A 141,700-nucleotide genomic window follows, 5' to 3' on the forward strand; every position below is an offset into this window, starting at 1 on the left:
TGAGCACAATGTGAATTGCAGATAATGCCAATCTGCCTTCTGCAGCATTTGTTTCACTCCCACACTCTCCTGTTATGAGCATAAGCCCTGTTTGCTTAATGGTGGGAATACAGACATAACAGAAATGTGTTTCTTGGTATTCAGAATTTTTAGTCAAAATATTTGCTGCTAGGTCACACACACAAGCTGCCCTCTCAAAATGTGTGGATAGATGTCCAGGAACTTTCCTGAACACAGTTCTTGCGGCTGGAAGGTTGGAAAAAGCCTTTCTGATACTTCTGCTAATGTGTTTTAGTTTTGACAGTGTTGCATTTAGAGTTTGGGCTATGTAACACTGTTTCCCCATGAGATCTGTGTCTGTAACCTAACTGTGGGTGTCATTTACACTCCAGGTTTGCCTGCTGGAGTCCCTGACAGCTCCGAGAACTTGCAGGGGGATCCCACTGGGCCCTTCAGCGGTGACAGCGGCCGGGGCTCTCGCAGAACCAGAGGGAAAGAACAGTGTAAGTAAAGCAAATATCCGGATTTTTTGTACAATGTTCGGGAGAGGAATTGCCTTCATGTGTGAATGAGCACCTGCAAACCAACCAGGCTGGTGCTACACACTGCATTACAGTCAAACAGCACAAAGTTCAAGCTGGATTTCCCTCCACTTATCACACCAGCCATGTTTACCATTGAGGACTATCGCTAAACCCGCTGTAAGTGGAGCAATCCCAAAACTTAAAGATCTTTGGGTGGAAAACAGAAACCAAACCATTCCGTGTAGATGTGGCACTTCGGAACATGGTTCAGCAGCGGCCCTCGCCCGCGGGCCGCCATGGCCGCGCCCGGCGGGGGCCGCTCCGTCCCTCCTCTCGCTGCTCCCGGAGCCGCCTCTCGCTGCTGGCTCCGGCAAGGCGCGGACCATAGAGTGGCGCGGGGTAGGCGGGCGCTCCGCCGCGTTGGCTGCTGGGATGCGGGAGGGCTGTGGGGCGGAGCGGCGGATCGCGGCCTGGCGGCGGGAGCGGCCCCGGCCTCAGGTGAGCGGCGGGAAGGGGCCCCGGCCCCGGCGGCGGCGCCTCCGCCCCCACAGCGCTGCAGGGGCTCCTCCGTGCAGGGCACAGCCCCGACCCTGCCTCCCACCGCCGTCTGCGGGGAGGGTTGTGCAGCCGGTGTGTGGGGACGGGAGAAGTGTAGCCGGGGCAGGAGCCCCGGGACGCCGCGGTGGGGCCGTTCCGCGCACCCCTTGATTTGTTTTTAAAGCAAGGAGGGATTAATGTGAGATGCGGACAGGGCCGCGGGGCTGGGGTAGCCGGAGATGCGAGGAGAGGATGGAGCAGGAAGTGCTGTCTCCACTCAGGCATTCCTCGGATGCTTTCAAACTTGCAGCGCCCACCGTGGGATCGCGGCTGCCGGGAGCCGGGGCTGCGGCGGGGGATGCACAGAGCGACCCGTGCCTGCTTTGGCAACAGACCCAACCCCTGCTGGACTTCTGTTTGTCTTTAATTACTGTTCATGTGCAGGTCAGAGACTTCATGGTATCGTGAGACTTAAGCATGACTTGGAAATGATTTAAATACAAATTTACCAGTTTGCTGTGCGTTGGCAGTATGTACACAATTATACTTCAGCTCTGTGGGTGTGAGGCAGAGCTGCCTGTTTCCTGATGAGTGATCGTGGCTAATATGTTTATCTTTTTAATTTAAAAAGGCCCCGTTTTTCACAGTTATAGGTCCGTTTAACAGTGCTTTTTGACACAGTAACTCGGCAAAAATACTGTCAAATGCTGCTTGCATAGAAACAACATCATCCCTAAAACTGATCCGGTATCACTGGCTCCTTTGTGCATTTCAAGTGGCTGTTTTCATTGATAAAACAGTATGAAAGGAAGTTGTTGAGAGTCATGTGTTAGCGTTGAAATGGAGCTTTAAATAAAATATTTAAGATTAGAGCTTTAGGTTCGTGTGTTGCTGTTTCTTAACTTTTTAAGAATAATGCTCATACAGGTGGTTGAACTCTTCTTTAGTCCTTGCTCCTTTTGCTGTGCATATGTGTGCTGTTGAGTCACAGGCATGTTCCAAATTTTGATGCATTCCCAGTAGTAATCCCTGTACAGTTTCCTTGGTTTAAATACAATACCAGAAGGAAGTCTGCAGAACTTATGAGCTCTGAACATCAGTTCCAAGCCATAGCGTGGTCTGTCTGGAAAAGTCACAGCTGGGTTGTTGCATTTTCTGTAAATTCCATGTTTGGTGGAAGTGATGCAGTCATTTTCCTGAATAAGAGTAAAGCAGAATTGTTAGTGTGTAAAAGAGCACTCCTTGAATTGATAATACCTGTTTCTAATGAGGAAAAATGAAATCACCTGGGATTGTTCATCTGGAGGAGGTTTCCCACAGTGGAGGTGAGGACATGCCAGGAACAAACATGGCACACAGAACAGGCTGTGCTGGATACATTTGTTAGAACTTGGTGATTCACAGAATCAGGCCATTTTTTCTGTTATTATTGATGTGACTCAGAGTTGACATATCTTCCTTGGGTTTTGTAGCTCTTTTAGTGAGAAACCAGAAATACTGCTGTTTTACTGACATATCTTGGTGTCCCTGTCTACTTTAAATCTGAAAAGTGACTTCAGAATGCTGATGTTATTGAGACCATTTCCAGCACTGGGAAACCTGTTTAAGTCTTTACTCCTGTCTGTGGCTATTAAATACTGCCAAAAAAGTATCTGAGTTATACAGCCTCTGGCAGAAGAAAGAAGCTTCATTTGAGAAATCAGGAGGGCTGTTCTGCTTGTCCAGATGGCTGTAAGGTCACTCAGATGTGATTATTTGAAAATGTTGTCTGATATCCTTATATGGCCACGCTCTTTGTACATGTCTGTAGTGCTTTCTTTGTGCTGGTTCCTATTGAGAAGCTCCCAGTCTGCCTGTTCCTCACAGTTTACTTCTTGCATCCTGACAGGAACAAAGGAAATGACCCATTTTCCTTCCCTTCTCTTTCTCTCTCCCCGGAATGCTGCTCTTAGCAGGGGACACTGGGGTGGCACGTTCCAGCTGCAGCTGAACTCGGTGGCACTTTGCTCCTTTGCATTGCCAGCATCAAATTGTTCAGGATAGGAATTTGTTGGAATCCAAAATGAAACTTTGTAGTGTTATTCACTGTTCAAAACCAGATTTGGACATTCCTATGCGGTAGCACAGTGTCCCTTTTTTACTGCTAGGCCTGCTAAGTAGAGCCCAGCATTATTTACAGATAAAGTTTCACTGCTTTTTGTAAGTTGTTGCAAATGTATCTTATCTATTCCTTTCTCCTTGAACTGTTTTGTATGTGCTGTTTTGCTTATCTTATACTGATTGAAAGAGTACTTTGAAAATCTAAAGAAAGTGGAGCAGATACAGTTCTTGCTCTGGTTTGCCTCAGTTGTGGAGGTTTTTTATGCATTTTGTTCTGGACAATTGATAGGAAATTAGATGCTACAATTTTCAGGTGTGTGAACTCCCCAGAGTGTTGTCAGAGACTCAGCTTCACCTTGTTTTGCTGTTTGACTCAGCTGTGTGCAGACAGAGCTGTGGCTTTCTGTGCTCACTGATGCACAGCAGGGACTGGTGCAGTGCCAAGCCCTCACTGGTGAGCAGTGCTGGGAGTGCTGTGCTTGTTTGGTGCTGAAAGAGGATTTAACGTCTGGCATTTTGTTAATTTTGATTTGTACTGTATGGTAGAGCTTTGGGAAGGCAGCACACGGTCACCAGGGAAGTTTGGTGGAATGATTTTCGAGGAAACCTCATGAGGGCAGTATTAGGAATTGCAAAATGTCAAGGCTGAGCAATTGAGCTCCTAAATGAACTGTGGCACCTTAGGTGTTGTGGAACAGCAGGTCTTTCTGTGAGGTTTTTTGTTGTTGTTGAGGTAACTTGGCTAGCACATTTCTGTTCTAACAAAAGACATTGGGAAGTTACTAACTGGACGTGTGAGCTGCAGCCATGATGTGGTCAGAGCAGCTGGGCTGCTGCTTTGCCTGCAGCAATTTTCGGTCAGAGTAAGACACAAGGTGATGTGGTTTGCCTTGTAGGAAACAGGTTTTGTGAGCTATACTTGTGGAACAGATGATTTTATGAAAAAATGTTCTTTATGAGATAACAGACTAACTTTGAGGCTGAATGTGTCATAATCAGTTGATGGCAATTTTGACTCTTCTGCTTTTTAATCAAGTAACTTGAGTAATGCTGCAATGGATGTGACAACACTGTCAGCTTAAAGTAGAAGTAGGGAATTTGCCATACATATTGAAACCTGAATCATTCCCCTGTCTCTCCTTTATCTATGGGCAGGGGGCCTGGGTGATTCTCCTCTGGCATTACTGTGAGAAATGGGTCAGGTATATCTGCATTGGCACTCAGTAACTATGAGCTTTTCTAAACTCTTGAACTATGCTACTAATTTTATTGACAAGGTGACAACAGAGGTTTCCAAACTTAGAAACAAGATGTCAACAGAATTACTTCTGTCAGTGGGACTGTGAGTGTCTTTAAGGATCTGTGACAGTGGTTGGCTGGAGGCTGGAATGAGCCTTTGCATACTGGTCGAAGGAAAAGAAGTTCTGGTTTTCAAAGCCATTCTTAAGGGATGCTTTCCAGAATGTTTTGAGAAATACACAATTAGAAGCTGACAGATGATTAGAATGAGGACCTCCCTATTTTCCAGGCAATGGGTGCATTGGGCTTTCATTAGTAAGCAAATGATCTGAGTATGGGGGAAAAGTAGTTGGAGCAGGAAAAAAACCCAACTTTCCTTGCTTATAGGGTAGCTGGTACCTGCACAGCTGCCAGGATTTTAAATGCCTGCTGCAGGGCAAATGAAATACCATGGGAGCTGAAGATCTGTTTTCTTTAGAACTCCAAGCAGCAATTATGCTAACTTCGACTTTTCCTTCAGTCCAGAGCTTGGACTGTGCCAGGATTTGACTGTCAAACTGCCAGTGTCAGAAACTGGACTGTATCCTGCTAAAATGACTCCTGCTACCCAACAGGAAGGTCTGAACACACAGGTGCCTGCATAGGTCACTTCCCTACTTTTCCAGGCCAAGAGCTGCATTGTCAACAAACCAAGCTGTGAAGTGCTCCTGCCGCTTCTGAGTTTCCTGTCCCTGCTCTGGGGCTGCTCTAAATGAAAGGGCTTTGCTCTTGCCCTGATAACTAATCTATAGCACAGCTAACATCCTTGAGTAAAGAGATAAAGGCTTGCCAAAGTCCAGCTGTTCTGGGTGTCTGAAACTAAAGAACAAATCTCTTTTGATAGTCCTTCACCCTGGCATGAATTTTTGTGTCCAGCATGGGTTAGCCAAGTGTACTGTCCTGTTCAGCAACAGCACTTTGAAGTCACTGAAAATAATGTTATGTTCTGACCCTTACCTGGGAATCCTGTAGGTGTCCGTTCTCATGAGAATTTTTGGATGTGGTAATAATTCTCAAATGTAATGTTTGGACAGCATTTGCATTACATTCACCTATCTGTGAACCATCCTTCTACAAAAACAGGATGGGTGAAAGTTTGTTACGATACTAAATTTTAATATTTTGCATTTTAAAGGAATTTTTCTGTTCTGAAATTTTAAAGTATTTAAATTAAGTACTCCTGTGATTTATTTAGAAGGAAGACATTTTGATTATGGCTTGTTTGTTCTAGTAATCCTTGAATATGTGACATTTCATTCTACTAGAATAAAATGTGATTATTACATGCAGTTGATCAGTTCAAAATTAAAAGTAATGTAATCTTCAAGTCAGCTAACATGTGCTATGGCTTTTTTTCTTCCAGTAGCTGAAACTTGAAGTGAAGAAACATGTCTCAGTCCGGTGAAAAAGTAAAGGTAAAGAGATGGCTGCATAGCTAATATTTTGTCTAGAATCTGTTTAACTTCTAAAAACATTTGTAGTTTCACTGAAGTGCTAAAATTGTGAATAAATTATACCTTATTGCTTCAGATGTGTTTCTTAAAAGGAACTGCTTAGTTGAAACAGAGATTGTATGTGATCCTAGTGATGGACTTTCTGGTGTTCACCAGACATTCAGTCTCTGCTTACAAAGCTAAAATGGCACCTTCACCTAAGGAAATTTCATGTGACAAACCTTCATTCCTAATGTTTTTGCCCACCTGGATGGGCTTTAAAAGGATTGTTAGCAAATAAGTAATTACCTTATAAGTGATTTCCCTTGTATCCCCCCACACCACTGGGAGTGTATGGCGTTGTAAAAAACCCGTTCTCATCATAAGCTCATCTGTGAAGAAGACACCTGGTTCCAGATAGCCCACAGGTCCCTAAATCAGGTGGCTGCACTTCTTATTTAGGCTCCTGTGAGGTTTTCAGTCAATGGGTAACAGATGTTGCAGCAGGCTGCCCTGTTTATAGCCCAAATCTCTCTGAGAAGTTTTTCAGGCATGTTTCTTTTTCCTGCTTTTGTGAAGTCAAAGATTGTGTAGATAGGTGAACAACTTAAGCAGCAAAAGATACATCTCTGTGTGATTGTATCTCAGTAATCCCCCATTAGTACAATGTTCTTGCTTTTAACCTGTAAGCATATGCATTATTTTTATAGACGATAGTAGCAGCAGACACCAAATTTGAACAGAATTTTTTATTTTGAGCTGTATTTATTTCTTAAGATTAATAATAGTGTGTTCTTGCAAGCTTGCAGATTTTTATTTTGTCCAAGGGGAGACTTGTCTCTGTAGCTCAAGGTACTTATCTGATTTCTATTTATATCAGCTTGCTTGGTAAATGAGCCTTTTTAAGGTCTGCTTTGCTATTGCAGCAAAAATGGTTTAATTCTCTATTCTTCCTTGTGCTTTATATACCCCTGCACTTTATTGTGTTGAATCAAGTAAACTCTTTTTCAGCTTTTTAGGGGGAAGGGGATCTCATTTATATTCAACCTTTGTTTTCTTGTCAGTTTTCCGACTCGGCAGGCTATGTGGGATTTGCTAATCTGCCCAACCAGGTTCACAGGAAATCTGTGAAGAAGGGCTTTGAATTCACACTCATGGTGGTTGGTAAGTGAGCTCTTTAAGTATTTTTGACTGTTATACAACAACATTTCTTTCACATAGATGTGTACATCTTCCTACTTAGCAATTGTCTGTTAGCAGTAGAAAAAGCTTTGAACCTCTATACACTTTCTAATTACATCTGTTACTGTTTTGTCATGTTTAGTAGGAGGGAGTATTTATAGTGATTGAAGATGATGACTTGGAGCTAGCAGGACATTTTGGCATTCCTGATTCATTGTCAGATGACAGGGGTGGTTGTTTAATCTTTCTCTTGTTTCCCCACCGTAGGCATGAATGCACCCAGTGAGTGTCCTGCTGTTGAAATGGTGATGCTGCTGTTGTGCTTTCTGCTGTTCTGTACTGACTCACTCTGGTGTCAGAGATAAACCTCTAATTTGCCTTTCTGTCAATGAGCACCTCTGAGTCTCTTTGATGGAGAGTCCTGTAGGCACAAAGCTCTTCCTAGTGATGTTGAATTATGTTTACATTAAATCAGTTTAATGGTTTGCATGTGCAAAAGGAGTCCACAGTGACTCTCTTGTAGCAGTCTGAAAAATGAAAATGTGCTCTGGAGTACCATTTGGGATTACTTGATGACAGTATTCAGCAGTATTTGTGACATAAACAGGTAGTTTGTGATAATTGTAGAGTTCTTGTGTCATGTAGTTTGTGACAAGAAACACAAATAATTTTTTCATCTCAAATAATATGGCCAGTTGGTCTAAATGCTGACTCCTTTGATTCCTTGAGTTAGGAAACAAGCAATTTTTTGTAACTCAGATTTAGTAGTTAAATTTACATGTTTAACTTCGTTACTTAGATGTAGGACAAAGTTTGTATCATTTGAAGCTACAGAATTATGAAACTTCTCAGGTGAATTTTGAATAATTTGCTTGATGATTTTCAGTTTCATGGAACTTGTATGGGCTTAAGTGTAAGGGAGCAGAACTTGACTATTAGTTTGGAATTGCTTTACTCATTTGTCTTCCCAGCAGTGTTCCAGGTTCAATTTGTAGCTTAGGAAAACCTTCAAGCTCTCAGAAATTTTCAGCAGGAGAGTTACAGCTCCTGATTTTGTAAGTTTAAATGAAAAAAGCTGTAATTTCTCTCAAGTAACTGAGCTATCTCTAGATCTATAGTCCAAGTGCTGTATGACCTTTCAGCTTTTATTGTGACATCTGTTACAGTAAACTTACAATTTTCATGTTACATTTATGAAAACACTGGAGGCTTGTTTTTCCAGTGTTTTCAAAGTGCTTAGCTGAACCTTTGATGTTTTTATATCAAAAGCTAGGGTGGATCCTGATGAACAAATTATTTTTCCTCCATGATGTGGGCTTGGAGAAAGACAAGGTGCTTTAAAAATCTTGGAGTTAAAAGTATATATGCTTAATAACCTGAATTATTTTGTTTGTAGGTGAGTCTGGCTTAGGAAAATCCACTTTAATTAACAGTCTGTTCCTGACTGATCTTTATCCAGAACGTTATATTCCTGGAGCTGCAGGTAAATGTGGTTTTGCAGTTCCTCCAGCACACTCCACCCTATAAAATTTCTTGTTCTTTCAGTTAATATTGCTTCATTCTTCACCCATTACACCACTTTGTCATGCTGTATTTAAATTTTCTAAATTATGTTTTGTTGGGCTGTCATTTTATTATTTAGATTTCCTTTGAAAGACAGCTTTTGTTTCTTTATTAGCTGGTATTAAAAAAAACACCTCCCAAACCTTTTAGGTATCAATATATCTAAATGTGGTTTTACTGTAATCCCCTCTAATTTCTTCTCACTGCTTTTTGTCTGTAGTGCCTTAAATCCTGGTTAGAGGTGTAAATAACCTTTTAATAAAGAATCTATTGAGCTTCTGAGTATTATTATTTTATTTTTGCACATTGTCATAAGTAAACCCATGTTTTAATTCATCATTTCTTGTTTACTTACAAAAACGTGGTGTTAAATTCTGCTTACTACTTTGTGTATTTTGATAAAATATTTTATGTCATGCAGGTTACACACCTTGAGCTTGCAGTTCCTCCTGTGGGGGTCTCTGCAGGAATTGATAGGCAAATAACAATCCAAATGTTCCTTTATTTTAGAGAAAATAGAGAGGACAGTTCAAATCGAAGCTTCCACAGTAGAGATAGAGGAGCGAGGGGTGAAGCTGCGTTTAACTGTAGTTGACACACCAGGATATGGAGATGCCATTAACAGCCAGGACTGGTATGTGTGCAAATACTGCTTTGTCAATAAAGTGTGTGTCTTACACAAACACTATTCTAGTGTGTCTGGTACTTTCTACAATTTCCAATTTCAATTTTCTAACCACTTCTGATGTTTTTAACAGTTTTGTAGAGTGTGTCTATGATTCTGCCTCAAAATTAACAGCCTCTCCTTCAAAAAGTTTCTCTGAGCACTGCAGTCAGCTTTTTGTCTCTATGGCCATTCTAATAGAACAAAATTCTGGTGGGGGGACACTTTTTGTCTTTTACTGTCTGTGTCTCTGGCCCATCCAGTGTCCATGTTTTTAAGACATTTTTTTTCTTTCCCTGTGCTCTATATGTACTACCAGCAGCTTGGGTAGAACTGGTGGTTTTTTATGATGAAGTTACCACTTGGCTCTCTCTGGCCTAAATATCAACGACAACCTTTAATGGATGAAATAATTGTCAGTAGATACACTGGAAAATATACATAATTGCTTTAACATAATGATTATGAAGAAAGAAATCTGTAAAGCAGCTACAGAGGAACGGGGCATTTTGTAACAAACTGAATTCATAAATGTAATTTCCAAATAATCACATTCAGGCAATTCTCTTTAACTGTGGAAAGCTGATGAATTTTTTCAAATAAAGATGAGATAGCCTTACTGGGGTGCTTCTAGTTTTAGTGGATTAAAACTTTGAATTTTCACATGGTTGTCTTTTAAGAAGTGCCAACAATATTTATTTTATTTAGTTGTTAATTTTGTTGACACTTTATTTGTGGTGGTGGTAATCCCAAGGCAAACAAGGGTCACTGTGCAGAGAAATGGAACACAAAGTTAATACAGGTTGATTTGAGTCCTTCACTTAAAAACCAGGAAATAAATAAATAGCAGATAAAATAAACATATATAATGCTAATAGAATGTTTTGCAATCTTGCAGTGACAGAGTGATGTATCTTCAGTATTCTTATTATCAGGTGTTTTTTCTCTTCTTTCTATGGCGTAGATGTAGGAGCACAGCAAAAGTGAAGGCAGTGAAGTTCTGTAATACACTAAATGAAAGTCTGAAAGTGAAGCTCTAGTGAGATTTTTATTTTCCTTCCACTTTTCCTATTCTAATAAGTTGAAAAAAATGGAACTTTTGGTATAACAAAAAAGGCATCTTTCTGGGCTGCATCATGGTTTTGCTTATTTTGTGCACTGTTGACTAGAGCTTCCTTCCGCTGGAGCTGAGAGCTCTGCAGCCTGTGCATTGTGTTGGAGAGAGCTCTTCCTGTTGATTGTGTTCTAATGCCCTTTGTTTATTCTGCTCAGATGTTTCTTAGAGACCTACGTGTTCAGATTTTCCCCTTTCTTTTCGGAGGTTTTCTGAACAGAATCATTCTGTGGTGATTCAGAGCTGAGTAGAACAAGTTACACGTAATTTTATGTGACAAATCTGAAACATCAAATACACTACAGGAACAAATAGTACTTACATCTTACAAAATAAAAAGATGCAGTTAATGGTATCTCTTTAGTCCACTTATGTCACATGAAAAGCCTTTCAGCCATGGCAAGTGTCATTTTGACAAAGTCTCTTAATCTTTACAGGATGTCTTGGGGACGTGGATGGGCAGACTCTTTGTTTTGAGCTGTAGTGAAGACTAACCCAGAGCAACCACCTTCCTTCCTTGCTAGTTCAGAGGAAGGAGCAAGTTCATGTTCTTGAACTTATGTTTGTGTTCAGGAGCATTTACCGCAATCATGGTTCACCAGTAGATAGTGCTGATCATGATCCAAGATTTATAAAGCCCTTTTTTTGGGAGGGCTGCAATTTGTGCAGACTACTTGTTTTTCAAGGTGACAAATTTTACTGAGGCTGTTTTTGAACACAGGTAAATCAAAGTGGCATGGTGTCTCTAGGAGGTAGCAATTGCTGAGAGAGTTTCAAATATCTTTCTCCTGAGTAGGTTCCCTAATGGCTTTTAGTCTCTGTGCATTGATGAAAGAGCTAAATTTTAGAGTTTGACTTTCAGGGGTGGGACCTGAAATAAATTTTAATGTATTTTGTGTCAAAGAAGTACTGATTAGGATTCTGTGCTAGTAGGAGTGTGTCCAGGAGATCTATTGGGCTGGGTTGGAAAAACAACAGTGTTGGATTGGGAAATGATTTGTTATAGATTTAGTACAACACACTTTCTGAAGTAGAGTAATTCTTGTTTTCTGCATGCTATTGTACTTAAAACAGTATGAGAGGTATGGTGGAGGTGAACCACAGTTAACCATTGGTGATTTTTTAAAGATTCTGTGTGAAGCTTTAGTGCTGGCTGGAGTTCTGTATTCTAGAATCAGACCCACACCTAGGATTGCTCATAGCATCAGTTTAGGGGTGTGTTTGGAGAACAGCAAAATTCTTTGTGGTGGGAGGTTTGACGTGTTCAAAGTCTTTCCATGCATAAGTACGTTGGGATCATGAGAGAAGCGTGTCCTTAAAATAACATCTTCCATCAGAACAGAGGGGATCTAATCAAGAGAGGAAAAAAATTGCTTGATGCTTAGATTTACTTTGATATCTGGCCTCAAAAAGTGGTTGACAAAAACAGACTATAAGTGAACTTGTTAGATATTGCTGATCACACTCTATTTCATCTTGCTTGCAGTGTCACAGGTCATTCTTTGATAGCTGCTCTCAGCTCTTTGGCTGCTGCTAATTTTTTTTTTCTTTCTTCTTTTGCTTTTTTTTTTAACTAAGGCTATATTTTATAGGTTTTGGCAGCTTGATAATATTGTTCATTTTCCCCCAGTGGGTTTAAATGCAGCGTTTGTGTTGTTTGCTGTTAGAATACAGGATGTGCTATCTCCTATGTAATGACCGCAGTGTGGTGTAAGCCAGGTGTTTCCCGGAAGTCAGGAGGTACAGGACACTGACACCGTATTTACTGGGAAAATTAGAGCTGTTAGACCTAGGAAACTGCACGTCAACTAATGACACTGCCAGAGAAATGTGTGATAGTTCTTTCCCATTGTTAGTGTTTGGTTTCTGTCCTAGTATTTGTATGTCTTCAGTCTCGTTACCTTTTACCAGCTAAGAGAGGTATTGAAGATTAACAGGAACAAAAACCATATTATGTGTTTTAGCACATTTAGGTATTAAGATGCTGTTTCCTAATGAGTAGCACTAAGGTCAAAACCCAATTAATTCAGTGTTTTGCTTTGTTGTCTTCTTAATATTACTTGGAATAGCCAAATCTTGCAATGATGTAAATGTGTGTGTATAAATTCTACTGTGGATTTATTCCTTCTCAATCCAAAACCTTACTTAGCTTTGGAGAATCAAATTCCCTCTAGGATCTCTTGCATCATTCTTTTTACTTTCTTTTATTATCTCCTTTGCAGCCATGCAGCCCTGGGTAAAACATTGCTGCCTAATTCAGTGTTTGCCAGCATTCTGTGTTCATTTTCCAAATTATTAATTTTTTTTATCTGTTCTGTTTCCTCCTTAAATATATCTCATCAAGTTTGTGTTTTCTCAGCGACAGAAATATGGGTGTTCCTATTTCTCAAGCTTTCTGCTTAGTTTTTTCTTAAGTAGTTTAAGACATGTTCATGATACACAATCATCTGCCTCACCTTATCTATGTCAGCTGTTCCCTTCCCCTGCAGTACCTAATATAAAGTGTCCTTTTATATAAATGGTGTTTGCAGGTGTCTGCATGCTCTGGAATAGCTTAAAATTATCTTTTTAGTTATGTGTTGCTTTCTTTTCTCTCTAGTCACTGCTCTCTGGGTCTGATTAATCTGTGGTCAGAAATGTGCACATTTACGTCTTTGTAGGGAATATTTTAAATTGCCTTGAACTTAGTAGATTTTTCCTTTGCCAACAGAAAAGAATTCTGTAAGGTAACAAAAATAGCTTAATAAATCATGTGATGCTTGAGTTCATGACTTGCAAACGTATTTGTACTTAATTCTAACAGAATACCAGAATTTTCAGAGGTAACTATAGAAACCTGGCTCTAGGGTCAGGGTTGTAAATCAAGAGGATATCCGGGATATGTCATTCATCAACCAGTTTAAAAACAAATCTTCAGCCCCTACCCCCAGAAAAGCAAGCAGAAAAATCCTCAATCTTCTGTTCCTATGTTGTCTCAGTACCAAGTGCTTTTTTCTGAGCTTGCACTTGAACTTTTTATCCAGTGAACAGAGTAACACTTGAAATTGGCTCTAGGCATAAATTGATTCTTGGTGGTTGTTATGAAAACACTCTTTTGCATTATCAAAATATTTTTCCTCAGTACTGGATAAAATGCTAGGAAGTTGAATTTTCTGTAACAGTAGTGTTTTGATTCTTTCCTTATTATTTAAAGCTGATGTAAGATGCTTGACTTTCTCCCCCCTCCCATACCACAGCTTCAAAACAATTATCCACTACATTGACAACCAGTTTGAGCGGTACCTCCACGATGAGAGTGGTCTGAACAGGCGCCACATCATCGACAACAGAGTCCACTGCTGCTTCTATTTCATCTCTCCTTTTGGGCATGGGTAAGAAAAACCTTGAGCTTTTGTACTTTAGAGTGTTGTGCCTTCATAAAAGTTCATAAGTCTGTTCATTACTTGAACTGGTAACTTAGCTGTAATGTTAATTGAGTTCCCAACCTATCAGTTAGCCAGTGCAATTAAAACAGTCCATGGAGATTAGGGCTTTCCTTTACTTTGTCCCCTTTTACATTCAATATTGTTTCAAGGCAGTCAGTACTGCATTGTTTATCACCCAGAAACATAAATGTTTTTAATATCCACTTCATTGTATAGAGACAGTTTTAATTACAACTTAAACTTTGCACAATCAAGTTGATAAGCAAAGGCATTAAGTTTAAGGGCTTAATTTATTCTGAAAATACTGTTTATGTGGACACTTGAAATAAATAATTTTTAATACATTTGGTCTGTTATAAAACAAACAACACAAGACTCCATGCCTATTTTAAATCTTTTTTTTTCCCCTACTTGTTGGCAGACTGAAGCCATTAGATGCGGAGTTCATGAAGGCTCTTCATGGAAAGGTCAACATTGTCCCTGTGATTGCCAAGGCTGACACCCTGACGCTGAAGGAGAGGGAGAGGCTGAAGAGAAGAGTAGGTCTAACACTTGATTATGAGAACAGAGCAACCCATACAATATTAAAGACAAATATAAAGTAATTTCTAATTGAAGAGGGGTAAATTGTATTGGCCAAGGACCTAATCTTGAGGAAGTGTGAGGTGGGAAGGCTTCACTGAAGGCTGATGTGCTTTGCCAGTTACATTTGCTAAGAATGTGGCTGTTCTTGGCTTCATGCATCTTAACAAAGCAGTGCACCCAGTAACAACACAATTTGTAGCAAGGGTTCAGACAGTCCTGAAAGGAGAAGTGGAAATGTCTGAGAGCAGTGGCCAGAGTGCCCCTTAGTGCTTGAGAAAGTTAAAAGTGAGGACAGTGTGACTGTATGAACCTTGTCTGCAATGCAGGCAAAGATCCACTGGAGAGATAAGGAGATATTTGTACAGAAATGAGCAGCGTTATGGTGAACCACGTGGAAGGAGGAAGGAAATTTTAAAAAGTCTGTTCATTGAGACAAGAAGAACCTTTGGATCTTGCTGGGAGAAATTCTGTCCCAACTCTTGAACTTTAGTTTTGTTCCTCCACAAATACTATAAGGTAATGACAGGTGCACTGCTTTCAAATTGAAGGAACTCATAGGGAAATGATAAAGCAAAAATGTGGCTGATTGTGCAGGTTGTATTGCTTTTCCTTTTCTGTTACTGTACTGACTTTGTGTAAGATTTTTATCTCACACTGTTTGTGGAGCTGCCACTTTTTGTAAAACCCCCATAATTCACCCTTCAGCAGTGTACTTCAGGCTCAGTGTTCACAGTTGCTTACTTTTTGGTTCAGCATTTGGCAACAGAATGATGTTGAAAGATTTGAAGGAGGTATTTAAGTGGAACATTAATTATTTAAAAATATAATTCACTGGGAATTTAACTAACTTTTGACTAACTGATCTTTAAAAAAGTCTGGACTTGGACATATGGACACCACATTTATGCACTGCTAAGTACAACAAGAAGAAGGATATCTGTAGTCCAAGGGAGTGGTTAGGGACCAGGTAAACAAGTTTCATTATTTTTATACTGCTGGCAAAGGTCACTCTGCAAACTGAGTTTATATTAAGTCAAATGTATAATGTGCTTCCAAAGCTTTGAAAATCAAAGCTACTGTATATTGTTCTAACTCAAAGCATCTTGGCCAACAGAGTCTCTAATCAAGAGTAGGAATCAAAGTCCTGCTTTGCTGACGCAGCTTGAAGTCTTACTTTTTTTAGATGTTTCTGCCATTTGGCCATCAATCTGAAGTAAAATGTTTTTGTTTTGCCGCTATGGATTAAGCAGCAAGATTAGCTTGTGGTGCTTGCAAAGGAAACCCAGCTTGGAGTAATTCCTGTTTGGGCTTTCTGGAATTCAAAGTTATTTTTTCAAACTCTTGAGTGGGAAGAAATGCACGGCAGTTTCACAAGCTGTGCCATGCAAGGGTGCTAAGGAAACATGCTCAAAAGAATGACTTCATGAGAGGGGAACTAATATTTTGACTTTTTTTAATTTCCCATGGGAAGGCTAATCTTTAGGAACACAGAATCCTCTGAGGCCAATAAAATTCAGTTTTGAAGAAGCAAAATGCTGTTTCATTGTTAGGAGCATAAAATGCAGTTTGTTTTTATTGCAATTCTTTTTCCTTTCAGGAAAGCACTAGGTTTAACAGCTGTAATATATTATTCTAGCACCCCTTGCTGTTGGCTTTCCCGTTATTGTTCCACTTGAGTTTTATCTCAAAGATCTCAGCCAGGTTAAATGTGCTTTCTTGTTTTATGCAACTACTTAAAGGCATCGAGCTGCAGTGCTGCCCCACCCATCCCAGCTGTGCATCTTTTATTGTCACTTGGTGACAGTTCAGGTCTCTTTCATTTTGCAAAACAGTAACAAAATCCATTGATTTAAACGTCATTGTGTGAATGTCTTATTTACTTATTGGCAACACTTACTCCCAAATTTCTTTTCTCTCTATAAAATGTTGCTCTCTGTGTTGGTGGGGGCTCGTGGTACTCGGTGTGCACGCGTGTGTGAGTGCGGGGGATGTTTATATACCTGGCAGGAAAACAATGTCAGGGAACAGCTGTGGATGGGCTTTCCTCTGCTAATGGTCTGGAGAATTGTTTTCTTTTAAACACCTGTTAAATGACCAAGTTCTGGTTGGACAATTTTCATTTATACTGTAGCTGTTGGTTGCCATCATGACAGAGGATGGAGGAACCCAGCAATACTCAGAGAAGGCTCATTTAGATCTCTCTATTTGAAGTCTGCTTGTTTTCATGCTGCCAAGTTAATTTCCAGTTGTATACACAGTAATGGCATCACAAGTCCTTACATAGGCTCTTCTAAATATTTTTACCATTATTTTAAAACTCTCCCTGAATTTGCCCACACTTTGTCTGTGCTGAGAGTTCATTGAGCAGGGCAGCTGCTGGGTTCAGGTGCTGTTTGTGGGGTTACAGTCGCTGCTCTGGGAAGTTTGCACAGTTCCCCTATTCTGCTGAAACATCCAGGATCCCTTCGAAGAGGGTCATTGTGGAATCTCAGCATTCTTGATGCTTTTCTTATACCACCACACTCCTTTACTGAAAGTTACTCTTGTCAGTGCATTTGCTGCAGTGACAAGAGCTGACTTAAGTATATTCTGTAGTGTGGCAGCAGAAACATTCTCTTTGGTTTTGAAAAAGGAATTGACTTGTGCCACCCTTTCAAACTGCCAAAGGCCTGGAGTTAATGCTGTCTGCTCACCCCTGCAGTGATTTCATTAGTAAAAGAATGTGCCTAGGAATACAGATACTGTATTTTTTATGTTACCCTCAGACATTAATGAAAACTATTTAAGGACAGGATCTTTTTCTTAGTGGATTTTTAATGACTTTCTCAGTTTAAGTGGATAATAAGCTATTATCTTTTTTGATTCAAGAGGCACTAGGCACTGTCTTCTACAGTTTTTGAATGTATGAAATGCAGAAAAATATACTTTGACAGGGGGTGAATGGTTTTGATTCTGTCACTAATGACTTCCTTCTTGTTACTTCTGCTCTTTTTTCATATTAACCTCACTTTGCTTCTGTATTTGCCTTGTAAATCTTACGGCGTTTTTAAATTATTTACTTGCTGTGTTTTCAAAAAATGCTTTTATCTTTTGTGCTTTTTAAAAATCTTCAAGCTTGTGCTATTTTGCAATTTGGACACTGAGTCAGGTGAATATTTGTGACAGATTAGTTAATCAATTTCATATATTTTAAACTGAATACTTCTTCAATGATTTAAGAGTATTATTCTTTCTTTTTTGCAAACTTTCAGGTTCTGGATGAGATTTCTGAACACGGCATTAGGATTTATCAGCTCCCTGATGCAGATTCTGATGAAGATGAGGAGTTTAAAGAACAAACTAGAGTTTTAAAGGCAAGTTTCACTCCTAGTTTATCATTTTGCTGCTGTAGTTCTTCAATCTACAACATGCCTAAAGGTACTTTATTCCTTTCACAATGTGTTGAAAGTTTCAGTTTTCTTTGTGTGTAGACTTTGAATTATAATCCCTTTTATTCCAGTCTCTGCTTCATCAGAATTCCAAGTGTAGTGTGTCATGACTTTCTCTTCTTTCCTCTTTTAAGTGTAAACCACTGTTCACCTTGAACTAGTATTTGCAGTCTGTTTTCTGACTCAAATGTTTTAACATGTGAGCGAGGAGAGAGATTGTGGGTGTTATAGTTGCTGTACTAATTAACAACTTGCCTTGTGTTAAAGCAGATAATCAAGGTTTTACTGAAGTAATTTCCTCTTTGTGCTTGCAAAGGTGTTTGAAGAATGTGTCTGAAATTCTCTTTCTAGCTACTTCACTCTGCATCTGAAGTATGTTTCTGTTGGCTGTTCTCCATGCATGATGTTATGTCAGATGACACATTATGCCCAAACTGTACTTGAACAACAGTTGAGTGTTCCTAAAGTGAGGCGTCATTTCCTTCTGGGCCTCTGTTAAAACAAATTGGTCCTAACACAGCTACAGGTGCTCATAAGGAGAGATTCCATTGCCTAAAATGGGTTTTGTTGGTTTTTTAAAGTGAGAGGGTTTTAGTAGAGAATGTTTGTCAACATTTCTTTTCCCCCTCTCTTGCCTGTTACTTGAATCATTGTGCTTTCTTTAAAAGAAAGACAAAGCAAAATACAAAAACTAACCAGCCAAAAATCAAAACAGTAACTTGTTTTTTCTGTCTCAACTAGGCTAGCATTCCCTTTGCTGTTATTGGATCCAATCAACTTATTGAGGTGAAGGGGAAAAAAATCAGAGGCCGCCTGTATCCCTGGGGAGTTGTTGAGGTTGAAAATCCAGAGCACAATGATTTCCTCAAGCTGCGCACAATGCTGGTGTGAGTAATGGTAAAGTGATCCCATCTCCTGTGCTGACGTAACTGCCACAATGGCTACAAACCTATGGCAACGTTCATTCCTTAATTTAAAACCAGCCCTGATGCCAGCAGAGAGTTACATTTTAGTCCCCTGCAGCTTGTTTTTCTGCTGTACCCTCTGATCTCTCAATTCAGAAAACATTTTCTACATTTTATGTTGCCAAATATGTGATGATTTTATGCCTTATGTAAACTTATCTGATGGCTGTATATACCAACTGAAGTTTTGTTATAGTGCAGTTGGTGGGGCAGAAAGGCTTTTAAAATACTCTTCAAAGTGAAGAATATTCCAAAAGCAAAGTGCAGTTTTCTTAGCAGTAGGGGAAATCCTTTGTTAAATATGATACCCCACCCCGTTATGATTTTAGCCGATACGGATATTCTGCCTGCGTAAATGGTTTAAAGTGATTTTTTTAAAAAACGATGTTTTGCTATTGTTGGAAATAAATTCCGTTGTGTCATTCCAAATTGGGTCTGCACTGGGCAGGGATTGCCCTCTGCTGGGCACTGGGAGCAAGTGGGTTTTCCTTTTTTTTCTTGGCTATTGGAAATTGTTAAGCAATGTCAGCTGCTGTAGGAGCCAAGCAGCTCCACCTAGTTCCCAGTTACAAATTATAATTTGACAGCACTTAAGAGTAATAAAATACTTTTGGAATTAAAGTATCTTTCTGAATTACTGTCTTTGCAAGTTCTTAACACTGCAAAAACTGGGATGAACAAGTCAGCTGAAATAATAATGACCAAGAGGAGGACAGCATCTTTTGGGTCTTTGAATGATATTGGTGGGGCACTTAGGAATGAATTAAAGATAAATGAACTTGGAAGCAGAGTTCTGCCTGTCTTGGTCTATAAGGATTCACTTTTCTGGTAAATACATTAGTTAGATAAAACAGAAACAGAAGATAAAAGTGTGTTTTCCTTTGCTTTAGTGAGTGTTCAATAGCCCTTTGCATGTTCCAGGACTCACATGCAGGACCTGCAGGAGGTGACCCAAGACTTGCACTACGAGAATTTCCGTTCCGAGAGGCTAAAACGCACTGGCAAGTAAGTGTGGGCTGCCCTGGGCTCTGCTGCTCCTCACTGCCCACTGACAGGGGATCTGCTCTTCCTCCTAACTAATCCCATCTGTAAACAATTATTTCTGATGAGATTCCAATCTGTGGAATTCTGAAATTTGTATGAAATGCTCTTCTTGAAGAGGAATAATATATAGCCAAGTGCTGTGCTTATAAGCAGCTGAAATCCCCTTTTCTCTATGCTTTTAATTGGAATGTGCAGGAAGAAGGTGCCTGCAAGCAAGATAGGTTTTATGTAATGATGTCTGCTTGAAGAAAATGAATGCTAGTGGGCAAAGTTAAGTAGGCCCCAGTCTATCTGCTTAGGGAGGTACTGCTTCTCTTGCTCTTTCATGTGTAGCTAAAGAGAGAAGTTTAGCCCAAACAATCTTTTCTGGTAATTTGTGTGTTTTATGGAGTTCATTATCTTTTTTAATTCTTGGCAACTTAATGCAAAAAATCCACAACTACCTTTGCTGCATCTTTTTGGATAGTAACTTACTTTTGTCCACATTCCACTTGTTCTTGAAGTATTCAGCAAAGCATTTTGATGTTAAAGAAAAAATGAAATAGCCTACACTGCTTTTTAGTGGTTGATTTTTGTACCATAGATAGATAGTGAAGGAAATCTCTTCATTGAAGTAAATTGCAAAAAAAAAAAATCCCTGTAGCAGTAAAGAAATCGAATTTTAAGAAATGGAGAGTGAATAACAGGAGTCTGTGAGGTAAAAATGGCCTTTTACAAAAGGGAAGCATGATTTTTAAAATGTCCTAATTTGCCCTGTATGGAAGAATGTAGACTTTGATGATGTTATATTAATTGAAATATGAGTCTTTAATCTGTTCTTGGAGATTTTTACTTCTGTATTTTATGCTGTCAATGCATTCTTTTCTTCAATAGGCCTGTTGAAGAGGAAGTGGTGGACAAGGATAGAATCCTCCAGCAGAAAGAGGCTGAGGTAAGAGGAGCTTTCTAAAACTTGTTCTTTAATAAACCATGCTAGGTTCCAATTTCAGTTTTCTGCATCAGCTGCTGCCTGTGGCAGGTAGGAATGGAGCTGTGCAAAATGACAGGCAGAACCTGACCATACAAGTGGCCCTTGCTGTGTTTTGTTTATAGTCACTTGCAGTGTGGATGGGAGGTGGTGTGCACTCCTGGTTGTAGACAGAATGTTTATCATTTCCTGTTTGGGTGCTAATTTTCCATAAGGATATTTGCTATTTTAAGTATTGAAATTAATTTATGTTTGTCAGCTACACATGCTGGGTGCTGTGGTGGGATAGACTGACAGTCTCATGTCATTTCAGATATGCAGGTGCTTACTGCAAGCACATTACCAATAAATTTATTCTTATGTCTTGTGGCTATGGAGTAGAAATAGGCTTGAGTCTTAAAAATCTCATAATATAATTAATACATGTGTTTTTTCATCTTAACCTTGACTTACATCATAGTATTTTTGTTGTGCCTGTCAGTTTATGAAATCAGTGTTTTCACACTCTGATTTCTCACTCTGTTTCCAAGTTATTGCTAGGCCTTTTAGCTTAGAATTTTTATGTTGAAGTTGTAGAGACTCAGAAATTTTTAGCCTGATATTGAAATTCTAGCAGTATGCTGCCAGTGCTTTTACTACTTGCAGTGTGAAAGCTGAAGACTTACTGCCAATTGTAAGATAGTGGGGTTTTTTCTCTTTATCCTTCTTTTATCCAATTCAGCTTGGATCCACATCCATGACTGCAGGAAAGATCATTGCACATGTGCAGTGATTTGGAATAAAAATTAAAAAACTACAAACAGTTGTGTGTGTTTCTGAGGTGGAAAATTGATTCCCATACATGGAAATTTTTGAAATTTACTTTGGTCTGTGCATTTCCTCTTTCCCTTATAGCATCCATATTTAAAAATAGCTGACCCTGGTTTGCTATTGGCTAACCCTGGCATGCTGCTATAAATAGGAAAAAATTTCCCATAAGGAAATACAGAAGCAGCTGATTATCACCATAATTAGTAGTTAATAATATGAATTACTGGAGTGAGCTGCATATTTATCACTATATAACTGCCTTTCAGCAGCATAAGCACACTTGATGACTGTGCACATACAAGAGTGGAACTTCTGCAAGTGTTCTGTACACAAATTAACTGCCCCATTTACTGGGGCATGTGCAAAGCAGCAGGAGCCCATCAGCTGATAGCCAGCAGCACTGAATGCTTCAAAAAGTCAAGAGCATTTTTGGAAAAGATTGTTTGTTTTTCTATTTTCCCTTCATGATTCCAAGCAGACAAGTAGACATAAAGAATTTAAGTCATAACTGTTTCTCCTGTTATTTGAACTGTGTAAATTGTCCATGCCTAGGAGTTCAGTAGAATCTTGGGTATCCTTGTAGAACTATTTATTTTAAGACCTATGTCTGAAGAAAGTCTCCTATAAATATTTTCCATGGAAACTGTTGATATGACAGGCACTAAACATATATATATATATATAATTTTTTTTTCTATTTATGCATTGACACAGAGTGGTCAAAATAGACCAGTATATAAATATGTAATGTGTCTTTTATATAACATGGCTTAAAGGGATGAAATTTTGAATTTCTCAGGGGACAGTCTTTGTAAGTTTCCTCTGGGGCTAATCATCTCTGAATAATTGCTGTTGAAGTTGCAGGGGATTAGGTTAGAACTTGAAAAAACAAATACATTTTTAACTTCTGCATTCTATTGTTCCAAAGAGATCAAGAGGCTTTGCTGAATCTTCTGTAGATAAGCTGGTATGAAGTCTCTTCATCTCTAAATCATCCCTAAGGTGCAGACTGGGAAAAATCTGTGGAGGAAATAGGCACAGAGGAAATGGGTTTGCATTCCATGGCCTTCACAGAGAAAACAAATATCCATTTCCCCTCCTGTTCTGCATTCCCATCAGTAACGGTGCTTGATGTTCTATTTACAGTTTGGTGAGGTTTATATAACCTTGGAAGGAATGAATGCTTGAACTAGTGCCAGGATCATCTTTATCAAGGCATCACTTTTGCTAAATGGTCTTTTATTATGCCAAAGGATGTGGTCCCCAGTTCAGCCAATTTCTGATTGCTAATCTGTCATTTTGGATTTATTGCTTAGTCTGGTTTTGCTTTTGCTCATTTGCAAGTGATGACCTGTTTTTTTAGAGCTGGAAAATGAAAATAGACATAAAGATATTCTTGTTCCTTACTGTAAATATGATGCAGAACAGATGATTTTGATGTTGTAGTGTAAGTGGGCACAAACTTAAAGTTTGTAGTTTTGTGCTATATTTTTCCTACTCTGAAGATGTTCTGTTAATGAAAACCTTTGAAGTTTTTGACAGGTAGTACTTCCAGAAATATGTTAAAGCTGTGATTACATGAAAACAGCAAGGAATAAACTCCTCTGGGTTTCTCCAGTGAGCTACCCTGAGACTTTGGGCAAATCTTTCCACACTTCTGTTTTCAGTGGAGTTGGTCAGCAGTGGGCTCTATATGGTAGAATGAACACAATGTTGAACTTGTTTTCTCTCTGTTTTTCCACTTTCTGAACGTGTGTAACCCTTTGGCAGATGGGATAAAGAGCCCTGGGTCAGTGTGGGACTCAGGAGGGGTAACAGCAGTGGGGCTGCCAGGCTGGGGGGCAGCAGTGGCCCTGTGAGGATGAGGATGGGACAGATGTGTGCAGGTACCTGCCAGCTCCTGCTGGGCTTGGGGAAATTATTGTCTGGAGAGGTAAGAGGCAAACTTCCATGGGAAGAGATGGCATGGCTGCTGATGAAGACCTGCAGACCTGAGGGAAGTAAAAACAGGTCTAAAGTTTAATTTATTTTGTGGGATGTTACTGCCCAGTGCAGGGGGCAGAATGCTTCAGCCTTGCCCTGTGAAGTGTGCAGTCTTAGTCCTGGAGAACTTCCTAAGAAGAAAACCCCAATTTGCAATGGGAATCTCTGAGGAATTATAATGCAAAAGCTTTTTTTTTTTCTTTTTCTTTGAGCAATTGCTTTTTTTTGTTTCTTTTAGCTATTTTTTGAAGGAACAGTGCATGCACAGCTCAATGGCTGTGGCCTGAGTGACTTCTGCTCTTTGTGAACATGTCCTATGGAAGACATTTATCTTAATAGTAGCCCCATTTCCAAATTATCAGGAATATTTTTCCTGTCTTCAGTTAACAAAATTACTTGTGTTCTTTGGTATTGGAAGTATATTTAATCAAAAGAGCTCTTATGGGAACATTCACTAGAAAATCCACTATCTGCAGTTTTCCATCTTCCCTGTTCTTGCAGCATCTTCACTTATGCCTTTCTTATGTAAAGGCATGGGCAGAAATAATCAGACTTGGTACAGAGGAAACATATCAGTGGGAAGTAAATATAGTTAATTTCTTAATATTTCTCCTCCTCCTGTGATACCTGCATGTTGGCTGAGAATTTGTTCATGTTGTTTAAACAGGAATAGTGTCTGTTGGTATTGAGATGAAATTCTGTGGGTACAGCAGAGCTGTGTCTGTGGTTTCTCTAAAGGGTGTGGATTCTATTAACCAGATGTATGGTTCACTTTTAACTCTGTAACCTTAGCTCTCATTTTAAATGTTTGTTTCCTTTCTGGTTTGCTGCAGTGGTTGCATGATTGTTTGAACTAAATTGTAGACCTGACATAAGTAAACTAAGGGGCATTTATACCAAGGTTATGTTTATTCTTTTGCCTTTTGTTATCTGAGAATTTACAGGAATTATTTGTTTTAACAGATTTCCAAACATTGTTTCCTAGCTTCCTTCCACTCATGATGTGCATTGGCCCTTTGCTGTCATGTTGTAGCATCTGTTCTTTGGGGAATGGACACAAATATATCAATGCTGCCCTTGCAAGTGAGAGGACTCTGCTGAGCAAGATCAAAGTAATTTTCTGCCCTCGATGCTTGCAGTCCCCAACAGCAAAGGGAATGAAGATGTTGACATGACATCAATTTCAGTCTTTGGTGTGATTCTTTTATATTCTCCTTTATTAAGAGCAGAGGTTTTTCTGTCTATTCAGTAGGTCCAGAAAGGTGAACATGAGCTGGTTTTGTTTGTAGTGTAACATGGAGGAACAGCTCTTGTGTCCTGTTCTCTACTCAAAGAGGAATTGTTGAAGAGACTAGCATGGTTACTCCTTGAGCACAATCGAGCTTGATTCCCTTTTCTTAATTTGACAGCGACGTGCCTCGTTTTTTTCACAGACCTTGTGCCTGAAAGGTTTTCTACTGGATTATTCTAAAATAGCTTCAGAAACTTGCCATTCCTTGCCTAATGGAAAAGACTGTGACTTCACCAGTAGGTCTCAAAAACACCACATGTGGATGGAAAAGGAAAATCTTTTACACTCTTAACGTTAGAGCAGAGTAGGGTTCCTGGGGCTTTTTTGCTACCTTATATTTGTGTCATATGCAGCATCTGATTTATTCTGTGCTATGGGCATATTTTTATCAGTTCAAGTTAAGAAAATACAATTCTCAGTGCTGTATTTAAGTCTTAAAATATAATGTTGGCTATTAGCAGAATTCTGCATTTGAGCAATCACCATAATATGTGTGCAGCAGTATCTCCCCCTGTGATTACTGAATGGTTTCTATTTTGGGAATGTTTCATGGCTCAGCTTGGAGTGCTCTTGGGAAAGCTCAAGTAGGAGAGCTTACAAAAAGCTAGTTTTATTCTGATGGTAAATCTGCAGAGAAGCAGTTCAAAAGACCAGGTGTCTTACATATTTACAAGTTGATCTTTGAAGCTTTTCTTTTTTCTTGTATCATGGAATCAATCCAGCACTGATTTTGGGAACTTTCTGCTTTTTTTTCCTCCTTCCTGCAACATTTTGCCATCTTCTTGATCAGAAGTTTTTTGTTTTAAGTACTTAACAGAAAGATGTAGATGGGTTTATAATAATCCTCACAGACTTAGCTGCATTTCATGCTGTTCCTGTGTGAATCTCCTTTTGTCAGAGGGCATCTCTGCAGCAGTCACAGGAACCTGAATTAGCCTCTCTGACCCTGTGCTGCTGCAGCAAGAGAATAAGTCCATAAGCCAGTGAGTTTTAGGCAGCTGTGGTACTGCTGGCTGTGCTGCAATCTTTTTTACTCTTTAGTTAATCTTCTGTTTCTTACTTTTTCCTAAATCTGCATCTGAGAACAGGCAAGAAAAAGTGATATAGGCACTTGCAGTTAGTTTTTCTTGTTCTGTGAGGTTTCTTTCAGTTTGTTGGATTTTTTTAAGCAAAACAACAGCAACACCACGTGCTGTTTTCAAGCATTTGTCTCAGGTTCTTTTGTATTGAACCTGATGGAGTAACAAACATCACAAAGGTTAATGTGGTAGAGTGGATGAAGATAGAGTATAATTGTTTAGACAGAGTACTTTTTCAGTTAGTTTTCCCCCTGAAAATAAATGAAAGCACTTCTCTACATAAATTTAAAAAAGATAAATTGCTGTACAAGCCTCAGATTTTTGCATGATCTCTGGTTTGAGGTGGACTCATAGGTTATACAGTGTGCATGGAAACAGCAGCCCATTTCCTTCCCACCTTGTAAAATGGGGCTCTTGTAGTTCTGTATGTGGAGTTTCCCCACCTGTACTTGGAAGGAAGTACCCAGTCATTTGTAAAGCAAATTAGAGATATTTGCATATGTACTTTAAAAATCCATATTAGTGTTCTTTCTTCTGTCTTGGGAACATTTGTTTTGATTAATATTTTATCTTTTTCTGGAAAAACAACTAGCAACAAAGCTTTATCTAAAAGTGGCCTTTTATGAAATGGAAACTAACTTCTAAGTGTTATAAGAAAATGCCTTAAGCAAACAGTTTTTTTCCAGGAAAAGTAATTGTTTAGATGTAAAAAATATTGGTGCTTAATATGTTTAGTCTGGTGTTCCAAATTTTATAAACATCTTTCTATTTCTCATTTGAAATAGTTTTTAAATCTTGTTTTCATGTTTGGCTGGTACTGCTGCTAAAAATTTGCAGAGTTCTCTGATAGTCACAGGATGAGTGCTCTACATGATCTTATGCTTTGAGCACCTGTATCAGAACAAAGCTGCTGCACTCAGGTGTAGCTCTGTGCACACCTAAAGAACTTGCTTTTCCTTATTATGGGTTAAATATTAATTCACAGGTCTGCAAGCATAGCTGGCTTCAAAATATTTGGATTCTATTACTTAATTTTCCTTACAAGTATTCTTGCAAATCTTTAGTGAAAGTTTGATGTACTGAACTGAAGAATAAGAGATGGAGAAAACAAAATAATCGGTTTTGTGAATTATTGGACATTTTCAGTTTGTGAAGAAAAAATAGGATCTGTGTTCTACCATGAAAAAAAAAAGTTTTAAGGTTTCTTGGATTTTTGGATTCTTGGATTTTAAGACTTCTTGGATTTTCTTCCCACAAAATTGTTGTCAACTCTTGGGTGTGTTTCTCTTCCAGCTGCGCCGCATGCAGGAGATGATTGCCCAGATGCAAGCCCAGATGAGGATGAAGCCTGGTGATGACTAAGGTGCTTAACATCTGGATGCATCAGGTATTGCTTTTCTGACTTGTTTTCACCTCTTACATAAGATTTTTGGCAATGATTATTGTTAATTTTGCACTTTGGCCTTGCATTTATCATACTTAATAGGAAAAAGTGAAGTCATGAGTAGACTAGAAAAGATATATGCAGTGTTATCTTCCAAATGTTTTTAAGACCTGTAAATCCTTCTCTTCAGTGCCTTACTTTTGGATCATCAGGCTTTACTTCTGTTAGCACGGGCTGGTCAGAAAGTTAATTTGATATGTAAACAAAAGATAATGTTTTGGGGTATGTAGGCTGCTGAGTTTTTAACAGTTTTCTCAAAGAGCCAGACAGAATTTTGGTCAGGTGTACTGAACACAGACTCCCTTGATATGTGTGATGCATTAGGGGAGATCTGAGTGAGTGAAGAAAAAAATTCCTGTAGCACATACTCATTCTTTCTTCTGATAGAATTTTTCTTTTAAATGCAAGAACAGAAAATGGAAGGATATGAGAAGCCTTGTTGCTTAATACTTCAGTTTAATACTCTAGTTGTGATTGCTGGTCTTGTGGAATGTAAAGCTTGAATAAAATGGATTATATTATCCCTTATGACCTTGTGTCAGCTGCCAACATTCCAAGCCTAAAATAAGGAGATTTTTTGTTGCCTTTATTTGAACCTTCAGTCTTCCTGTTTACATAAAAAAAAGAAAAAGACCATTAAGAAATAAACTTATTCCCTGGATTCTCACTTAAGCAGAAGTTGATGGTTTTACTGGTATGGGCACTGTTATCTCTGAGTGAAGTACTTAAGGGGAATTCAGTAATTCAGTCTCAGGTTTCTTACAGTCACAGTTTCAATTGTTGCAGATGGAGGAGCCTTCACATCATGTCTTCCAACTTCCATACTAAGATATGTTTTCCCAGAGCTGGAAATCTAAACACAGGATAATTTTGTGGCTGACCACATGGTGTACATGGAAGCAGTGGCTGACAGAAAGCTCTCATTGTCCAGCCAGGAGCTGGTTATTTTGCAGCCTGTTCAATAGTGTTAAATACTATAGTCTGAATTGAAGGTTCCAAGTTTTCACTGTGAGTTTCTTGTCATGTGGCCAAATTCTTACCACTTGTAGAAATGGTTATTTAGTGTAGGAAAGCTTTTTTAGTGTAAATTATTGTTACTGGTTTTTGCTAAGGAGCTCAGTTCTTTGTAGGAGTTAGAAATCATGTTTAATAACATGGCACCTTCAAATTCAATAAGAAAAACACATCATAAATCTACCCTTGTCCACAGCTGCTGTTGGCAAGGCAGAGGATGGCAAGAGGTACAAATATATTCAGAGTTCTTAGCTCAGTTCCTAGATGCTGCCTTTGCTGTGCAATCAGTATCTGAGGGCTGATGGGATGTAGTATTCCCATTAATGGTTAGCCAGAAATGGCCCCAGATCCCCTGTGTTTCACAGCTTCTGGCAGTACTGGATATGGCCTTTATAAAAAGGAACTGGAGCATGGTTTGTCCCAGGCTGAATCTGCAGCCATGGCTACTTAAGTAAACAGAGTTCTGAGCATGCTCATGTCTGTCCTAGGGAAATCTACTGTAGATACCTCACTCAGCTAATCTGGAGTGCAGCTTGGACCACTCTGTTTGTTCAGCAGGAGACTTTGCAGATTTAACTGAGTGTTCCCATGATCTTGTTGTGATTTGAGCTAAATCTTGAGGTAAAGTTAATTGGGCTGAAATACTTGAGTATGGATGATTTTGAGAAGGATTTGAATGAGATCCTCATACATGGAGGTCCTGCTGTTACTCTGGAATTTGCTAAGCTACATTTCTGCAGCTGCTGTGGAAATCATGTTTGACAGATTGCTTTTAAGAAAGACCTTGGAACTTCTGGTTTTGTTACCCTTGAGAGAGAGAGAGAGATAGACTGATTTTTTTAGAGTAATTTGTTGGCCAGTATGCAGTCAGAACTGGAGATGCAGTCCTCCTAAAGCAGGGTGTTGCTGTGTGATCCTGGCTGCATGTGGAAGGGAATCCTCATCCAGAACTTAGCCTTGGGGAAGTTTCTTTCATGCATGTGAACTGACTTAGCAACTTAGGAGGTGTGATGAGTTCAACCTCCACCATTCCCATCAGATTTATTTGCTGTATTTTATTGAAATCACTATTTCTAGAGAAACCAGGAAACCTGTAATTAACACAGTGGTTAACAGAGCCAAACTGCCAACAAATTTAAATGTAGTTGGTATTAATCTTTTTGTTCTATCACAGTTTATCTTGAACATCTCTCAGATTTTAGTTTTACAAGAACTTTAAAGGATCACCTGTTCTACTGAAAGCGCAGTCTCCTCCCATTGCTCTTTTGCACCCTTAATTTGTGCTGAGAAAAATATGTGAGTTTATAAACAGAGAGTTTATGTAAAAATTAATATTTTCACTCTTTTTATTTTGGATACATACCTAATTTTTGTGTTTTCTTCAAAAGACCCTTAAAATATTTTCCCCTACATAAAGCACAGTTTTCAGGTATTTTGGGAAAAGTGGAGTGTGGTGTGGTGTGGTATGAAGACCTTCATAGGTAAGAGCTGGAGAATAAACAATAATGAAATGTGTTAATATCCAAATATGTGAAATACCCACTTCTGATTTCAGGTGTATTTTGGAGAGGGGAGGAGATTACTGAATGCTTTGGGGTTTTCTAGGAGGAGCATTGCATAATGATTAAAAAGTGCTAAACACAAATTGTTGCCAAAAAGACAGACAAGTCTGTGTTACCAGAAAGTGCTACACAGATGGGATGACTGGAAGATCTGGTTTGCCTGATCCCTTTTGAATAGGGCCATCTTTAAAGGTTTTATGGAAAGAGCAAAGGGAGAATTCACTTCAAACAGTTTTCCTTTACTTTCAAGGCTGGAGTAAGAGAATAAGGGGAGTGACAAAGGCAAAAATTAGATGCAGGGAATGCATTCAAAGTTTCCAAAGAGGGCAGACAGATTTCTTGCTGTGGAGAAGTAGAATCCTGAAAGGGAATGAAGATAAATGCTGGTGGAGACTGGGTTAGAGGTAGGAAAGGAAGCTGATTTTGGCACACTGGTCATTCCTGTTTCCAGCTGCAGCTTCTGACAAAAGCCTGTGAGAACAGATTGTGGTGATTAAGATCTTTAGAGTGCAGCCCTGACAAAGGTGTGTTGACCTACACTTCTATCTCTTTCCTCTAAACATTTAATAGCTTCTGTGTGCAGCTAGTGCAGGTGGAGCAGGCTAGGGGGCACAGCTAGACACCAGAATATTCTAAGAATTAGCAGTAACATTTTTTTTACCCTGACTTTTGATATTCTCCCCTTGCTAATCTTTCTCAGATTTGTTTTTTCTTGTGAAACACAAGACACTGCTATAAAGTGTAGGAGCTCATTGGTTCTTATAGTTGACAGTTGACATGAAGGATTGAAGAGAAAGATGGAAGGTGGAATAAGGTAGCAAAACCTAAAGCACATTTAGTTTTTTTTGGGTGCTCAAATATGAAACGCTTTTAGAATAAGCCTGCAGTAACTCCAATAGCATATTTACAAATTTCTGAACTTATCCATCTCAGATGAGCAATTATTATGAAAAGCAGGAATAATTATAGCAAGTGAAATGGTTATTGGTGGATGTTTCTTCCCTTCCCTCCTCTGCTTCTCAAAGTGTATCTCTTTGCAATCTGTTTTCCTGTTGTTATTCTTACAAATCTGATTTGTCTGTCTTCACTCAGTTTCAAGATCATACTGGGACAAATCAGTAACAGAAGCCAGGCTGTGGAATGCTAATACAGCCATCTGCAAATGTAGTTATAGTTAGGAAAATATGTTCAGACAAAAAAGCAACCCAAGCATCTTGCACTTAAAATATCTGTAGGATGTTGAAAATTCTATTAGTATAGCTTGTGATTTCCACAAGCATTTTAAAGCCTCCTGAGCACATTTACACTGTTCTGGTTCTTGATAAGAACAGTGCTAAAGACACCAAACAGCTCCTTCTTTCTGCCAATGAATTGACATCATTTAACAGAAGAACACAAAGCACTGTCATAGCAACCAGCCTTCTAAAATGATGCTGCTGAATGCTGAATTGATCTGATGAGAAATGTCATTTGAGGAAGTAGAAATGATGTTGTAGTTTTTTGGCAGCTGAAATTGAGAGCCCAGAGAACGTGAAGCTTGGGCAAATTTGTAGTATTTGTAGCAACTGCCTGGCACTGCCAGTGGATGTTTCTCTGGCTAGAAACTAGACCAGGAGAGTGCTGTCAGTGTCCAGCTCTCCCCAGCACCTCTGACTGTGGAGAAGTCAGCAAGCCCTGCATTGATGGGCTGGCACAAGTTCTTTCACCTCTAGAGAACAGACTTCTGTTGGAAATTGTAAGGTAACAGGGGCAACCTGAAAATATGTTAGGGCCACTTTTCCCTAAAGAAACAGAGGAACATTTCTGATAGTTTTGAAGCTTGGATCCTGATATTTAGATGTGACTCTGTGGTTATCACCCCAATTGACATATTTAACTGATGAGCATTGGTAATCAGTTTAAAGGCCAATTTTGTAATTTACTGTGAACTTGGCTGATGATGTTTGCTGTGGGGAAGTCTGAGGTCTTGCTACAGAGTAGCAAAGGAAAAGGAACAAACTTGAAGCAGTGAAGTCAACAGAGGGTGACTGAAACACCAGAAAACCAAAATGTTTGGGGTGTGGTGACAAAATGAGTCAAAACCTACAGCAGAGCACTGGTGTCATCTAGTACTCCTCTGCCTTTTGGAAAGATGCCATTTCTCAAAGTTCTTGCTGATGATGGGACACTCAAAGGGCTGTAGTTATCATAAAATGGGTGATATTTGAAGAAAAACAAGGGAGGTGAGTGAGAAAATGTAGCTGCTTATCAAGCAAATTTCTCTCATTTGGAGTTCAGAGGTGAACACAGAGGTGCCAAGTCACCCTGTGTTGTAGTGATGGTCTTGGAAGAGCTGAGGGGACGAACCCATTTCCTTTACAAGGTGTTCAAAATCTTCACAAATACAGGACTCTGAGCTACGTGACCACTGGATCAGGGTGCAGGTGTATGTAGTACTTGCTAGTTATGCTGCTGACTGAGAGAGTTTTGTTTTAATGGCACACTGGGGGAATACCCTCTTTGTTCAATGGTGGTATGAGCTCACAGATGGAGGTGCTTGTTAACTCTGGGTGTTGGTGACATGAGCATGGGGGACTGTGAGGTTGGTCTAATAAAGCTGAAGGTCAAACTTGTTAAGAATAGTATCAACCTAATTGTGTCATAAAACATTGCCTTACAAGGAGATGAGGAAGAAAGAGCAGTGAAATGAATCCATGTTAAAAGTACACAAATATACTTTTCCCAAGTGTGTTCTACAAGCTTGTAAAATGTAGGTATTGTGCAGCTAATGTTGTTAACATCAATGCACAGCTGTGCTTAGAACCCAAGCCTTCATGTTTATTGGAAATCCCAGTCTTTTTATGAGTCTGAAACATGAGTTACAGTTTCTTGAGGTATCTTCTGTAACAGATTAGAGTTGGGCCGGCAGTGGCAGAAACCAAGTTTCTCTTTCAAACTCAAAAGTAGCAGTGTAGCACAACAGGTTGAGTTTGAATTTGAGTATTGAATTTGCTTAGCAATTTATGGACTCTGGTTTTAAAGCCTTCTTGCTAGCTTGCTTGTTTAGTTGTTATTAGAAGTGATGGGCTCCTTCAAATGAGAAGGAATTGTGTATTGAACAGAACTCCCACAGTGAGAAGGGCAAAGAGCAAAGCACATGGCTCTGTATCCCCACTGTAGGCTGGATGAGTGTTACAGTGCATTTTACAAGTAAGTAAAGAAACACAATAGTGTTTTCTAGGATATTTCTATTTTCTCCATCCAGATGAGCACTTAGATTAATCTAACTTTTTCTGTCAGGAATGAGTATATTTTTGGGATTGGAGAATTTGAGGTGTATCCCCTGAGTTCCAAATCTGACACAACTTTTAAGCAGGATCCAACTTTCAGGGAAAGCTGGGATTCTGATTTCTTTGTAGCAACCTTTTTGATTGGCAAGTAACTGGAGAAATATCCAAAACTGATCATTATTTTTGAAATTACAGACCAGTATCCCTTTTTTTTTCAGCCACAGGAACACTGCTGTATGAATGCTTGAAAAAATAAAATATCTGCTTTCCTGCTTTACCTTAGCAGTGTTGGTGCATGATGTTGAGGCACTTGCTGCCTACTGCCTGCCCCGTTTAGCTGAGTGGTTTGTTTCCCTCAGCAGCAATAATGCTTCACAGAGCAGGCCAAGGTCAATGTGCTGTGTGCAGGACTGTTGAGAGGAGCTCTCCTTGTGTTCTTGCAGGCTGAGGGGGGGTGTGGGTGCCTAAGAAGTTATGTAGCTAAAAATAAGTTCTCATTTAGAAGCTCTTATTGGACATTTGTGATAAATATTTGGGACCGAACTGCTCAGCTGATCTAGTTGCAATGCAGGTGCCTGTGCTGCAGGAACTGCAACTCCCCATTCCCTGGATTATGCTGCTTTGCTCAGAGGGGCTCTGACAGCCCCCAGTGCTCTGACAGTGCTGAGAGTTTGTCCTTTCTAATGCTCTGTTTTCCACTTTTGTTCCCAGCAGCATACGGTTCTCTAAGTGGATGGGTGCTCTCTTTTCTTTGCCCGTGGTAACGTTCAAATGCAAAAGCTGGATGCCACAGACCAAGACCTGCATTAAAACACAAAGTCTGAAGATCGTGTTGTAAACCTGCTTGTTTTATATAATCATTGTTATTCAACTTATAGTGTATCTTTTTTGATTCCTTTCATAACACTGTCTTCATACTTACCAGTGTGGTTTTATTATCCTTCCTGTACCTTTTTATTCAGAAACTGCCAAGAGTACACTGTTTGGACTAGTCATTGTGGTGGGTTTAAAGAATTAATCATTTGTCTGCTAGGTTGTTCTGAACAGTTTTGTGGTTAATACTAAGACTTTGTGGCCTGTTTACGGTAAATGTACGTGTGTTTGCACAGTATTATAACTTTCACCTGCCATTTTAGGTTATTGTGTATCGTGTCGGTTTTTCAGAACTTCCTCTGTGCTTTTGTTGCTTTGGAAGCTTCATCTCTGGTGATTTGCATTTGTGTGATGTATGAGAAAATGTACGAAACGCTGATGAGTTACCAGTGGTTGGAAAAAGCTGACTTTTCTAAACGCCGTGCCTTAACACACCTGAACACTCCACACACCAACAACTTGTGTGGATGCCTCTGGACCTTTGGCTTCAGGTCTCAAGAATTGATGGCAAAAATTTGTCACAGGCATTTCTATCTGTCAGCTGAGCGATGGCATGTCCTGATTTTTTATATATCCCATAGCACTACTTTGAAGTTTTGTAATAAATTGTATGAATGTGGAAAACATTGATTTTTCTTTTTGGGGTGGTTTTTCTTGTTTTATTTTGCCTTTTCAAGCTAATGTATGAAATGCTGTAATGGTGTTGTGCACAGTGCATATTCAAAGGGGTTGTGGTGTTTACCCTGGGGTATGAAGGTGTTTTCTAAAATTGGTACACCTGCAAACTGCATTGATTTCATTTCAAAACACTTTTAAAAGTGTTTTACCTATAAGTTAGGTAGCAAAGCTTCACATCCATTTTTTTCCAAAGTTCATTAAGCACCTACTGATGTCTTTGGGTGGATGAAAATCTTGGAAAATCTGATCACACGCCTTACTTTATAAGTTCATGAATATTATTTCCTTTATGTCATTGCTGAGTTATAGCTCCATTCTGCATGCTTTTGTAGTCTTGTGTGTTTTATATATGCACAAGTGTAAATTACTTCCCAGATATGGGATTGAGACACTTTGTCTTCTGTACTAAATTGGGGTGTCTTTCATGTAATGATTACCCCTAATTTTGCTGTCTAGCAATGAGTGTTTAATCAGGCTAGGATTCACAAATGATTGGCATTACTGAGATGCATATTTGACTTGCTTGGAGTTGAACTGTATAAAATGGACATTACCTTGTTACTTCAGTGGCTGCTGTAATGAAGTTGAAAGAAGAAATGGAATGACAGATTTGCATTCATATCAATTTTCTACCATTTTTATGAAGATTTGAATTTAACCCTGTCTGTCCAGAGGGCCAAGGTGAGAGATTTAATGGCAAACTTTTTCTCATAATTTGTTTGCTGTTGTTTGCACATTTCTTGTTTTTCTTCCAGGATTTTGCATCATATTTTGCAGCCCTCTTAATTATGTGCTGTCCGTTTGTGCTTATGAAAGTCAGGACAGCCACACCCCTCCTGAGAAACACAGACTTCAGTTGGAGACCTTAGGTACAAGCTAGATTAGCTCTCTGAGCAAAGGTGGCATGACAGCTTTGCCTTTCAAAGCCAGCTAGGACAATGGGGAAGCAGACTCTCAAAAGCATCTAGTCTTTAATTTTATTAAAAACCGAGGAGTTTTTTCTCTCTCTTTAAAGCAAGGCACCTAAAGTCACTGTCACAGATCTTGTGTAGGAAGCCTCAGTGAAAAGCTTTTTACTTGGTGATACTGAGTACTGATTGATAGTCTGTGCTTTTCTTTGGGGTTGCGGGTTCCAGATGGAGCATTTTGGCTCAAAATTTGAGATCTATTATAATAATTGTCCAAGAAGGGCTTGTAGAGCTGCTGATTCCATATGTGAGTATTTTCCTTTCAATGTAGTTTTATTTTTTTATGCTTTCTACCACTTCTTTGATCTTGACTGATGTTAGTTTTCAGTTACATTTGAACTTGGTTTTGTTAAAATACTTAACAGCTTACTGGGGGAATATATAGTTGTTAAGCCAAGTCTTTGTACTGTGGAGCTCTCTGGACAGAGGACACTGGCTAGAGACTGCTTTCTGACTTTGCATGTCAGCTCCCATAGGTGTTGGCAGTCCCAGAGCCTTGCAAGACAAATCCTTTGCTCTGAATTTCATCCTGGCCTTCTCCAGACTGACGTTTTCCAGCACTGGGACAAAGTGCCCACATGTAACTTTTTTAATGACTGTTCAGCAGGATCAAAGAGCAGTTCTTTCAGTCTTCATTAGTTTTAAAACACTGTGGCAGACTATAAAACAACTCATGAAAGGCTGATTGGCTCGTTGGTGCCTTTAATTGTGGTGCAGAGCCTCTGATGGTCTTGGGCTTTCTAGCATATAAAACCAAGGAAATTTGCTGACAATTACCTGATTCATTTTTTTCTGATGCTTTGAATCAATGGCTAAAAGTGAGCTCAGGGTGAGCTAACGTGGTTTTAAAATGTATGTGCCTTGGATTGCTGGGCCTTGGAAGTGTCTCCTTGTTTTGTTATGAGGGATGTTTTGAATGAGAAGGTGGAAGAAATGCCAAGATAAATGCTGTGATGACTACAAGGATTTGAACAGTTGGTATTGTGGCATCAGTGTCACATTTGTTCCCAGGTAGGGCAGTGCCCTTCAGTTACGCAGCCATCACCCTGCCAAGCTTATCCTGTCCTGTATTCTGAAGAGTTTCAGGTCTGATCATTTGCCTGTCCTTGAAATGGTGAAGACATGACCTCTCCCTGCAGCCATGGAAGTCAGGAGAAGGATCTGGGTGCCCTTAGTCTTCGCATCCCATTCTCCTTTCTTCTTTGTTGTTGAGTTTTCTATGAGTTGTTCTCATGTCATGTGCAACTGCTGCTTTTCGAGTTCTCTCTTGCCTTGTCTTAAAGAGTTATGCTGACAGCTTTTACCTAAAATAACTTCTCATATAACCTCTTTAAAATTTTTTAATGGAAACAGAGCACACATTCCTACTTCACACAGCATGGTTGCAGTATGATTCAGGACTTCCCACTGTATTTTGAGATGCTAAATCTGGAAACACATTTCCTATTTATTCCATTTGTGTTTGGGTTTTGTATTTTTTTAATACTGTCTTCGTCCTTCTCGGTGCTGTGTTTCTATTCGAGAGCAGGGATTGCTGCCTTTTATAGTGTTTAAACCTTCAGGGAGGTGTAGGGTGGCTGCGGGGGTTATTCCTGCCCATCAGCCGGGCCCGGGGCTGTGTTCGCCAGCCGCTGCCTCGGGGCGGGGCTGGAGGGGGGGATCGCTGCGCTGCTCCGGCCGGCGGGTCCCCTGCCCTGCCCGGCTCCGGCAGCCCCGGCCCGGCTGTCACCGGCGGGTCCCCTGCCCTGCCCGGCTCCGGCAGCCCCGGCCCGGCTGTCACCGGCGGGTCCCGTGCCCTGCCCGGCTCCGGCAGCCCCGGCCCGGCTGTCACCGGCGGGGGCGGGCCCGGGGCGGGCTCGGCTCCCGGGATTGGCGGCCCCGGGCGGCCCCGGCCCCTCGGCGGCGGCGCGGGGCGGCCCCGCCGCTCGCACTCGCTCAGTCCCCAGCCAGGCTCGCACACACGGGCATAGCTGTCGCTCCGGGGAGGCACCATGAGCACGGCCATGCGGTACAAGAGCAAGCTGGTCAACCCAGGTGAGGCGGCGGGGACGCGCGGCCGCTCCTCCCCGCGGCCCGGCGCGTCCCCCTCGCCTCACTGTGTCTCCTTTTCTCTCCCCGCTGCCGGTTCCCCCCGCGGGCATCCCGCCCTGGCCGCGCCGCCCCGCAGAGGAGAAGCAGGTAGGTGAACTCGGCTCTCCGAGGGGATGCGGCTGCTACCTGGGCACGGCGGCCGCTTGGCTGCATTCATCCGGGAAATAGGCGCTTTGCCTGCCGCATCCCCCCGGGTTTTGGCTTGGCTTTCTTTTTTGTCGCTGCCTTTGGGTGTGTCGAGCGGGTTCGGATGGAGAAAGGCGGCGCGGGGCTGGCAGAGGCGTTTGGGTATTGAGAGCACGTCTCGCATCCCTCTCCCCTCCGCAGCACAGATGCGCAGACACAGCCCCGCTATTGCCGCTCCTTGGTGCTGCAGCCGATCGGCACCTCGCAGGCGGCCAGGATTTGGGTGTTAGGAAACATCTGTTTTGCTTTGCAAAGCTAATAGCTATTTGGAGACATGCCTTTGAGTCCTGGAGAGAGAGTAGGGGTGATGCAATCAGATGACATCGGCAGGTTTTTTTGTTGTCTATTTGGTATTTGGAGGGATTTAGGATGTTTGAAAAGAAGAGGAATCTTCTTCTGCAGAGCTTGAATGCTTAGGTGAGGGGTTATCAGGATCCTGTGTGTTCCTCAGTACCCATCATCATGATATAGGGAAGTCTGCTGTAAAGGAAAGAGCCTTTCTGTCTCACAAGGGTGGGGATGGAGATGATGGTTAACGCAGCAGAGCAGTGCATGGGAAGAATCTCACCCATTCCCAGCCTGGCTTACAGTTGCCTTTGAGTCCAGTCTTTCTCTGAGGCTCCAATTCTGTATGAAGCAAACACCTTGCCTGCTAAGACCCTAGTACTGCACAGCCTTTTTTAGGCCACAGGAAAGCAAACTAGCTTTGTAGCAGTTTGGGTATTTACCTGACCATGGCAAGAGATGGTGTTTCCCTATATAATGCAGACTTGGCACTGTGCATTTTGTGGGCTGCTGATAGCAGTGATAAGAAGAACAAAGTAAATTTAGGGTAATAGGATAATGGGATCACCAGAAGCATTTTTCCCAAGGTACTTGAAATTTTGCTACTATTTTGTAGTTATTTGTGAATGTTACAGTTAATTCTTGTTTTATTTCTGGATGAAAGCAATCCAGAATGTGTTCTGACACTGTGGAACGTCTAGTGTAAGCTGTGAAGTGGGGAGAAGCTTTGTGACATCCCCCCCAAACCATGCTGTTCTACAGTTCATGTTTTAAAATGAAGAGGGAAGCGGGTTATGTATAAGGCTCCTTTCTGTGCATTCCCTAGGGGAAGAAGCGAGGTAGAGATCAGAGGAGTCTGTTGTAGATATTATCATAACTCCTGAAGGCTCTTGTCACACTGCATAGGCAGAAGTGGGCTGGAGTCTGTACCCCAACGAGCCCGTGTGTGCAGGCCAGTGCAGTTCCTGCTGGGCAGAGATCTTTCCTGCAGTGTGGAGGAGGTGTGTGTGTAACTGTGTGTCTTACGCTGGGTGTAGAGTGGCTCCTGCCTGACAGAGCACAGTTCATTATGGATTTGGGCCAGGCCTGTTACTTGTGGATGGAAAGGGGAAACCAAGCTGTGAACACAAAGCAATCTGTTGAAATTAAACTGAATACACAAAAGCATAAATGATTTTTATTTAACATTTTTTAAGAGCGGGATTTTTCTGCCTTTTTTCCAATCTTCTTGCATCTGACAGCAGATAACAATTGGAAAGGATTTACTAAAGCTATAGTTCTTGTCTGAATTGATTTTTAAAAATTATTACAAAAGCTGTTTTTTAATGAATATTTGGGAAGTGAAGGGAGCTTCTTAGAGGGCAGTACAATAGATTGTATATAAGTAGGGTTGCCTTTGGTAAAGTCTTAATAATATTCATGACTTACCAAGTCCATGGAATGGAACAATATGGTGTCAGAGAATGTGTGTTCATCCTCCCTCACAGCATGGTCAGGGCTGATGCATTGTCTGGGTTCAAGGCACTCTGATTTGCAGACTGGGCTCCTATTTACTACCATTCATCAGGAAAAAATAACGGTAGATTCTCCAGCTCTCTGATTTCCAAGGAATGACCTCTTAATTACTGAAGTCAGTGGAGGTTTCATCCTGGTCTCTGTGTGCAGAGCATCCAGCATTCCCAGGGGAAGGGTTGTGGTTTAAGAGCTTGGGCTGGTGTGGAGCTCTGTGGCAGGTTGCCTGGTGACACTAAGCTCCTCAGTTTTATTACACCTCAGTTCAGCGCCTCTTGGAGAGGGATGGTTTCTTTCCTAGCAATTTATTTACCACTGGATCACGAAGAGAGATTCTCATGGTGGAGCTGGGTAGGAAATGAAGCAATAACTAATGTCACATGTGCAGAGGAGTAGGCCCCATGTAGGGAAACCCAGCAATTTGTCAAGAGTTTGACAGAGCAAGTACAGCAGATGGATGCTCTGCCAAAGCCAGAGGTGTTGGTGTGGGAGGAGTAAAGGTGAAACCTTGCAAGTGCCTGGTTAAACTGGAGTCTCCTGGCACACTCCTGCAGAACATGCCTCCTAGCTTGTGTTGTTGGCGTGTGTGTGTGTTTGGGGTGTTACCTTGCTGTGTCTCTGAAGCTGGCTCCTGCCCATTCAGGTTCATGTCTCTCATGTTCTTTGAAGTCATTGTTTCGTTTTAAATCAGGAGGATGGGAACCTCTCCTTCCCAAGTTGATCTCTCCCCACCCCATCAACTTGCAAAGTTGTTTGGGTGTGGGAGCAGAGACTATCTGGTGGATCCAGTTCTTTCAGTGGGTTTGAAATTACAGGGCTGTGCCTTTTGCATTCAGTTTAATCTTTTTTTTTCTACTTGAGCTTATTTTTAAGTGGTCTGCTTGTCAGTAAAAATATATATGGGGGTCTGTGTATAGAGAAGATGCCGTGCAAAAAGTAGTTTGATTGGAGGAGTGGTTTCAGTTCGAGTCATTGAAAACTGAATTCATTGCCCTTATGTTTCAGTTTTTGAGAATCTGGGGTTTATATGTTAAAAACTTACATTCAGACTCCTTTGGTTTTTTCTTATAAAAATGGAGCAGAGATTTCTGTCAGTCCTGTAACAGCAGATACTGCAACAGCAGAGATGTCTTCTATCTAAAATAGCAACTGTGCCAACACAGAGCATCATTTTTAAGGTCAACTTTCAACCCCAGCCTTGCCTACCAGAGAATACTGGCTGGTGGAAATCCCCCAGTTCCCTACTAATGTGTACTGAACTGCCTTCTCCTTTTCTCTACTGTGCTTATGGAGAAATAAGCCCAGATGGGCTACAGGTAAGGTGTATCTCCTGAAAGACTGCACTCTGCATAGAGCTGAGACACCCAGGGTAGTTGCAGATACTGCCCATCACACTGAGGACAACTCAGTGCAGGCCGCTGCTGGTGACCAAGAACAGATTAAGAGGAGAGAAAAGTGGTGATTCCTTGTGCTTGCCTTGAGCTGGTTGAATATGACCTAATGTGACCCTTTCTATGTAGATACCTATGTGGGGAAAATTAACTGAGTTTTATGAAACATGTGATGAGAAGTATCATCAGAGTGGTAGGTTCTCTTGTACAGCAACTGTACAACAAAGACCATAAGCAGAGCTTAGTCTTTACAGAATCTCCCCAAAGTCTCTGCTGGAGTAGCTTGGAGGACTTGTACCTGCACTGTTCCTTTGTAGCATTTCCATCCTTCACCTAAATGTTTTTCTTACAATAACAGGTCTTGTAGTCTTGTGGCTAGAGGAACGTTCTTGCTTGTGCAGAAAAGTATGGCATCTGGAAGGAGAACAGACTACCACTGACTCTTTAATTTTCTCAGAATTAAACCAATTATTTTATATTTGTGATTCTTTGAGTCATTGGGAGCAGCAGTATGGATCTGTGTTCCTGCTCTGTTTCAATTCAGGGTGGTTGTGGTGAGGTGGCTTTTTTTTTCCCCCTTGGAGAAAGCAAAATTATGTTTGCAGCTGTCTAATGGGATATTTCACCACAGCTGGATAGTCTCTCACTGTGTCGTAGCTTGCCCTGGGTGAGGCTGTTTCTCTTTGACTCCCCACATTAATGTCTCTTCCAACCTCCGAGTTTTCCAACCCTGGTCATGGATCCTGGCTACCAAGATGCGCCTGCCAGAAAGGGAGTAGCAAATTAGTCACAGAATCTGGAGGTAAATACTGGAAACACTCTTAAAGCAGCACATCCCTGCTTGTTTTTCTGATGTCCCAGTGTATCTTGGCCAGATGCAACATAGGAGTGGAAGCTTTTACTCCTCTGTGAAAAGCCTTGTGTGTTTCATTCGTTTTTTTTGGCCCATTTCAAAAGACAGCGTTGGTGCCTTGCCCTCGGAGCTGGGCAGAGGCTCAGGGCTCAGAACAGTGCTGGGAGTGGGTGGGACTGCAGCAGGTCAGGAGGTTCAGCCCTGTCTGTCCTTCTGCTGTGCATCTGTCCAAACAGCCTGGCTGCAGGAGGCCCTGTGTCACAGATGGGCTGTGCTGGGCTGGGGAGGGAAGTTCATCCTGGGCACTTGGACTTTTTTTTTTTTTCCATTCTTTGTCTGCTTGGCTACTTGGAAAAGGGCTGTAAAAAGAGGTGAGTGTGCGGACTTTGTGGTGAAACAGAACCACTGGAGAGCTGAGCACAGATTCTGTCTCCCGCTGCTGTCTCTCTTCAATTATTTATGCTTCAAATGGATGAAACAGTTGTGAGTGCAGGGCAGGGGAGAGGTTCATCCCTCTCAGTGCAAGTACCAATCTGCAGTTTATGGAAAGGAGAAGTAAGTGCTTCCTGCACAGGACTTTTGTCACTTCAGTTTCCCCGCTCAGCTACTTGTGCACAACTCCAAAATTCTGCTGCACTTGTGAGAGTTGTACAGGGCTGTTCCAGTGTTCCAGGCACATTAACCAAATGTGTAAGTTCAACAGATGTTAGGGCTTGATCTTTGCTGATATTGAGGCAGTAGGAACAACTTTCATTTAACCCCAAGAGATGCTGGTGACACTTGTTCAGCTGCTGGGTTCCAAACTGCTGGGGCTTTGCAAAAGCTTGCAATTGCAGAGGGGAAAATGTTGCTGCCATTTGAACAAAGGACAAACACAGTCCCTGGGTGCTTTTAGTCTCCAAAGTCAAGGAATCTCTTACAACCACTTATGCTCTCAAAAAATGTTACTGGCTTCATACTGATGTTCTTCATTTGATGGTTCCAGCAGTAAATGTAAGGGGCTTGTGCTGTGACTGTTCCCTTGAAAAGTTGAGGAATGGCAAGTCAAGAGAGAGAAACAACTGGTGGAGTTCAGTGTCTTCTAGAACTCATATTGCCCAGTTTCAGTCTAAGGTGCTGTTCATGAAATGCCCAGTGAAATGGACATCTTGGAAATGCAGAGGAGATTCCATCTCAGCCAGCTGGTTGGTTGCTGTGCCAGGCCAGGCTGGGTGCCTGCTGTGTATCTCAAGAGCTTTGCCAAATTAGTTTTAAATGTTCAGTCCAAGGGGTTCCTCCAGCTGTTTTGGGACACCCCACAGTGGTGGCTCCTATAACCATGCTGCAGTTACTGCTCATATGTGCTGGAACCAAGCCTGGGGAGCTCAGCTCCATCCTTAGTACTTCAGGTACTTCTTGCTGAGATAGCTCTTGGCTAAGTTGAGAGGATTCCTCTCTCATTCCCATTTCTCTTCCAGTTCAAGTGGCCTCTGTGTTGCCTTTTTTCTTGGATAAGGGAGCATGGACTGGAGGGTACATTCTTTGCTTACCTGTAGAGTTTTCTTTCCTGACCAACACTGTGTTTGTCCCCTTCTTGCCCAAGGCAGAGGTTTCCCTGTGACAGTGAAACCACACAGTGTAATGCCCTACTCATAAGAGAAATGTGGGGCACCTCTAATATTTGTGTGATTTCATATGTTTGTGAAGTGTATGCAAGTTGTTTCATAGCATACTGGAATAATTCCCATAAGGGCTGGATTTTGTGTGTGTGTGTGCATGTCTACAGTGTGGTTAGCCTTGAAGCACAGGAAAAAATGTTTGTCTGCTGTTACACATTCCTTTCTCCCAGAGATTTCTCCCTGGAGCTGTGAAGAGGTTTGCAGTCATCTTGTTCCCACAAAAGTGTTCAGGAGCTGGATTTGTGTGTGGTGGTGGGATCAGATGCCAGAACATATGCTCCTCATCAGTATGTATGTGTGCTGTGCTGCTGTTCATCCATGACTTGGCTTTCTAGAAACACTCTTCAGCATGAACAGGGGAAGGCAGCACTGCACACTGAGAGGGAAGATTTGGTTGTACAGTGCTGACCATAGGGGCTGGGCTGCAGGAAGTGGAACAGATCTGTTGCTTCTGACTTAAGTAAGAGCTGTCTTTTTTTTAGGATTGAATAGGGTGATATTTTTCATTCCTCCTCTTTTGTATTTCCAGTGCATTAATTGAAATCTGTTATGACCTGCTAACATTCAGCTCTAGACTGCTGTCCCTTCCCTCAGTCCTCACTCCCTGCCTGCAAGGCTGGTACCCAGCAGCATCACAGCAGCCAAGTGCTGGGGGTGGCTGGAAGGCAGAATGTGCTGAGAAGATGCAGGGACTGTTTTGCTAATGAGCAAAGCTTGGCTAAGTGTTGGCCAAGAGCTGAAGAGGAAGTGAAACCCTGCACAAGCATCTGCAAGGGTGTAACGCCAAGAGGGGGAGGAGAATTGTTTAGTTTCTGGCTTCAGTACAACTGTCCAGTCCTGAAATCAAAAGAAATAACAGAAGTTGAGTTCTGGAAGAGGGATGTAGCTGTGCTGGGCACGGCAGGACAGTGCAGGGATGCTCAGGATGGTAGAGACCTCTCTGGATACAGCTGTAGAGCCCTTGGCCTGCCCCAGCCTGATGCATGCCATGGCAGCCAGGACTGAGGGAGGCTCAGGGTTAATGCTTGGAAATGTAACACTGAAGGATCTTGGGCTGTGGTTCATGCAAGCCTGGGGGTCTGTGGGGTGTGAGCCAGTGTAGTTCAAAGTCAGTCAGAGGTGGGAAGCCCTTACCAGAGTTAACTCCAGTTGTTCACTCAGCTCTTCAGTCTGGGCTGTTTCTGGGCACAGTGGCTGATGGCAGGAGCAGCCGTGCTTGCCCTGCCCTGACTCCTGCTGGGGAGGGAGGGGCACCAGCTGCCTGGCCCTGCCTGTGCTGTGTGAGCCCTCGGTGCCAAGGAGGGGAGACCTGAGCTTTGTGAGGCTCAGCCCTTTGCTCTTCCGGGGATCTTCGGGAGTGCCCTGTTTGTCTTGCAGCTCGTTATCCAATGTGTCCGGGGTGTGTATGGGGTTGGGATGGCCCATCTCTGCCTGACCCCACCCGAGGCAGTTGGTGCCATTCTCTCAGAATGACTCCTGGCACGGAAACTGGAGCTGGGAGTGCAGGCTGAGCAAATAAACCCCAGGATCATGAGTGCTAGCTCCTGGAGAGCGGCCATGAGGAGTGAGCCCGTCCCACTGACCTCTGGACGTTCCCAGTGCAGAAGCAAGGGAGGGGAAAGAGATCCACTCAGCTGTGGGAAAAGAGGCTCCAAGGGTTTAACATCTTCCTTCTGCTTTCTGTGAGGCAAAGCCCGTGGCAGTGCAGATGTGGCTCCAGTGATTACATTTCATTTTTTCTTGCAGACCTCTGGTGCATGAAGCTATGTGAACACACATGAGAGCACAAGCCAGGCCTCTTACTGCTATAGTTTGTATTGCAATTATTTTTAAGGTTACTTCCCAGGCAAGTCACTTTGCTTTCAGCTTTTTGTAATGTCTCCTCACTGTTTCCTCAGCGTGGGAACTATTTTAATCCTTCCTGACGCACTGAGCTCATTCTCGCTGTGATACGTACACACAACTAGTCTCTTTAGATCCTGCAGTCTTACATCCACTTTTATTTTCAAATAAATTACATACTACATTAATTATATATTCAGGTGAAATTGAGTCACAAAGGCATCTGCCTGCCCTGTGCACGGTCCCCTTGGCTATGCTTTCTCCTTGGTTTGAAGTTCTCCTGAGTCTCTGCCAGTAATATGAAGTCCTGGAAATGCCCATCTGGACCAATAGTAATTTCCCACTGCCCAAGGCCTTCTGTAAAAATGTCAGGGAGATTTGTGGCTTTTAAGATTCTATAGATTCTCAGAGATTCCTGCTGCTTAGGGAGTTTGGTGCCAGCTGGGATCAGACAGTAATGGAAGGAACATCAGAGCCTTCAGAAGCTGATATTTGCTGTGTTTTGTAGGCAGTGGGCTGAATCAAGGCAGCAGGAGTTAATTCAAGAGATGCAGCTGGTCTGCAGCAAAGCCTTGCCATGATTGCACAGGGCCAAGATGAGCAGGAATGTGTCATTGTGACAGTGAGAGATGCTGTCAGGGCTGGTCTCTTGTCTCCTGGCCATTGTCCTTGCAGTCCTGACTCTCAGAGATGGTTTCTGTGATGCAGCTGGAGCAGTGCACTGGAGCTGTAGCAAGCAGAAGAGAAACTGCTTGTGTCCCATCCCAAGGTTTATACCTGGGCTGTTCAGCTGCTTTAAAGAGCTCCCCTCCCCTTGAAAGGCGCCCTTGGCAGCACGTGTATTTATGAGGGAAGTGGGTATTGGGGAGGACAGTAATTTAACAGAACTCTGTACTTTTACTGAGCAGTTAATCCAGGCTCATGTTTGGGAAGCACTCCAGGTTCACTGAGCAGCTGGGACCCTCTGGATCAGCTGTGGTTTGCCAACAGCCCTGGGGCTGACACTTCAGAGGCTCGGGGCAGGCCCATGGAGGTCAGTGAGTTAGAGACCTGTTTGCTGCATGTCCCCCATCAGTGCTACATGGACCTGCCTGGGACCCTGATCACCATCAGTGTGCAGCAGAAATGTGTCCTCTTGTCACCTGGATAAACTTTATCTGCCGCGCTCCACCATGCTTGGCCCACATCAGGTTCACAGCACTGGATCTCAGAGCAATTTGAGTAAACCAGAAGCAACTGGATAGAGCCCAGCGTTCCTGTTCCTCAGTGCTGGCTCTGTTCAGCTGCCAGTCCCCAAATGCACTTGCATGATGGCATTATTTGCAGCAGCTCTCATTAATGTCAGTGAAAGCCTTTCTGTTTGAGCTGGTGGGGCTGCTCCTCAGCAGCTACTCAGATGTTCCAGCCAGTGCCAGGCATTTTGCTGCCTCCTTTGAATGCCCAGTGTCCTCTGAACATCTCCCTGCTGCTCCCGTGGTGGCACTGTCATGGCAGGTGTCAGGCAATAGCAGAATTGTTCTCTTGGTAAACAAGTGATGGTGTAATTGGAGCTGCCCCTCATGAGGCAGCAGTGCAGTGTGTGCATGGGGTTGCCAATGAGGGATGTCATGGGGCTTGTTAGTTTGAAAGCTTAATGAGCCATCTTCTCCTTCTTTGTGAAGTGTATGGATGCTCCTTCCCATCAGCTGTTCCTGTGCTGCACCTTGCACTTGGGTGTGTTTGGTACTTGTGTGTCCCTGCAAGTTAGAGCTCACAGCACATATTGGGCATTTTGGAGGACTCAGATCCCATTTATCATGATATTAATGGCAGTGGACATCCAGGAAATGTCTGGATGAGACCACTGCTCTCTTTTCCTCGGATGCCCTGTGTATGCTTGAGGGCTGAGCTTCCTCGTGGCTCCAGTGAATCCATGTGTACTGGCTACCTAGAGTTTGTCCCTTAGCTGATTAGGGATTTTCCTTCATGACAAATAACTATTTTTCTTCATTATTTTTCAAAAAATAAAATAATTAGGGCATCCACCCACCTCTTGGCTGGCATCCTGCAGTAATAGGCCAGCATGTGTTTTCTTCAGAAGAGGAAGCAGGTCTTGCTTTGTATTTTCAAGGCAATAATTTATAAATGAGCCTGAAAAGCCTGCAAGGGGCAGTGGGAAGAGAACCCACACAGAGAATAAATCTGAGAAAATAAATCCCAGAAGATACATCCCAAGTGATCATTGTTTGGCCTGGCAAGTCAGAGCCCAGGCTAGAAGCCCAGGAGAACCCCTCCCCACTTAACATGTTATGGTGGTTCCAGGCTTTGCTTGAAGATAGTTATCTTTGGATTCCTGAAATACATAAAAGTTTGACTTCATGCTGTGCTGCATGTCCTAAGAGCTATTCACAGGTATCTAATTTGATTTTGCACCCAGTTCTCGTTAAAGAGCTGCAAGTGACAAATTACTCTTGGCCCGTTGTGGCTGTCACTTGAGCTGACATTGCAGGGGGTGCTGGCTCTCTGCTAACCCATGGACTGAGCAGAGCATTCCCCACCCTGCCTCGCTGCTCTGCCTTACCTACATGGCTGTTTCCATTTCCTTTGGGTTGCCTTGTAGGAAAACACAGCCCAGCAAATGCAATTTTTTCCACTCCATTGCTTCCAAGTTCCTTCTAACATTGCGTGTTGCTGCCCCTTGTGTGTCCAACAGCCACAGCTTTTACAGTCAAATGACTTTCTGTCTTCTGTAATATCTTTTTAATCTGGTTTCATTCTGACTTCTAGAAATCCAATGTAATCATCTCAAAGGTGACATCTTCATGAACTCTGCTATTCCAGTGCCTGCTATGTTAGCATCTCTCATCTTACATCTCATGTACTTCACCTTTTTTGTTATTTTCAGATGAGCCCAGAAAGAGATTCATGAAATCAGCAATTCTACAGAAAAATTCTCAGGAGGGAGGATTCCACCATTATCTGTTCCTTACAATCAGGACTCTATTATTGAGCTGCTGATAATGGCTTTTCTACAGGGCAAGTAGAGAGTATATTGATGACTCTGACTGGATACAGTGGAAATCAAGACTGAAATAGCAGCAAAGACCAGTGTCACAGGGATATTATCAGCAAAGAACAGATGTTATGGAGAACTCTGTTCAATGGTTGGGCTGTGGTCCTGATGCAAGGACAGTAGTTATTCAGCATGGGACACTAACCTTTTGTGATTGCTTTCTCTCTCAGTTTTTAAGGGAAGAAATTGTTATCTTAAGTTGGAAAGGATTTTAGGTGGTGCAGGGAATGCACTGTTGAATGTCTCTCTTTTAATAAGCCTCTGCAAGATGTATGACTGTAGTGTCTGTCTCCTGCAGTCCAGCTGGGTGATAAGGTTTGTTCCTAAGGCTGTAATTTTTGATGAGGAGAGAGGCAAAATGGCAGTACTGAATTCAGTAGAAAATACCATCCTTGAGATCTTGTCAGGACAATACTTGTATTCCACATCTGTCCTGGTCAAATTGTGTTGCCTGGTCTGGCTGCAGTATTTTATACTGAATTATCAGTGGTGAGATTTGCCAAAATTGCAGAGTTAGGTTGAAAACCCAGTGCCTTTTTTTTGTAAGATCACAGCAACTCTGATCTTCTTATTCCAGTATGAAGCTCACTGGGGCCTTGTGGCAAGATGGCAGTTAGTGAGTGTTTGCATGGCAGTGGTGTCTGTGGAGCCTCTCCTGGGCCACAGCCCTGCGGTTTCCCACTGTGCCAGTCCAGGAATGTGTGCTGTTCCTGCCACAAATGAAGTGATCCTGCTTGCAGTGCCTCTGAAATTGTTGGCACATTCTGGATTAACCAAGGAGCTGACACATTCCTCTGGTCTGGGTCGGTGGTGTGGAGATGAAAGGCAATAGGCTGAAACATGAGCATTCCCACAAAGGCCACTTGTACAATGTAGTTATTTAAAAGGCAAATTTTTTAGGCAATTTGCAATAATAGGAACCAAGGGACAGCCTTCTTTTAATACAGATGAAAGTGCCTAACTCCTTTGAAACTGAGGAGCTAGATACCTCCTATATTTTTATAAATTAGGCTCTGGCGAGCAGCCTTGTCACTGCTGTTCCCCCACCATCCCTCTCTGATCTAAGCTGCTGTGTAGCAAGAGCTCTCACCATCTCCCATGAGGAGGCTGCTGCTGCTGCCTCGGCATTTACACACCTGGTGCCAGGCTTACAGCTGCCTTTCATGTGCTGTGGTCCATGGATTAGGTCCAGGAAAGGGTTTGCTGAAGGAAAATACTGCAAGAGGTATGTTCCAGGCTGCTCTGAATGGCCCTTTCATCTTTGCCTCAAAAAATCAGTGAGAGTTGTAGCTCTGTGAAAGGATCATGGCTGTGCTCAGGAGTGACAGACCCATTTAACATTTTGGTTTCTGTATTGGAATTGAAACTTTTACAGTGCTGCTTCTATTTTAGGGATCTGTTCAGCAGAGATGTTCCATTGCAGATTAATCTCTTAAGCACATCCCACCTTCTTTTGAAAATTGTCCTCTTTATTTTCCTTCAGACTTCTCCTGTGTCTCCCTGGCAGGAGCTGGCTCATGGACAGTCACTGTTTATCTCAGTGGCTGTGCTGCTTTCTGACTGCTCTGTGTGCCTGGCAGTTGTTTTGTGTGCTGAGCACGGGCCCTCTGTGGCTGGGATCACCCCTGTGCTCCAGCTCTGCGCCCTGACACAGGGATGTGCTCCCTGGGAGTGTGGAGCTGACTGCACTCTGCTCTCTGGATGACAAATGCAGGGCTGAGGAGCCAGGCAGGGCACTGCCCTGAGGCCTTATGCTCCCATGTGCCTGTCTCTGCTTCACCCAGACTCATCACAGCATGGAAAACTCACACAGGCTTTGCTCTTGCAGATCTTTTCTTATCTTCTGCAGCATTGGTATCTTTTGCAGGGGACAGAGAACATGGTTTGAAGCTCTCCAGGGTGTTTGGGTGCACGGTAAAGAGCATGACTCTTCTTTAGTGCTCACCAGCCCTGGATCCTTAAGGGTTCAGCTAGGGCATGTGTGGGTGTTTGTAGTGAAATTCTCTGTGCTCAGAGGTGGTGGAACTGAACCCAGGATATAACAGCTCTGTCTAGAGGCATTTCTGTCTGGAGGCCATGATTTTTAGGGAGACACAGCATACTTTGATGAAGGAGTGGCTCTGCTCCCCTATGAGTCAATCACGCCACAACTAAAGCTTCCCAGAGGCACTTGAACCTCAGGATTCCCCTTAGCACAAATGTTCAACTTTAGACCTGTTCCTTCCATGTCGTGGTTGGTGCTTCTCAGGGTGTGAAGCACTCCCTGCTCCACTCATTGCTGTTGGAGCTCTCCCACTGGGGACTCACAGGCACTGCTGTGTGGAAGCTCTGTGGTTCCTCATCTCCCCACCAAGGCAGCCTGTCTGTTGGACAGTCACTTCCCTGTGTTGATGACTTCTGCTGGCATCTTACTGAGTTACAGGTGGGAAGCCAGAACTGGCAGAAAGAAGCTGGTGGGAGTGCAGCCAGGTGGGAACAGCCTGCTGCCTCCTCTGCTGAGATCTCTTTGTCCTGCAGTGTATTTATTCCTAGTCCATGCTGAAGAGGAGCTACCTGAACAGCCCAGGTCTGTGCCAGGGGTTGAGAGAGATTCCCTTCTCAGATGTCCACTGCTTCTAGAAGGTCTGAAGCCCACAAGGAAAAAAGGTCTCAGTTTCATTGCAGTTTTGGCTGGTTGTTGTCCAGGGCTGGCCTCTGGAGAGAGGCTGAGGAACCAAGTGCTCTCTGGGAGATGCAGTCATGCTGTACTTCTCCTGCTGTTCAGCCCCAAGGTTGTGTGATCCAAAGAAACTATCCCAGGATTGGCAGCACACACAACCCATCTTCCATCTGCTTGAAGGAAGTTTAAAATGATGCAGCATGTGATCGATAGCTGCACTCCAGCATGCTCTGCCCCTTGTTACTCTACCCACTGCATTCACAATAGCTCTTATCACCCTGTGGGGTTGTGCCAGTGGCTGCTGTGTCACCAGTGAGGCCAAGGCCATGTGCATGTGTGAACTGCCTTGAGTTCCATACAGGGTATGGATCACAGAAGCTGTATTTGCTGACAAAATGGCCCCATCCAATGGCTGCCATTGCAGTGAGACTGGGAATTCTGGAAAAGACCCACAAAACCTGGGTGCCTTCCTGTGTTGAGCAAAGTCTGGGGTGAAGGGAAAAACCCATGACTGTGTGTATGACAGTGATATGTGGTGGCTGTTACTGCCTGAGGCACTGCTGGGTGCTGCAGTCAGGTTAGAGCTTCCAGCAGTGAGACACTGATTCATCTGTGGTCAATGTGTTTTTAAAGAAATGCCACTGAACTGTCAGTCTGCTTTCTCCTGGCCGAGTGTGGCCACTGCAGGGCTCTTTTCCTTACGACTCCCCCATGCTGGTGACTTTAATTTTCATTTTCCTTTCTCAGTCTGCTTCCTCAGGCATTTGTGCTGTCTGATCCAGGTGGGACAATCCTGCTCCCACCTTGGCCAGTGTGGCCACTTGTACAGTGGAGAATGGGGCTGTGCTGGAGAAACCACAGGGCTGTGGGGCTGGTGCTCAGTGCTGCATTGCCAGTACAAACCATTTCCAACCCTGTGTCTGGGGAGATAGACTTGGGCTGCTGCAGCTGGAGCTGGCACAAGGCAGAGCAGTGTGGCTGGGCTCGTCTGACAACACCAAGCTGTGGTTCTTCCCCACTGCTCTGCTTGGGTTTGGATTTGGGGATTTGGGGGTTGAGTGTAGTCCTGTGCAGCTTGTGCCATACCCTGCTGTTAATTCAAAGCAGTTTCTGCCAGATTTGTTCTTGCAGGGGAAGGAGGGAGGGTGGAGGGTTCGGATGGCAGTCGACTGGGAGGCAGAGATAAATTAAGTGTTGAGCTCTTAATGAGGAACATGCTCCATTGGTTTGGGTTTCCCTCCCCACCCATCCCACTCTTTTCAATCTGTGGCACAGTCTTGGGAGCAGTTTGAGAACGGAAGTGATTTCAGACTGGAGGTGACCTCATCTGTCTCCAGCTCTGAGGTGGAGCAGTGTTTGGAGACCCAGCCAGAGCTTATGGTTTGAAAGATGCAGGCAAGGGCTGAGGCTCCAGGAGAGCCCTGTGCCTCCTGCCCAGTGTTGTACAGCTGTGTGAGGGGCTGGTAGGTGGGTGATGGCTGTGGGGGTTTTTATCTTTCTGTTCTCATCTTTCTCCATGCTAGAGTGGGGGGGAAGTAGGAAGGAGAAGCAGAGTCTGAAAGACACAGCTGGACATGTCACATATCAGAGCAGTTAGTTCCTGATGAGAGGTCCAGCCCTGTCCTGCAGGGTGCTGAGCTGAGTGTGGTCATGTGCTGTGTGGAAAGGTGCTGAAGGTATGAGCATGGATGGAAGAGTCTCTGCTGGGTTCTTTGAATTTGAGGACCCTGTGGATCAGCAGCAAAGGAGATGAGAGCCCTCCTGGGGGGTTTTGCTTTTTAGGACCCATGATGTCACTGAGAAATTGTAAGATTGAGGATCTGGAGCATGGGGTGGGAGCCAGCTGGAGTGTCAGCTGCTGGTCCAGATAGTGATGAGGAGCACAAGAGACCATAGATGCTACTTGCAGAAACTACCAGATAATTCTGCTTCCTGACATGGAAAAGGGCCCTTCCTACTGACTTGATGTCTGCTATTTTGAAGTGGCCAAGATTTTCTGTTGCACAGCTGGAGCCTGGAGTCCTTGGACTCTGCTGGAGTCCAGCAAACCCAGCTCTATCCTGGATGCAGGAGCTGGTCTGCCAGGTGCAGCTCTGGACTTCAGTAAATGTCCATGTTTTTCAGTAAGGACAGCTTCCAAGTGCTGCCTCACAAGCTGTGTGGGGGTGTCCAGCCACTTCCCCTTGAGCTCAGTTGTCTTCTGGCTCCAGCTCAAGCTGAAGAGAAGCTGGGCTGTGGTAGGCTATGGCTGGGAAAATAAAAGCAGTCTTTTCTCATGTCTCTGTGGCTGTGTGGCTGCAGAAACTCCCTGTAGGTGGGTAGGCAGTATTGGAAGGAAATAAATTGACTGGAAGAATTTGCTTTTCTCTTGGCCTTGTCCCAGGTGGCATCAAGACTCTTGCTTGGAGATAAATTCCCCTCCCACCACTGCTAAATAGGGAGAGTTTAACCATTCATGGGATCTAGCAGGAGACTTTCTCCAGCCTTCCTGCCCCTCTTCCCTGTTGCACTGGGAGCAGGGACTGAAAATGAATCCTGTTGTGACCATGTTACAGTGGGGACAAGAGTTTGCAGACTTTCCTCCTTCCTGCCTCAGCATTGTCTCCATGCCTGTATGTGATGAAACAGTCCCAAAGTGCACAAACAGGTATTTTGTGTTAAAAATGCCCCTTTTTTCTTCTCTGCTCAGCATCCCACAGCTGTGCCCATGACACTGAAGGTGGCTGGTGCTGGCTGGGTTACAGAGGAGCTCTGCCATGTCTTTGAGGGGGAGTTTGGGTCAGAGGAGCCCCAGGAGAGGTTTGTGCTGCTGTCAGTGGTGATGGATGCACAGTGCCAGTGCTGGCTGCCTGCAGGGCTCAGGACCTTGGCAGCCCCCTGCATCTGCAGCCTCTGTGTGTGAGCCCCAGCAGCATCCCAGAAAGGGACCATTATCCCCAAGCCTTGCCTGTTGCTGAAGTCAGGAGGGCACAGTAAAGATGTGTCCTGGCAGCAGCCTGGAGCAGGCTCGTGTGCCAGGAACAGAAGAGGTTTTGTACCAGGCACTGCTCTGCTGGGAGGTTTGTCAGCTCTGGAGCTGGGATGGTAACTCAGGGCTCTGTGCCCAGCCCTGCTGTGCTGCTCAGGGCCTCCCCTGATGCAGGACAGAGTCATTGGCTCTTCCTTCACTGGGGGAGGTCTTGGCAGCAGATCCTGCTTGCCTGAGCACAGCTTTGCCCGGTGGTTGGGAGCTGCAGGAGGCAGGGCTCCCCTGGTCTCTTAGCTTCAGCAGCCCTGTGCTCTGTGGCCTGGAGCTGTGTGTGATCCCTGCAATGTATCAAGTCCCCAAGAGCAGCCTCAGGGTGACTGGGACAGGGCTGTAATGGACCAGGATGGCAATGTCACTCTACCTGGAGCTGTGAGGAGAAATGTCTCCTGGGAAGATTTCAGCAGAGCAGGGCTGAGTGGGACAGCTTGACAATATGTGACAGCAAAGCAAAGGCAGATTGGAGAAGCAAGGGAAGCTCCTGTGCTCGGGCTGTTAGACCAGACACATGAGCTACAGGAGGATACACTTTAGAGAATGCTCTTTTCCAGCAATTGAGAATGGACCTGAGGTCTGGCTGCTCTCCCACCTCTGTCTGCAGCATCAGTGCCATGTTGTTGTGGGACTGAGCACGGTGGTGGCTGCCCAGTGATCCAGAACTGCCCTCTGCAGAGGGGCATGGTTGGAGCTGAGATAACCAAAACCACAGTGGGGCAGAGAAGTTGGTGATGGGATTGGGGCAGTAAGACAAGATCATGTTGGGAAGGATCCCTCTATGAAGCTGTGTAGGATGTTTTAGGATTTTGGTTTTGTGGCAGTGTTGTCCAGGCAGTTGCTGCTACTGCAGCATCACAGGGTGTTGCTGTATTTTGTTCATGCTATGTCCTGATATTCCATCCTTTCTCACCTAAGAGTTTTCCAGGAACAGTCAGTTCTGCTCTCTCCAGTCAAGACTAGGAAGATTTTATTGTGAAGGAAATGAGAATTTAGGATATGTTCTGCTGCTCTCTGCTGTTTTTGTGAGTCCACCACAGGCACCAGATCTTCCAAACAGAAGGAATCTCTGAAGGGAATTGCAGGGCCCATGGGCAGGCTGAGAGGAGCATAATGTCTCTTCTGGCTCTGAAAAAAAGTGTGCTCAGAGAGGAAGTAGCAAGCTCAGGAAAAGGGTAGTTTCCGAACACAAACTGTCAAGAATTAGGCAATCTGTTTTATAGTACGAAACCTCCTGTTGAGCAAGAAGATTGTTTTCCCTCCCAAGCAGGTGTGACTGGTAAAGGAAGGTGGCAAAGTCTTCCCAAAGTTCAGGTGCCAGACAGGACTAACACTTCTGTAGCCCTCTCCACACAGGGTGTCCCCAGTTTTTATCCCTTTGTTCCTGCTGCCTTTTTTGGAAACTGCCTAGATTCTCCCATGGCACCTGCTGCCATTTTCATCCCCATTCCATGTTTTTGTGCTGCACAGGCACCACTAGCACATTTTGCTCTTTTGTGGGGCTGGGTACATGGTTTGCCCAAGCAGCATGTATGCAAAAATGAATGCATGGAAAAGGTGTCTGGGTAAAGATTTCTTTGCATAACATGATTTCTGCAGGACCCTGATATATAGAAAAAAACAGGGCCTGGTAGCTGTTAATTTAGGGATCCTGGCTTATCAGTGGCAGATTCCTTCTGGCTTTGAGGAGGGCAGGCCAAGAGATATGAGAACAGCTTTATCAACCCCTCCTCTGCTGTGGTGCCATGCAGAGCAATAATTTGGCGTGGGAGCACTTGGGAGCAAGTCCTCTGTGCCTTCAGGGAAGTGGCCTGTAGGTGGATTAATGATGGAGCTTGGTCACAAAATCCAAGGGGGAGGGCTGCAGTGCCTCCCAGATGTTCATTTTGCAGAAGGGAGGTATTAGGTCATTGAGGAGGGTGAATTCAGCCTCTGTCCCAACTGGCTGGCTGTTCACTCCCTGTGAGCCCAGGAGAGCAAACCCTCTCTAGAGTCCTTTGCTGTGTAGCTGCTCCTGTGAGCCAGCACATAAATGGAAACAGATGGCTCCATCTCAGTGGTTAGCAGGAATCTCTCACTGCTGCAAAACTGCTAATGAACTCTGGGGCTGGACTGAAGCATACAAGGCTGCTGTGCTGGGCTCCTGGCTCTGTGCTAGGGTGTCTGTTACTGCCCCCCGTCACAAGAGCACCAAGATTGCTGAGCTGACCCTCTAGCCTTGGCAAACTGTGCTGTGTCCTGCAGCAGCCTCAGGCAGGGTGTTTATCTGGGTACTGCAGAGCTACCAGGACCTATCAGTGTCTACCAGTCTTGGTAAATGATCTGTGTGGTTCATCCTGATTGTGGGCTCCAGACCTTGCAATTCACACCTGTATTATGGAAGGGCATGGGGAGCCCTCTAGTATCTGACACAATCCCTGCTTGAGATTCCGAGCCAGATAATTCTTCATCTAAAATTCTTTGCTCTGTTTTACTACAAACTCAGACTAACTAGTCTTATTTTTGCCCTACTGGTCAACATCTCCCTGATAAGGAGAAGCAACATTCAGCAGTTACTGACTATTACTCTTAAGCTTGAAAGAAACTTATTTAAATTCCCTTTGACAGCACAGTTTGATTTAGATGTTCAGTGACTTGAAGTTTTCTCCCATCATCACATAAGATGTGACTCTCCAGTCACACTGCAGGGCTCAGGGAAGCAGTGAATTGTGCAGCAAAGGTGCAACCAGGCTTGGTGTTTGCTGGAGCAAGTAGGTGATTGAGAAGGGGAGGGAAAGGTGTTGGAAAGCATTTCTTGACTCTGTTTTTGATTATTCTGACAGCTGCCCCCAGGCACAGCCTCAGTGTCTGCGATGGCAGGGTACAAGGAGCCGATGTCAATGCTGGATGGCTGCAAAACCACAGGCAAATCCTGGTCCCCAGCTGCCTTGCTGCCCTTACCTTCTCTTCTTCATTCATGCAGCAAACTGCCAGACTCTGGATCTGCCTGGGTGGTGCCACAGCTGTGCTGGGACCTCCTTGGGCAGCCAGGGCTGTGATGCCCGTTGGGAACACCACACCTCACTGCCACCATGATCCAGCGTGGGCACCGGTGTGTGCCAGGCCCTGGCAAGCCCAGCCAGGCTGCAAATGGTGCAGGAGGCACTGACTGTTCCATGGCTGCAGTGCCTCAGCCTCGTGGCCTGTGAGCCTGGCACAGCTGGGTAACGCTGCATCCAGCTCTTGGTGGGCAGCCAGCAGTGGGCTGGCTTGGATCACAGGGGAGGGAGGCAGCTGCAAGCTCCTGGAATCTTCTGAAAGGCATTTCAAAGCTCCTTGCATGGAGCAGGCAGCAGTTTGGTTTTTACAGCCATGTGCAGAATAGAAGCTACCAAGCCCAGGCAGTGATGTGGAGCTGCTGGAAGTCTTGATGGTTTGCAATGGAGGGCTGTAAGCTCCATACTCTGCATGGTTTCAGGACATTGCCCATGGAGAGAGAACACAGGATGTCACAGGGTACAAGAGAACAGAATTGACAGATTGTCTCTGAAAGCTTCAGTCTGTACATCTCCTGTGAGGGGGAAACTGTGGGAAAGTTGTGGATCCCAGCAGGATAAGTTCTCTCTGTCAGGTGGAACTCATGTGTCTGTGCATCTCTGCAGGTCCTGGGGATGCTTGTGCAACCATCAGGGCTTGAGGTATCAGTTCTGCTTCCCAGAAAGCCACTTCTTCGTGGCAGGGGAGGACAGACGATCTTGTATGCTCAGTGAGGATCTCTTTGGATGCTTCATCTGGGCACACAATCCTCTCCTTCTCTGGGAGCTGAGATACAGATCTGTGTTAAATTACCCCAATTTCAACATTGCTCCATCTCTTCCTCAGGTTTCCTGCAGGAGGGTGTTATGATCTTTTTCTGAGAGCATCTCACACCATGGCTGAGAACCAGGTACGCTTCTTTAGGCCCTGCCCAAAAGGAGTGTTTGGCACCACTGCTCATAAATGGAGCTGTGCTGCAACCCCAGTCCAGCTGATTGCATATTCCTTCTGATTAGCTAATTGCTTCCAATTGCCAACAACATCACTCATTGAATTCACACTGTGATTTCTGTGTCACCTGGGGAAAGGGGGCAGGGTGCAGCTATGGGAGGGAAAGCTGTGTTTGCCAGGCTGAAAAGGACAAATGCTACTGCAATGAAGCACTCAAATCATCAAGCAGCTCATTCTGCTGTTCATATTGAACCAAGAACAACATCCTGGGGAGGAAGGGAGCAAAATTTCCTTCTGACTAATGCTGCTGGATTGTGCAGAGCTGCGGGGGAACTGCCAGCCAGAGAAACCATCAGGAGGAGAAAGGAAATGGAAAGGGAATCTAATTATCCATCTGCAAAGACAGATGCTGGTCCTGACACAGGGCCCAGCCCTGGGCAGGCTGATGTGGGCAGTGACGTTTGCAGACTGTTTTTATGGTGGGGCTGGGAAACAGGCTCCTGGGGGACCCCTGTGGGATAGCAGATGGTCCAGCACACATCCCAGCGAGCTGGGGCAGACTGGAAGGCACACAGCTGCTTTCTCCAGGAACACTGGCTTGTGCTGGGCTCCGAGGGACAGCCCTTCACAGCCAGGTACAGCTGTGTTGTGTGGAGATGGAGGTGGAGCAAGGCAGAGCTGTGCAAAGGGAGGAGGGTGAGTGCATGGCTCCCTCTCAGCAGGCTCATCTCTGTCAGGTGGGCTGGGCTGCAAGCCCAGGGGTGAGGGTGGGAAGGAAGGTGAAGGTCCCAGTGTGCCTCTGCTGCCTCAAGGTGCACAAGAACTCTGCTTCACATTACTGAGTGTGTGGAGGCATCTGACAGCAGGGAGGGAGGGTGTGTGGCTGAGTCCTTCATCAGGGACCTGCAGGAGACCCCCTAGGAAGGAGAAGGTGCCTCTACCTCTCTGTTCTGTGCAGCTTTTCAGGGTTATTGCTCACACAGTCTGAGGCCAGCTTTTGTCTCCTTGGGTGCCTCCCAGAACTGAAAGTTGCTATAGAGAGCTGCCTTTCCCCCCTTAATTAATGGAATTAAAAATTATTTGGCGAGCTGAGTGGGCTTATTCTCCTCTCTTGTGGGCATCAGCTACTCCTAAAGTTATGTTAATTGTAGGTGGAAGATAAAGGTTGGGAATTGTCCCAAGACAGTTGGCTTTCATTCTCCCAATAAGGTTTTTGGGAGCCTGCTGGGAGGACAGCAGGGTTAAGAAAGATCTCCTGGCCGACCTGGGAGTATCCATGAGATAGGTGAACTGGGAATGAATTAGGAGAATTTCTGCTTGAGTGGAGCATCTTTGTTGTCCACTACCTTGCTGTCCATGGTCTGTGCTCAGTGTGCTGTTTGCAGGTGTGGTGCCCCAGCCTGGACCGTCTTCCCCTGTGATGCCCTTGGATTAACTCCTGCTGGACCAGGCGTAGGGGTCTCACAATGCTCCTCTCTGGTTCAGGACTCAGCCTCTTTGGTAGACAGGCCTGATCCTGCATCCCTTACTCACGTGAGCAGTCGTCTCTATTGCAAGGGACTACTCGGTGAGTAAGGATCGCAGGATTGGGACCACTACCTGTAACTTAAACTGCACCTTCTGTAGGATCCTGTCCCAACATTTTCCTATTCATGTATGTTAACATGCACCAAGAACTTCCAAAACTGATGTTCTTGTCATTTGGATGGAGAGCCTGAGAGCTGGAAGAAGCAGTGCCTTTCCATTGCAGAGGATAAATCACCATTCTTTTCCATCCTTTTCACCAAACTGCTCTCAGCCCAGCCAGCTTCTGTGCCCCAGAGGAATGTGTACCTGTTTGTCTCCCAAACACTGTTGTTCCTGGCTTCCAAGGGCTGGCAGGGCTCTGCTCTACCTCTCCCTGGTGTTCCCAGCTGTAGCTTTGAGATGAGAGGTCGGGCATCTGTTTAAGTCTGATCTGTGCTGCAGAGCTGGAGGGTGAATCGGAGGGAGAGATGAGCAGCAGTAGTGCCGAGACTGCCGCAGACCTTCTTGCACCACCCGGCTTCTCCTTCTGTCTTAGCAAGCTAAATTTGGAACCCTCTGTCCTGTGCTAAGGAATGTGTTCGAAATGGGAGGAAGCAGCGAGGGTGGCAGGTGTGCCCTGTACGCTGATTTCCGTGCGGCCCTGGCCAGGGAAGCCGCCGGGGCTCTCCCCGCTCGGACCCGGCCCTTGCGTGCCCCGGCTTCTCCCTCGCGCGGAGCGCTCCGGTACCGCAGCGCGGCTCCTCCCGCGGACGCGAGCGGGCAGCGACCGAGGGGCTGCGGGGAAACATCCGGGCAGCGACCTAGGGGCTGACATCCAGCCAGCTCCACGTCTGCCCAGTTTGTTCTATCGCGCAGATTATCCTAAATGAGGAGCTGGGTGTGAGAAGCTCTGTGAACTCGCTCCAGAGCAAGTCACGAGTTTAAACAAGCAGGAGGCAAATTACGGTCGTGGCTCCTTTTTAAGAGCTGGAAGTGGAGGCATGGCATGAGTCACACAGTGCTTCTTGGGAAGCACGAGGCACTTCAAGAGGAAGCAGGGAGCATAAATACCTTTGAAACAGAATTTGATACATTTCTGGAGGGATTATGTGCCAAAGCAGCAGTGATCCTTGAGCGGAAATTAAAAGTTTGACCTGTGGATAGGTAAAAGAAAACATGAGATCTGGCTGCTGAGCAGATTATGCTTGTGGCACTGAACATACAGAGGATTAATTCTGTGCTTTTGAATTTCTGCATTCCTTGTCTGGTATCTTGCTTTTTCCTGATCATCACAGCATGAAACCTGGCTAAAGAGTCAGGGCTCTGATGCTCCCAGAAACCACTTAGATGGAGCCTTGCTTGCAAGTTTGAATTTAAATTATTCATCAGAGTTTAGATCAGCAAGGCTTTTTTCCCTTGGATCAGGTCAGCAGGAGCCTCAGGGTGAGTATGCAGCTCTGCTGGTGATGGAGCAGCAGAGTTCAGACCTTGCAATACCCGTGAGATTCATCTGTCTGAAGTCAGCACTGATGCTCATTGCAGTGGGAGAAGAGGCAGCAGGAGAAGAAGGTGGTAACTGAGCCCTAGAGGTTCCCAGCTATGCACCTGCATGGAGGATATTGGCTGTTCCTCATCCTCCATTGCCCTGGTCCAAGCTGGGAATGGCTTTGCTGCCTGCTGCTGCTCCTGTTCAGCTTGAGCAAACAGCTTCTCTGGAACTGCTCTTCCCTTCATCCTAGAAAACAGCCAGAAAGAAAACTTCCCTTCTGTGGGGAATACTGAAAATAGCTTAGTTGCTTCAGAGGAAGAAACATAAATGCTGTTATTACATGACTGTGTGACCCTGCCAAGCCATGGATAAGCAGTTTCACCACTCTTCCATGCAGGCCAGGCTGGCTGGGTGCATCCCTGGTGGGACCCTGTTGCCTGCTCTAGAGCGTCTGTCTGGATCAGGCTGAAGATTTTTCCTTCCATGACATGCTCCAAGGATGGAGCCTGAGCGCTGCAGTCCCTAAGCCCCAGCATCTCTGCCAGGAAATAGCTCCCCTGCAGGTGGAGGGAGGACGTCTCTGCTGTCACAGTTTGACAAAGAGCTGGTCTATGAGGTGGGAAGGACTTGGTGCACCCCAAGTCTGTGTTGCCTTTGCTGACTGTTTGGCAGGTTGGGGCTGGGCAGGTTGGGGTTGTCTGCTCTGACACTCAGAAACCTGGATCCTGCAGCCAGTTTGACTCCTGAGCTGCTGCTGTGAGCACCTGCCTGGAGAGGAGCCTAGAGGTGCCAGTGGAAGTAAACACTTTGGATTTACTCTAGGTCTTGGAAATGCCAAATTTTTCCCTGCTGAGCTCTGCTGCATGCTTCACGAGATGTCCTCTGTTTTTTTTCTTTTAAGGGTGGTGTACATCAGATTTTTTGTTGGAGGAGCAGGCCAGGAATTACACTGGGCATTTTTCTAAGTCTATGTCTTTGGGAAGTTTGGACACAGCCAGCCTGAGCCAACAGCTCTGGGTGTGCCACGCGGCACATCTGAGGGACACAAGGGAGTCATTTATGGTTTGGTGACTCTGAGGATGCCAGATGAGCATCTCTCCTGTCTCTAGGAGGGGCAGGAGAGGCTGAGACCAGTTGAATTTCCTTCAGCATTTTGGAAGCCATAGCATTGGCCACTCAGTCTTATGATCTCTGTAGCCAAGACGTACTCTTCTGTTTCTTTTCCTGATCTGTTCTCTGAGTTGTCAGGCATGGCCTTCTGACTGGAATTCCTCCCTGGCTGCCAGTCCTGAGAGCATGTGTGATGTGTGAGAGCTCAAGGCACTCAGGAGACAGTCGTTCCTTGTTCCTCTCTGCACTGTCAGCACAGATCCTGGGGCCATGAACAACACTGTGGTTTTGTCGCAACCAAATTGTTGTTGACTTAATCTGTGATCCCAGCCCAAAAGAATGTTCTGATTTGGTGCAGTGGGCTGGTGGGGACACAGCATGTCTCCATGTGCCTTTGGAAGATGCTTGTGGTTGGTGGCCATGTGGCCTGTGGTTCTCAGACAAGAGTTTTCCAAGCCATGAGAATTCATTGGAGTTGGAGAGGGTTTGCTTGCAGCTATTGTGGTTTATGGTGTGGAAGGACTGGTGAAACCTCCTGTTATCTTAAGGTTTGGATGCACCTTGGGTGTGCCACAAGCCATTGCTCTTGCTGCCCAGAGCAGGCAGCGTGGTGCTGTCACTGCTCCTCAGTCATGTGCCTGTTCCAGACCCTGGTGGAAGAGTGCTCCAGTCCTGGAAAGCGAGGATTAGGTGAATCTGGGAGGAAGAAGAGGTGTCATGAGCATGGCCTGACCTGCCACTGAGCAGGGAGACCAATGCAGGGCTGTCAGCTCCCTGGGGAATGGAGCAATGCAGCAGAGGGAGGGCAGAGCTGCCAAACAGGGACGTGTTCTGAGCAGTGGCAATTCCTGCCACACCTGGATCTCAGTCCAGGCCTTCTGCTTGACTGCCACCCACAGAAACAACTGGGAACAAAACTCAGTGGGTGTAATTAAGGATGCTGCTGGCAGAGTAGGGTGGTTTGGAGAAGGGTTTCATGCGTGTGGTATGACAGCTGTTGTATGGCAGGGGTTTTCCTGCTCTAGGAGTGTTTCCCAGTTCTCTTCCATTTGTTTGTATCAGCCTCTAGGACCTTGTGCCTGTGACTTCTGACATCATCCTCCATCAGCTTATAGGATGGCAGTGTAGATAAAACACTGGGGGGTTCCCCTCTTCTTTCATTTGCACACTCACAGCTGCTCCCAGACTTGAGGCCACTGGACCTTATAGTGACTCAGTACCTTATAACAGACCCTGGTGTCAGCCAGACTTGGGGTATATGGTGGAGGCCCTGGGTTGTGGCCCAAGGTGACCAGGGCAGGCGTTGCTGCTCTGGCACTCTGTGGAGTCACTGCTGGAGTCCTGCAGACCCCAGAGAAGCAGCAGGAGCTCTGGCTGAGAGCAAGGCAGGAGTATGGCTGCAGCCTGTGTCCTTCCCATTGGTGAGCAGAATGCTGCTCAGGAACCCGTGAGGCAAGGGACAGGTTCCTCCAGCACCACCAGTGCTGTCATCTCCTGTCACTTGATTATACATGCTGTGGTATTGTCACTTCATTATACAGACTGTGGTATTAACCCCCCGCTTTCCAGAATGGTGTGATATATGAAATTAGGAGCTTTTGTCTGCTTAGTATGAATTCCTGTTCAGTTTCTATGGCTGCACAGAAAAGCTGGAAGGCATATTTTATAGAGAGGTTCAGAACCCAGATGTGAGATTTGAATAACTTTTTTGGTGTGCTGGGCTGTTGTTGGGTTGGGTTCATCTGCATAATGAACACACAGATGCTTCCTTATTCTGAAACGCCTTCAGAGCTTGAATGGTTGCTGTAAGATCCAGAATGCATCTGCTGCTATTCCAGTTGGATTCAGAGATGAGGCTGCAAGAGAGCCTGGACTAGACAAGAGATGAGCCTGCACCACGTGGGGACAGAGCCACGTCAACCAGGACTGCGATCTGGGGGTTATGTTTGAGCCCTGCTTTTGGGGGGCTTTGTGGACCCTTGAGACCTCCACCCACACAACCAGAAGCAGCACTTTTTTGCAGAGAGCAGGTTTCCTCCTGCAAACCTTTGTCTGGGCTGCATCAGGCAGGGTATGTAAGAAATCGTGCAGCTGAATAGGCCCATCTGTCACGGGGAGTCAGGCTGATGGCAGGGACAGCATCCGGTACGTGTGCAGCCTCTCCGCGGGACACTGGCGGGGCAGAGACGTCGCCTCTGGCCTGCGGCCGCGGTGGCCTTTGTCCTGTCCTCGCTGGCAGGCTCCTCCCGCGGCACAGGCGGAGGCAGGAAATCCCGGGCAGCTGCCTGGGAGCCTCCTCGCCTTTCCTCGCCTCTCCTCGGCTCTCCTCCTCGGCACCGAGGCGAGCCGAGCCAGCCCTGCGTGTGTGTGCACGCGTAGGCGGGGGGGCTGCCGCATGGATTTAGCGAAGGCTGGGAAGGAACACATGGGTTGGGGTTTTTTCCCTTGGCCCGCCGTGGCTGTCCGTCCGTCCTGCCAGCCGCGGTTATGGATTCGATCATTATTCAGGAGCGGTTAGTGGAGCGGCTGCTGTCTCCCCGGACGCAGGCACAGCGAAGCCACCCGGGCAAGCTGAAGGTACAGGGATGTATTTATAGCACTGCGCGATCCGGGGAGCAGCGGGGACAGGAGGGGGGAGGATGGTGCCCGAGAAGACGAGCGCAGCACAAGATGAGACCTCTGAGGAGCAGAGGAGCGGGAAGCCGCCGGTAAGGGAGGGACGGCGGGCACAGAAAGGAGGGGAGCAGCCCCGAGGGCAGCGGGGGGATGCGCGGCGCTTTTGTGCGGTTATCGATGCAGTGATTCCCTGCCTGAATGGCGTGTGCGTGCATTGGGGGGGGGCTCAGGGCAGCAGCGCTATGTATGCCCACACGGACTCCGATTTGTGTTAATTAACAGTGTTAATGCTGTGCTTTGCTGGCCGCGTTCCTTCTCTTCAGCAAATGCTAGTGGCCGAGTGGTTTTGCCGATTCTCCTGTGCTCAGCCCCAGGCCCGAGGAGCAGATGTCCGTGGCAGATGCCTCGGGGGCTGTTTGTGTTATAAATTTATGCAGCTTTCTGCAATGAAAGGGAGCAAATGTTCTGCCTCTCCTCCAGGGCTGGGCTGTGCTGTGCTGGTCCGTGCAGACGCGGATGTGGCGGCCGTGCCTGGCCGGAGGGGACAGGCTGGAGGAAGGGCTGCCTGGGAGGGAGCTGGATGGCTTGTGCTGAAGGCTGTGACACCGAGAGGGCCCCTTCCCCCTGAAGAAGCAGAGGCACCAGGGTCTTAGCACAGCTCCGTCATTTCTGCTCCAGGCCTTGACACGGATTATTCTTCAAATTTGCTGTGGTCCCATAATGTTTAATTTTAGCCCTTTTGAATATACCCAGCAAGGCCCCTTTTATCCCCAGGCTGAATGAAGTCACGTGAGATCTGGGTTGGTTTAAACCGCACATCCAGCAGAGAGGTGAGGGAAGGACAGCAGTGATGGAGGCTGTACTCTGCCGGCGAGGTGCAGACAGCCCTGTGAACACCTCAGTACCAGGATAGCTTCTCTTCTGTGCAACACATCCTGGGTGTTTCTATGCCCTTAACATGAAGAGGGCTTGAGCCCACCCAGGGCTTTTTTGCTTGGCTTGAACTCCCAGAGAGAGCACTGGCTGCCAGGGGAGCCCTGACCACCTCGATCGGGTGTTAGAGGATGTGAGGATGTGACATTGCTGTAATGTCTAGTGAACCAGCAAGCGGGTGCCAAGGGAGAGTTTTTCTTGGCCTGGGGTGCTTTGGTCTGCGACAGGGTCCCAAAGATTGGCCACAGCTCTTAGTGGCCTCTGTGGTGGTGTGTGGGGCACGTTCCCAGGCACATGGTTGTGGGATGCCAGCGGGAACAAAGGCAGCAGCATGGAGCAGGCAGTGGGAGAGGGGCTCCTTGTGCCAGAGTGCTGCTGGCTTGGCTGGCCAAGGCCCTTTCCTGACAGCTGGAGCTGGCAAGGGAAGCGCAGTGCAGGAACCAGCTGTCCTGGCTTTTGTCAGCTTGATGGGACCTGGCTTGTGAGGGTCAAGAGCACAAGGCTGTGATGCATTTAGGAACTCCCTCCATCCAAGCCTCTCATCTAATTAATGGATTTTAGCTTTTCATAACCAAGAAAGCCCCCTGTCTCTGGCAGTAGCCCTCCCAGCCTCTCCACCCCATGCAGGCTTGCTCTGCAGGTAGTACCTGGAGGTGGTGAGTGGTGTAGAGCTTTGAGCAAGGCACACACCAGGCACACACACCAGCACATGGGCTTCTTAAGTGCCATGTTGATGTTGCCATGCTGGTAGAGGTGGTGGTACATGCCTGTCATAGTGCCTGAATATGACAGGGATAGGAGCACACACTGAATGTCTCGAAGTGAAGGTGAAGAACCACAAGTCAAGGCTGATGCAGAGACCACTCTGAGAGAGGGCTGTTATAAGAAGGGGATGCCTCCTCACAACTCACCTTGGGTCTCTTGCCTTCACCCTTGACAGGGCCCTGCAGTGTGTCCATGGCTGGTCAGAAGGATACATGGCTGGGGACAGGGTTTTTCCCCTCCCAGGTCTGGCTGTCTCCCATGGTGAGGGAAACTCTTCTGTTGGTATTGCACTCAGCACTGACCTTCCCTTCTGTAAGGGAAATGACTTCATGGGTAAAGGGCAGTGTCCCTGCACCAGCTGGGATTTGCTCATTTTGAATATCGTGATTCCATGGAGCTATAGGGAGGCAACCAGAAGTAGAGCAAATCCATGGGCTGAACAGAAATGAGAGATCAGGTTCAGCCAGTTACACCTGGCAGAAGTAAGTGGAGTTGCACCAGAGCACAGCTCCCCAGTGTCTCCATTGTCAGCCCTTAGTCATCTAGGTTAAAACCCAAGCAAAACAAGAGAAACACACCCCAAGCCTCAGCCATGGTTTCATTAGCACATTACTAGTACTATTTCACATGTCAGGTCACTGGAGAGAGCAGGTGATCGTTGTCTCTCCAAAGTCTGGTAAAGATCAGGGCAGGAGAAGCACAAAAGGGAAGTATGTTGTATATTTGTGGTGCTTGCTGGGAAGCACTGGACCTTTTACTGTGAGGAGCTGGCTGTTACGTGTCCACTTTGGCTGTGCTCGTGGATGTGTTGGACCAGGAAATGAAGGAGCTGGGAGACAGCTCTGGGGCTGAGACAGAGGCTGGAAGCAGAACCTTCTTTCTTGTTTTTGTGACCTTGCCATTATCACATTTCTCACTCTGCTTTGCACACCTCGTTGCCCTTTGCTGAGCCCTCTGGGTGGCAGTTTGTGGTGTCCCCCAGGCAGGCATTGCCCTGCTGCTTGCAGCTCATCAGAGCTGCCATCACTCATCACCCGGGGTCCTGCTGCTGCTCGATGCTCAGGATGTCACTGCCTCTTAGATCAGCCATTACAGCTGCAGTGGAGCACTTTGGGCACTCTCTAATTCTCCCCATTTCTCTAATTTAGTTTTCTCTGTCCTTTCCTGCCTTTCTGGATTGTGGGGTGGTGAAACAACATTGCTTCAGCTATGGGAGGTGAGGGAGATCAGAACCCACAATCACTCAGGGCTAAAATGGCCAAGTTTCAGATCCATCCAAACCTCAATTGCTGGAAGGCAGTGACAATGCTAAAGGACAGAGTCCTTGGGCCACTATGGCCATCAGCCACATCTGTTCCATCTCAGTGGGCAGCTCCAGAGCAGCCCTAAGTTGGGAGGAGGAGACTCTCTGTCTTCCCTGCTCAGTGTCCCCAGTGGAACTTTGCAGTCTGTCAGACTGAGGGTGCCCAGGGATTCTCACACAGGTGGACATGCAGCTGTAGAGAGCTGCTTGGGAGTGACATTGCCCGCCTGCAGTGTGGAAATAGATGCAAGTCAGCATTGCCCTAAGCTTGGCACAAAATGTGGATCATATTTTGTATTTCTTTGAGTGTGTGGCCCAGGAATGGAGATAGTTAAACTTAGGAACAGAGGTGCTCCCTGCTGTGCTTGGAGAATGGGTGGGGACAGTCATGTGCTTGAAGGCATCCATGGAATAGGAGCTAGGGCCAGTTTTGAGGAACTCCTGGCTCCTTGGATGTGTCTGTGGTGTGAATACCAGTGGTATGATTATATTCAGTGAAATGCAGAGTCTATCGTGTCTCTAGCTCAGGCATTTGTGAATGGCTTAGTGTGCTTGTACAGAGTATGCTGTGCTTGTGAGGTGCCTGTGGATTTTGTGCTGTGAGGGAGCGCTCAGGGACAAGGGGCTCTGTCTTGGGGGTGGTTGGGTGGTAGGTAACACTCCAGTAATACTAAAAGTAATATCTTCACCAAAATCATCTTAGTTTTATTATCAATATTTCCACATCCTTCCACTTCCCATGCTCCTTGAACTTTGGTCTCTTCAGAAATAACACAAGAGATTACTCAGGATTTCCTCTTATTCAGCCAGGAGTGGCTGTGACACAGCAAGAAATAATCCCCTCTCAGGTCAAGCAGAAGCTGAGCCACTCTACCTTCCTCTAGACATGGCTCAGGACTGTGCAAGCCCCGGGGTGCTAATTACAGAGCTCTCCATCATGTAGCACACGTGCCTCTGGAGGGAGGGATGTGGAAATGACCTGGGGAGAAGTGGCATTTGGTGACCCTGCTGTGAAGGGAGCCTGTGAGTGTGCAGATGAGGCAGAGTTAGGAAGGCTGTCTGTCAGCAGCCTGGATGTGCTCTCTGGTGGGAATGGTGGGATGTGCTTTTTCCCTTGTGCTCTCCATGCTGGGAAGCTGCTGGGAGAGCAGCCAAGCAGGGCTGTGGCTGGGACATGTCCTTTTGTGCCCACCTGTGGGAAGGGCCAAGTCCCTAAGCGTGTGTGCCTTGTCCTGCACTGCTGCCAGGACAGGGACCCACCTCTCCTCCAGCCCTTGGCAAAAAGCCCCAGGGGCTTTTTGAGTCCCACTCCCTGTCACTGTGTGAGGCTCAAGCAGAAGGGGTGGCACACTCTGACCTGCTGCCATCCACCTCTGCCCCACAGGACCATGAGAAGCAGTACGTGGGCTTTGCCACTCTGCCCAACCAGGTGCACCGGAAATCCGTGAAGAAGGGCTTCGACTTCACCCTGATGGTTGCAGGTGAGACTGCCCGTGGGTGGAGGTGGCTGGGCCACACAGTGGGGACGTGGAGGGAACCAGCTCTCCTCACTTCCCTTAGGTGCTCCCATAGCACCTGGACCCTCCCCTCGCTCTGTTCTGGTCTTTGTCTCAGGCCTTGCTTTGCTCCCCAGCCTGTGGCAGTTCCCCCAGCAGGAACAGGCCCCTCCTGACCCCTCATAACCCCCTTGAGCAAGCTTTTCCTCCAACAGTGACTGCTCTGGGTGGTGAAGGCAGGGCTGAACAGGGACCGAGGGAGAGGAAGGAGATGAAGAATGGGGGAGCTGGGAGATCACATTTTTACAAGGATTGAGCCATCTTGCAGCAAAAGTCTTTCCACTACTGGAAAAACGTAGTGCCAATAAACAGCTCCTGACAGCTTGTCTCTTTTACTTCCTCTGGCTCAGGATTCAAAGCCTTGTTCAAAGTTTCATTTGTAAGTCAATTAGTGGGTCATGTTGCTTGCTTATTCCTCCTCCCCTTTGTGCTCTGTCAATTAGGAGAGTCGGGCCTGGGCAAATCCACACTGGTGAATAGCCTGTTCCTGACAGACCTCTACAAAGACAGAAAGCTCCTCAATGCAGAGGGTAAGCTGGGGGCAAAGCAGGGTGAATGGGACTGTCCTGAGGACTAGCACTTTGGTTCCTTGCTTCAGCAGTGGCTACAAGCTTGGCTGGATCCCAGCCCTCTTGTTTGGCTCTGCTCTCCTTTGTGTCTGCTAAGGCACTAGAATTGAGCAAAAACAGTTTGGCTGTAGGGCTCTTCCCTTTGAAGGGAAGATGAAGCTGCAGAGCAGCTGTTTGGGATGAGCTATTGGGGATGAGATGTTTGGGATGAGATATTGAGATTTGTCTTTTGTTCTTGGATGCTGCAGTATGGTAGGGATTCCCCTTCCCCAGTGACTGGACAAAATGCTCAGAACAGCTGGGCTACAGGCACCTCAGAGGTTTGTGTGTCTTCTTGGAGTCTGTCTGCCTGCTGCTGGCCCCTGCAGTACCACCCCCCTGAGGCTCCATAGAGCATGATCTGGGGTTTTTGAAACCTGTGTTACTCTTTATGTTCAGTGGTAAAAAGGAGCTGGTTTGTCATGGGTGTAGTGGGGACCCCCAGCATTACTGTCTTTCTTTAACTCACATGCTCCTGTTCAAAGAGAGGATTAACCAGACAGTGGAGATCATCAAGCACACAGTGGACATTGAGGAGAAGGGTGTCAAGCTGAAGCTGACCATAGTGGACACACCAGGCTTTGGAGATGCTGTTAACAACACTGAGTGGTGAGCAGGGCACTGCTGCCTTCCTTTTAGTCCTTGACCTCACAGTCACTAGGAGGCAGGAGACACTCCTGATGATTTTGTTTTGATTGAATTGCCCTTCCCAGCTGGAAGCCCATCACTGACTACATTGACCAGCAGTTTGAGCAGTATTTCCGTGATGAGAGTGGCCTGAACCGGAAGAACATCCAGGACAACCGAGTGCATTGCTGCCTCTACTTCATCTCCCCCTTTGGGCACGGGTGAGAGCCCACACTCCAGGCCTGGGGGGTGACTCAGTGCAGAGGGAAGACCCTTGTGCCCCAGGATTGCCCTGTAGCAGCTTGTACACTGCCAGGGCTGTTTGCACAGAAGAGGAACTGTCTGGATGTTCTCCCTCTGCTAAGCATCACAGCATTCCCTTCCCCTCACTGGCAGGACAGACAACCTGTAAACAGACAGAGCAGATTTCCCTCAGGCCTTACAGCCTGATTTGAAAATCAGGAGAAATAATGCCATGCAGACTTGTATGTTCCTATCTAGCTAAGCTGGACTGATGTGTAGGAAAGGGAGTTTTAAGCTGCCTTCAGCCCCTGCCCCTTGCTGGCTCATGTGTCAGCCTGGCCTGGAGCAGCTGAAGGGGCTGTGGTGGCTGCCTGTGGTACAGGACAGCTGGAGGGAGACCCCAGGCTGCGACCTGGGCAGTATTTGGCTTGCAAGGGAGCAGATACCCAGCCAGTGTCTGTATGAGACACTCAGCAGCTAAACCTGGGGAGAGCTTTCCTGGAGGTACAGCCCTAGCTGAGGGCTGTCCCAGTGCTGCTGCAGGCTCTTGTGACAGTGCTGTCCTTTTCCCTTTGTGCTGGGTGGGTGAGAGAGGCTGGAGGGGGAGCTGCCCAGTGTGTCCTTGCTCACAGTGTCCCTCATCCCTGTTGCAGGCTGAGGCCTGTGGATGTTGAGTTCATGAAGGCTCTGCATGAGAAGGTGAACATTGTGCCCCTGATTGCCAAAGCCGACTGCCTGATCCCCTCTGAGATCCGGAAGCTGAAGGAGAGGGTGAGATGCTCCTTCTGTACAGAGTTATACCTGAAGTAGGGGCAGGGATGAGCTGAGGAGGGAGGGCAGATAGACATATATGTATTTATGTGTCTGTACAGCATGTTTGTGTGTATACAACACATATACACAGTATCTGCACATACAGCTGCAGCTGTCCTCTGCTCTCAGCAGAGAGGCTGACTGTAGAAGAAACATCAAATCCTTTTGCCATCTGTAGGCTATAGCAAACCATGGTAGCACAAGTAGAATAAAGCCAGCATTTCTGTATTGTTCAGTTTTGCATCCTTTTGTCTTGCATGGACATAGATCCGGGAAGAGATCGACAAATTTGGCATTAAAGTGTATCAGTTTCCTGAGTGTGACTCTGATGAAGATGAGGAGTTCAAGCAGCAAGACAGAGAGCTGAAGGTAAGGAATCTGGTCAGCAGGATCTGGGGAATCAGGCTCATGGATATGTGGGTCAGTCCAGAAGGAGCCAGAGCTGCCCTGCTTGTGCTGAAGGCCTGTGCTACTGCTACCCAGGGAAGAGCCTTGGCTCATGTGGCAGATGGCCTGGAGAAGGTGCTGATGTCCTTGCTGGTGCCATGAGGTCAAGTGTGGCATGAACTCACAGCCCTTCTGCTCTCCCTCCAGGCACTGTCAGTCTTTCCTCCATCTGCCCCAGCCTGTGTGTTTAAGGTGAAGGCTGGGTACAGCAGTTCTGAGCCCCTGTTTGTGGGTGATGCCATCAGCAAGGAGGAGAGATTTGTGAGTGATTAGGCACCACTGTGACACATTAGTTGCACTGGGGGACACAACACGATCATAGAGGCATATCTGGAGGCCCCAGCAGCACACTCCTCACGACCTCCCAAGCCTGTGTGTGCATGCAGTATGGCCTTGTTTCTCCTGTCAGAGGGGGGCAATGGGCTTTGACTCCCTTCTCAGCAGAGAGGAGCACAGTCTGTACATTCCTGCTCTTGGCATTCATTGTCCCACTTGCTTGGTGTCCCAGCCTCTTTGTTCTGGCTTCCTTGTAGAGCTTCCCCTTAATGAAGGGATGCAGGCACCTGCAGTAACACAGCTTCCCTCAGGACAGCTGAGCTCAGGCTGGGAACCAGGCTGCCTGTAGATCCCAGTGCTTTAGGCTTTTCTCTGCAACTGGGTTGTGGCACCCTGCTCTGTGGCACATGTGGATGTCCTTTCCCACCAGCACCTTCCCCCTGCTGTTCTGCTGTGTCTGAGCTTGGCCCCTGGAGCAGGGATCCATGGGCTGAGCTGGGCTCACAGTGCCGCTCGTTCCAGGAGAGCGCTCCCTTCGCCGTCATCGGCAGCAACACCGTGGTGGAGGCCAAAGGCCAGCGGGTCCGGGGACGGCTCTACCCCTGGGGCATTGTGGAAGGTAAGCATGGAGCCTGGGAGCACTGGGAGGAGGGACAAGGACAGACAGGCATTCCAGCAGGGATGGCAGGGGAGAGCTGGGACTGTCTGTGCCACTTTTGGCACGTGGCAGGGGACAAGGTAGGGTAGAGACAGAGGCACTGGGACTGGCTCAGGAGGTCTGTGTTGCTGGGAGTGTATCAGTAACCCTCCCATTGCAGACTGAGGGAGAGAGGCTCCAGTGTGAATGGATGAATGCCTAAGCTTTAATGTGCACTAGGACGTGGCTTCTCATTAAGCAGGGCAGGCTGGGCATTTCCTATTTATTTTCTGGGGAGAAGTTGTTGCCCTCAGCCAAACAATCAGAAACCCTCATGCACTCCCTCTGCTGCTGCTCCTGTAAGTGCTGGAATTGCTGGGCTGGAGGCTGTGCTGATGCACAGTGTTTTTCTCCAACTTTCTTTCCTCCTAAAGGGAGAAATTCCATAAAGCACTTTGGCAGAATAACCCTGGAATGGCTTTTGCTGGTTTGTTGCTTTAAGACCTTGCAGCTTTAAATCCCAAAAGCTTGTGTTTGCACTCATGGCCTGGTGCTGGCTGCTTAAGCTGCTCAGCTGTTGGCTCTGCTCCCTCAATGGCTCCAGAGGGGGCTGTGCCTGTTAGGATGCTGGCATTTGGCAGTGGGATCAACTTTGTGAACCCCTGTGCCTGATACAGCTGGCTTTCCCCAGCCCTGGAGATCATCACAGGAGCACAGTGCTTCCCACAGCTCTGTCTGGAGCCAGGCTCCCCATGGCAGCAGCAGCTCTTTCAGCTCTCCATTGCCTGCTCTTGGCGTTGCCCCTCAGGGGCTGATTTTGTCTACAGGGGCCTTTTGATAAGTCCTAAATTCTGATCAGACAAGCAATTTACCTTCAGCACCAGCTTCGCTCACTGTGGTTCATCCCAGTGACATCCCATTACATGGGATCCTCTCTCAGGGCTCTGCTGTATGTGCTTCATCAATCCTTTTACACAGAAAAGGTCCTGGGAACGTGGGGCATTCAGCAGCCTGGCCTCAGTGTTGAGAAGTGCAGAGCCCCATTGAGGCCTGTGCCAGGGCAGTGGCAGGGGACGATGAGGAAGGAGCCCTGGGGTGGGGTTTTAGTGCAGTCTGTGTGTCCAGGAGCTGAGAAGGGGCCCCCTGGAGAGGCCTGGTGAGATGTGATATCCAAGCACTCTCCCGTTGTTGGTTCCCCAGTGGAAAACCAGGCACACTGCGACTTCGTGAAGCTGCGGAACATGCTGATCCGGACACACATGCACGACCTGAAGGACGTCACTTGTGATGTCCACTACGAGAACTACCGAGCTCAGTGCATCCAGCAAATGACCAGGTGGGTCCCCACCTCTGGTGGGAGGGGTCTGCCACCCTCTGTGGAGCTGGGGTTGCTCTCACAACAGCCCGTTGGTCAGGAGGCTGTGGATCTGCTGGGGACTTGCTGGGCTGCAGCCTTCAGGAATGGCACTGGGAACTAAAATAGCAAATCCAAGCATGTTTCCCACAGCCTGAACCCAAGGCAGGAATGCTTCTGAGAATCCACATTCCTGACTGGGGATTCCTCATGCAGATATAAAGAAATAGGGATGGAGATTCTTTTGAAGAGCTGTTTCTAGCAGTGGATGAAATACATCCAGCCAAATAAAATGGGATAAACCATCTCTCTGGTGAGGCATAGCTGTGTGCATTGCTGAACAGAAATGCATTCTGTGATCTGCAGTTATGTCTAAATAATAGCATGACCCTGGGGATGCTGCTCTTTCTCAGACAACAGGGCTCAGGCAGTTAGTAAGACAACACATCCTCAAAGATTTCTCAGCATTGTCTTCCCTTTGCATTGGTGCTCTGTGGTTTTAGTCAGAATGATCAGAAAACAGAAGAGAGAACACTCACAGGCTTCTCATTTGAGACCTCTACTTTTCCTTCTCCCTTCCATGACTGATTTACTGGTGAAAAAATTTGTGTTGAAGTAGATCTGGGCTCCTCTGTTGTGAAGCATTCCCTTCACTTCCTGCCAGCCCTGGCTGGGTAGCTCTGTGCTGCCACGTTGCAGAGCAGAATGGCTGTGCTTCAGCAAGGAGCAGTCCTGCATGTGTGCCAACGTGCAGGTTGGCACATTCCCCTGACACACAGTGTATCCCTGTACTTTTGCATAGCAGACAAGCCTGTTTTTTTCAGCAGCAAGTATATGGAGTCCCAAAATAACTATGCTAAATGCTAGAGCTGGGTGAACAGTGTCACAGCTGCTATTTAGTTAGGCTGTGTGTCTATTAAAAGAAGAGCACAGTGAAAAAGTCGCTATGCCTAGAGAAAGCTTCAGTTTGGTACTGATGAGTTCCTTGCCAGTGAACAAGTTTCATAAAACCAGCACAGGGCCAGTTCTAGGGAGTTGTTTTGGTAGGAAATCCTAAGCTCCAAGGCTGGAATTGTATCAATAATGAGCCAATGGTGACTCCAAGTGGTGAACACGTGCAAGTGGCATCATGAAGTTCCAATTTCAGCCCAGACTTCTTTGGTTACTACCACTCCCTCCTCATGTACTGAGAGCTCGGGTCTTTTGAAAGAAAACCCTCTCCTTCCTGTGTCCCCTGCGTGCAGTCACGGGCACCCCAGCCTTCAGAGCAACGCTGCTGTGCTGTGCCTGTCTCATGCCTCCCACCTGCTGAACAGGAGGTCTCATTCTCCATCCAAGTGCATGCCACAGCTCTGGACTGCATTGCCCTATGGCCCCTCCACTTGGTTGGGTGTGTGATGCTGCATTGCTGGTGGCTCTGCCATGGGGAGTGACAGTCTTTGTGTGGTGACACCAAAGCCAGCCATCCTGGACCACGAGTGACTGCTCTTCCCCCCTCTCTTCTTTTCTCTAGCAAGCTGACTCAGGACAACAGGATAGAAAGCCCCATTCCTATCCTGCCTCTCCCAACACCAGACACAGAGACAGAGAAGCTGATTAAGATGAAGGATGAGGAGGTGAGTACCATTTGTGCCTGTGCCTCCTGGATGTTGGAGCTGGAATCCCAGGAGTTTCCCCCTGTGGGCTCCTGGGGTGGAGGACAGAGTTGAAAGCTGTGGTTTCCTCTGTCAGGGAAACACAGCTCCCTTCCACCCCAGACATGGTGCCTCTGTGCTCAGGCAGGAGTTAACACCCCCTGAGGGATCCCCTTGTCAGCTCCAAGGGCTGCCACGTGTGGATCCTCTGGCCCCTTTCTGACTCTCTCTCTTCTGTCTCCTGCAGTTACGGCGGATGCAAGAGATGCTGCAGAAGATGCAGCAGCAGATGCAGGATCAGTGAGAGGCAGGTACCTGGAGGGCAGAGGGGATCCCCCAGTGACCATCTGAGACCTGGCAAGAGCTGTGAACATTTAGAAAAGGTTTCCTGTTGTATAGAGACTTGTGGGCAAGAGCTGCACCCGCACCCTCTAATTTATTAGCAGCAGTGCTGGCTTTTTGACCAGCTGGATTGTGGAGGAGGCTGTTCACTTAACAGTTTACTGATGTGTATTTCTTTTTTAGTAATTATTCTTTTGTTTCTTTTTTTTCCTTTTTTTTTAAAGAAACTAGCCTGGGACGTCTCTAAGGCATCCTAAAAAATAAGAAAAGAAAAAGATCCCTCTTTCCTACGTACTAATCTCTTGTTTGGGAATGCTCTGCTATTTAAAGTCCTGGTTTCTCTGGTGTACAAACTTAAAGTATCTGTGTCACTGCACGTAGGTGTTTACTCCCAACGGACGTGCTGTGCCCCTGTCCCTGTTGCCCTTGTCTGGGGCCAGCACAAGCATTGTAAAGCAGCCATCCCCTCCTGTGAGTTTGACCTGTGCTGCTTGGGCTTCTCAGCCTGGGGACAGTGCTGGCCCAGAGAACTGGGGCTGGGGGTTTCCTCTGTGCACTGACCTGCTCAGGAGTCCTGATGATTGCCTGGTATCCTGTCCAGGTTTTTATGGATTTTTTGTTTAGTTGGTTGGTTTTATTCTTCCTATCAAGAAAACTCCAGGATGTTTGCACTGAACAGCAAGAGACTGAGTGCCTCGAGGCTGGTTACCAGAAAACTGTTCTCAGTTACATCTTTCTGGCAGAGAGGTTGAGTTGTTGACTATTGCCTGCAAGGAGGTGATGGAAGTGAGCACTTTTCCTGCCATGGTTTCCTCCCACAGCAAGCTGGAGGCATTGGTAGAGGAGCCCTAAGGCCCTGCAGTAGCTGGGTGAGGGTGTTTCATGGTTTACTCTGGTCATCACTTGCAGTGTGTTTTCAGTGTCTGCTCTGAAAAGCACTGTGGCATCCAGAGCGCTTGCCAAGACTGCTTTGGAGGGGATAGAAACCCTAGGGCTGAAATCCAACCCAAAATGCAGACCTGTCCCCTATACCCAGGCTTTGCAGTCCCATGAGCACATTGCTGCCTCCAAGCTTCTCCTGGGGAAAGGGGCAGTTGTTGTAGGCTTGTATCAGAGATCTGCAGGCAGTCTGTGTGGGCAGGTGTTGGGTCAGCCTGGCAGGTGCAGGACTGTCACTGAGTGGGGCTGAGCACAGCCCAGCAGGCTTGGCTCTTGCTCCTCTGCATTTCCCCTGGGCACTCAACCCTTCTCCCCCTCCTTATTCCTTGGCTCTTCCTGCCCTAGTGCTGGGAAGGCTGGTGGGTCTGCTGGGCAGAGATAAAAGCACTCTTTGGGCAGCAGCTCCTGTCCTGTTCTTGCTTCCTGCAGTATTTTTAACTCGAGTCCAGCCAGAGCCGAGCCCTGGAGTGTGATGTGCCTGACAGGGCAGGGCTTGCCAGCAACACTGCCATGCTCACAGGAGTCAGGGCTGTTGGAGGGAGAGACTTGGCTCTTCCCTCTGACTCCAGGGAGTGCAGCCATGGGCTGGGCCCTTCTGCTCCTTGCCTGGCTCCTCTGCCCCCTTTCCCCTTTTGTATCTGTTCCTCCATCTCTGGATCTCCCCAGTAGATCTCCCTGGGTAGGAAGCTCAGTGTTGGCCAGGAATAGCCAGGCCCTAGGTTCTGTTCCTACACACTGCATTTGTCTGAATCCTCCCTGGGGATTTAGAGCCCTGTCAGAGTTTGTCCAGGCGGTGAGTACATTGGCTGGTTCCAGTTATTCACTGTACAGAGACTCTGCTTAGCCAGTGCATGGGCTGTAGGGGCAGGGGAGAGATCCTGGCACCATGTGGAAGGACAAAATAAGGATGGAAGCCCTTTGACAGAACTGTGCAAGCTGAGCAAGAGCAGTGTTCAACAATGTTCAGGGTTTTTTTTCATGCTCCCTTATTTTGGGCTCATAAGTGGCAGTGGCATCCTAGGAGGGCAGAAGAATTCAGCTTGACTTCAGTAACATGAAGGACTGAGGCACCTGAGAGGAAGTGTAACCTTTCTTTGCATGATGTGCTTACTTGAGCAGTGGAGTGGCCTGAAACAGGAGCTTCCTCCAGGTTTTCCAAAAAGGTGGACAGCTGAGTTCTTGGCTTTGTCTGTGCTGACATAAAAGGAAACATCTTGAAGTACCTCTCCCCTCTTTTCTTACACTAATCTTGGTGAGGAGGATGTTCTGTTGCAAATGAGCCCTGTCTACCTGGAGATTTTCCTCCTTCAAACAGATTCATTCCTAGAAGATAAAGGAGAGCTTTGCCCTTTAGCATGGACATGGAGCAGCTGACACCTTTGATGCTGGGCTGTGCACAGAGGTGCTCTGTGCTGGTGAAAGCACAGGGTTCACTGCTCACAGGCAGGGCTGCTGAGGGTGGATCTGCCCATCCCTCCACGTGGGAAATCTCCATCAGCTCAGTGCCTCCTGCATCAGGTCAAAGGTCACAAGCCTGTCCTCCACAGAGAGCTGAAGCCTTTGGCTACCAGCTGGCAAAGATGGTTCAAGTTGCATTTAGGAAAAGCCACACAGGAGTGAGGCACCAGAGATGGCTCCCACAGAGGGGTGGTGATATCTGAAATCATGTCTCTGTAGGATGTTCCCTGGCCTGAGTGCCAGAATTTAGGGACTGCTTGGAAAGGGATTAGAGACTGATTTTTGGGGACATCAGGGGGTCAGATTCTGGCCTGGAAGGTGGAATCTGTTTATTTAAGGAGTGTGTTGTACTGTGGCATCAATTCTCACAGTAAGTGGAGAAGGGACTCCTGAACACAGGGAGCTTATGTGGCTCTGGCAGTGAGAAGTGTGGATAGGAAAGTAATTTAACACCTCCCCTCATGCAACCCTCCACAGCCTCACATACAATCCCTGCACCCCCTGGCACATTCCCATGCCTCTGCCAAGCTTTGCCCTGCTGAGTGAGTGGCTGCAGGGATGGTGTCCCACCCACAGCTATCCCAGGCTGCAGCTGGGGCTGTTGGTACATCTTGGCCCCTGTGCCTGACAGGATGGATCCATGGCATGAACTCCTCGTGTGCCACTGCTGTGCTGGTCCTGCCTGTGCAGTCCTTGCTGCCTCCTTGCATGCCTCCCCTCCCAGGAGGGGCTCCCACTCGTGCTCTGCAATGGCATTCCCTGCTCTTCCTCACAAAATCTGCTGTGCTTCAATGCTGGCTTGCTCCTGCCATGCACCTTCCTCACCCCCTGCTCCATTCCTAGGCTCTGTTTCCTGTCCATCTGTTGGGTTATTATAATTATATATTTTTTTGTAAATTTCTGTTTGAACATTTTGTCATTGTGAACAAAGAAAATGAAACCTTTTAAACATATCCATTTTATTAAATGATTATTGTTATTATTATTAATGTTTACTACCTGAATTGATCAGTGAAATAAATACATTCAAAAATCCAACCTCTTTCTGTTTAATTTTCAGCCCCCTTGAGCAGCATTGGTGATGCATTATGGGCAAGGGAAAGCAAAACTGACCCTGTTTCTCCTTTTATCTAATTCAGTCAGAGCAGGTTTCAGGCAGGTTTCCTGCAGGGGGTTTCTGGCTTGTTTATTGCAGAAGCTAGCAAGATGATCTTGAAGGTTCTTCTACATCCAAGCTTCCCCTAGGAGTGGTATCTAAATCATCAATGGTCAGCTGGGCAAGATCCAGTCCCAGGAAATCCAGTTTATAAGTAGCCAGGAGATCATTGCCAAGCCCATGCTGCATGCAGAGCCACAATGGGTCTGGCTCTAGATCAGCTCCATGCCACACCTGGCCTGAACACCTGCCTGTGAATAAACACAGCACTGAACACATGAGATGAGGTAAGTTTGCTGAACAAACTTACCCTGCTGTAGTTGAGCTGCTCCCAAGTGGAAAGCAGACTGCAGGAAAAACTAGGTTAGTTTGTTAGCCTAAGATATCTTTCCCACTCTGCCTGGCCACCACAGTGAAACAACTGGAATTATCTGCTCCAATTTTGTAGAAATTTCAAGTTTGTTTTCTTCAGAGCATAAAAAATTTCCCTTGGTTAGGGCCACATTCTGCAATTTTTTGCACCCTCAATTCTCTTAACATGAGCACATTCAGGGCATTCAGCATTTCTGGTCTCTAGGATGTCCACAGTACAATGTAACAGAGTTGGGTTCAACGGGGCAACAGTTCCATAATGTGATTCTGGTGGCCTTAGGGTAAGGAGTGCAGTGTGTGCCTGTCAGGCTGATGGCAGAGAAGTGTCTGTGAAGATGCAATGGCCATGAGAAGATGTGATTCTGCCTGAACGTAGTTTTGATCCTTGGACTTACCTGTTGAAGTATTTGTGTAATGCAACTTCTAAATAAAGCATGTGGTCAGTCTTTCTTAGTAACTGTACTTGTCAAGGGCTGTGGGCCATTTAAAGAGTCTTTCTCTGGAATGATGTATGGATTGGCAGACCATGTCTATGAGCAGATCTTTCAATAATAAGTACTAGATTTGTGTCACTGCATCAAGGGAAACCTGAGGGTCAGCACCCAGAAAGTTCTAGGTGTTGCCACTCTGCCAAGTTTTCCTGATGAGATGGGAAACCAAAGGTCCCAGTGCTGAGGGAGTATGGTACAAAGCAGTAACATCACCTTCCAGTCTGAAGTGCATTTTGAGTTACTGTGCTGTTGAGGCCCAGAATCACAGTTACCACCCAGCAAACGTGTTCTTGTGAGCAGTGTCAGCTCCCCTTTCTTGGAAGACTTGCTCAGTGAAGCCTCAGCTTCCGGTGACATGCAGCAGACTTGCAGGAAGGCCTCATGTGGGAGGTGTCCCTGGGATGAGGCTGACCCTTATCTTGCCAGCCAGCTGCAAGGGGATTATCTGGGAACAGAGCTCTGCACACACATTGCACTGGCTGGGCTGCCTCGAGACCTTTCTCTTGTGTTGTAAAGCCAGCAAGAAAACAAGGATTGAACTACTCTGGTAAGTCAATAATGCTACCTTCTACTCTTTTTAAAAATTTTATTTAATTGATTGACAATTACAATTTGTCAAGCACAGAAAAATGCTGCCTTGTTGCAGGTATGTGTAGTTGTTCTCCTGGAGAAGTTACAGCAGCTCCTGTTCAGCAGTGGCATGAGACTGTAACATATAAAAAGCTCATTGACCCATGTCTCTGAGCTCAGGTGATTTTTCACCTGTTGGAGCAGTGTCTAGCATGAAAAACTCCACTGGCCTCCATCCTCAGTGGTCAGCACCTTCACTGCAGCCAAAGACTGTTTATCACTTCTTTTCAAGGCTGGAAAGGCTATATTTTACTCATGGTAACAGTAGATTTATTTCTGAATCTCCTCTTGCAGTTGGCATGAACAAAGCTTTGCTTACAGATGTAATCCAGAGCTATGATAAGGCATGAGGAAGTTCATATTCTAGTTTTTGATTCCTTGATATAAATTTTCTTGGCTACCCTGATAATGGACCTCCAGTAAGGCTGAAAACACAAGCAGCTCTGGTACACTTCTGAGGACTAGTGAAAATGTCTTTGATGGCTGCAGCTAAGCCTTCCAGTACCATGTATTCATATCCCTCCTCAAATCCAGGGTTGGAAGACCATGAAAATGCCTTCACCTATACTGAGAGACCAGAATTTGCTCTCTTTTAACTCTGTCCTTTTCAGAGCTCTCGTGTCTCCAGTGGAAGACACCAAATTCACCCAACCTTAGAAGCTCATCCTCCAAACAAAACAACAAAAGGGTGTCAGCCCTAGAGTGCGTGGTGTCTGGTCTCCACCTCATCCAATCTCATCAGGGAAGTGTTTGCAGATGAAAATGAACAGTGGAATTCTCTTGTCCCTCCTTGCCTTCCTCCCACTCGTGACACCCATATGCCCTGTGCCATGCAGGTGCACCACCAGCATTACTGACTGCTCACTGAAAAACCTGACTGTAGAAAACCTGCCCACTGCCTTCCGTCCCTCGGCTGAAATCATCCACCTCGCTTCCAACAGGCTCACCTCTATTCCCAACGGGCTCTTTGACAATCTGAGGAGCCTCCAGGCAGTCTACCTGCAGGGCAACCCTTGGGAATGCACCTGTGACATCCTCTACCTGCGCTCCTGGCTGCAGTGGCAGCAGAACCGGAGCCTGTACAGGGATGTGAGGTGCAGCTCCCCGGAGCACCTGCAGGGCCGCATCATCGCCTACCTGACAGAGGATGAGATCGTCTCCACGTGCCAGCACTGGTACTGCAGCCTGGCTCTGCTCTCTCAGCTCTCCCTCTTCATCCTCCTTATCCTCCAGGCTATCTTGGTTATCCTCATCATTGTCTACCTGCGGAAATTTCGGAGAATGGCGGCTGAAGTCCGGAGCACCACCCGAGAACTAGGCCAGCAGGGAGACCCTTGGGAATCTTCTTAAATAAACCCCTCCAACAATGATTAACATCATGAGACAGAAGACCCTCCTCCCTTTGGGGGACACTGTGCCAACGTCCTGTAGTTTGTGATACCAGAGGGGACAATTTAGTACAGCATCTAATCCTGACTGCAGTCTGAAGCAGGACTTGAACTGATCAGACTTTTGCTGTGTTCCTAAAGAATAAATCTTGTGGTTTTTCAATGCTTTAAATTCTTCAGCATGATCTTGGCTACTTGTCTGAGCTGGAGGTGGTTTGGTAGACTAAGGAAATCATAAACTACAGCAACCAGAACTGACTCAAACAGCTCATAAGGGCTCCAGTGCTCAATCCCTCCCCTCCTACAGTATTCCAGCCATATTTCTCAGGATGCTTCTGGTTGTGCTGGGTCAGGTGAGGACAGAGGTGAGCAGTAAACTGTTCGAGTACTGAGCTAGGACAATGGAGAAATAGTTTCCTTCTGCTACCACAGACAGCATTAAGAGCTTTGGACTAGGGATTTAGTCTTCTCCTGCCTTGGTTTCCCAAGTAAAAGGGAAAGGAACTATCTTCTTTCTTGATGCATTTTTTCCAATGTTCTTCTAGGAGAGGGAGGACATGTCTAGAAGCCCACTCACTTTACCTTATCTGCATTCCTTTTAGTCTACTTTAGTTTTAATACTGACTTAATTGAGTGAAACCGGGGCCCTGAATCTTTATGAGAAATTCATCCTGAAGACAAGAATTGTTTAATTGTGCCTGTATAGCGCCTGGCACAAGAGATCTGGTCTTGAGAGGCTCAGACTACAAACTCCACTGATGTGCCTACTGCTGTTTATGGTGTCCCTTAATTATTTTTGAAATAAAGCAAAATTTAAATAAAATTATGTACGATGATGTAAAGGGCATATTTTTCTATTCAGCACTGGGTATCTTGCATGCTGTTGTGCTCCCTGAGACTGTTCCTAACCCTCAGACTTTGTGCCAAGTAAAACAAATCCTGAGGGCAGGTGGAGAAATTACTGGAGTGCACCATAGGGTTAAACTTTGGCAGCTGCTGGCTTCTACCATGGGCCAGGAGAAACAGAGTTTCTTCCAAAGCCACTTTGTGGCTGCTTGTTTTGTGATGCAGCTGGAATGGGGAGGTGTTTGTGAGGTCGGCAGGCTGTAGGGTGAGCAGCAGGTGAACGACCTGTGCCCTTCAGCCCCCAAACCCAAGTCACGGGGGGTCCATTCCCCACTGAGCTCACACCGAATGCAGCTCGGCCACGAGAAGAGCTCTGCCCAGGGGCTGCTGGCAGCGGTGGGGACGGGACAGCCGGTGGCAGGGGATGGGGCAGGCTGGGGCAGTGACCAAACAGGCGGGGGAAGGTGATGGGACATGGAACAGGTGAGGGCAGTAATGGAGCAGTGACGGGAGGGCAGTGACACAGGGACAGTGACGGGACACGGGGGGCAGTGACCAAACAGGGACAGTGGCGGGACACGGGACAGGGAGGGCAGTGAGGGCAGTGACCAAACAGGGACAATGGAGGGACACAGGGCAGGGAGGGCAGTGACCAAACAGGGACGGTGGGGGGACGCGGGGCAGGGAGGGCAGTGAGGGACCCAGAGCAGTGACCGAGCACCGCCAGGGGGCGCTGCCCCGCGGCCGCCCAGCGCTCCCTGGCGGCCCGCTGGCCGTTGCCCCAGGCTCTGAGGGAGCCCGTGACGGGGGAAGGAGCTGAAGGAGCCGTCTGGGCACTCCGGCGCCGCCTGAGGGGAAGAAGGGAGTTCTGGGGCTTTTCTCTGCCTCAGGCTGCTTCACCTCGGCTCAGCTCAGCCCAGGGGGCCGCGCTAGCCCCAAACGCACCAGGTGTTGCAGTGAAAAGCCGCAGGTGCTCGGGGCAGTGGTGCCGATGGAGCTGAGGCGGGAAGATGGAGGCCTGTGGGTCCCCTCACGGGCAGCGCGAGGGTGGAGTCGATCGTTCCTTATGCTGTGTGTGCCGGGGCCAGCCTGACTGAGGTGAGTAGCATGGGGCTCTGCCTTGGGTGTCTCCTTCTGCCCTTTCCTTGCTGTGTCCCTCCAGCACTAACCCCTGTGGCATTGACCTGACTGGATGTGGCAGCAAGGCACCCAAGGAAATGGGGTCCAACTCAGATTTATTTTTTCTTCCGGGGACTGCACCTCTTGCACCAGTATCCCCTGCAATGTCACTATGAGCACGACCTCCAAGGAGGGACACAGGTCCACCAAGGAGCGTCCTTTGTGGAGAGCTCCAGACTGGTGCTCCATGAGGCCCCATGAGGGGACGCACAGGCCTCCATCTTCCCGCCTCAGCTCCATTGGCACCGTCGCCTCGAGCACCTGGGGCTTTTCACTGCAATACCTGGTGCTTTTGGGGCCTGCAGATCTTTAGCTGAATTTACCTGGGTTAGAAGGTGCTGCTGGTGCATATGGGCCGTTCAACAGGTTCAGTTGCTGGGAGAGGCTGAACTGAGAGCAGGCACAGTCCCAGCCCTGTGACAGCTTAGTCTGTTGACACTGCCATGGGGTGCTGAAATCCTTCATGGCTCAGTGTGTCCAGAGAGACAGAACAACTGCTGGCTTTGGTTTTGCTTCCCTGAGCAGGCAGGAGGGCTCCTGACTGCATCACTAAGTCTTGGCACATGGAAGTTTAAAAGCCTTTTTGGCATTATTTGCACCTGTGAAAAATGTGACCAGCCATGGCACTGTGATAATGGATTGCACTGAGTGCAGAGTGATTTGTGTGCCATGGCAGCATGTCTAATCCATAAATCTAGAGCCTGCATACCTTGCCTTCTCCTGGCTCAGGAATCTGCATGTCACAGATGCTTTCTTGCTCTGCTACCCAGTGGAATATCTGCTGGGATGTCGTTGAAAGGAGAACTGGCTTTCATTCTGAAGGGACACTGTCCAAGAATGCACAGATGCTTCGAAGGGGAAGCAGCGGTGAAATATGGCAAATATAATAAGCGCAAGCTATTAAGCTGCTTTGTGAATAATTTTCTAGTATGGAGGCCAATCCAAGCCCATGCCATGCAGGGTTGGGCTGCCAGGCCTGCTGGACGGTCTGCTGCCTTGCCAAAGGTTCAGATGTTTCCAAGCAGCTCCTTTCTCTGAAAGTTACCAGGTTAAAGAAACCTGAGAGACCAGACCAAGGTGTTTGCAACCTCCATGATGCAGAGCTTCAAACCTGAGCTGTCTAAAAAGCAGGTCAGCACTTCCTAAGTGAAGGACCAAATGATTGGTGGATGACATTGGGGAAGGCACACTGTTTTTTTCTTCCTCCAAATGCCTTGTTTCTCAGTTATCTTTATGGTGACTTCTGCATGTTTTATAGAGAAAAAGAAGGCTTGAAAGCAAAGCAAGCTGATTTTGGAGCCTAGAGAATTTTAACCCATAATCCCACAGTCCCTGTACCATATGGTGATAGTGGTTCTGTTTTGCTTCAAGATTGCTGCAGGCCCTTGTTTGCAGATTGCCTGGGTCCATGTGACCCTTGGGAACCTGCCCGTGTTCTTTTATTTACACTTTCATGGGTTCTGCACCCTCAGGCGTGCAGTGAAAATATCACATCTGTACACACAGGCAACAACTCGTTATCACCCTCTGCAGGGCTTGGTCACTGGGACAGGCAATTCCATGCAGCACTTGCAGATTAGGCAGTGCTTGGAGATAGTATGGAGGTGGCACATCCCTCTCATGCAGTCAGGGCTGGGTGCTGTGCCTGTGCCTGAGTGAGAACTTTCAGTGGATGCCTTGGTGGCAGCCTGATCTGGCATTTGTTGCATTGTTTACAAATCATAAGAGGCATTTTTCTTGGTCATCAATATGAGGCTGCCTGGCCTTCTCTAAACCCTTCATTTCCCTTCAGGATTGAAGCATGAAGGGCAGCCCAGAGAGAGTGCCAAGAAAAAACAGTGTTGATTCCACATCATGGAACATCTTCTTTGTCCTAGGGTACATGGAAAAACAAAGATTTGAGAAATGTTTAGAACTGACTTTTACTTTTTTTATGTCTATATTTGCATATGAAAACAAAGGCTCCCTCGGGTTCATAGGGCTTATTTGGAGGGCTTTAATGGAGAGCACAATTTAATTTAACAGGTTTCTGCAAAAGATTAGTTATCATGGGGAAGTGCATTGAAAGCAGCAGGTTGCAGTGTTTTGTTCTGAAGACAGTGTGTGTGTACATACTGTATGTCTAGGTAAAGTTACATGCTACCTGGAAGGACAGAATGAAGCACTACTGGAGGACATAAAAGATTGAAGTGGGTTTAGTCAAAAAAAACCTCCTCAAATTACCCTACAAATTAAATCTACAAGTAAATTTTTTTTCTGTTTCTTTATATATCTCATGGTCTGCTTCTGCTCTGAAATGTTTGTGACTATTGAGAATAGAATATGCTGGGAGGTATTTCTTTGTAGTTCCACAGAGGAAAATTAACCTGAGAGGTACAAAACCAAAATGCCAGGAATGCCCTCTGTGGATACCAAAAGGTTCAGGCTGTGTACCTGCCGTCCTGCTCTGTCACAGCTGATGATCACTTCTAACCTGCCCTGTCACAGCTGTTTGGTTCCACACCAGCACCATTCCTTCTGCATGGGAGCAGCTGTGCTCGCTGAAGGAAAGTCCCTCTCCAGAGCCACTGCAGTACTGGCAGTCACTGGGGCTCGCTCAGGAGGGGGCAGCAAATCTCTGTTAAACTCCTCTTTGCTTTGAATAGTAAAATACACATGAGATTTGGGCCTGGGAGAGGGTGAAGGCAAGTGTGATGTCAGCCAGAGGCTGACAGGGATGCTCCCGACTTAGCTGCCCAAGCAGCAGGCTTTACTTCTTGAACCAGTAACTACTAGGAAAAAAACTCCTTTTCTTATTGTTGTTTCAAAGCATCAGCCTGAAACAGAGAGGGGGAGGAGGTGGTCATTATGGTGTTGTGGCCATGATGGAAATAGGGTTGGTTCTCTGTGGGTGTTTAGTCTGATGAGCTTTGCGAGGGTGGAAATCCATCCTCTGGCAGGTGGTGGAAAAAGCTCTTGCCATCCTCACTGAGTGGTGAGGGAAGCAGGTTTTCACTGAAGTGCCTGTTGGAGATGGGAAGGTGCCTGGGCTGTTTTGTACCTCTCAGAGGTGAATCTTCACGTTGGGTCAGGAGGATGGGTGGGAGGTATGTGCTCTCAGAATGCCCCAGGGCTGTGTAGGACAGAGGACTCAAAATTGTTGGGGTTGGCTCTGTGCATCTGTGGGACAGAAAATGCAGAGGCTTGAACAGGCAGCTGTGTAATCACCCATGGAATTGAAATGCCCCTGCACTGGCAGGAGCTGTGGGGAGCTGAAATCTGGATCAAAGGACTGTGAAATACCAACAGCTCCTGTTGGACTCCTAGCCCTTGACTTGGTTGTCTCGCATAGGGTATGATAAGGGATGTGCCTGTGTTTGGGGAGCTTTTACCTCCAGCATTCTCAAGCTCACCAAAGGATTATGTGGGTACCCACACTTGCTCTGTATCTCCATTACCTGATCTTTCAACACTGTTAGCAAGCTGGTTTTTTTCCCAGGATGAGACTTTAATTCCCTCCCATTGATCATGGCCAAAGAAGAGAGCTCAAATGGAGATTTTATTCCAGAAACAATGGCCCCCTTATGTGCTGTGTCGTGATCTCTCTGAATGAACCTGCTGGTGAAATGAAGGCTTTTCCCCGGGCTGTTTTGTACCTCTCACAGGTGAATCTTCATATTGGGTCAGCTGCCTTGATTCCTGCAGGGAGAGAGAAGGGAAGTAAAACATGAAATCTTTGTTCTGTGGGGACTGAGACAAAATGAGAGTCATTGGGCTTTATATTTAGATTCCATAAATCCCCATGTGCTGCAGGGATTTTGTACCCATTAGCACCTACGAAGTGGAGGGCAAGTTCCCTGTGCAGTTGGATGTGTTTTTCTGCTTTAAGACACTTCTCTCCAGGTCCAGCCCAAAGCCTCTTGCCTGGGCTGGCTGCTCATTTCCAGCGAAACTGCTGTTGTCCTTCTTGCCTCGTCCTCAGCTCTGCTGTGAACTGCTGCCTATTCTGTCTGTACCTGCTCTTCCACACTCTTCCCACTGCTGTCAGCATTTCCCAAGCTGTACATAAAATACAGATTGTTGCTTTCCCATGTTTGGCTCTCTGATGGCCGAGCTGCAGCAAACTCACCAAACTTATTAATTTGATCATCCAGTGCAGGAGGCTTTGAAAGCAAGACCTCGGTGTTCTTGATTACTTCCTCTCCTGTCATCCCCTCTTGCCACTATCCATCAAGAACGACATTTTAATCATCCCTTTGCTTCTTTTCCTTTTTTCCTGAGACTTCAAAGAGCACAAGAAGCAGCATTGTCATTTCTGTGCTGCCTAAATGAAGGGAAACTCTCTCCAAGTGCTGCGTGTGAATTTCAGTGTGCAAATTCCCATGCAGTTTCCTACGGCACATCAGGCAGTGTTTTGTATTCTGTCCATTGCTGGATTTGAGAAAAAAAATACTGTATTGGTTTCTGTTTGTGTTTGAGAGGAATAAAGAGATATACTTACAGCAGGTAGAGGTGGAGAGAGGGCGCTGTATTGTCTGTAATTTGAAAATATATCATGAGATGTATTTTCCTGTGTGTATATCTGAAAGGAAGCTCCTCGGTAAGTGCAGAACTCTATGGTGGTGTTCACTCTCTGGAAGAAGTCAGCTGTGGGTAAGTTGCTCTGTGTTGCAATAATCCAGTGCCCTACTTTGTGTTCCAGATGTGCAGGAAAAAAATAATTTGGAGGTGCATCTGCTGAAAGCATGTGAAACCTGAAGGGAGTGGAGTGAAATCCTGGCCCTGCTCTGTTGTGCCACTGACTTCAGTACAGCTCAGAGTTCAGCCTTCGGAGCATGTGCTGGGCTGTGCACACAAACTGCCAAGAGGAATCTCTTTAAGAAGATCCAATGCAGGGAGGCCCAGCTCTGGGGCAAGAGCACTGGATTATGCATGTCTTGGTAGTGTAACGTTAGTTATGTACAGTAAAGCAAGTATTTCTAAAACCACAGAAAGCATCTGAGTCCTGTCAAAATGAAAGAAAATTGGGATGAAGGTTGGGCACTGTATTCCCTAAACTTGTTCCAGTGATTAATTAGCTGTGGAAAAATTAGCATGTAATTTCAATCCCCGTTTGTCTGTGAGTTTCCAGCATTCCTACCTTGCCTTGCCTTTATCTGTAGATGTCTGTAGGGCCCCATGTACTAGGTACTCTCTGTTCCCAGGGATGGGAAATTGTGAAATCCATGGGGGATGGGAAATTATCTTGGATGTTTCCCATTTTAGAGGGAAAAAAATCTATCTTGGAAGCAATTCAGCTGAAACCCTGAGCATACAACTGGTGCATTCATCTTCATGCTCACTCGCCTGCCTACTAGCAACACACTTGACTCTCTAAGAGAAAAATAACTCTAATCCAAAAATTGGAGCCTCAGTATTTGTTAACTGGAAAACAGACAGCTGAACAAGTCCACTGATTTATATATTTTTTAATTTGTGTCTTAAAAATAAATGCATACACCAACTGTTCCTTGTTTGTGCCAAAGGGGGTTTCATATTAAAAAATAAATAGTTCACAGAATGGTTTCCACCAGCTTTGTATCTTGCACAGCCAGGAGGCTCTGTCTGGGGTAAATGGTCCTTGGTAGTGCAATGACCAGTGACCTCATGGCCTGCTGCTGAGGGGAGGTGTTTTATGCCATGGGGCATTGTCTTCTCAAGAGCAACTCCCCAGAATGCCTGGGTCACGAGTGGATTCACCCGTGATCCTCATATGGGATGAAATGGCCTCCACCTGGTAGTTTCCCCTTGGATTTCCTGAGCCAGGAATGTCAGACCTGAGCTCTGCAGAGATGAAAATGTCCCTGGCAGGTGTATGGAAACATTCCCTGCTGGCTGTTCATTTGCTGCTGTAAGCTGCCTGGAGAAGGTTCCTCACTCAGCTAAGGAAGAACCTCACTGCAGAGTTGACAGCAAACAGCCTCAGGATGAAGTCTGTGCACACAACCAGGAAAGGACCAGGGATGAGCAGAATAAAGGAGTAGACCTGATGGGCAGTTTCCCAGCAACAAGAGCTTGATCTGGGCTGATTACTGAGTATTTACAAACGCTGAATCAGTGCCTACTGAGCTGGCCTAGTTGTCTCCTCAGCAATTCCTACAGATTGAGAATGAGTGGCAAGAATAACAGAGGAGGGAGGATCTGGTTACAGGCTCAGAGAGGAATGCCAGGACTCCCTTGCCTGTTTTGGCACTCACTTTCTCTCCTCTTGCCCTGCCCTCCTACCTTTCTGGCTAATCCAGCCCTGTTTCAGAGCACAGGATAGGAAGGCTCTTTTGTTGGAGGCACTGTACCCAAGTCAGTCTATGCTAAATTGTACATAAAACATATTTGAGCTGCTGCACTTGCAATGGAGAGAAAAACAGTAGAACTTGGGGGCTGCCAGGAATACTTCATAGCAAAGCAGCATTTGCAGGACCTTTGTGAGCAGAAGGAAAAAGCTGCAGTCTATTTTATAGAGTAGAGTTATCAAGAAGCTTAATCTAGAAAGTTAATCTCGGAAGTATGCGAAGTTTGAACATCTGTAAGTGCTTTGAAATTTCTGAGTGAAAAATGCTGGGCAGAAGGAGAAGGAGAGGATATGTCTGGTTCAAAGCAGGGGCAACAGAATGCCTCCTGCCTACAGCTGGGCTGTGCAGTAACTTCTGAAAAACTATTTCTTTGCTTTTGAAATACATTTGACTGCACTAAGTGGCATGGTGTTCTCAAAATGTTTTCCTTGGCTTGTCCAGTACCTCCTGGCCTGTCTTCCTTCTCTTTTTCTTCCCTATTCTTTGCAAACAATTCCATTTGAACCTTACTTTCCTTTGTTTAGGTGTAGTATTTCGCTCAAATATTTATAGCTGTGATACTCATCTTGAGTAGTGAGCCAAGGAATCACAGAAATTCTGTGTTAATTTCTCACCCTCCTTTTGCTACACAGTGGCTTTCCCAGGCAGATAGGTAAGCTCCCAACTTGCTTCTTGTTCTATTCTAACACAGCATAAAGGATTTGGTCTTTTATCTTTTGGATGGTGGGACACTTTAAAATAGCTCCAGGCACTGTTGCTCCTTTTCCCTACCTTGTGATGAGCCTGCTGTTTTAGGAAATGTGAGGAACATAATCAGTAAAACAGTTCCAGCTGTCTCATAGGTCCTTCTCATCAATGGATCTTGGAGGGCTTTGCCAAGCTGGATACCAGTTGTTGCACCTATTGCAAAGATGGAGAAACTGAAGCAGGGGAAGAGAGTCTGCTTTCCCAGAACACAATAGCAAAGCTGGGACTGAACACCCCTGCATTTTGCACCACCTTCCTCAGAAGTGAGAGGGAAGGATGCGCAGGCCAAGGTGCATTTTCTGCATGTAGCTCTTCCTTGCTTCCTTCTCAATAACTAGCACACTGGAGAAGAGGCACCAGGCTCTCCTGTTCTTCATGGTTAAGCTAACTGCCAAGCTCCCTCTAGGTTTCAGTAAGTCAGAGGATGGAAGAGTTGGTGTTACCAGTTGACATCAGGGGCTGGGAAGCAGTGTCTGTCTCCAGACCCTGGGCTTACATGGGCAGCTGCTGCCACCCCACAGAAGTCTTGTAAAACGCTGCCAGGAGTCTTCTCAGAAGTACTCAGATCCTAGGTGCTAGAGGAATAATGGGGAACAAGGGCATTTTTTAATGTGTGATGCAGCTGGGAGCTGCTACACTGGGAAAAGATCTCTCTGACTTTGCTCTTGTTGACCATGAAATGTATCCTGCAGTCTGGCAATGTGCAAAACTAGCAATGGGAACAGAGGTCTCCTGTCTTGAACACACTTCACTCAAGCGTGCACAGAGATATGGGGCAGTGTCCTCTTTCAGTGTGCAAGGGAAGCCAAATCCTGCTTTCATCAGGTCTGCATGGCCTTGGAGTAACTTCATTTCTTTGTTATGCCGCAGTGATGCATTTGGCTTCCCTACTTGTGAACCCCAGCACCCACTGAGGAACGGCTCTAAGCCCCGTCAGGCCCTCAGCCATTTTTACTGGAGGCTGAGGTACAAAGACACTTGTGATGCCTAGAGAGGGAGGGCAGAGTGCAGGCCTGCCTCCTATGATAATGCATCTCCACCTACGCCTGGCATGGCTGTGTTTTTCTAGCTCTTTTGTGGTTTTGTCGTTCTCCCCTTGCACCCACAAGACCCTGCACTGGTTATAGCAATTGGCTAAACCTTTCTTGTGTTTCTCCCTCAGGACCCAGGCACAAACCCAGCCAAGCTTTTTATACATGTCTGCAGATGGACCTTTGCCCCTCTGGTTTGCCTGGCCCTCTCTTCACCCGTGGCCAGGCACTCCAGTGCATGAAGTGGACGTTTTCCAGCCCTGAGCTGCCAGAGTTAATTAACCCTCTGCTAAGGCCAGGCCAGTCTTTCTGGGAAACTAGATCCATTGGACTGTGCATTCCACAAGCCTCTCTTTGCCTGGCGTCTAGTGTATCTGTAAAGGAAAAATCTGTTTCTTCCTCCATATACTTGTGTTTTGGGGTTGGAGGGGGCAGAAGCCTGAGGAAGAGAGAAGGGATCAAGTTCCCTAAGTTTCCTTGCTGTCATCAGCTGCCAGGAACTTGCCATGGGAGAAAACCAACCCAAAGCTGCTGGAGATGGCTTGGTTTTTTCTGGGCAGAGAATGCATTCATAGTTTTCCTCTTCCTTGTGGCAAAGTTGTCTTTGTATAAGGCAGCTGCTATAGTTTCCTACAAACTGCTTGACATGACCAGTCATAATGCTGCCATCCAGCTTAGTCCTTACCTTCTGTCTTCCACAAGGCTTGCCCCACTTCCAGAGGAAAGCACAAGGTTTTCCTCTGAGGACTGTTTAATTTATGTGGTTCTACTGGCTGAGCCCCTACAGAATTATGTTCTTAATGCCATCACCCTTTGGGATCATGGGGCCCAATTCCCTTCTGTGCCTTGAGATTTCAGAGGTCCTTGAGGTACCATCCTCAACAGCCTGAGGAGACAGAAGTCAAGGAGGGAGGGGACTCTCACAGAGACATGCAGAGCTCCAGTGGCTGTGTTCTTGAGGCAAACTGTAGAGTTGAGGGTTGAATTCTTCCCTGGCTGATCTCTGTCTTAAAACAAAGTACTCCTTTTGCACTGTGCCCAGTGCATCTCTGTGTTTTCAGGCTCACACCACCTGTGTCCCTGTGCTTCGTCTCATGGTGAGTTAATGCCGGTGCCAGAGGGAACAAACAGGGCGTTGTTCAGGCTCCCAGCACATACAGGCCTGACTCCTGTCCGTGTTGTGCTGTTCAGGTCATTTATCTCCTCCCCAAAAGGCCCTGCAGAACGCTGGCCGGGCCTGTTCCCGTTAACTGTGCCTGTCTTTCCTTGTAAGAAAAAGGAGTGTAATTGTGCAGTCTTCCAAAAATAATAATTAAAAAGTATAAGCTTGCATGAAAGCACGTTATGCTCTGGAGAAAGAAAGATAGGGACCTTTTTGACTGGTGCTGAGGGCAGGATACAGAGAGTTGTTTGCTTAAAGTGAAAAAAGCCAGAATTTACCTGCATGGTCCAGTCCTGTTTGGATAGAGGCTGCAAATCCCCCCTTCCCCACCTAGTTCTGTGAGTGAGTTGCAGTAAATCAGGACAAGCTGAGGGGGTTTTTTTGTTGGATGGTTGGTTGGGGTTTTTTTTGAAAGGGCCTTGATTGTCCAGCTATTTTTCTCCCCTGGTGCTGCTTCACGCCACTTCTGACTTTGATTAATAGGTCTCTGAATAAAATGTTAATCTAACTAGGGTCCTTGGCCCAGCCCCCCTGCCCTCCATGCCTTGCTCCAGAAATATCAGAGAAAAGACACAGAGGTTTTGTCTCCCTGCAGAGCACTTGTAGCTTTTGATTAATGGGTGGAAGGGCCCAGCTCCAGGTTTGTGGCATCTCTCCTGACGGCAGAAAAATAAGCAAAAAGTCACCGAACATGACACAGAGAAGGCAAGTCCCAGGAGCTGCAACAGGGAGAAAGGAAGGAGAGAGACCAGCCTATAATTTGAAATATACCCTGCTCTAAGCCTTGGTACTTGTGAGTCCAAGTTCAGACTCTCATCTCCATTTTAATCTTTCTTTACAATGAGCTCCAACCACATTGCTGAATTCAGCAGTTTCCAAACTCTGGGATGTCTTAATTTTAATATGTGCATCATGAACTACTCTGCACGTTGACACTTCACATGCATGTGTTAAGAGCAGCTAAGATGGCTTAATAATAAAATGAGACCTTACAATTCAAACAGGACATGTGTTTCCCCTATTCCCCTTCGAACTCTTGCCCATTCTCTGAACCAGACTTCTTTTGGAGCTTCTGTAATGATCAGAAACATGTGTTTCATTCTTGTCTTCTGGCCAGTACTGAACTCGGAAAGACTCTTCTTGTATCACTTCCATGTGGAAGCCAGACCTGCTGGAAATTTTCTTGTTCCCTCAAGGTGGATCATTTGGTGGAACTACAGATATACCAAGCTATTGTCCAAGGGCTTGTCCATATGGGACAATTAGACATGAGTGGGTCGGGAAGTCAAACTGAGCTGCTTTGTTAGTCTGAAATAAGAGTAATCATTGAAGGGGTTTATCAGATAAACTGTTCCTCAGACAAGCCCTGAGTAATGGTGTGGGATATGCATGGAGTGTGAAGGAGATATGTACACCACCTTAGAGCTCCCTTCCCTTGCAGCCCCTCTGTGGAGCCGTCAGTGCTATCCAATGTTCTTCTATTTTATGATGGGGTAACTGGAGCAAACTTGTATCAGAGCTGTAGGCAGGTGGGGATTCTTGTATGGGTACTCAGAGACGGTAGGGAAAGATTCACACCATTCAGAAAAGAGGAAAGAAGAATCCCTGAATACTTTGAGCCTGGATTTTTTTGTCAGAAAATATGAAGGGGGTTAATTTGTGCAGTTACAATACTCCCTTTTGCCAAGGAAAAGTGCTGCATCCTCAGCTACTGTAGAAATACTTTAGTTAAGAAAAATCAAACCTGATACCAAGAGATTTATGCTTTCTTCACCTGGAAGGAATCAGTGAAACAGTGTGGCCTTTCCTGGCACTGGTGCAGAGTAGTGACAATCACAGTATGGTCTTTTTTCTCCTCCTGGCATCTCCCCAGAGGCCTCCTCAGTCCTTGACGTGCCTGTCATCCAACTCACTCGGCAGCTGACGTGCCTGGAGGATGCAGCCACCCCTGCTGACAACAGCTTTGTTTCCCAGGTGATGGATGGCTTTGTGGCCCAAGCCCGGCCATTGTCCCCTCCTGTGGCCTTACTTCAGTGATTCTTATCTTGGTCCTGGGCATCCACTCCCTGCAGGCAAGGTGAGCAGTTGCCAGTGCTGCACCTTCTCCCTAGGTGCCTCTCTAGGATGGGTGGGGGAAGGATAACGGGCATCCCATCCAGACTGAGTGAAGCCAAACTCTGTTGTTTACCTGGGCCTGTGAGGCATTGGCTCTTATCACCAGGGGAAGGCAGGCAGTTCCTTAGTCAAACACTCTTGTCATTTAGGCAGTGTGGAAGCGCTCATGTAATTGCCATTCTCTGCTCTCACACTCCTATCTTGTAAATCACCAATCCATCACAGCCCAGGTCCTCGTATTGTTCTGTAATTAACTGGACAAACTACAGGAGCATTGTCATAGTTCCCCATTTATAGAGGAGGGACAAAGACTTGAATGAAGATTTCAGTCCCCTTCAGCTTTTTCTTCCTCTCTTGAACTCTTTTTTTCTGTATCTTCTGATCCATCTCCTGACTCTAAAGATGTCTCACCTGCTTCGTAGAATGAGCACTTCTTTTCGAACCAACAATAACAGAAAGAGTGGCCACAAAAGGTAGAAGGTTTAACCCTTCTCATTCCACTGTGGGTGTATGCATATACCGTAACTCACTCCCTAATGCAAGGAGCAGCTCAGTTCTGAACAGGCTTTGGACCCTCTGCTAATAAAAACAGGCTACAGTTGCCTCATCCATTTCTTAACGATAATATGCAGAGGATTTAGCTCCAAGCAAACAGTCTCGTTATGAGTTAGACACTCCCTGGGGCTGGATTATGAGCTACAAGGGAGATGGATGATTTCCAAAGGGTGTGGTAGTGCATAGATTTGGGGAGTTACTGTTACTTTGCTGTTTTTGACCCAGGAAGGTGGATAATGTATTTCAAGGTTCCATATGGCTTTTAAGGCTATAAAAATGTTTGATGTAGGCTCTGGAGCATGGAGGAAACTGGCAGTGATTTGGAGTAATAAAGCTGGTTTCTATTCTGTAGACCAGATGAGTGAGGCTGCTGTGCTGCTGGACAGTGTGGAGAGTTGGTTGAAAGGCAGAACTTTCCCTAAATTGGGTCATCTTACTTTAAAAGACTGTTCCCAACAGCCTTTGAAAGGGTTATCCTGCTGTATTGCCCAGTGAGGGTATACAGGGCCCTGGGTCGATCAGGAGAACCAAGCCAAAGCTGTGTTCTCCTTGCTTTATCTTCTTACCCCCTCGTGCCTGCAGGGACTCCACCACTTCAAAGCAGGGTGTTTCTCTCTTTTGGCTTACAGCACCTGGCATGCTGTGGCCCCGTTTTCAACTGGAAGCTTTAGACACTGGAGCACTGCAAATAACAATAGTTTATATATCCTCTGATCCCTTCCCTTGCAAATTATTAGAGAAGGTCTCACTTCTCATGGCTGCTGCTTTGACAGCAGAATTTAGTCCTTTGTGTTTACAGTGTCACACAGCCAACTTTACTGACCTCCTGGGCATCCCTTGGAGCAGATTTTGGCTCCAGTGCTGAAGATCTACTTTTCTTCCTTATTTAAGGTGTCAGGTAGGTCTGCTGGATGAAATGTATACTTTTATGTTCTGGTAGGCCAGGCCTTTTAATAAACCCCAACAACATTGCTTATTTAACCTCCCTCTCTAAAATATTTTCCAACTCTTGTGAGCTGTAAATTAGAACTGTCCACCCCATGGAAATTCCGAATAAGCGACCTGAGGCTGACCTCCAAGCCATGGGGCACTTCCTAGCACTGCCTGCATCCCAGTGACCAGGTCACTTCTATTAATGTATGAGTACATTGGATTTCCTCTTGTGAAGCCAGTGAAGTAGAGGGTATCTAAGCTCTGCTTGGAAAAAGACTTTGCCACTTCACTACATTTGAATGGAAAGGGGAAGATCTGTTCATGTTTATTTTACAGCCCCTTTTATTGACTTGATTTATAGCCTGAGGCTGTGAGTTAATTGAGATCCAGTCCAGGAGAGGGCACCTGGGAAGGGGAGGTGCTGCAGTGCCACCAAAGGGAAAACAGGCTTTAAAGAGCAGTTTATTGCAAGTTCTGGCTCTTGCTCTGAGCCAAGATTTTGCCACCAGAACTGGTTCCTCTGCCTCAAGGAACACCCTTAGCTCACTGTGGGTGGCAAGGACCAGGAGGGCAGGGGTTAGCCAAGAGAAGGTGCATTTCTTTGGTGTGCCCTTCATTAAAGCATCCTCCTGCCTGTCTCTCATGGGTGAAACCTAGTCACCTGTATAAGTGCAACTGTCATCACCTTCTCTAATGGAGACCTGAGAGGGTTGTTCCCACAGCCTGAAAGCAGGTTCCTTTCAGTGCTACCTCCTGGGCCTGCAGAGCAGATGCCAAGGCCAGGGCTCTTCTTTGGCACCCAAAGTGTGGGATGTCCACTTACATGCACTGAGGCAGGTGAGGAAGTAGTGCTCTTACTGAGGTTGGCTGGCCTCAAGACAGGTCAGGGAAAAGGCTTCTTCAGCCCAGTGACATCCTAACAAACAAAGTGGATATAAAATTGCTGTGAGTGGCCAAGGGCTGAATCTGTCGTAAGCTGGAGGGTGGCAGATCAATCTGGAAGGGCTGATTCCCCCTTTTCTGTGTGGCAAACAGTCATGTGGCTTTGGGGTTTTGCACAACCCTCTAGTGCAGGTGCTCTGAGCCTGCTCTCTCTGCTCCTGAGCTGTTGGGTACAGGGACAGGCTGGAGCTGAAGGGTTGCCAGCAAATGCCTGTTCTTTGGAGCTGGTGGAGTGTGAAACCTGTGTGCTGCCCCTCCTGAAGCTGTGCTAAGAGGGCATTGCTCTGTCCTGTAAAAAGCCCTGATAGGCCAGGGACAAAGTTTCATCAACTCCTCTTGCTTGGCTGGCCCTGCCACAAGAGGCTGGTACACTTCAGCAAAGAGCTCTTCCTCTCTCAGCCCCTTCATCAGCCTGGGGAGGGAGCTGTTCTGCCAGTCACAGCAGCAGTCCCCAGGTAGCTCCGGCCTATTCAGCCACCCTGCAGTCAAACTCCAAGCCCACAGACAGCTGGGCAGGTGTGACAAGGCAGCCATGGGGTCCCTGCAGACCTGAACCTCCCAAATTCTCAGCCTGCTGATTGGCCTATGGGAGCTCTTTGTCAGGGTTCTTCTTCTCTTCCTAATTCATCACCAGCTGACATGAGCAGGAAATAAAAAGACCAATTTACCCTCCATTTTTCCTGTGCAATGAGCCCTTTTCTTTAAGCCATCAGCCCCTTTATCTTTTGCCATCAGAGTGGCTGTAGTACAGCTTGTTTTTAGCTGTCTCTGGACATCCTTTGAATCTTCAGGGCACTTGTCTAGCCCCACTCAGATAATCCCCTCTTTCACTCAGAACAAACAAAGTGCTCCTGGGCCACACTGCCTTCCCCTGCCCCATTGTGGTGCAGGACTGCAGGGGCTGATGCACTTCAGTGTGTGCTCTGGGGGCTGTTCCTGCAGATGCTGGTGATTTTTTAAAATACCTTCGCTGGCTGGAGGGTGGAGGTTCAGAATGAACCTCAATCATCTCATGCACGTGATTTTACAGGGGCCGTGTCATCCCTTGGCAGACGTGCTGCTGCGTGGGGTACCCCGCCAGGCTGGGGAAAGGGAAGGGGCATCTTACACCGAAGTATGGTCTGTGCGTTGTGTTTGAGGCCTTTCCACGCAGACTGGCGAAGGCCTGGGATCTTTTCCCCCTCGCTATCCCATCAGGCTCTTGCTCCTCCCGCTGGTCGGCAGAGGGCACCAGTAACCTGGAGACTGTTCTTGGGATGCGCTGGCTCTGCGAGGCACCGGCCAGCCGGCGAGGAAAAGGGACGTCCTGCTCTGGGGCAGATTTCTGCGACATTTGGATAGATATGTCCCCAGCCGGAACATCCACTCGGTTGCTCATTCCAGCCGGCCAGACTTGGGGAATGGGTCAAGGGGCTGCTTCACAAAAGGATTCCCTGAATCCTATTTCCTGCCCACGGGGCTCATACACACAGACAGAGCTGTGCCCGCTCATCTCCGCTGCTGTAGCTGAAACAAATGTTGCTGGCAGGGCCAGTGGCTGGATCAGATCTTTCTGCCTTTGCTTCATGTTACAGGCGATCTTGGAGGTGTTTCACAGGGAACACATCTCTGGATCAGGGTACAGCATTTCTCAGGGTAAGTTTCTATTAGATCGAGACAAGCTATTTAGGAGTTGGTACTGGCTCTGTGAGCACTCCCTACTTAGACTGCACTTGGCTTTTTCTAGCTCTATCCCAAATCTGACCAAAACACAGCTCTGCTAGAACTGTTTACTGCTCTTTTCTACTGACACAGATGAAAAAACACACGTAGTATCACAAGGACAGCTTTGAAGCCAGACGTGCTGCCGTGGCTGGCACTAATGGCATTCATTATAGGCTTTGTGCCCTGGTTTTAAAAGCATAGGATATCTAAAAAGACATTAATTTTCCCTTGTTTTTATTAGAATTCAAATTCTTATTTCCCTCATGGCCTGCTGAACTCCTTGTAGTATGGCCTTTTTAATGTAGGATCTGGCTCCACATTGCACACAGTTAAGTTGCTTCTCCAAAGACAGCCCTATTCCCCCTATTTCCCTGTTCCCTGGTCCCTCCTTTGCACTACATTTAAGCCATGTGTAATTGCAGGGGAAGTTGATAGAAAGCAAAGAAGAAATATATTTTCTTTTTTTCCTGGAAATTCTGTTCCCAAAAGATGAACAGTGGAGAGTGAAGCCAGATTCCCTGTTCATTTCAGACTGCTTAGCAGGCAGTGTGTAGACAAGCCTGCCATCCCTCACTGTGCAACCCATAGGAAGCAGTTCAGCCTTTGGACTCCAAACCAGTTCTGACTGTCAGGCTTCAACTGTTTATAGCATCCCCCTGCCAGAGGCATGTGTTGCAGTACACCAGCTGCAGTGAAACTAGTGATGATACTGCACATCATCTGATTTATTGTCAGAACTACCTCCTAATCTCTGTATGTAAGTCTGGAAGAATAGCACTAATTTTAGCAGACTTACTCCAGGTTCACATGCTGTAACTGAGGTTGGGGTTAGGCTGACTGGTGACACACTTCATGGTTTTCTGTCCCATTTTTATTCCCCCTGTTGTTTTCCTAATTGTAGTTGACCAAGGATGAGCAATGAGTCATACAGGAAAGTCTCACACATCTGCTTATACAGGTCACTTAAATCCTAAACCAAGTATGTCAGGTGCTTGATTTCTTTTTCATGCATTTCTGTGGACTGTGGAATTTTAACTTGAACTAGAAAAGCAACAGAAGCTGGAAGGCTGTAGTAGAGACATACTTTGGGGTTTCTTTTTCCATGTGGAAATGTGGGAAAGGATCTCCAGTTGAAGCTATTTCTTTCTAGTCTTCTGGAGTGTTTTTCCTCAAACAGTACAAGCATAATGTTAATGACTTTGAGTTATGTTGCCTGTCTAAAACAAGGAAGATTTGGTTCATTGCTGGAAATGGTGATTTTGTTACTGTACTTAATTGCTATTGATACTGGCACACTGTTTAGTTTGTGTAAGTTAGGAATCTTCGTACCAGCCAGTACAGAAGTGTTTGTCTCAAATTTGTTGATTACATATAAATTCTAGGCAAGCTCTAGATGTGTGTTTCCAGAATTGAATTCAAGATGCTTTGTAAACTCCAGAAGACAACAGTGCTTCTGGAAATATATAGAGCCAGTGGGTTGGGAGTAGTGAGTAATGTGTAGATCTGCTGGAAATGATCAAACCTCATTTGCAGATGGAGGAATGGGGCACACAGAACAAATTACAGGGGATTTAGGTTAAGATAAGTTTATCTGGCCATGATTTAATGTTATATAAGTTCCTCAGAACAGCTTTATTTGATCAGTAGAGGAGGTATTAGATGTTCATATCTCCAGTACATCACCAGCAAAGTCTCTCTACATATCTCTTCAACTTCATCTTCAAAAGCCCGGTGCTTTTGTTTCTGGAGTTGATTGTCCAAGAATACTGTAGTTCTTCATTAGTGCCCTGATTTCTCTCATCTCTACACCATTGTTAGTGACTAGATCACCTTTACTCTGGGAAGTGAAATAATAACCTTGCTGCATGCTTTGGACTTGGCTGGTAAAGAGCATGTGAGCTCAGAGCTGATGTTTTCTGTTGGCACCTGCTGTTCATCAACATCTGGCTATTGCTAAAACTCTGACACAGGAAAATGGTTTCAGTCTTCTGAGCTGCAGTCAGTGTTTAGATTGTACTGTTTGTTCTTCATGGAAAATCTTGGTGCAGGAAAATATTTCTAGGAAACTGTATTATTTCTAGTGCAACGTGGAAAGAAACACAAATAAATCACATCTGAAAAAGTGAAAAGAAAATGCTCTTTTGATGTTCTTATGCTATTGTATTTGCACAAATGGCTGTGCCAGGGATTGGATTTGTCAACCAAGAATGAGAGCAAGAGCTAAGATACTACAAGTTCTGCAGAAAGAAGAAAGTGAATAGGATGAATTCTCATCCCTCTTGCATTTGCTATTGTTTCATTGAAGTAATCCCAGTTTTTGTATGTAGTTCATTCTCAGAGTGGTTATTGCAAAATAGGAGTAAAACCATGTAAAGATTATGCTTTTTCTCCTGGCTCCATGATTCCCTGGAATTGTCATGTGCCATGTTTTACAGACCTTGGATTTCAAAGAGGTTTTGAATAAAATGCTATGAACCCTGTGGCTTTTGGGAGAAATGTCTTCTCTGGTGCCCTGATGGGTTTGGGGCTTGTTTAATGCCCAAGACAATTCCATGTTCAGCTTTGTCCAGTTTTAAAGTAAGCCATGTTTGTAAAATGGTGCTGTTGATATAAGAGAGGGTAGGGAATACAGAATCCTGGTACAAAGAGAAGCCCTGCAATGGGGGCACTGCCCCAGAGGGACTTTGGGGAGAGAGAGCAGGAGAGGGAAGGGGCCCACCCAGCGCTAATTGAAAGCGCATCTTCCCGTCAGTCATGGTGCTTGCTCATCAATCATTCTGGCACCAACAGGATCTGACATCAGTGGGGAATTAAATAAACTCCTCTCTCTTTAGGGATCTGCTGATGGAAACCCGTAGGGGGGAAGTGAGCAGAGAAGAGCAGGAAGTGTGTTCGTGGGGGAGAAACAGTCTCAGCGGTCCCCTGGGATGGACAAGTCTGTGTCCTCCCTTTTTCTCACACCAGCATATGCAGCTGAAGGGATTTTTCAATGAGTCCCCAAAAAGGTGCATTTAAAGCTGGTAATAGGCCAAGCTCACCTCAGTTTAAATAAACAAACTGCAATAACAGTATCCTATGGTGAGTGCCCTGAAAGCTGAGTGATGCACAGTGCAGCTGAAAAGTAGTTTTCACCCTTGGGTGAACTTAGTGTTATTGGACTGCAGTAACTGAGGTGAATCTTGACCAAAGTGTCAGAGCAAAACACTGGGAAGGGAAAGTGGATTAGAACAGAGGGCTAGAAAATGAGCCCCTGTTTCCTATCCTGCTGTGAAACTGTCTCCACGGTGAATTAGGATGTGATGTGAATTAGGGTGTGATGTGGATTAGCATATTACAGATTAGATCTGCCTGAAATCAGGGGTTCAGTGCAGATAAAGGGACTGGTATCTCCTTTGTCAGGGCTATCAGCAGTCCCTCAGGGTAAGTGGCAGTGTGTGTGCACCGTGCTCCTGAGGAGAGCCCCAGAGCAGCTGGAAACCATTCGGTCACTGACAAGTCCCCCTGATGGACCTCTACTGACATGGAGCGGCTTTGGTTTCAGGAAAGCCAAAGGGAACCTGTCACTAATTAGACACACAGCTAATTAACGAGAAGCAAACAAAGAGCAGCAGCTTGTGTTTTGGGAAAGCTCAGCTTTAGTAGCCAAGGACGTCTGCTCCTCCCTTTCAAGCCATTTCAAAAACAAACAAAGCTGGGAGACTTGCATTTCAAAGCAGTGCAAACACTACCAACCTCAGAAACCCTTCCAGAAGGGATGTCCAAGAGTGGGATTTAGCAGTGAAAGGAAAAAGGGCTCTCCAGGTATAATGAGACCTTCCCTGTTCCTAGATCAGGCCCCTCTGAATCCCCCATGTGCATCTCTTACTTATTAGCTTTTAATTTTTCTTTCTCCAAATAAACACTTCTGTTAAAATTTTGGGTGAGTGGATGGGAAAGAAAGGCAGGTGTGGAAACAAGAGCAAGAGCTGCCATTTTGTGCTTTGTTACTTCCCAGATCTTACAGAGGTGTGTGGTATTTCAATTTAAAAACCTTTTTTGTGCGTTGTTTTTATTGATGTTGTATACTGCTTTATTACTGTGAGGTTGGCTAGAGGTGTGTGTCAGTAACAAACTAAGCAAAAATTACCTAGACGGTATAAACAGATGCTCAGGAGTGGATGAGGCTCTATTTGAGTGCTAAAATCTTAAATAAGAGAAGTATACTTTCAGGACAGGAGGAATCCAAAACTGTAATCCTAGTTATGAGTTCTCCAATGACCCTGAGAAATCTTGCTTAGGGCCTGATCCTCCAAAGAGCCTTGTCAGGGTCCCAAGTCCTGCTCAGAGCAATCATTTTGCACTAACTCCAAATACAGCAGTGCTAGCAGGACCCATTAACTGAATTTGCTACGTGCTTTGAACATGAAACATGGTAAGAATGCCAAGTTATGTGATATTTGGTGTGTATTTCCTAGAGCCATGCATTTAATTAATGGGGAGTCTCAGCCTTCAAAAACCAAGGCAGTTTCTAACCTCCTTGTCATAGGAAAACAAGACTGAAGGCTCAGAAATAGGAGGCAAATTTAAAAGAAACAACCACCCAACAAGTTATGATATCTTAATATTCATGTCATGGGTTTGGAGACAAAATCATAAAATTGAGTGCTCAGGTATGACACTGTGTGACTATGCTTTCAATATTTACTAAAGGAAATGCATTATTAATCTTTTTGTGCATTCAATAGAGAATTATTATTGTTATCACTGTCTAATGTGGAAATTCAGCACAGCATCTGTCATCAGATTAGCCTATCAACCTAACTTTGTCTATTTTCTTCCTTCATCTTGGAGGAAGGACTGTATTCCTGGTTAGGGAAGAGGCTGGGATTTGCAGGCTTAGCCCCAGTGCTCTCCATGGCTTCCTGGAGGAGCATTGTGTGGTCCTGCTGGGATCAGAGTCCCCAGGGATGGGAGCAGACATCAGCTCTCTACCAGATTACAGAGTGAAGGATACCTCCCTGTTTCCATGGGATCTTGCAGTGTTTAGCTCATGAAAGTTTTTAAAGCACTGTAACCTCCTTGACAAGAAGGAGCTACCAGAGCACCTGGGGTTACGCTGCAGTAGTAGACCACCACATACACTTACTTACATTAGGATTTTTTTTTCAGCAGTCATCTGTTTTTCCTGCTTTATGGCCTGCTTTGAAATTGTCTTATACTCTGCTATCAGCATGGGTGTTTATTGCCATCAAAGGACCCGTTCAAGTAATCAGCAAAGCCACAGCAGGATTCCTTCTGATATAATTTTGGCTCAGGTCTCAAATATGTACCAGTAATTAAAAAAAAAAAAAAAAAAAAAAAAAAAGAGGAAAAAAAGAAGGCAATGGCTTCAGGTTACAACAAGTAAGGAGCATATCAACTTTTCCAGACACAGATTGGTTTCACTATGCCTCTCCCCATGAATATCCTCAGCTTCTATGAAAAAGCTACTGGAGGCAAATACATGAAGCACTTCATAAAGAAAACATGGGGTGGCACTTTAGTTTTTCTGACTGGGATGTTACTTTGCTTTTTTATTATTGAGACCACAAAATCCTAGCAAAGAACAAAGCAGGATAAGAAGAGAATAAGAATTTTCTATCCAGCCAGCACACACTGGCTGAGGGGCGTTTCAGATGGCATCAAGTTTCTTTAGCCTACTCAGTGCTTGAAAATGTGCCCTTGATTTCAGCCCACAGGAACGTGGGCTTGTGCTGCTTTATTGTCTAATGGATCTTTCACTTGATCTCTTCATACAAACACGTTGAGCATGTGCTTGGGTCACTTAGAGAAAACTGAACCCCACTCATGTTCTTAGAGTGTAATCCCTTAATATTGATTACTGTGTGGCACAGGGGCAACAGGTAACAAAATCCATGTGGATTCAGACTGACAGCTGATCGTCCCACACACGCACGGTTCAGCTGGTGAGCACTTTGCAGTGTCGGGACTGCCTTCCCTAATCGCTTCCCACTGCTGTATGAAACACATAAATATCTTGGAACAGAAATACCAGATTGCAGCAGTTGTTCATGTGAAGGGAACAGATGCAATGGAGGATTTTACTACGGAGTGTGTTCCTCTCTAGATTTATCTTGTGAGCAGCTCGTGTTTATCTTTTGCCAGCTCACGTTGGACCGCAGTAGGGTAACCTTGAAGGCAGTGTGTGAGAAAAGTATTTTGTTAAATAAAAGCAAGCAACTAATTATAAAATGTATGGGGTGGGGGGAAGACCAAAGTATTTGTGAGAACAACTTTCCAACTCTGATTTTACATATGGTTAGGGCCATGTTTTCCTGACATTTGTGGGGTTTTTGGCTCAGTGGAAGCCTCATTCTTCTCTGTGGCTTTTGGGGACTTTGCAGTGATAATTTGAAATTAGATTCATAGGGTATACATTATAAACTTGGGTTTGAAGGGAGGTAGGAATCTCAGGAACTGTTGTAGCCTGAGGCTGATTTCTAAATATAAAGTATCCTGAGATGATCTGTCATGTTTGAATGTCTCCTTGGTTCAGTTTAATGGGAGCTCAAATACTGGTGGTAGGAAACAGAGGAAAATGGGCTAATGAGGAACTTTACAAACATTTGAGTCAAGATGAGTGACTGGTTAAAGGTAAAGCCTAGTACTTGGTGATTGCTTGGCTATAAAGGGGCATCCTGTGAGGGCAAGGAGGGGAGATGGCCAACTGGCTTTCTACTCAGCTTCCAAATATAGCAAGTACAGATTTTGCACCCAGATGGGAAGAACTGCACATACAATACTGCTCATCAATAACCATACACTAGAGTATAAAGGTGCAATCCAGGACACTCATGGGAAATGTGTCCATTAATATCACTGAATCATGTTACTCCCAACAACAACAAAAAATGGAGATAAGCTTAAGTTCACCCTACTTGAAACATTTATTAATTCTCTACTGTTTGGTAATAAGAGTGCTTCTGTACAGTGTCCCACATACACCCCTAAATAGGCCTGCAGTTTCTAAAAGCTGTGTTCCCAGCAAAATAAGTGGTTTTGTTACTCTTGTTTCCCTACTAGACACCCTGACACTGGATTTTTTTCACAGCATTTTTATTTGGGGTTGTTTTGGCTTGAAATTCAGACCTGAATGCATCAGTATCCCCAGGCTATCTTGAGGATCTGATCTAAGAGGCATCTTCACACTTACCCTAAAAGGTTGGAGACGGTATGTGCTGTTAGCTCATTTAAGACCTACAGGTTTGTAATAGACTTGCACTTGTAGGTCACTAATGATCCTTTAGTGGTGAATAAATGACCTTGGCTGTAATGCCAAATGCTGCTGAGAATCATTGTAGCCATGGGGATATTCATAGCTTGCACTTTAAAGTTGTGGTTTCCTTTGGGATAAGGTAGTTTCAGGGGCCACTGTATTTGAAAGTGACTGAGAGAAGAAATCAAAATCTGACATGCAGAAGGGGCTTGTGCATACAGCATTTTAAACTGAGGCTGCTAGCAGATGATATGTTGTTGCTTAGGATACAACAGATTTGTTATTAATGATTACTTCATTATTAACTTTATCTAGTTCTCACTCTGTTGTATTACACTCAGTGTATAATACCTGGATCTTCTCCAAGACTTAAACTTCCTCTCTATTCTCACCCCCCTTCAAGTTGGGGAGATACTAATTGAGGCAAGGTTTCCTGATTTATTATCACAGAGTCATGGAAAGGTTTGGTTGGACTGGGCCTGAAAGACCATCTGGTTCTAATGCCCCTGCCATGGGCAGGGACACCTTTCACTAGACCAGGTTGCTCCAAGCCCCATCCTACCTAACTTTGACCATTTCCAGGGATGAGACAGCCACAACTTCCTGGGCAGCCTGTGCCAGTGCCTCATCATGTTCTTGGGGAAGAATTTCTTTCTAATATCTAATCTACACATGCCCTCTCAGTTTAGAGCCATTCCCTCTTGTTCTATCACTGCATGCTCTTGTAGAAAATCCCCTTCCAGAGGGACTAGAGCTGTTTAAAAACCCATTTGTCAAGAGTTAAGGTACCAGTCAGCTGGCCCTTGGCTGCACCCAACAGAAAAGAAGGCACAAATAATTCTTCAATCAATCCCCCATCTTTTAGCTGACCAATTGCTATCAGAAACAAGCATTTACATAGCAGGGAATCCTCTATTTTCTTGGGACAAAAAACCTAATAGTCTGTATTAATAGAGAGAAATTTTGCCACTTTTTCTTATGTCCTGAGCCAAGCAGACACAGGGGATGATTTATTTTTGTTTTCTCCTGTTGGAGACATGTTCAAGATAAAATGTACACTGGCAGTTGTTGCAAATGGAGGCTTTATGTAGCTCCACATATTCCCCTTCTCCCTGCTTCTTTCAAGCCCCAGCACATGTGATCGGATCAGGAGATCTGATGTCTCAGTGACCTGGTTTACATGAGAGCAGCCCAATCTCTGGACATTTGCAAACTCCTTTCTGAAGTTGCAGCCATATTTAGAGATTGCACTTTCACAGTTTGGCTCTCCTGTTCCCAAATATTGTTTTTCATACTGTATGCCACGAATTACAGGAATTTAAGCTGACACCTTATAAAATGTTAGAAGAATCCAGTGGGACATTTAGAACATGAGTGAATTGGAGCCAGCTGGAAACAGAATACAGGAGGTGGATTTTCTCCTGGAGGGGTGCTAATAATTCCTGGTAAAGATCAAAATGAAGGACAGTTGGGTTGGTTTTGGATATCACATGGCTTTGTATAAAGAGAATTTCACTTCAGTCACAGCTTATTATCAGGAGGTTTTTTGCTTTCTAGTGGAGATCCACTTTCCTGTTGTTTGCCTCCTGGAGGAGTGTATTTGCAGATGTGTGCTCTCCTAGGGCATACCACCCCAAAACACAGAGAGAATTGTGTGGGGTGCCCAGAGACATCAGTTTCTCAGTTCCACAGGGCAAGCAGAGCTCTGGAGGGGATCCCAGGAGTAGCTGACAGCACAGCACAAGTGATCATCTTCTGCCCCCAGGAGTCCAACACTGCCTCTGAATTGTGTTCCACTGGGCCTTTGTGCCACATCAGCTTGTCTGTGTGGCAGCAAGACAGCTGGATGGGAGAGTTAGGAGCAGCCTGGGCTGGTTGTTCCCTGTTCACTCCAGTTATCCTTTTGAGCTCAGGGACCACAGACCTGAGAGAAGGCGAGCAAGCCACCAGCACTTTCTTTTCTCACTTTCTCAGAATCACAGAATTATTTGGGTTGGAAGGGACCATAGTGGATCTGGTCCAATTATCTTGATACTGAGGAGGCTTTAAAACATTTCCTGTTAGCTGTGATGTCTCTTGCTACCTACATTTCAACCTGTGATTTGAATCTTTAAGTGTTTCCTTCCTAGCTTTAATGCTATTCTTTAATGCTCATCAGCACTGCTTTGCCCTAGTGCTGCTTTCTGTTTGCTGCCCATGCCCTGAGACCAGGGTGCGCCAGCAAGATGCTCATCCAAAGCCTGACAGCTAAAAATCTGCATTCACTGGTACAGCCAGGTCAGCAGTGTCCTTGGGCATTTGCTTACCTTTGGTGTTGTACTCAGAGGACCTTAATCATATGCTGAAACACTTTTCTGAATTGATGCTGAAGGACAGTGCAAATGGTTATGCCACACCCCCCAGTACATTAGACAAATGGTTTCATTAGATGGGGAGGGGTGGAAGGTCTGTGAAGTTCATTACAACTTTTAATCAGTAGCAGAATGGGGAAACGAAGAATACTTGACCGATTTTTACATTAGAAGTTATTGTATTCCTTAGAATGATAGCTGAGTTTGCTGCTGTATCTCTGATGTTTGCCAAGCAATCTTTATGGCAGCAAATACAGCAGAACTGCTGCCAGGTGTGAGCATGCACCCAGCCTGGGTAAGGAAATTCAGGTATGCAGGATTTGTTACGCAAATATTCACCGTGAACAATGACAGGGAGATTGGAATGCTGAGGATTCCTCTGCTTTTCTTAAAAAGTTGTAGAAACCTTTTTCTTACAGGGAGGAGAAATACTGAGTACTTAGGTGTCTACTGCTGCCCACTGTGCTTTAAACATGAAAAACACCTCCAGTTGTAGCTCATTTATCTTCATGGCACAGATTGTGCTTTTTCTGATGGAATAAGTAACCCAGGCTCACTAGGGTACTTGTGAATAAAGGGAGGAAGAGACTTTGTTTATCCTCACATGCAAGGACAAGGAAGCCATTGCTCAGTGACTTCATTGCTTTGAGTTCAGTAAGTTTTCTTCCTTGTTACTTCTATTCCTAGTGCACATTGTACCTGTCTATAGGATAGATGAACCCCCTCCTCTTGGCATGCAGGGTGCCTCTGGGAGCCTGCAAACTACCGAGCCTTTTTCTGTGTTTCCTGTGTAGGTTTGAGTACATGCAAAGGGAGTCAGGTGGCTGTGCTGCTTGTTCTTTTCCTGCAGTGAGCCCACTCTGTGGCAGGGATGCCTCAGGATGGTAAGAATTGCAGGGTCTTTTGTTTGATACACTGAAATTCATTTGCTTCCTCCTCCCACTGCTGGCTAGCTCTGGGCTACTGTGACAGCACTGCCAAAGAGACTCACAGCAAGTCCATGTACCCATTGCTATTCCATAGAGCCTCTGTCTATTGCTCAACAGCCATTATGGTCTTCTCTACAGCAAAAAAGTAATTTAAAAAAGAACTGGATGTAACTCACATCTTTTCTTCTGAAGTCTGATGAATTTCAGGCTATCACCTAGTGTTTCCATCCAAAATATCAGGACATGGGATGCTAGGGATGTGTTTCTTCTCCCTCAGTATCTTCTGTGTGGCAGATACTGACCTAAAGAGGTTCACAGAAGAAGTAAGCCTCTTTTCTTGTACTTCAGCCAGTTTCCTTTGAAGAATTTAAAGCTGCAGCCAGACATGATGCAAAGTAGCTCCTCATTTTGATCAGTTCACCTGAGTTTTATGTACATGCAGGTTAATTCAGATTGTATTAGCACATAGAAGCTCCAGAATGTCGTCCTGCAGCTAACAAACATATCACAACCTGCCTGTCAAACACAGCATGTTTCATCAGTGTAAGTATTTACAGAAATCATCTATTTCTGTACTATGCTGGGAAGTTTTGCTTGATGTTGTCCCTTTCTAAAATTAAAGGCAGAGTGGTCATTGTATTTACCAGAAAAGGACCATATTTTAAATGTGAGGTTTTTTAAGTTGCCAAAATCTGTATGCACATTTTGAGGGAGTGTGATGATTTTGCAATAAGGAGTATTTCCACTTTTCTTGCAGAAGGCTTTTTGCCAATTTTTTAAACCCTTAAGAGAAAATTTTTTGTAGGGGCTTGGTGAGAAAATGTTCTTTATTGTTTCAACATGTCTTGGGACAAATAGAAACTGATCCTGAGGCAAGACAGTATTCAGAATTAAAATAATTCTCTTAAATATATTATTCCAAGATACTGTTGATACTGATGTGTTTCCCAAAGTGTGTATGGCACAGTTGTCTGTGTCCCGCTTCCTTTAAATGACATTGCCTTATGCACTTAATTTCAAATTAGAGTTGTTGAATTTTACCTTAATTTTAGTGTCCCTTCAGACACTAACTTGGAGCTGGTATATCCTATATGCTTGGTACTGATTCTGCTGACTATGGCCCACACACCAATAACTGTTATTTGTAGAGCAAGGAGCATTAGTGCAAAGTGACACAGCCTGGTGGGTGCTTGGTTTCACCAGCATGTGACCAGAGACAGATCTTGCTCTCTGTAGCTTCTATGATGGCAATGGGTGTCTTTGAAAAATGTTGATGTTGTGTCCTTCACTTCATGTTTTTCCTTGCTGAAGGAGAAGCCCTCCATCCAGGTTGGGACACAGTTTCACAAAGACTGGGACTTGGCCATAATATCAAAGAAAACATGAAAAGCAGAGCAGAGGCATAAAGCTTGGAGCTTTTGCCTTTAAGGTGCTGTTTCAGACAGTTCAACAGCTGAGGTGCAGGATGGGACCCTGAGAGATGAGTGACTTGCCAAGAGGTCAGCAGGAAGTGATTACAGAGCTCCCCAGCTGGTTCAGTGTCCTGCCCTTCATGCTGCCCATCCTCCTGGGACACAGCACCTGTGGAACACAAAAGCACCACGTGCCAGTTTATCTCTGCCCTGTGAGCCAGGATTCCTCAAAAGCACAAAGCACTGAGGAACCCAGGGCTCTGCCAGTGTATGGGAGAGAAAAATGCAGGTATCTGGAATGGGAGAAGAGGTGTCTGTCTGGAGAAGCAAACAGAGAGGCTGGGAAGTTTCCAGGAGGCAGTTCCAGGCTTGCTAATGTATTCTCCAGGGTGCCAAATAGTTCTGCAGAAGTCTGGTTGCAGCAGGAGCTGCTAACAGATATAGCTCATGGCTCTATTCACCTGTGACACACAAATGTGGTACGAGGAGCTGCTTGTAAATTGGATTACAGCTTTGGGAAGATTTTTTTGTTGTGTGTTGCCAAGTCCTGGCTGTTCCCTCTTGTCACCTACAGCAGGGAAACTGCTCTGTAGGGACATTGCAAGTCAACTACAAGGGTCCTCACCATCATGAAGAGCCAAAACCCAACCCAAGTGCAGGTGACAGTCTGAAAGCATGAAGTGGTGAGGAAGAGGCAGTTAGCTGCCTGAGTTTGGTAGCCTGTCCAGAGGGACTCAGCTCCTTGGATGGCCTTTTGCAAATTTATGGAGCCAGATAAGCATCAGTGAAGATGAATAATGATGCCACACAAGGTGAGGGAAAACAGCTTCCAGGAAAATGAGGTGTAAGAAGAACACTGAACATAATGTCAGAAATAGTGTCTATTCCAGCCCTGTAGGTATCTGGCAATAAAAATGTATTGATTAGCTGACATTCTTGCTAACAGATGCTAACAAAGAGAGCCTGTACTAGGCTGATTTTTTACTGAATCATGGCTTGTGAATTGGAAACTACTGAAAAGAAATTCCAGGAGTCTTGTATTCATGTGGGCCCTGCTCCCATTTGTGCAACTGAGCCTCTCAGTAGCAAGCACAGGGGCTACTTCCCTCTTCTGCCACTCATAAACACCAATCTACTTCCTTCTTGGCAATCTCTGGCTCTGCTCTTCATATTCTTGTGCATGTCTCTGTTGTAGTCTTTGGGGGTTAGATGTGCCTTGCCTCCTAAAACCTGTGTGTTAAAGGAGTGTCCTCTCCTGGCCCTTCCTGTGTTTGACCTCTTAGTGCACACTTGCACTCGGGGTAATAATTCAGAGTGACCTAAAGTGAGGCTGAACCGTGCAGCAGAATGGAGAGCAAACAGCTCAGGCGGAGTGAGCTCATCACTTCAGGGGGCTGCTGGAGCAGCTGTGGCATCTGTGCCATCATAGTAGCTGTGATGGCTGCCTGACTGCTGCAGTCTTTTCCTATCTGGATCCAGTAGCTTAAGCAGAGTGAACTTTTGGTTCATGACTTTTTATCAGTGTCTAAGTATCTCAGAACAACCAACATGGTTCCCTGTCCAAGTTCTGAACTTTGCAGCCAAATTCCGTAGTGTTTCTTCAAATTCAATCCCCGCTGAAATAAATTTTTATTCAGTGAAGTGGTGGAGAAATAGTTCACTCTGATTCATGGCAGCAGAAGTCCTTAATCCTGGTGGCTCAGGTGCTATTAATACCAGTCTTTCAGTTGCATTCACTAACATTTTTCTTTTAATTCCTCCAGAAGAATCTGTCTCTTAGATGCCTGAATTATAAACCTGATTCCTATATAAGGTGGCCTTCTGCTGTTTTGTAGGTTTGATGAAAAAAGTAGTTAGTAATGGAGTGATAAATTAAATCTGCCTTTTTCCAGGTATAGATGAATTGGATGGGTAGAGAAAAGTGGCTTTTTATTGCAGAGGTGTGTGTTAGCTAAAACAAACAAACAAGAAAAAGAACAACTAAATCTGGGCATGAATTATAGCCTGCTTCAGATTTCAGTGTGTCACGTTCTGAATTGAGCTGGAGTACCTATGGCTTTTTTAAATTGCATTTGAACAAAAGTAAATACAAAGAGAAAGAAACCAGGACAGCAAAAGCCTGCAGGAAATTCCTCTACTGTAAACAAAGTCACCTTATGATTGATGTGAATGTACAGCCCCTTGTAAACATGTCTGTTTACTTGCAGGAAACCAGAAAGAACCCACATTGGGCGCTGCTGATTTTATCTAGCTTTGCTTAAATGCTTTTGGCTTCCAGTAGTCACTCTAGAGGGAGCACAGGAATGATGGCTGCTCCCTGGAAAACTCCAGTCTACTGTAAATCTGTGCCAAATGCTGCAGATGGGCAGAGCTTCACAGGAAAGATTGATAAGAACTTTTTGTGGCTGTCCTGAACTTCAGCAGTGAAAGCTTATTAATAGTGGATGTGAAGCATTCTTTGTGAAGGAGCTCTGGTTTTCAGTGCACCTAGTGAGAGAACTTTACACCTCTGAAAAAATAATAATAACCCTGATCCTACACCATGAGTTTTCTGTAGGCTCCCACTGAAAATTCATTGTTCTGAGAAAGATTGTCTGTGCTGCTGAGGTTGATGAGATTTGTGTTGATAAAAAATGCTGTAATTGTGGGACATGTTTTTCTTTAAGGTTTAGTCATACCTGAGACTGAAATCCTGGCCATGATGAAGTCCACAGCAAACTGGTCATAGCCTTCAGGGGGTTGCAAGTCACAGCAAGCAAATCTGGATTTTTCTTCTAATAGATATATCAGAGAAATGATGGGGATTATCAATTGTCTCCTTCTTACACCATTATGAAACTTTCGTAAGGGACTTTCATAAAAGGTCGGGGTTTTGTTTTAAATAATATATTTACACAGTATCAGCTGGCTCATTCTTACCCACACACACAGTGAATCCTTCAGAGAGCTCTATATTTACAATTAATTCTGTTCCTTAGCATAGTTTCTACTAATTTCTTCAGTACAAAGCCTACATACTCAAATTCCAGGATCATCCATAATTATGAGTTTTAGTGCGCAGACATTTATGATGCCTAAAAATTTAGTTCGACATCTTTATTAAATGTGACATTTACTCACTCTTTGTGAAGACAATCAGTCTCCCCCTACAATTATGTTTTCTACTTTTGCACTTTTTAGAGTCTCTGAGCATGTTATAATCAGGGTCATCATCTTGATGGGACAGTTGAGAGAACAGTCCTAATGGTTCCTGTGCAGAAGTACTAATGTTTCTGGGACTGAGTTTAGAGAAGAATAAAATTGGCATTGAAGTTGCAGCTTTATGAGGAAAGTCCAAAGCCTGAATATTGGCTCTGAGACACCTACCAGGCAAAAGAGTGACAACAGCCGTTTCTGGCTCTCTTCAGGGTAATGCCAAGTGAGAAATCTTTGCACTGCTGAAGTGAGTGATGCCAGTAAGAGTAATAAGCTGAAAGTAAAAGGGGAAATTGGGCTAAATACAGGGAAAATTATGCATGCAACAATTAATGTAAACAGACAGACATTAGCTGAATAAATAGTTGTCTAGAGGGTGGTACAGATCTCTGTATTAGAAGGGAACTGAAGATCTGTAGGTGCAGGTTTGGTGTGATGTGTGGTTTGGTGTGAGCTGTGGTTTGGTGTGATGTGTGGTTTGGTGTGATGTGTGGTTTGGTGTGAGCTGTGGTTTGGTGTGATGTGTGGTTTGGTGTGAGCTGTGGTTTGGTGCTGAGGCAGACCCAGGCCCTGAGCAGCAGCACTGGCGCAGTGGCAGTGCTGGCAGTGCTGTCCCAGGGGCAGGATGCTCTCCTGCTCTGAACTGGGCCATTTTCTCACTCCTGGCACTGCTGATCAGCCTTGTACCCCTTGAATCATGTGCTCTTCTGGTTTGCTAAGGTGGACAGGACAGACAAGAGGAGAATTTATGCCAGACTGAGAACAAACATTGCCTCATGTGGGTGGTTTTATACCTGGGAGGCCAATCCCTCAACTTTCTGACTTGTTTAGCCCCTTCTTTATTTCTGATGGGAAAACAACCCAGAAGGGTGTAAATCATGATGCAAGTCTCTCCACTCATGTAAAAATGAGAAACTGGAGCAAAAGGGGCTGGCCACATGCATGCAAAGGAGAGACAGCAGAATGAATTTCTTCCTAATAAATTTGACACAGAGACTGGGACCGTGTTTATAAAACCCTATTGGAGAGTAGAGGAGGGTTTGTGTCTTTGTTTTTTTAAAGTGCAAAATCAGGGCTGGTTTATTGGACCCATGGGGTCGGACAGTGTGTAGAAGGCCACCCATCTGGAAACCAGCTGATCACTGCTGAAACTTTCTTCCCAGGCTCTGTCCCTTCTCTGACAGGGTGCTGGGGTGTTATGAGAGGCTGACAGCAAGCCTTTTACAGACCATAACTCCTTGTCTCAACAAAAATTGCTATAAATTAGCTGGAAAAAGGACCCGAGGGGATTGTCCCAATCTGGCTCAGGGTGCCAAGTACACAGTCAGCAATTTTAACAGAATAATCTGTGTTTTCAAATCAATTGTGTTTGGAAACGACCTTATGGGAAATGGGCAAGTGCAAGGTAGGAGACAGGGAGCAAGAAGAGGTTATTTCTAGATGTCAGAAGTGTAGTGCAAGTCTCTTTTCCCCAAAGACTTTTCAGGGTTTATAAAGGAAGTCAGCTAGTCTTTCATTCCCTGGGAGTTCTTATTTTCTTCAACCTGAAGGCAGCTTCTATATAAAACTTGGATGTGTGCTTTCAACCTGGGTATCTAAAATTTTATAGTCATTCAGAATCTAAGCTTGCATGTGACCTTCACAGTGGATCTCATTTTCACAATAGCCTAAACCTCATGCATATTGGAACACTCCATTTCCATCTGATAGATGTGGCAAAAAAACCCCCTCTTATCCAAATAACCAATGTGATACTAGGTTTGTATCCCAGAGTGGTTCCACAATAAACAGATTGTGGAAAAAAATAAACAGATCAGTTTAGGATGGAAAGAGATGATCTTCAATTATACACTGAACAGAGCTGGGCAGTGTGTCTGGTCCTGTCAGCTCTTCATGAGGTGTGTAATCAATGGGGTGATGCTACCTCAGAGGAAGAAACTGAGAAAGCTTTTCAAAAGAAGGAAGTTAAATGCAGGCTAAAACTTTAATAAGTATTAAAAAGCTTTGTTCAGGAAAGTAAGTATTTTGATGCACTATAGACAAGTAGTTACCTTATTAAATCCCCAAGCAGTGTTTCTAGATTAGTAGACTGAATACTTTCTGATGAAAGCTGTTTATGCCTATGTTTGTTTTGGAGCTTTTGGAAATATCAGTGAAATAGAAGAAAAAAATGCTATTAAAAAGGATCAGACAGGAATTTGTTTGAGCTGAATGTAAGAATTGTCAGAGCAAACTTTTGTGGTGTACTTTCACATCTTATGGCAAAGTTGTCTGTTCTGTTGCACACAAGTCTCATGATCTTGATTTCTGCTTTCCACAGTGGCTGAGCAAGCAAAGCAGTAGAGAAAAAGGATGGAAACCCCTTGGACTTCTCATCTTGGAGGGAGGATGACATCTCTGAGCAAATCAGAAGAATACTGGTTGTAAGCAGGGACAACTGCAAGTGCTTTTAAGCTGGAGGACAGAAGGAGAAGAACACCAGGCATCTTGCCTGGATGTTCACAGCAGTTCCTGGCCACGTCCTGTTTGGAAGGGAGAAGCAGGAAATCCCTTTTAGACCCCTCTCTACCAGAAGACAGCACCAGGTAGGCTGGAGAGGGCTTTGGGTGGGGACACTGCTGGCATGGGATTTTGAAGATGCTCTGTGAACTGTGAGGTTTTGTCAGCCATTTTACATTGTCTTTGTCTGAGCTCCGTATGGTTTATGGAGTGGTGGGGTCAGGCTGTTGTGAGCTGTGGCATTTGACATTTGGCTGTGCTGGTGCTGAGCTTTGGCATGATGTGAATCAGTAGTAACTGGGACATGTGGTGGGTGTGGGTTTAAGATGCTTTTCTCCCCAGTCTTTCCCCAGTAATTGTCCCTTCTGCCTTTAGCTGGAATGTGTTTCACTTGTGGTTTGAAATGCTGCTTGAACTGCAATAATTAATTATGACAACATTTAAAATTCAGTCTGGTTTACACAGGAATGTTGACAAGGATCCATGCCCCAGCTAGAGCACAAGCCAGAAGGGCAACATCTCCAGTTGGTGCTATCCTTGTACAACCTTTAGGGTGTAAAAGGTGTATGTGCCTTTTGTGTGTGTTAGTGCACAGGGCTGTGTGACTGCATTCTCTTCCACAGGGTACAGCTGGAGAAAAGGCATAGATAACAACTCAGTGCAAAGGTTTGGATAAGCAGAAATTGCCGCATTTTGAATTTGAAATAAATTTGTGAGGCTATTTGCAGGAGCACTTGGAGGCTCTCAGAAATGTCAGAGAAAATACACACTTCCAGTGTGTGAAATGTCCTGGCAGAAAGCTCAGCACAAAATAAACCAAAACTTTCACCAACTTCCACCAGCTGGAGCTGTTACTGTAGCTGCCAGCCTGCCTTGGTTCAGAAACTGCCTGCTGCTGCTTGATCTGTAGCACTGCTGAGGTTGAAAGACAGAGTGAAAAGGGAGCTCTTTAAGTTCTCAAAATGTATTATGTGTGAAAACATTCAAATATACACTTACTTTCAAACAAAACTGTTGAGAATCAGGTTTTTTGCTGTTTGCATACATGACAAGAGCTCTGCTCTCTCCTGCAATAGCTAATTCTATAACTTAGTCTGACTGGGGCTGTTCCAGCTCCTATTAAAATCAGTGGAAAACTGCTGGAGGAAGGTGGATTGGGCTCGCTTAGTACCCTGTGAAATTTGTGGTGATACACCAAAACAGAACAAAGATAACACCTCAGACTGTAAATTCGTTGGAGCAGGGACTCCTGTTTGTGTGCCTTGTGTAGTGTTGAAGACATTTGTCGACACTTCAGAAATAATGAATAATGCCAGTGTGAGGAGGAAATCTCTCCACTCAACCCTAGGTGTTTCTGCTGGTAAGTGTTGAAAGAGAAACACAGAGCCCTGAATTTTGAAGACTTGGCAGGTGAAGAGAAGGAAAAATCTTTTCACTTTCCATTTAAATTTCAGCTTAATCTGCATTTGTTGGGTCTGGTAGAAATATTTGAGCTTTTAATTTAATGCTGTTGGTTTTGGGAAAATTCCTTGGGATGCGTGGCATGAAAACACCTTAGATATGAGGCAAGGTTTTGATTTAATTTCTCCTTTCATCTGTTTTCCATTACAAACCAGACTAATTGCAGTAAGATTCTCTGTGGTAAAAAATACTTGAGGCAGTGTGAATTTGGAAGTTCTCTCACTTTACAGTAACTATAAAAACAGTCAGCAAACAGGTTTCAAAATGATTTAGTACGGAAGGGAGCAAAGCCTGGTTGTCTTCATAGTAGCAGGATTTCACTGGCACTATCAAATTTTCAAAGCTCCCAAATTCAGTTTATTCATATTTATATAAAAGCTTCCTTGCACACTTGAGTTGCATTTATTCCTATTTTAGAGACTTGTAAAATTGAAGCACGAGCTGATGTGGCCCTGGTGTTTGAAGCACCCCTGTTAACTGTCCACCATTCTCTGTTAATGGCTGACAGATAGGTGTGTTCATGACAGAAAACTGCTTGTTAAAAAAAAGGAAAAGTTAAAAAATAAAGACGGGGCAGGCTTTAAGCAGTGCTTATGGAGCTGGACTGAAGGAGCCCTTGGCATGATTTTTCCACTTGTGCTATAAATCCGGTCATTGAATGATTCTGATTTTAAAACAACGCTCTCTATAAAAGCACTCTGGGAATAGGCTGAAGCAGTGAAAGGCAAGGATATCTCCACTGCCAAAGATTGTGTGTCAGGAGTTTATTGCCTTGGTGATACTTTTCTTTGGCTACAGACTTGCCACAATTTTTATTTTATTTCAGATAGTGTTTTAGGTGGCAGTCGCAGGATTTTAAGTTGCCATAATATGAAACTGACATTAAATGCCTGCACCACAAAAAATAACACTGGGTTTCTATTAGATCAACTTTTGCACTGGAAAAGATGAAGTAACTACAAAACAAGAAGAAGAACACCATATGTTGTGTTTTATCTTAGGCTATATTTGTAGGGAAAGTATAGGACTGTGATAAGCCATCATTATGCTTTAATTAGGTAGTGTGTGCCTTTGAGAAACTCTGGCTTGTAGTGTAAATGTCACATAGTGTGTATTTGGTGTGGGGAGGTGGGCTGTGTAAATGTATGTAAATGTCACATCATGTGTATTTGGTGTGGGGAGCTGGGCTGGGGTCCTGCTCCTTCCTTCAGGTGTGGCAGCAGGTAACAGCCCCGGGGACTGTGACAACTGAGACACACATGTGGGACAGTTCACTTTTGTCCTTGAGACAGCTCAGGTCTACCTAACTTAGCTTTCTGTTTTGCAAGATCCATCTGCATCAGTGCTTAACAACACCTGGGACCTTCAACATGAACAGAGCAATAAATTCTGGCTCCCTTATTTCCATGAGAAATTGTGATTCTATAAATTTTTTAATGCGTGCATTAAAATCTTCTTGGGGATCACCTTGTGGAAACAGGCTCCTGTGCACTTTGTGCTTATCAGCTCATGATTCACTGTTGTTCTGTATGTGTTGACATCATTTGTGTAGCTGTTGAGAGAAGCAGGAAGGGAGCTGAAATGCCAAGTGAATTTCAAAGTCGTTATCATCATGTGGAAGAGGGACAGCTGTCACATAAAATGTGACAGAATTGATAGGACAGGATCTTGTGGCTTAGTACTTCTGAAACACCAAGTAAACAGCAAGCAGATAGTTACTGAGGTGAGGATAAAAGGGGTGTCACATTTTCTGTCTTCAGGAATCCAGGCTCCCAGGATCCCAGTGGCTGCTGCTGATTCTTTAAAAAATCTTTTCTGCATTGTTTGTGTGGAAACATGCTGTTCCTTCTGCAGTTTCTGTGTTTGTGTTGCTGGTTGGTTTTAATATTTACATGTTAAAAAAACCCAATTACTGGTCCTTATGTAGCGGAAAATTTGGTCTGAACTTGGAAGTGTGAATACATGTGTGGGCATTTCCAAGATCTGGGATTCTGTAATTAGGAGGTTTTGGTCTGGGCCTGTCTCTAGCTACAGCTGAGCAAAACCCTCCCCACTGTAAACTTCTTTTTGCAATAGAAAGAAAAACCCCAAAGCACAAAAACCATAAAAACCCCTCCAGGTGACCTAATGAGCTGTCGTTAGGAGGTGATTCCCCACCCTTGTAGAATCATGTATGTATCTTAAGCTTGGCCAGAAAAGAAGTATTCTTTCTGATAGCATGTCCTATATCCTAAGGGTGGAGCCTCTCCTTTTGCTAGATGTTACACCCTGCCTTTCCCCAGAGAACCAATCCTCATACAAAGAGGATAATGCTGGTCTGGCAGTGAGCTACGTCAGCTGAGGGAGTAACTCCTTCCTATAGTGAATCCGTGATGCTGCTGTACTGGAATGTGTAGAAGGAGCCAAGAAACAGTTATGGGAGAGCAAAATTGCAGTGTTTGTTCTGGAGACAGGCAAGAAGGAAAAAACACATACAAAGCAATCTGTGTATGCATTTATATGACATAGCAGAATGCTTTTTAGGCATATGACACATTTGATTACATTAAAATCCTTTTGTTCCCTTTTCTTCCCTTGCTTTTTATGTTGGGTAGTATTCTTGCTCTAGGGGTGAAGGATGGAGATGGGATGTTGGATCTTCAAGCCTTTTCCAGACCTGATCAAGGTGATCAGGTGCTTTTTCATTTGTTTCTTGGACAGCAAAATGAAAATTTGAAGAAAAATACTGTATGACATATAGGATTGTCTTTGGGATAAGGAGCTCCTGTGACCTGACTGAGCCAGGCACTCTGAGAAAGAGATGAAGACTACAACTGTGTAGGAGATAAATGGGGAAGGAAAGTTGATTGTTTTATTCTCCAAGGTCTTCTTGCCTTGATTGTAAGGGATAAGTGATGCATTTCATTGGGAGATCTTCATCCTCTCCCCTTCAGGGCCCATCCAGAACATAGAAGTACCTGGTCCCATCCCAATGTTCTTTGGGCCTCCCTGATAGCTACTTGTTACTAGTTTTGAAATCCCTTTCTAATTGCAGGACCAGCAGAGATTGGAGCTTCTTTACCTAATGCTCTCCCTGCTCTGCGTCCTTCTGGGGCTCCACCTGTCGGCACAGGATGTGGCAAATTTGATTGTTTCCACCCTCACGGGAAGAACTGCTTGTACCGCTGATGATTTGCAAGTGTGGTGTTTTGTGGTTAAATTATTGCTTCCACCTGTAATTTTTCATGCTCTGCCACACAGGGTGTTTAATAGCATCCTTGGGTTAACTCCATGATGATGAATTTGCTGAGGCTGCACAGACCGCTCATGTCCTCTGGTAAGAAGCTGAGTGGTAAGGATTGATTATAGACCTTAGTGCAGGGTTAGGGTTAGGGTTGGGTTGGCCCTCACTTTGCCATGGAGTCAGTGTGTGAGACCAGGCATCCTCCAAGGGAAAGGAGTAGAAGAGTCTGTGCTTGCCAAGCAGAGGCGTTCATAGACAGGACCTGCCCTGTGAAGCGAGTGGCTGGGATTCCCCTGCCAGCCCTGGCTGAGAGGAGCACAGCCAGGTTCATCCTGCTCTGCTTTCACCCTTACACTCCATGGTGGCAATGTGCAAGACAAGGGCTGCTTCTGTCTGTGCCGTTTTCTGAGCAGCTGAGAGCACATCACCCTTCAGCAGCCCAGCCAGAGTCCTTCCTCTGCCACTGGCAGATTGATAAGGAGGGAATTTCTTCCTCCACGACTAAGTGCTGCTCTGATTTACTGCAGCTCTTCCTCAAGCACTTCCGGAGGTCAGAGGGCTGCAGACATTAGCCCATAATGGCAGACCTGAGGTCATGTGTAACCAATACCAATGGAGCTGGGTGCCGTGCAGCGCGGCTGGGAGTAAATAAAGCTGTCCCTGACTTGCTTTGTAGAACTGCTCACTAATGTGACACAGAGAGGAGGATGGAAGAATAATGGATGGTTCTCATCAGAAGAAATATAGTGCCCAGTGGCTTGTGAAGTGAGTGTGTTTATCTGTTATTCTTGTGGGATGCTACCCTGCAGTGCAGCTGTGCTCTCTAAGCAGGCTCTGGGGGCCATGGAGGCTGAGGGCTGCACTGCTCCTGCCCAGGCAGCCTTTCCTCAGCCCACCTTGCTCCAACCTTGTTATTTACCATTTGTAATGGAAACTTAGAACATTTCTAATAAAATAACTACATTTTAGTTCCAAGAGCACTGTAAAACTCCTGTACTGTAGTATCACTAATCTGTGTTTGATGACTTGGGATCATTCATAATGAGTATAAATTAACCTAATTTAGGTTGACTGTGATAAAATTCCTGATGGTCCTTGCTCCAGTAACAGTTGGAAGCTGCCCAGGTGCAATGACTGCTGATAGAAGGAATTAAAATTGTGGGTGTCCTGTGAGCAGTTCTTTTGGTGGCAACTGAAGGACTGAGCACCATGTGCAAGGAAGTGGACCCAGGCAGCATGCACCACTGTATGTGCAAATGAAGGGGCTAATCCTAAAGGCAACAAGATTTTCTGCATTTCAGTGCAGTAAATCCCACTAAAATCCATGTCAGGACACTCGGAGGCTGGCTCTGAGGCTCAGCAGCTGCACACCACTATCCCTGAGTGGCTGAGCAGCTGTGGACTAGGCTGCTGCAGGATTCTGAGCAGGCTGCCTGAGAACCAGCCACCCTTGTGCTGTGTGAGCAGAATAGGGAAAGTGCCCGGGACAGGGGGGAGAAGAGCTCAGATGGTGATGGAGGTACCATTAAAGATACTGGTTATGACTGCAGTGCTGAATGCCTGTGCTTGGTGGTGCACTGTCTCTGTCAATGCCATCTAGGAGATCTGGGAAATCTCATCTTTAATGCTCTGTTCAGTGTTGGTTTACTCATAATCAGAAGAGGTAGATTGATCCTGGAGGAAGTACAGAGAAGACCTCCTAAAAGGATCAGGAAAATGGATTATATTTTGTGGATTTTATATACAAAATTTGGCTTATTTGCCTAGCAGAATAAATAACAGGGGGATGTGGCTGTGCTCTGCCAGTACACTGGGAGGAAATTCAAGGGAAGCAGGTGATTCATTAACACTGAAAGCTGGTGGGCTGTATTTTAGTGAAAGCCTTCTTAAAGACACATAAGTGAGTTGGACACAGACCCCTGAATGGGGTTTTTTTATCCTCTTGGGCACTTTTTTAACAATCTGGCACATCCACTGGTTCTTCCTAATTACACACCCACCCACACCCAATCTGCAGAAAATTTACAAAATTGAGTTAGGCAAGATGCCTTTCCCTGGGCCTGTGTTGTGTGTGTAATTGGGACAGTGGGCCAAAAATCCCGTGCAAAAATATATTGGACTTTATTGGGCAGGATTTTTACATCTGAAAATGGGAGCTCAAAAGATGGGAAGCAGTCTTTTTGAATCTTACTTGAAAACAATAACCATGCTTAGCACCTCCATTCATGCAATAATCCCACAACAGAATCTGTCATCAAGTGGTACTCAGACCTGCTCGTGTCTGCTCCAGCTTCATTACTGGACATTAGGTGTATTTATACTGCTTTCAATGCTCCACGCAATTCAAGTCCTGAGGAGAAAGACAAGCTCAATAGTCCACACAACGTTTGTTTGCCTGATGTTATCACCATCAGCAAAGGAAGCAATTTTCACAACCCGCAGGATCCTGTGGTGGCTGCACCTCGAGCGCTCGTGGACCGCTCGCACCTGAGGCCCGTCCTGGCAGCGTGGAGGTGATGACAATAGGCCTGTAAGGTAAACAAAACAACGGAATAAAAAGTGCTGAAAGCCAGCAGCAGGTGAACTGCTAAGAACAAACCCACATGCCCATCACCCCACCCTCAGGACAGGCTGAGCTGTGGCTGGGCAAAGCTTATCAGTTAGGTTAACACATGGTCCTTCCCCGCCGCCCCTTCCCCCAACACCTTCCTTCCCAACTGTCAACAGCTGTTTGATTACTTGTGTGGTACAGCTACAGAGAAGAAATTATTAGCTGCCCCCACTTCCTCCTTCACACAAAACAGAGGAAGCAGCTCCACTGGGGCTTTGTGCAGTAGCCAGGTGCTGTTGGTTGGTTGGCCACTGCTCTCTTCAGGAAGGTAAATATTGGGCTAGAAGCAATTACAGGTGTGTTCAGAGGAGCAGCACATGGTCTGCAGCTTTCACACCCTCACGGGAGCCCCAACATGCATTTGCATGTCTCCCACAGAACCAGCTCTTGTTGGTGTGTCTTCAGTAGTAATTGGCTCAAGCCTCAAGCAAACATTTGGTTCTGAGGGTTGGAGAGATGGTGCACACATGAAAATGCTCTTTGTAGGGGCTGAAGTTGTGTCTATCTCTGCACCTTAATGGCAGCTGTGTAAGGAAGAAAGCAGACAATCCAGCTGAGATGACCTGTGTTCCAAAGACCACTGGTTTCACCAGGACTGTGTACACTCCAGCAGTCTCTGGAGCATGTTCCTCTCCCGTTACATGCTGCCAAGTGCTTGCTTTACATCAGATTTTCAAGGAAGATGAATGGAATGAAACTCTGTAAGTTTTCCCTGTGGCAATATGCTTCCTCAAGCACCTCTCATCTAGAAGGCCAACAGCACCTGGCTGCAAGGCGCTGGGTTTCAGGAGGAGGCCTTCCCTGAGGTGGAAGCAGTGATTCTTAGAGATAGATGATAACAATTGTCAGGATTTGTGTGTCATTCAGTCTGTGTTTATGGGTGATGGCAGTCTGCACTAGCTCTTACCATGTCTCACTGCTGTGGAAAGAAGTCCCTTGCTCCATGATGAAGAGTTGTGCAGAACCTGGCTAGCAAGTGTTAATGTTATGGTATCAGCCCCTGCCTGTGTCATGTGTACGAGGCTGCAGCAGACAAACCCAGCACAGAGAGCTGACAGGGTAAACAGGGAGGCCAGATAAAGCACTGCAAAGGGAGCAGAGGCACAAAGAGGTGCAGTAACAGGGTCAAGGTCACACAGCAGGTCAGAGTTGGGCCGGGTCCCACGGGTCCCAGGCCAATTCACTGCCCAGTGCGGCCGGCAGCCTCACACACTCCCTTCTGCAGCAGAGACAGACACACTCTGGGAAACTGTTTGCTGTTTTAACAGCTGCAAGCTTTGCAGCTTGAATTGATTCAGGTTATGTGATGTGTTCTTCCAGCTTCTTAATAGGAAAATCCAGGCAGCACAATGGAAACTCAGGATCTTTTTGGACTAGCTTAGCATGGTGTTAAATCAGTTTGTACTTGAGCAGCACTGTTCATGCAGTCCAGAGTTTTATGAATTGGAAAAAGCAGGGTCACTTCATTGTAGCTTCTGTAGCAGCAGGGAGAGGAGAGTAAACCTGGGATAGACTGGTTATTAGAGCTTCTGTGAATCCAGATGGTTCTTGAGGATGGCAAGAAAAAAAAAACCTTTTAATATTTTGTCCCTGCCAGACATCTGGGTGGTATTGCCCAGTGAAGAAGGGAATAGAAAGGGCTCCATTTATCATCTCTTCTATTTTTTTCTTTTTATTTACTTTCCTTTTAAAAACACATTAAAAAAATTAATTCAGTGCTGGGGAAAGGTGACAGATTAACAACCCCAGAGATTTCAACCCTCTGTTTATCCTCTGAGCAGAGAGCTCTGAGCATTCTCAGTGCTGCTCTGGCACTGTGCCCCAGCCCTGACCTTAGGGAGCAGCTCCCAAGGGAACAGCTACCCCACCCCTCCAGCCCCTCTGGCCTACTGCAGCCACATCCCCTCGGATGGAGTGAGAGGTGCTGCTGGCAGTATTGGTCTGTGCCAGGGACTCCTGCAATTGAGGAGACAGGGAGTGTTCCACACCTGGACTACTCAGCAACAAGTTGTGTTTGTGCAGAGCAGCTCTGCAGGGGTGTTACTCCAGGTCCTCCATGCCACATTTTGATATCTTGGTCCCCTTCCCCACCTGTGGTCTTCTCCCTCTGAGGAGGGAAAGAAAGCAAATCCTGTGAGGTCACAATAGAAAAGGCCTTTGGGATGCCCAAGTATCTGTGGATGGTGCTTTTGATCTCACTGAAGTGTGGCTCAAGTGTGGTTGTGACAGTTTGGACATTTGCAGCTCCTGCAAGCTTCTGGAGAATTTTTAGATGCACTATAATCACATGGTTTTATTTAGGGAATAAACATGCTACATGGATCCTAGCACTAGGTCTCCAACTTTGAAAAGGTAAAATTCATTCCCCATCCCTCCAGCCTTTCTCACTGTCATACTTGGTTAGATTTTGTTTGATAATTCTCACTATGGGTCATTTCAATTTCCTACCATAAAGGCCTTGTGTAGTTACCTTTTCATCAGCTCTGGTGTTTGGGATAACCCTTTGCAAACTAGGTATTTCCCTCTGCCATAAAGTTGGAGTGTCTGGGAAAGGAAAGCATCCTTCACAAACCAATCACCATGGGTCAGGATGGGGGTGGCACTGGGGGGTATTGCAAGCAATCCCTCCTAGCAATTAGTAATGCTGCCACTGCCCCCTCCCCTCACTCAAGAAGTGACATTCCAAGACATGCATTTGGTGTTTGAACTACCCTGTCTCCTGGACTCAAGGGACAGGGGCTGGGACAGCTCTGTGGGAGGCCCTGGTGTTGAATCCATTTTCTGGTGTGCCCAAGGGGCCTTCCATCATCACCTGCCTCCATCCCAGCGAAGGCCTCCACTGCACCAGGTGGTGCTCAGGAATTTTATCCAGTGTGAGTTACCCTGGGAAGAAACTCCTCCCTTGCTTTTCTGCCAGTGGTATCAGACAATTGACCCCATTCCCCCTTTTTGCTGAAGGGGCAGAAATTTGATAATGGCCTTAATTATGTCTGAACGTTAAACAAATGCTCTGGATCATCACTGCTGTATCCACTTGTCCATAATTACCAGGACTGGACATGGTGGCTTCAAAGGCCACCCAGTTATCATTTATGTTTACTATAAACACAGCAGCTGTTTTGGGTTACGAGGGTGGTCATTCTCCTGGAATCTGATGAGCCAGACCCTGAAATCCTCACCTGACACCAGCTCTCTCCCTTCTCTCCTTTCCTTCATGAGGAAAATTCACTATGGGAATGCTCTATGCTGCCTAAAGAGGGAGGAATGGATGGGCTGGGCCTCATAGCTTTGGGTTTTGCAGTTTCTCCAAGCTCCCTCTGAATTCCAGTGAACTGCTGTGTGTTTGTGGAGCTGTTCCATGTTTGCTCATTTGGCAAGTCACCAACTACTAAAAAAAAAATAAATTGATTGGATCAAACTTAACTAAAGTGTTAAAAACTTCTGCTTTTTTTGATTCACTTTGCAAAATAGGTGAAAATCCACTTTGTAATCATGTGACAAATTGATGTGTCTTATGATGTGTGAGCTCATAAACCTCACTCTGCTCTGTGCACAGGGGAGCTCCGGGTTTCAGAGTGTGGCTGGTGTTGTTCTGGACTGTGCTTCCTTAAGAGGGGATATGCACTATAGCTTTACCTGTTCCACTAGGAGTGACACTGTCCTGTCTTAATGAGAGTTTGAGAGCTCAGGACAGGTTGATGTTGCCCATGGCTTTGGTGTAATCTCTACAAAATTACAAATTGGTAACTCATGATGGCAGCAGCAGAGTAATTTATGAACTGCCTCTAACTGCCTTTCATGTCGGTGCAATGGAACTTAGTTTCTCATAGTTCAGCCAGAAGACATGGGACTTTTCCAAGTTTTTCTCTTAGTTGAAAGTTTTCCATCTGGCACAGATTTTAAGAAATGCCACCAGAGTGGGTTTTTAAATTAGTTTGTTGCTGTGTAATCCTTCCTGATTTTCTGTTCTTACTGATTTTTTACCAGAGGAAACTCAAGTTCAGTGGTTACAGAATGGACTGTAAACACAGATGGACTGACAGGGGATGAATGGACAGCAGCATATTTTGTTGCTGTGATAGTAGCACTTTATCAGAATTGAATTATAACATGGGGAAATTTCACACCACTTCTGGGGAATAAAGCTCTGCCCATGCTCAGTTCTGGAGGCCAAACACAGTCTCCTTCAGGGAGAGAGGCACAGAGGAGCCACTGCTGTGCAAGGTTTATGCTTTCAATGAGTGGAAGCAGTGCATTCAGCCTCCCCCTCCCTGCTTTCTGTGCCCTCCCTGGGAGCAGGTCACAGAAAGGCAAACCTCAGCAGCAGGGGAAGGGGGCTGGAGATGTGCAGCTGGTTGGCATCTGCAACCTGACTGCAGGTAATGTGGTCTGACTCAGTTGTTCATCACTGGGAAAAGATGCTTCATCTTATCTGTAAAACAAAGAGCAAACTGGCTGGGTTTTGCAGCAGGTAAAACATATCAGGATGATGTATTTATAAGGGGAGGAAAGAACAACACAGCCAGTGCCTGTTTATTTATTTTTTCATGAATTACGAAGGCTAAACGGACTAAACACTATTTCACTCCAGAAAGAAAAGCAGTGCCTGTACATGGAATTGAGAAATTCTGTGAGGTTCAGACCATTACATTGTTCTCCTCCCAGTCAATAACTGAGATAAATCATAGCCTCAAACAATAATGTTCATGGAAAAGCTCTGGAGACAAAGCTACAAAGCCAGACTTGTGAGAGAAAGCTCTTCCCTAAGACTCTCTAAAAGCTATGTTAGCTGATGTTGTCATGCTGTGGCAAGTGTGTCTGTGATGTGTGGCACGTAGATTATCAGGAGTTTGTGTGTTGTCAGTATTTGCAAGTGAATATGTTCCATGTAAACTGAGAAAGATGTGTTACACATCTGGAACGTTGCCTCAGGTCTCTTGCAGCCTCCAAGGCTTTTTGGCTGTGCACTCGAGCCAGGGGCAGTTAATGTTTTTATGTTCTCAAGGTGAGGATTTCAGTGAAGTTCCCAGAGGACTGGAGAGGGATAAATGATGCAGTGCTCTCCTGCATGGATAAAAGCTCAAGGAGAATAAGGAGTAGGGAGCTGAAAGGATTGATTTGTAAGGTAAAATGTAAAAAAGGCAAAATAAAAAAATGTCTAACAATACTGTACTGTGAAATGAACTTCACATAGGAGATGAACGTCAGAGAATAGGTTGCAAAGCTTTGGCGACATAACAGAATGGGTGCCCAGATATTTGATTTTTTTCATTTTCAGCCTTTGCAAGAGCCAAGAGCCAGATCAGACACATGAAATGTTATGCTTGTTCTCAGGACCTGGCCCACCTCCTCTTCAGCCCTCAGCCCTCCAGCCCTGTCAAATTGCGAAGGATCAGCTGGAGCAGGTGTCAGAGGAGATGTATCAGTGCAGAGTTTTGCTGGGGTTTCTCAGAGCAAGTGGCAGGATCTCTTTTATCACGCTGAGCCTTCTCCTGTCAGCAAAGCAGACAGATGAAATTTCCTTCTCTGGAGACCCCCTCTCTGTTGCTGTGTAGCCAAAGGATTTTGTAGGCTCCTTTACTCTCTTAATTCTCATCAGATTTGCATCATTATTCAGGCCTAGAAAAAAAAACATACAGCTGACTTTAAAATAAAAATCTCTCCACAAAGCATATGAAGAACTTCTGATTTTGACATGTTTGGAAATATTTTGGGATATTTTGCTTCTGAGCATTTGGAAAGTACAGACTGAGCTGTTTTGTACTAACTTCTACAAATGCTAACCATCTGGCTCTGCTGACATTACTTCAGGTATTCATTCTGAGTCATTTAGTGTTTGAACTCATAAAGAGCAAAGGTGTTTTCTATATTTCAGTAAATGTGCTTAAAGTGCAGTAATGGTGCCATGGGTCCAGATTTGGAGTGCTCCAGGGAAAACCTGAAAACAGAATTTCATTTCAGTCCTCTACAAAAAGCAGTCTACTGGGCACTTTTGAACCATGTTGAAGTTTGATTTTTTTCCAGTGCTTTAATTTTGGGGCATTTTAGTCTGAGTTGTCTTTATTTCTACCCACTGAGAAAGATGAAAGGTTGTTCAAGTGTCAAAATGCATTGAACATGAGAATTAAACCTTCCCCCATAAGCTTTGTTCTTTCAGGTGGTTTGTAGTTTCAGAATTAACAAGGCAAGAAGGTCCACATAGGGGAGGAATCCCACAGCTAAAGTATTGTATCCATGATTTATCCAGGATGCAGCCCTTCTATAGCCTTTGGTTCAGGGAGGCTCAGTGGCTCCTGCAAGAAGGACTGGGAAGAAGGCTGGGAGCTCAAATTGACAGCTCCTACCAGAGGCAAGAATTGGCTTGTATTAATTTGATTTATTGGTTTTTCTTCCATAAATACAAGTTAGGAAATTCTTGCACTGATTTAAAACAAACAAACTTTCCCTACTGAGTGGGAAATTCAAGATAGCAAAATCTCTGTCCAGAGCTGTTATTCCAGGCAAAGGAGTAGGTATTTGTTATGTGGAGGTTTTTATTAAACATTTCTGATATTGAAAAGGAAAATGTCAACAGTTTTTATCTGTAAAAATGAGATGTTTCACCATGGAGTTGTCAAACATCACAGAAAGGAACAGTCCCACAGCCCAGCTACAAACACATTTACAACCAAATGCCAGGATGGTCCCTAGAAATGCCAGGGTTAATGATATATGGATTTCATTTAACTTTTTTCATTACAGCTTTTTAAAAGCCCTCTTAGGTTACAATACAGACAATAAGGTTTGAGGGAAGAAAGCAGTTAAAGAGAATAAAAGAGAAGGTTTAACAGAAACACAGGACTGAGGTATGTTTATTGGGCTGTATGAGACCTGTCCAGCTGGAATCAGCATCAGCAGTCACCCTGACGGGTGCTATTCCAGTGATGTCTCTATTCAGATGGGATTAGACGCCTGTCTGGCTGCTGGCTGAAAAATCATTATTTTTAGTGCCGTGTCCCTCTAGTCGGTTTTCGTTCCCCTCCTGATAATGTGCAGTTGGGATACATTTTATCTTCCCCCTCCCCTTATACCAGGTTTTGAACAAACAGAATTCTCTCTGGTTGTTAAGCGGCTCTCCCTGGCCCTTTTTTCTCGTTTCCTACCAGAGGGTGATGGATTTGGTAATTTCTAAAGACCTTCCCAGCTGTTTTGGACATGAAGACAAAAACAAGCTTGGAGAGATTCATCGATATTATGGAAGATTAGCCTGGGAGTTTAAGGATTTCTTTCAAAAAGAATTGGGTTTTTTCCAGTTTGACTCTTTCCTGGTGTGCATGACTAAAACACCCATGATATAGGATCAGTGGAAAGACAGAGGGATCTAACCCTCAGCTGCTGTAAACCAGCACTGCCCAGTAAAGTTCACTACAAGCTCCCCGTGTTTACACCTGCTGGCAAACCACCCGTGAGAGAGGCTGTGTGTCCGTCTGGGGCCAGGGAACACACACAGCATGGCATTCCCTTGCTGGTTTTTCATCCAGAGCCAACAACAGAGAAGGTGGCAATCTCTTCTCTTTGAGCCACAGGTCCAAGTGTGGCAGGGAACTGGGGGCATTTGGTTTTCCTCTGTCCTCCCCCTCCCCTGCTCCTCCTGGAGCTGGGCAAGCTCTCCCAGCAGCACTCGGTCTATGGTTGGAGGGCATAGCTGTCATTCCATTAGGCTTGGCTAGGCCTGCGTTAAAGCATGTCATACAAATTGAGGGGATCCAGCACATTGACAGACAGATATTTAGCATGTAATTGCACTGAAAGTGCAGCACAAAAGCTCTGGGAGGTGGGAGAGTGGAGGATTTGGATTGCATGAGATCTAGTTGAAGTGAGGTTTGGACTTTTTTTGCAAAGTGCATTTGAGCTCTTAACAGGTGTGATGGTAAGGCACAAATACATCATCTCAGAGCCATTGAGGCACTGTGTAAGTCCTCTTCCAGCCTGCTTTGTACCCTTGAAGAAATCCTGTTTGAGGCAGTATCTGTTACAGACCAAGCAAAACCATCCCGTGGGCTGGTGCACAGCTCCCACACGCTCATACTCAGATCCATCCCTCAAAGGAAGCTGAGCTGCACTTCTCTGGCCCTGCCCCTGCCTGACACAGCCTCCTGTTCCTCAGCCACACAGCAATGAATCCCAAACACCTCATGCACTACAGCTTTCTTATCATAAAGATACAACCTAAATTTAACATGTATTTGGCAGTATAGGAAAGGAACATTTCAGTTTCTGGCTTTAGCATTGAGCATTAAGGACCAATTCCAGTTCTGCTGAAACTCTTGGTTGCAGATGCAATCAGGTTGTTTGTTACTTGACGCTCCTGGTGCCAGTCTGCACCCACCTGCCCTTTTAGGGCTTTTAGGAGCCAAGGCTTTTAGGAAAGGCACTGGGTCTTAGGAATTCAAAATTCATCACTGACTTTTACAAGGACAGCTCATGCTAGCAAGTCATGTTACTTTAAAAAAACTTGGCACTGAGTGGCTGCCAGCTGGTGGCATACCTGGGACATGGGCCCAGGTCTGTGGGCCCTGGTGCTTCTCTCACCTGCACCTGCCATTCCCCTTCTACAGGTGTTCCTAAGGACTGAGCCTCAGTGTGTGCAGACTCTGTGACTTATCTGAGCCTGTAGCAGAACTACTAAAGAGAAAATCACAGAATGACTTCAGAAAAGGCATCTGAACTGGAACATGCCCAAATAATCCCTCAAAGTGGCCTGAGGTGGGAGAGCTGTTCAAACATATTTTTTGGCCGTGGTCATATGATGTGACTGAAAAGGGAAGGAATCACTGGCTTTTCAGTCTATGTGGTAGGGCAGGTTGAAGATTGAACTGCTTATGTCAACTAATGGGGAAATAGATGTAAACCAGTCACTGGTTCTGTGCTGGAGTCAGGACCAGTGGTGAGAAAATGAAATAGTGCTTTTGCACTGCTTCTTTGCACCATACCTCTCCTTATATTGCTTTGGTGAGCTGTACCCACCACCCCTTGGCTGGAGGTTGTTAAAGCTAAACTTATAAAAAGAACCTGCTAAAATAGGCTACTGAGATCTGTTTCTGAGTTTACTTTGAGTTTACTGACGTTTCGAATTTTTAAATCTATGGTTTTGAACCTAGCTAGAAAGCAAAAACAGAGAGGTGCAAAAGGCTGGGAGCACTTTAGTTAGGAGATTTCAGAGACAATTACCAGGCCATGGGAATCTTAATTGAATTTATTAATTCACACAAAGAGGTCCTCTTTTAACTCCTACCAGCAGCTGAGCAGAGCCAGCATTCCTCAGTGGTCAAAGCCCAGGGTCTGGAATTGTGTGTTAGGTGCTGTACACCCAAGTACGAGGGGAATGTTCCTGTCACTGCACAGCCTACATGGATGATATAATATTATAAGGAGCTGGGTGGAATGTAGCAACAAGCAGTGTGATTGATCATTGATGATAAGCTCTTGTCATGTTCACTTGATTTAGATTGTTTTAAGTGTATCATTTACCGATGTACCATTCACTGTCTCTGTGAGAGAGAGAGGAGATTCCACAATCAAGGAGTTTTTTTTGCAAAAAAGGGTGTTGTTTAGTGCATTCATTTTTAATGCTCAAACTGAGAATTTAAAGGGATCTAAATTCTACATGCGCTATGTTGTCTAAAATAGGAGGACATGCTTGAGGATCTGGATCCACAGACCTCTTCCTTGTTAAAGAACAGCTTTTCTAAAAATTGTGGAAGAGCTGTAAGTGAGTGGGCAGTGCAGATAGCACTGGATGTGTCCAAATGGGCACATTCCAGGGATGTGAGCAGTGATGGGACATACTTCGGTCCCAGCTTACACCAGGTGAGTTTGACTGGGATGTCAGGACTGGGATGGAATCCCATCCATTGACTGGGATGTCAGGACTCAGTTTATTCCAGTTAAACTGAGGTCAGAGGGACTGAAGGATTTCTCAGGTGCTTCAAGATCACCCAGAAGGAACAGTGCCAAGCTTTTATGACATGGACATTACTAGTCTTGGGCTGTTTCTCTGCTGTTCACAGCCACACCTTCTGTATGCTTCCTCTTTGTAGAGCCTGGGCCCAGGTTGCTGTCAGGAACATGATAAAGGAATAAAGCTGCAAGTGGGATCACGTTTCCCTTCACTCCTTGTGTGTATGTGTGTGTGTCTTTGTTTTTTCTGTGCTGTAGCTCAGGGGGGCTCGTAAATCTTGGAGACGAGTGTGGATTTTTTTTCTCCCCCTTGTATGACTGATTGTGCAAATTTATGTGTGGTATTTCTCTCCCCCAGCCTCACTCTGTTAAAACGAGACAGGAGGCCAGTAAATTTGCAGTGGGAGCTGTGCAGGGTTATGGGTCCCTCACCCCCTCCTCTTTGCAGCCTGAGGGCTGGCTGTTCCTTAAAAGATAATGATTTTGGTGTTTCTGCTGGGGGTGGGATGCTGTTTGCAGCATTCTGGTTTACTGAATGAGCATGCTTTGACCCCCAGCTTCAGCACAAGCTGGTGTTTAAGAGAAAGGTGCTCTCAGGGGAAAGTTACAGTCTTCCAGGTTAGTCCCCAGTGTGGGGAAGGGGAAAATCTTGAGGTCAATGTCAGGGTTTCAGAAGCCTGTTGTGTTACAGGAGGAAGAAAGGGGTTTAAAAACTCTTTGGGAATCATGTCATAAAACTATTTGTGTCCACTTCTAATTCCTAAATATTCCTGAAAGAGGCCCTGCCTGTGCCCCTTTTCCTGAGGTGGAAGGATGCCCTACACCCAAGCAGTGGTTTTTGCCTTTCTTCTGACTGACTTCAGCTCTGTTAATTCCACATAGCTCACTCTGTGACTGGGAAATCCAGCTTTAAGGCTGAAGGCTACCTTGAATTTGAACTCCAATAGGGGTATTTCCCTTGAAGAACAAGTTGATATTCTTAAAGCATTTCCACATTTATTCCAGATTTATTCCAGTAATAACTGTTTTAGTATCAGCAGCAAAAACTAGAAATTTTGGTTCCTTGTTAGAATTGAGAGGCAAAATAATAATTTAAGGTCTCATCTCCACCTAAAGCCATGTCACATGGCCCAGCTTAATCAGTTTAAAATGTCCTAAAACCAGTCTGGTTTTAGCTAAGCTTATTAAATGCATTCAGTGAACTACATCTGTATCCCTGGGTGATAACACATCTCATGAACTCTAGAGTTAGAGCTGTTCCATTAATCAATTCAATTTGAGCCAGTTCCAGCCTGTGCAGGAGCACAGCCAGACTTTCATGCTGCTGTCCAAAGCTCCAAGTAGACTGTCAGGACTGGGCTCCACCTGGGGCAGTGAGGAGCTGGGTACACTGGGTGGGACAGGGGAGCAAGTGGGAGCCTCTGGAGGCTGGGCTGGGACACTGGTACTTGTCAGGATTTATAAGGAGGTCAGATAGCACTGAGCTCCTAAACTGAAACTTGTTCATTTCAATTTTATCCTTCTGATTTGGAAATAACAAGGGTTCAGGGCAAAAATCTAGGACTTCTATCCTGCAGGTTGGTGCCTTTTATCTTCCATTAGGACACACATTAAAACTGATTGATCAAAAATGATGTTTTATATTTAAACCCCAGTGTGAATCGAAGTATGGGCAGTAGCCTCTAACAGCTGTGTCTCTGTGTGAGCCCAGTGTGCTGGGTCTGTACAGTCCTTAGGTCAGATTCTTGTCTTGGCTCTGCCTTGGGTCTGTTATCAGACTGTGGTCTGTCTCTTAACCCTCTGGGTGGCATTTTAAAAGGCACTTAATGGCCAGCTGCAGCTAAACATCCAGGGAGAAAATGACTCCCCAGGACACCTTGGAGCTCCAAGGCCATAGCTGCTGCCTTAGAAGTGTGCAGGTAACAGCTCTCTCCAGCCAGGCTAGACTGAGTGAACACATCTGAGCTCTGTTATCCTTCCAGAGCATGAAGCTCACCTACCCTGAGCAGGATTTGGTTGCTGGAAGGACCATGCAGACACTCATAAATCTTCGGTGTAACTCTGAAGCAGCTTTGTTGACAAATTGGCACCCACCTCTCCCCCCACCTCGCAACATGACTCTCGCACTCGGGGCTGCTAAGAGCTATTTCAGGCCCCATAACAAATGAAATATTCATCTCCCCTTTGCCCTGGCAATTGCCTCCACACCACTCTTTCCCCTTCCTGCTGAGCTGAGTTCTTTAGCACAAAACCCCTAAGCCAGCAGTGGCAGCTGCAGAGGGCAGGAGCAGGCTGGGTGACCGCCACTCTCCAGCCCCTCAGTGCCACTGAGCCCTGGCCACTCTCTTCACGTCCCCCTGTGACTTTGCAGCCCACCCACTGCTACTTCAACCTGGCTGAGAACCTGGCTGCAGATTTTCACCTTGTCATCCCTCCCCATCAACAAACCATTCCTTTTGTATGGCACATGATCCAGAAGTCTCAGCTGCTCTTTGCCTCTCTTCCCATCCCCATTTACCACGAGTTGGGGCGCCCAGGGTCTATCCTGTGACTTAGGCAAAGGGGACCTAAAGAGCTGTTGGGTGGGAGGTGTGTGTTTAGCAGATGTTCAGAGAAAGAAAAGATTACATGTGGTCATTGTGCTCCATGCCATTGCAAAACACCAACTGCTTATAGCATGCAGAATAAAGACAGCAGACTTTCTTTGAAGCCTTTGCTTTGACTATATTTTTTTTTCCTTCTACAGTGCCAAAATGCTCTTAGACACACATCTGCCTTAAAAACAACAATCTCCCCTTCCATTAGCTCAGTTAAAGCTTTTTTTCAAGCTTTTCATTTTGAAAAGACAAGGAAAACCAGAAAAGGGGAATGAGCCCAGGACAATCAGGCATGTGGTTCTTGTAAGAAAAAAAGTAAATTGAATTTTAGTCAAGAAATGTGAGAGATTTAGAACAATACAATTAGTACTTAGTGGAATAGCTGTCTGACAAGCAGGTAAAACCAGGGTAATCCTCCATCAGTATGTAAAGCAGACACAGAAAAAGAGCAAACAAAATAGAGAGCAGGCTCTTTGCTTGACAATTTAAATCCTCATGGTACAATAGCTGTGTAGAGCGGCATCAAGCATACAGCAATGTATAATAACTTTCACTGTGGGACACAGGTATAACCTATCTAACACTGGTCAGTGCCACTGTGGATGTAGCCATAAAACAGACTCCTCTTGCCAGTGCAGCTGTGCATGTGTTGTCACTATGAGGCATCAGCTAAAGCTCAACAGACCTGGGACAAATAAAGCTTTGCTGAGAGAAGCAGAGACAGGCAGCCTTGGAATAATCTAGGAATGTTATGATATTCTCAATTTCTTCCTTTTTTATGGAAGTAAGTGATGACTGGAAAAACTAAGCAGGCCACAGCCCCCCCATACTGCTACATGTGTTGGTGGAAAACTCCTCTGAAGTTTCATTTTCAGAAGCTACCAGGGAGGAATGTACTGTTCTTGCAAGAAGCTGTGTGTCAGATGAGACAGCAGTATTACTGCAGCCATATGCAAAAAATATTAGCCCTGTAAAGCCAAAGAGTGTTCAAGCATTTCAGTCTTAAAGAACTGATGATACTGCCAGAACAAATTTATTTAGCAAAATATGTTTGTTTTTGCAAAAGCAATGCTGTATGTCTGCAATGCTTCTGCAGACCAGGTTCTCAGAAGGGGAACCACAAGCTCACTTACAGAATGGCACATAATTGTCTCAGGTAGGACAGTTTGCTGCACTTGCCAGTCATTTTAAGCCTCACATATGGGTGGCTGCCTTTGTCTTCCAAGTGCCTGCTTGTACAATGAGATTTACCTGTTGTGTTATGACAGACAAGTGATTAACATGAGAAAGACAGGTTGGATCTGGTGTTGAGCTTCCTGCATATCTCCCTTGCATACCCTCACAGACATTTCCTCAGAAGCAAAAGGACCTGTCTGTGCTCCTGGTTGCTCAGAGAAAAACATTGTGATGAAACTTGACTCTTCTTGTGGTGCCACAACTGTCTTGCCAAAGGAGTGAGACATCCATGATGGTCACTGTAACACAAACACTGACAGGACATTGATTGCCTGCTGCCTCCACTCTCTGGCATGTTTGTAACCAGAAAAAAGAGCTTGGATTTGTGTCTAATGCAAAGGATGTGCTTTACTGTTCCTTCTTCGATGGAGTTCCCATTCCTGAAAGCCTTGCAGTATCCCATTGGGCAATTCTCAGTTCAGGCCCGAAAGAAAACTTGAGATGACAACAAACCTATGAGCAAAGGCACTCTTTGTCCCCAGCCCTGCAGTGAAATGTAAGTGGAAATACTTTTGTCTTAGGAGTGAAGTATAATTTGTGCATCAGAAAATCAGGTACAAAGCAAAAGAGTCTTGAGGTGAGTCTCATGAGGCTGATGTCTCATCCCTCCCCAGCACTCACTGCCTGTTGCAGCATTGTCTGATCCCTGCAGAGTCCCTGCTGTGGTGGCACCTGTGCAGCTCATGAGCCCACGATCCCTGCGCAGCCTGCAGCCCTCCCTGGGACCTGTGGGATGCAGTGATGGAGCTGCCATTTACCATGAAAAACAAACAACAGGCTGTGGGAATAGAAGCAGCTTCCTTTTCCCTCCAGCCCTGTCAGGCCATTTTGGTGCCGGCCCGCACTGCGAGGAAGCTCCGAACGGCCCAGGGCTCCCAGGCAGGCGCTGGCAGCCGGGGAGGAGCAGGAAGCTGGGCAGGGGCAAGGTCACCTCTTGACCTCCCATTCAGCAAAGAATGCAACTTGCTGTCAGGCACTAGGGAAGGCTTTTTTTCTTTCTGCAGTTTAAGATCCCTGAGGTTTCTGATGGGAAGAAGCTTACAGCATGATTTTTATTTTATTTTCTCAAGTGTTTTTTAAAAGAGGAGATGCCAATGACATGGTGTAATCACCAGTGAGCTTTGGAGAATGGCTGTTCACTCAATGGGTATATAAGGGTAAAATGCTGGGATTAGTATTTCACTATGCCTTTGGAAACATCAAGGTTCATAACTGATCTTGGCATAACATGACTATAATCTTGTAACAAAGAGGGAAATGTAATCTCTTAAAAAAATAAAATTTCTGTTCATTTTTTTCCTTAAAGTAATGGGATTTCATAGCCATGTGGGTTTTGTAGCCATGTAAGTGAGAGCAAAGTCAGGTCCCAGTGGGACCTTGGTTCAGCTCCAGTGGTTTGTTTGTGCCATCTTGTCTCTTGTCTTTTGAGCTATCAAACCTGGATCCAGTTTTGCTGCCATTGTAGGATGAAAGCAGGGTTGTGTGCTTTAGAAACTTTGCTTTTCCTTAGTGAATCCACTGCCAGTCTTGGCTGGGGAAAAGCTCTGTGGTGAAGTCATTCTTCCTCAATATCCCTCTATAGCCCATTTCTTCATCTTCACTGTCAAGAAGCTGTGGCACAGGCAAAAGGATCTATTTCTATCTCAGTTTTCAGCCAAAAACCTTCCCTCTGGGTCAGTATCTGATAATGTGTCACAGCCACAGAACAGCATGGTCAGACTTGTCCCTCTGAGCACTTTGGAAATGTCATCCCATCTGAAAGTTGTTCTTTGCGGAAATATCCATGGCCAAGAGGCAAACAACTTGATTTGAATGGAAACCTGCTGAAGAGTAAAGAGAAAGATACAGAGCCCCAGCATGGAAAGTATCTTACTAATATTTAGCAGGCAGCTCCCTGAAAAGAAAGCTGCCTGACTGTTTTAGGTATGGTCTGTTTTCCTGTGAGAAAGGAAAAATCTAAATATGAGGGTTCATAAGTGTATTGTTCCTTATGCTGGTGTAAAGCCAGTGCGTATTAAACAGGTTCATGGATTTGCTCTGGATTAAATTCAGTGTAACTCTGAACAAGATTTGGCCCTGGTCTAATGTAACTAGAGAGACTTTAAGGGCAGAAGAGACCCACTGTGTAACTGCAGACCAAAGATCTTCAGCACTGGCAAGATACCCAGCAATATCTGTGGACAGGTAACAGCTCCCCTGCTCTACTGCAGAAAGAGCTCTTCTATATTTTAATAGTGTGACTGATGAAGAACCCCCCTCAGTTCCAGTTGTGAACACCACTCACATTTAGAAGCTAAAGTTTTATTTCTCATATTAACTGAACTACTCAGAGCTTAAAGAACCTGAATTTCAGGGTACCTTTTCCTGCGAGAATGAAAAGCTAATCAAACTCTCTGCCAGTGATTTCTGGAATTTTTTTCCAATGCTGGTATTATATTTTCTTACATGCTATTGAAAAAGAATAGTGAAAAGTTTGTTGAACT

The 141,700-nt window shown here is 45.4% G+C and overlaps 3 protein-coding genes across 9 annotated transcripts; all 3 read left to right on the plus strand.

Moving 5' to 3' along the window:
- The first annotated feature begins 953 nt into the window (after positions 1–953).
- LOC115909741 (septin-2) lies at positions 954–34,762 on the plus strand. 3 transcript variants are annotated; one of them, XM_030959296.1, is made up of 14 exons: positions 960–1,022; positions 1,372–1,505; positions 5,803–5,854; positions 6,937–7,036; positions 8,451–8,537; positions 9,128–9,251; positions 13,632–13,766; positions 14,242–14,359; positions 17,657–17,758; positions 18,575–18,720; positions 19,720–19,803; positions 20,716–20,773; positions 27,266–27,359; positions 33,976–34,762. In XM_030959296.1, exons 3-13 carry the CDS (start codon positions 5,828–5,830, stop codon positions 27,332–27,334), a joined length of 1,050 nt encoding a protein of 349 aa, XP_030815156.1. In that variant the 5' UTR covers positions 960–1,022; positions 1,372–1,505; positions 5,803–5,827; the 3' UTR covers positions 27,335–27,359; positions 33,976–34,762. The 3 variants fall into 3 exon arrangements, with proteins under 3 accessions (XP_030815155.1, XP_030815154.1, XP_030815156.1); XM_030959295.1 differs by lacking the exon at positions 1,372–1,505 and having other exon boundaries at positions 954–1,022; positions 33,973–34,762; XM_030959294.1 differs by lacking the exon at positions 1,372–1,505 and having other exon boundaries at positions 954–1,022.
- Positions 34,763–37,678: 2,916 nt separating this feature from the next.
- SEPTIN5 (septin 5) lies at positions 37,679–79,988 on the plus strand. 5 transcript variants are annotated; one of them, XM_030959291.1, is made up of 13 exons: positions 37,681–37,814; positions 37,948–37,958; positions 58,190–58,253; positions 69,401–69,497; positions 70,016–70,102; positions 70,666–70,789; positions 70,894–71,028; positions 71,704–71,821; positions 72,131–72,232; positions 73,109–73,205; positions 74,424–74,559; positions 76,091–76,193; positions 76,459–79,988. In XM_030959291.1, the coding sequence occupies exons 3-13, from the start codon at positions 58,239–58,241 to the stop codon at positions 76,513–76,515; spliced, it is 1,071 nt and encodes a 356-aa protein (XP_030815151.1). In that variant the 5' UTR covers positions 37,681–37,814; positions 37,948–37,958; positions 58,190–58,238; the 3' UTR covers positions 76,516–79,988. The 5 variants fall into 5 exon arrangements, with proteins under 5 accessions (XP_030815150.1, XP_030815151.1, XP_030815153.1 ...); XM_030959290.1 differs by lacking the exon at positions 58,190–58,253 and having other exon boundaries at positions 37,679–37,814; XM_030959293.1 differs by lacking the exons at positions 37,681–37,814; positions 37,948–37,958; positions 58,190–58,253 and adding an exon at positions 64,273–64,544.
- Positions 79,989–81,370: 1,382 nt separating this feature from the next.
- GP1BB (glycoprotein Ib platelet subunit beta) lies at positions 81,371–83,810 on the plus strand. Its single transcript, XM_030959111.1, has 2 exons — positions 81,371–81,516; positions 82,436–83,810. The coding sequence occupies exons 1-2, from the start codon at positions 81,371–81,373 to the stop codon at positions 82,947–82,949; spliced, it is 660 nt and encodes a 219-aa protein (XP_030814971.1). The 3' UTR covers positions 82,950–83,810.
- The last annotated feature ends 57,890 nt before the right edge of the window (positions 83,811–141,700 follow it).

Source organism: Camarhynchus parvulus, chromosome 15, assembly GCF_901933205.1.
Source record: "Camarhynchus parvulus chromosome 15, STF_HiC, whole genome shotgun sequence".
Classification (NCBI taxonomy): domain Eukaryota; kingdom Metazoa; phylum Chordata; class Aves; order Passeriformes; family Thraupidae; genus Camarhynchus; species Camarhynchus parvulus.

Excerpts from the sequence above, each read along its gene's own strand:
- GP1BB (XM_030959111.1), top strand. The coding sequence starts at position 81,371 with ATGAGGCTGACCCTTATCTTGCCAGCCAGCTGCAAGGGGATTATCTGG. Across the intron at positions 81,517-82,435 it reads ACAAGGATTGAACTACTCTG|GTGCACCACCAGCATTACTG; the intron begins GTAAGTCAATAA and ends TGTGCCATGCAG.
- SEPTIN5 (XM_030959288.1), top strand. The coding sequence starts at position 64,887 with ATGGATTCGATCATTATTCAGGAGCGGTTAGTGGAGCGGCTGCTGTCT. Across the intron at positions 64,977-69,400 it reads GCCACCCGGGCAAGCTGAAG|GACCATGAGAAGCAGTACGT; the intron begins GTACAGGGATGT and ends TCTGCCCCACAG. Across the intron at positions 71,029-71,703 it reads ATCTCCCCCTTTGGGCACGG|GCTGAGGCCTGTGGATGTTG; the intron begins GTGAGAGCCCAC and ends TCCCTGTTGCAG.
- LOC115909741 (XM_030959295.1), top strand. The coding sequence starts at position 5,828 with ATGTCTCAGTCCGGTGAAAAAGTAAAG. Across the intron at positions 9,252-13,631 it reads GCCATTAACAGCCAGGACTG|CTTCAAAACAATTATCCACT; the intron begins GTATGTGTGCAA and ends CCCATACCACAG. Across the intron at positions 14,360-17,656 it reads GGGAGAGGCTGAAGAGAAGA|GTTCTGGATGAGATTTCTGA; the intron begins GTAGGTCTAACA and ends GCAAACTTTCAG.